The sequence below is a fragment of the Cavia porcellus genome, unplaced genomic scaffold (assembly GCF_034190915.1).
Source record: "Cavia porcellus strain 051 isolate PalLab524CR breed Dunkin Hartley unplaced genomic scaffold, mCavPor4.1 scaffold_9, whole genome shotgun sequence".
NCBI classification, from domain to species: Eukaryota; Metazoa; Chordata; class Mammalia; order Rodentia; family Caviidae; genus Cavia; species Cavia porcellus.
The window spans coordinates 6,057,537-6,179,432 of record NW_026947492.1 but is presented as its reverse complement, the minus strand read 5'-3'; the positions used below and the strand labels follow the sequence as shown (position 1 = coordinate 6,179,432).

The 121,896-nt window shown below is 42.7% G+C and overlaps 3 protein-coding genes, 1 non-coding gene and 1 pseudogene across 14 annotated transcripts; 3 read left to right on the top strand and 2 right to left on the bottom strand.

Annotated features, from left to right (window-relative positions):
* Positions 1-256: 256 nt before the first annotated feature.
* Positions 257-1,049, bottom strand: Cldn25 (claudin 25). The gene has a single exon (XM_003472685.2). It carries the CDS (start codon positions 890-892, stop codon positions 257-259), a length of 636 nt encoding a protein of 211 aa, XP_003472733.1. The 5' UTR covers positions 893-1,049.
* A 7,452-nt stretch (positions 1,050-8,501) lies between these two features.
* LOC111757704 (U11 spliceosomal RNA) lies at positions 8,502-8,633 on the bottom strand. Its single transcript, XR_002791988.1, has one exon. It is a non-coding gene; the product is annotated as a U11 spliceosomal RNA (small nuclear RNA).
* Positions 8,634-13,060: 4,427 nt separating this feature from the next.
* On the top strand, positions 13,061-57,069 carry Zw10 (zw10 kinetochore protein). The gene is made up of 16 exons (XM_003472820.5): positions 13,061-13,258; positions 15,055-15,189; positions 20,452-20,553; positions 20,740-20,817; positions 20,975-21,134; positions 22,684-22,833; positions 23,955-24,146; positions 33,359-33,522; positions 34,376-34,558; positions 40,546-40,784; positions 44,800-44,871; positions 47,630-47,802; positions 48,806-48,936; positions 50,331-50,462; positions 51,316-51,518; positions 55,742-57,069. Exons 1-16 carry the CDS (start codon positions 13,154-13,156, stop codon positions 55,860-55,862), a joined length of 2,340 nt encoding a protein of 779 aa, XP_003472868.2. The 5' UTR covers positions 13,061-13,153; the 3' UTR covers positions 55,863-57,069.
* An 18,973-nt stretch (positions 57,070-76,042) lies between these two features.
* Positions 76,043-101,205, top strand: Tmprss5 (transmembrane serine protease 5). 11 transcript variants are annotated; one of them, XM_013155640.3, is made up of 13 exons: positions 76,043-76,252; positions 90,582-90,684; positions 91,000-91,098; positions 91,397-91,519; positions 92,098-92,230; positions 92,541-92,654; positions 94,158-94,201; positions 94,738-94,978; positions 95,853-96,031; positions 97,577-97,675; positions 98,066-98,118; positions 98,459-98,611; positions 99,281-101,205. In XM_013155640.3, the coding sequence occupies exons 1-13, from the start codon at positions 76,238-76,240 to the stop codon at positions 99,329-99,331; spliced, it is 1,407 nt and encodes a 468-aa protein (XP_013011094.2). In that variant the 5' UTR covers positions 76,043-76,237; the 3' UTR covers positions 99,332-101,205. The 11 variants fall into 11 exon arrangements, with proteins under 11 accessions (XP_013011094.2, XP_013011095.2, XP_013011096.2 ...); XM_013155638.3 differs by having other exon boundaries at positions 76,044-76,252; positions 98,066-98,208; positions 99,364-101,205; XM_013155636.3 differs by having other exon boundaries at positions 76,044-76,252; positions 98,066-98,208.
* A 3,291-nt stretch (positions 101,206-104,496) lies between these two features.
* On the top strand, positions 104,497-110,072 carry LOC134477609 (E3 ubiquitin-protein ligase makorin-1-like; annotated as a pseudogene).
* Positions 110,073-121,896: the final 11,824 nt, after the last annotated feature.

The following is a 121,896-nucleotide window of genomic DNA, read 5'->3' as shown; positions in this document are numbered from 1 at the left end:
ACATGACACAATAGAATGACACACTATACATTTGTTGATGTCTAAAAAGTTCTTTTCAAAACAGTGACACATATTTTGACTTTAAATAAGAACAACAAGAGCAACACCAATGACAAAATTCCAGAAAATGATAAAGCATAAGGCAGACAGAGGATTCTATAAGCGTTCCTTTGATTGCAGAGATTCCTTGGCAGAAGTCAGTCCTAGATGTCCAGGTTTACAGGTCTCAGTATGAGGTGAAAAGACCATTTAATTCCTACACTACTGTCCAGGATTGTGGGGTTATGGAATCAGCCACCGAGAGAGAAGGCACATTTTCTTTTCTCATGCAGGCAGAAAAGATCAGGAGGAGTCCACCAACAGCCAGGAAAAGACCAGCAAACCAGCCCAGGAAGAGGGCAGCTCCAAACTCCCACCGTGGTACAAGCTGAGGGATTCCGTCATCCCAGAAATCTTGGACTATGCCATGAGCCACCCAGGAGACTGGAAAGATGACAGTGGCCGAGGCCAGAGCCTCCAGGATCCCTCCCAGGAGGCAGAGGCGGTCCTTGAATATCTCTGTGATCCTGTAAAGCTGGCAGCATTCAGACCCAAAGCCAGACAGCACAAGCCCCAGTAGTCCCAGGCCTTGGCAAGCTATCGTGAGCACGCGTGCTACCTGTAGCTCCTGGGGCAGAGACAAAAAGGAGTCGAAGTTCTTGCACACGATGCCAACTTCTTCTTGATTCACGCAGGTCCCCCAAAGCCCCATGGTCCAGGTTTCCATTTCATTCAGGTCCGTATTGAGAGTCTTCCACAGGGGCAGGACAATGGTGGTGCAGGAGCAGACCCAACCAAGGAGACAGAGGAGCAGTCCTCCGAGCTGCAGTGTCCCACGGAAAGTCCAGGCCATCGCTGCTCTGGCCACAGAGGCAGAAGAATGAGTGTGGTGGCTCAGGGCCTGGTTATCAGGACTACTTTTCCGGAGGCAGGCTTGGGAGAGAATTCCTGTGTTAGTGTTTTGGGCAGCAGCTGAGGCAGGTGTCAGGCGCTGGACAATATTTAGGTTTAGGAAGTGTACTCAAGGTTGGATGTGGCTGTGGATTCTGGGGGAAGGTCCCATGAGAGGCAAAGAGGCATCTGGTAGACTGTCAGAGTGTATTTGGTAAATAGATCTTTACAGTTAAAGTCCGTCCCCAGCTCTGAGATCACGAGGACAGTGCTCTGGGTACCTACACTGATACAATCTTTCTGGAGGGCAGTATGACTTCACGTCCATGCAGCCATGCGGGCTGTGATGCAACACCTTATCTTCAGGGATGTGTGTGTGTGTGTGTGTGTGTGTGTGTGTGTGTGAATAGTTTTCAAAGATTTATGAAAATGCCTATTAAAATGTTGCTAATAATTGTAAATATTGATTAATATTAGATAGTGTATGGTATGTAGGTGATGTATGTAGCCTGACTTTACTTAGAACTTTTAAAGATTTTTTTCTCTTAAATACTAAAATGAGGTTTCTATCTGTACTACCTTACACAGAGTATAAAAGATCTCCCCACCCAGGAAGAAATAATTTTATTTTATTTTAAAAATTAATTTTACTGGAACACTTTCACTTGCGTAATGATTACATTCATCATGGGGAATTTGTACCTGTGTATGTATGACATGGCTTCAGGTTTCTTTTTTCCCATCCTCTCGCCTCCCTTCAACCCTCTTCCCCTTCTTTTTTTTTTCCTTTTTATCGGTACCGGGATCGAACTCACGATTGCCTGCTTGCAAGGCAGGCGCTTATGCCTGCTGAGCTAAATCTCCAGCCCCTCCCCTTCTTCTTTACAAAAGTTCTGTTTGCATTCTTCTAGTTTCTTCCCCCTTTTCCCCACCTTCCCTTTCTTCTCTCCACTTCCTTCTTCTCCCTCCCGTTTGAACATTTTCTTCCTGATTCCCAGCATCTATCATCCATTTGGATCCTAGTTTATGCTTTCAGTTTCTCAAGAAGAGGAAAATATGATATTAAACATGTGTATAATTTATTCATTTAAACGTACAATCTCAAGGTGCATCTATTTGGTAAAAATGTCTCTAGTTTGTCCTTCCTTATGGTAAAGTAGTATGCCATCATATGTAAGAAAAAACCCCACATTTTCTTTATCTGTTCATCTGTGGATGAGCATCTAGGCTGCTTCTAAGCTGTAGCTGCTGCCAGCTGGGCTGCTGTAAACATGCATTTGCATGTATCCTTGTGGTGTGCTGCTTTTCCCTCCTTCAAGAAGATACCAAGAGGGGCTGGGGATTTAGCTCAGCAGCATAAGCACTTGCCTTGCAAGCAGGCAGTCGTGAGTTCAATCCCCCGTACTGATAAAAAGGAAAAAGACAAAAAAAAAAAAAAAAAAAAAAAAGATACCAAGAAGAGATTTGAATGTCTGCGTCAGATGGAATCTCTCATTTTAGTTTTTGGAATAATTTACATGCTGATTTCCATATTGGTTGCATTTATTACTGCTTGATTTTTTTTTGTTTTTTGTATCTGGGATTAAATTCATGACCTTATGCTTGCCAGGCAGGCGCCTGTGGTGCTAAATCCCCAGCCTCAATTTCTTTGTTAATATGTATTTATTTTTATTGATACATTTTAGATACATGTATTGATAATATAAGTCATAGGGAATTCGTATCCGTACATGACATATCTTGCTTCTTCTTTTTTCCCCACTCCCTTCCACCCCTCAAGTACAAAAGCTTTGTTTCCGTTTTCTCCTTCTGTTCTTTTTTCTTGTCCCTTTGTTCCTTTTCTCCTCTCCTTACATTTTTCCCCTTCTCATTTGAACATTTTCTTCCTATGTCCTAATATCTATTATATGTTTTGATCCTCACTTATACTTCTGTTTACAGTACTTAAAAACACGTGTCCTATGTGTTACACTTAAGAATATGTCCAGGTGCATCCACTTACCTAGAAATGTTTCCAGTTTATTGTTTTATGGCAGAGTAGTACCCCATCACATATTCTTTATCCAGTCATCAGTTGATGGGCATTTGGGCTGTATCCAAGGTTTAGCTTTTATAAACTATGTAATAAACATGGGTGTGCACATAACACTGCAGTATGATGCTTTTAATTCTTTCAGGAAGGTACCAAAAAGGAGACTGTCTGGGTCAAATGGAACCTCTAGTCCTGGTTTTTGTGGAATCTCCACACTGATTCCCAGTCTGCACTCCCACCAACAGTGGAGAAGGGCTCCTTTTCCCCCACGGCCCTGCCAGCATTGTTATTGGTTGATTTCCTGACAATGGCCATCCTTTCCCCAGTGAGATGCAATCTTAGTGTTGCTTTAATTTGTATCTCTTGAATGACCTGTGATGCTGAAGATTTTTTCATACGTTTATTTTCTTTTTCTGTTCTTTCATCTGAGACATGTCTATTCATTTTAGATGCTCATTTTTGGATTGAGTCTTTAAACTTGAGAGGTCTCATTTTTTGAGTTCTTTATATATTCTAGATAGTAGTCCTTTGTCTGAGGAGTGGTTGGTAAAAAATTTTCTCCACACTATGGGTTGTCTCTTCACTCTGGTGGGGCTTTTGGGGTCTTTAATGTAGAGTATCATGTCATTCACAAATAATGATAATTTAACTTCCTCTTTCCTATTCTTTTTTATTTTGTTTCTTTCTCTTGTCTAGTTGCTCTAGCTAACATTTCCAGAACTATACTAAATAACAGGTAGTGTGAAACAGACAGTGGAAATCCTTGTCTTGTTCCTGATTTTACATTAAAAACTTTCAGACTTTGTCCATTTGGTATGATGCCAGCTGTTGGTTTGTCAAAGATGAGTTTTTCTCATACTGAGATAAACGCCATTTATTCTAGTTTTCTGTAGGGTTTTTATCATTAATGAGTATTCGATTTTGTTAAGTACTTTTTCTGTATCTATTGAGATGATCATATGTTTTTCTCCCCTGGCTTTGTTAATATGCTGTATCACATGTATTGATTTGCATATGCTAAACCATCACTACATCCCTGGGATGAATCCTATGGGTCATGGTGAATGATCTTCTTGATTATTACTGCATTCTGTTAGCTCATATCTCACTGAGGATTTTTGCATCTATGCTCATTATGGAGATTGATCTGTAGTTCTCTCTTTTGATTTGTTTGGCTTTGGTGTCCAGGTCATGCTTGCCTCCAGGAATGAATTTGTGAGTATTGCTTCCATTTCAATTTCATTAAAGAGGGTGAGAAATAACATTATTAGGTCTTGCATAAATTTCTTGTAGAATTCAGTGGTGAATCATCAGGGGCTGGGCTTTTCTTTGCTGGTAGGTTTTTAATTACATCTTCAATTCCATTGACTGATAATGGTTTATTTAGAATGTTTATATCTTCTTGATTCAGTTTTGTTAATTCATATGTATGTAGAAATCTATTTGTTCTGCTTTCCATCTTATCCCTTCAAGCATAGCAGAGGGTTCCACATACACCCCTCATTATTCTACTGTAAACTTTTACTTTAGTGTAATAGTAGACACCTGGGTATCTCAGTGCCTTCCATGAGGGCAACAGGAAGCAATCTTTGTGCTTACCCACTTGGTATGATGAAAGACAAGATGTGTGCACATGTGTAAAAGTGGAAACTAGGATTTACACCCACATTATCCTCTGTGGAACAGATTTTAGGTTTATCTGTGCATCACAGAAGGTCTCATATACCCACATCACACCAGGACTTGTTTTGAAAAGCTTTCTTTTGATTTTTCTGGTAGTAGGAGACCAATTCTGTATAATGGCACATGAAAAAATCAGCTTTGTAAGTTTTGAAGGAAGTCAGAAGTGAATCATTACATTACTCCTGCATGGATAACGAATATGGTCCATTGGATGATCTACTATCAGTCAATGAATCAATACATGCTTTCATAACATGTATTGATGGTGTTGTGGGTATATAATAATGACATTGATGGAAATGTTGGGGAATGGGATGCAACCAAATGGAGCGATCCACTGTGAGAATTAGTCTGAAAATATAGTGACGGTCTTTGGAGGGGTGAAAGTATTGGACAGTACGCCAGCACTGCCATTCCAACAAAATGCTGCAAAATGTACAATGGCTGAAATCTAAGTAAAGCATTCTGTATGAGCAAACAGCTATATTAAAATGTGACACCTGTATTAAAATTATGAGGCCTCAGTAGCTGTATTGAAGCATTCATAGGTGTGCTGTGCTTAGCAAGGATTTCTTATGGTGATCGCAGGAATATAAAAGACTTATGGAAAAGCAATGGGTCACAATATGCATAAAAATTTATGTCCTTGTAGATGCAAAGCCTTATCATGCTTTCAAGTTAGACCTTCACCCTGGAACCCAGCCATCAGGTCCTTAATTGTATGGTAATAAGTCAAATGATGATGTGAACAGACTTGCGGCTCCCATCTCCCAAACTAATCAGAATGCAACAATCAATAATTGGCTTACCAGTTTCTGATTATTGTTAATTTTGCCAGCAGAGCGCAATTTGACCAGTGCAGGCAGGAACAAAGCAGAAATTCCCAGTGAACTGTTGTTCTGGGTGTAGTGGCGCATGTCTGTAATCCCAGAATTTGGGATGCTAAGTCAGAAGGATTGCCATAAGTTTAAAGCCAGATGGGACTACATAGTGAATTCAAGGCTAGCCTGGACTACATAGTGAGACTCTGTCCCAAAAAATAAAAATGAAACATTGCCATTTCAAAACAGAGAATTATACAGTATAATCTTTGGATTTCAGAAAAATTTGTATTGGCCTCTTAAATGTCAAAGAAAAACAAACTGATACTGCTGGGGTTAACATTGCACCATGGTGGAAATATTGATAGGGAAACCTAGGCAAACTAGAAGCCCAAGATGGAAACTTTCTACAACAAAACAAAACATTTTGTTGTTGAGTTATGCAGCAACAATGATGAACAAACACCCTGATAATTTACAAAGAAATTAACAAGTGTAAAATAGCATGGAAAAATTTTCTTAGAGGATTGAGACTGGTATTCAAGGGAGATCTTTTTTTTTTTTTTTGTCTTTTTCGTTTTTACCGGTACCAGGGATCGAACTCACGACTGCCTGCTTGCAAGGCAGGCGCTTATGCCGCTGAGCTAAATCCCCAGCCCCCAAGGGAGATTTTACAGCAGAGAAAAAGCTATGCCACAAAACTGTGGACCACACTAGGGAGCTGACAGGTGAATAGGCAGGTGCAGCATCCCAAAGACCTCCTACTGTTGTAAACCGCCTCCCCCCCAAAATAAGGTCCCATAAGATGAAAAACGGGGCAAGACCCCTGAGATGAAAAACAGGATGATGTCTCTTTTTTTTTTTTTTTTTTGTCTTTTTCCTTTTTTTATCGGTACCAGGGATCAAACTCACGACTGCCTGCTTGCAAGGCAGGCACTTATGCCCCTGAGCTAAATCCCCAGCCCCAGAATGATGTCTTTTTAAAAGAAGCGCTTTTATTTTAGCTGGCCCAGTGACACAGTGCAGATGGAATTTGCAAAGCTGTGCAACTAAGTTAGAATTTTGACTGATTTTTATAGTTCATTTATGATTAGCTCATTGATCATTAAGTACATAGTGATGAGAAACAGAAACAAGGTTCCCCTTTTTGTTCCCCTTTTTGAGGTAAGAGGCATCTCACAGTGGGTGGTTAGCCAATTCATAGCCCTTGGTGTGCCAATTCCAGAAACATTTGTCTCTCATAAAGGGAACAATGGTTGACACAGCATCATTTGTCTCTTACAAGGGAACAAAGGTTGACATAGCAAACAGGTTATTAAGGGGGGGGGGACGATGCATACAGAACAGCATGAAGACGCGGTCAGTTAATTTATAACAAATATATAACAATGTGGTCGGTGCTCCATGTACATGGTTACTAGGGCGATAAGCATAGAGCATAACACTACGACAACAGGAAAACAAAATGAAGTCGTTCGGGCTCTCCAAGAAGGGATAGGCAAACCAAATGTGCCAACAGTATAGGAGGTACTTATGCATGGAACATGCAATTTTCATGTAAAGACTGCTTTGGATAATTGAAGCAAAGAGTGTTTTTGTTGTAGAGTTCTGTTGGCATTTTCATTATAGTTCACATAGGTTATTATTTCTTTTTTTTTTTTTTTTTGTACTGGGGATCGAATTCACGTCCTTGTGCTTGTAAGGCAGGTGCTTATGCTGCTGAGCTAAATCCCTGGCCCCATAGGTTATTATTTCTGATGACACCTTTTAGGTTATGTAACCATAGAGGCAGCTGATGTGCAAATGTTGATGTCTATTCTCAGCACTCATACCACATTTAATATTTCATTTTATTGACATCTTATTTTCTTATTATTTAGGTGTGATAATTGAAGCAAAATTTTTTGTAGAGGGCTATTGATGTTCTCATTGTAGTTCACATAAGAATTTATTTCTGATGTTATCTTTTAGGTTTTGTAAGCAAGTGCAAACCTTATTGGAAAACACTGATGTTTATTCTAAATGTGCAATGCATATTTAGAATCTAATGTTTTATTTTATGATATTTTATTATCCTGTTAATGACACACTGCACAATATAAGAATCTCCTGATAAACCAGCATGATCAGCCACTTGTCAAGTGTGACTTACACAAAGGCAGGAAAGTAAAACACATGTGCTGTCAGTGTATATGGAACGCGCTGCTGTCATGTGTGAAGACTGCCTTGAGTGCAACAATTGAAGTAAAGAGTTTTTCTTTATTTTGGTACTGGGGATCGAACTCATGACTTTGCACTTGCCAGGCAGGTGCTTAGCTGTTGAACTAAATCCCCTGCCCAAGATTATGTTTTTTTAAACGTATGATATTTTCATTGTAGTTCTATAGAAATTTATTTCTGCTGTCCTTTTTAAGACTTTGTACACCAAAAGCCAGTTGATGTGAACATTTTAATGCTTTTTTATAAACAATAAATGTTAAAACTGCAATTACTTAATTTTTGTGATTTTCTTTCTTAAGTGCTCATTGCTTGATATAAAATTCATAAAATTAAAGTTAATAATTCACCAATAGAAATATTCTAAAAACTAAATATAAATGTGACAGTCTCATGGTTATACCACAAAATGACAAAAGTGCGTTAGGCTCCCAGGTTAGAAAACTAATTCTAAAAGTAGGTATTGATCTGGATTTCTGCAGGACTTGTGATTTCACCCTTTTCATTCCTAATTGCATGGATTTGAATCTTTTCTTATTTTTGGATAAGGTTGCTAAGGGTTTGTCAATTTTAATTAACCTTTCAATGCATTGATTCTTCATATTATTTTTTTAGTCTCCATTGCATTAATTTATGCTCTGATCTTCCTTGTATGAGCTTTGGGCTTGACTTCTTTTTCTAGAAGCTTGAGATTCAACATTAGGTTATTTGAGCTCCCTTTGTTTTTCTGCTAGGAGAATTCACTGCTATAAATTTCCTTCATAGGACTGTTTTCATTGCATCCTGTAAGTTCTATTTTTGTTGTTTTTATTTATTTTTTTTGCACCAAAACCAGTGATCACCATTTGCCCAAGACTAAAAAAATTATGCTTCTGATATCTTTGGATATCAATCCCTCACACAGAACAAGCAAGTTGCTCTATGTGTGCCACTCATGACAAGTCATTTTTAAATTGATTTATTGTATTTGATTATAGTTTTATTATAGAAACTGTCTAATTGCTTCTTTAATTCATCTGTGACTCATTAGTTGTTGAGAAGGGTGTTATGTAAGTTTTCAAAAGTGTATTCTTAACTCTTTTTTTCCAAATCCACTTTTATTTCAAGGAGAAAAAGAAGTAAAAAACTAAAACAAAATTTCAAAACACGTCAGAGGGCAACAATATACATTGCACACTGTCATCCCCAAATCATTCACCCAGAGCAGAAGACGTCTGCATTCAATTGTCCAAATAATTCCAGCACGAACCTTTCTCTTCAGTGAACTTGGAGAAGTCAGTAGTATAACTATCTTAACTATTTTTATATGCTTATACACATACATATACATAAACGTATGCGTATTTGTTTCAGCTTCTCACACTAATGAAACAATACAATGTATATGTATATTTTTATATACTTATACACAAACATATATATATATATATATATATATATATATACTATTTATCAAAGAGGCTTTCTTTCAGTGAATGTTCTTAGCACCTTTGTCAAACATAAGGTGGCTCAGTGTGTCTGGAGTTGTTTCTGCATCTTCTAATCTGGTCCAGTGATCTTTGGTCTGTTTTTTTGGCCAGTACCATGCTGTTTTTTTTTTTTTTTTTTTAATCACAGTAGCTTTATAGTATAATGTCAAGTCAGGGACTGTGATGCCCCCGGCTTTGTCATCCAGGATTGCCTTTGCTATTCTAGGTCTCTTCGGGTTTCAGATAAATTTTAGGATTGTTTTCTCTAATTCTGTGAGATATGCCATTGGAATTTTGAATGAGGTTGCACTGAATCTGCATGACAGTTTTGGAAGTATGGCCTTCACTCTATTGGTTCTTCCTATCCAAGAGCACGGGATGTCTCTTTCTTTTCTTTTCTTTTTTTTGGTAGTCTCTTTATTTTCTAATATCCTGTTCTATCTCCTTTTTCAGAGAACTATAGTTTTCAGTGTAGAGATCTTTTACATCCTTTGTTAGGTTGACTCCTTGGTATTTCATTTTTTTGGATGCTATTTCGAAAGCTGTTGTTCCCTTGATTTCTCTCTCACTGAGTTTATTATTCATGTACAGGAAGGCTATTGATTTTTGAGTGTTGACTTTGTATCCAGCTCTGCCACTGAATTTGCTTACTAAATCTACCAGTTTTTTAATGGAGTTTTTGAGCTCTTTTATGTAGAATATTACATCACCAGCAAATAATGATAGTTGAACTTTTTCCTTTCCTATCTTTATTCCCTATCAGTTTTGAAAGATAGTTTTGTGGAGTACATCGATCTGGGTTGGAGGTTGTTTTCTTTTATGGTTTGAGATACTTCACTGCAAGTTCTTGACGTTATGGTTTGTGTTAAGAAGACTGCTGTGATTCTGATGGGCTTTACTTATAGGTGATTTGTTTGTTTTCTCTAACAGTCTTGTGTTAAACTACTGGGATCTTGACTATTATGTGCATTGGTGTAATTTTTTAATCATGGTTAAGTAAATGGAAGGGAATTGAAATTATTCCACGCTTAACATCAGATCATAGAAATCAGTGGCAAAAGAAATCACAGGAACTTCATAAGCAGATGAAAATTAAACAGGAAAAGACTTCTGGGAAGATGGCAGAGCAGTAAGCAGAAGAGAAAACAGCCTCTCTGAGAGCCACTGTCCAGACACTGAATTATTGCATCCTGAGGACAAGAAGGAAGAAAGTGGGTTCCCTGGACCCAGGGAGAATCTGAAGTGTGATTGAAGCCCACAGAGAGAGTTAAAAGAACAACTTCAAGGAAGAAGGCCGAGGCAGCTAGCAGTGCCTTTGCCCTGAGGCAGGACTCACTGAATGAGAGGGGCTGCTCAAACCTACAACACGTGGTCATGATAACAGTGATGGCTGGTGACCCGTGAGGGCAGAGCTGGATGTGGAGGCCTGCACTGGCTGGCAGTGAGTGCAGAGGGCTAATTCCTCCCACAGGGAGAAAGTGATTAGCTGAGAGAGGTTTTGGAGATGGGCTGAGCACAGAATGCAGAACTGCTGCTGGCTCCATCCAGAAGCTCCCAGCCGCACTCAGACCTGTGGAAATATATTGGACTGTGGCAAGCCAGAGAGGCCTGCTGAGATTATCTGCTAACCCTAACCCTTCAGCCACCACAGTTCAAAGGGACACCTGTCGTCTTGGTTACTTTTTCGTTATGAGACAAAATACCCAACACCCAAAGTTAATGGAAAAAAGTGTATTTAGCTCACAATTTATAGAGGTTTCAGTCCATTAAATAATTAGCAGACTCCAAGGCAGGATGCTGTGAAACATTTATGGCTGCAGAAGACAGCAGAAACTGCAAGACCAAAGGGGGAGAAGCAAGCCTCCTTCCCTCTCATACTGCATGCAGGTTGTCTGCCCTAGGGCAGGTGCAGCATTTATACCCCAATCCCAGCACTAGACAATGAACCAATCACAAGTTTTAGATTCAGCCACCTTGGAAAAGGCTGCCCCCATAACCACATGAGGCTTTGAGGGACATCCAGACACAGATCATAATACCTGTATTGAGAGTAGTCCTGTTTTCACTTACATCCATAGTATGGGGAATCTTGCTAAGGCTCTGGCTCAGAGGCTCTTGGTAATTTTTCTAATTTTTTCCTCTTTGTCATATGATCTCCCTCATAGAAGGTATGGAAGTCTGACTTGTTCCTTCTCATACTTAAACTCCACAACCCAACCTAATAATGAAGTTAACATCCTAACACATTCAGCTGACCAGCTAGCTAACCAGCTAGAGATGAATTCTTTTCTCATTGTCTTCTGAAAGTTTTTTAAACCCCTTCTACCCAGCTAGTGAACCACAACATCCCAAGGGAGTTGAAGAGCACTTTATCTCCAGTAGGCAGGGCCCATAGTCTGGACTATGGAAGTGGTTATATGAAAATGAAGACCCCTCTCCCATAAAGAATTGGAGGGGGTATAATCTCTCAGAGGTTAATGAAGCAGATTAGGGCATGGCAAACCCACTAGGCAGGTGGGCATGACCTGTTAATCACAGAGATCCAGGAGACGCATGCCCAAGCCCTGCACATAGAACCACTCTCTGATTCTTCTCACAGGAAACTCAAGGCCAGCCTGGACTAAAAGTGAGTTCAAGGCCAATCTGAACTGGATAGTGAAACCGTGTCTCAAAAAGACAAAACAAACAAACAGAGCTACCAAGAGGCAATTGATTTGGTTTTCCAGGGATTCCCCCCCCCCCCCATAATATGGCTGTCCTTTAGCACTTCCGGTCTCAATACAGGTTTTATTTTTTTTTTGCTCCAGCAACAGGAAACTGTCTTTGTGCTAGTAGGATAAACAGACAGTCCTCATATATGTGAAACTGTCAGAGACAGATTGGTACCTACCTGACATTAGCTTTCGTAAGATCTTGTTTTGTTTTTTGAATGTAATTCTTTTCCAGGTACTGGTAATCAAACTCAGGACCTCAGACCTCACACTTGCCAGGCAGGAGTTGAGCCACTGAGGTAAATCTTCAGCTGTATATCTTTTTGATAAAACAGGAAATAACGGTTTAAACATAATGATACATGTTTATTGCAGAAAAATATAAAAGAATTATATATATATATATATATATATATATATATATAGAGAGAGAGAGAGAGAGAGAGAGAGCGAGCCAGACAGACAGAGCGCGCTAAAAATTATATTCACACTTCTGCAGTTCACCCTAATAAGAAATGTCTGGAATCTAACGGCCACCACTCTGAGATTCTCTTGTAATTATAGAGGCCAAGGGTAACGTATTGTCTCAATAAATTTAGTATTAAAGTATTTATAAAATTTTTCTCTTCCCAATGTATACATTTTCGGGCAGACTATTTTCAGGCATGCTATACTGTGACTATCTTGCACTACGCAATCTATTTTAATAATGAAACTTAACTTTTAACTTTACAGTTTTTTACTAAACTCATTTTTTTCTGGTTTCGGAGACAGGTCTTGCTGTGTAGTTCAGGATAGGACGGACTCTGAGCGATTCTCCGGCCTTAGACTTTGAAGGGCTCAGGTTACAAGCATGCACTAAGGCGACCCGGCTGCTGCGCTCTTGCCGTGCCCTTAATGAAAAAAGATCCAGATGGGACCCTTCGCTCTTCTGGCTAGATAATTTCCCAGACACACGCTCTGAAGCTGAGGGAGGTTCTGTCAGGACCGTTTATTAGATATAAACATTTCATTTCTCCCGGTGAAAGACTGGCCGGAAACGACGTCACATCTGAAAACAGCCAAGCAGGAAGTCGCGCCTCCAACGCACGCCTACTCTGGGAGCCCGCGCAACTCAGCCGGCGCCGCGCGGGTCTGCTGGGAGTTGTAGTACGGCATTCTCCTCTGCGCATGCGCCTCGCCCAGCCGGACTCTGTCTCCCAGCAGCCCTAGCGCACCAGCCGCTGGCGGGACGAGAGTGCCGAGCTGTCCGCTCCGGAGACCGCGGAGCTTCACGTCCCTGTTGCTGCGATGGCTTCCTTTGTCACAGAAGTTTTGGCTCACTCGGGGAGCTTGGAGAAGGAGGATCTCGGCACTCGAATCACTCGTCTGACTCGGCAGGTGGAGGAGATCAAGGTGAGGACGGTGCAGCTGTGGGTTGGCTGGAAAAGGACGCCTGGCGATGTGTGAGGGGACGGGAAAGGAATGGGGCTTGAGACTGGCGGTGGGTGACCCCCAGAAGGGGCCAGTCGGGGACTTCGCAGGGTGCGAGGGTTGAGGAATGTGGATTTTTGAGGTGGGAGCTTGGAGAGGAGTCCAGAGGACGCTTGGGGGACTGAGGAGGCCTGGTACTGGGGAGCGAGGAGCGGTGGCGGGGAGTGCTGGGGAGAAGGGTTGGGGGGACCGGGGACGACCGGAGAGAACAGGAGAGCGGGAGGTGCAGCTGGAAGCCTCGAGGTGTCTCGAGAGGGATAGAAAGATGGGATCAGCCACCCCGTGTAAGAGTGTCATCTCCACCCACTTCTCCCTCGGTGAGTGGATGTCATAGTTCTGGGATTGCACCATCCTCCTTCCCAAACATTTTCCCCTCCCCATAGGTTTTAAAATGGACTTCATCCTTAGACCGCGGAGGCTACGCTGAGTGTCATAAAATTGCCAGTGATGCATACGTGGACCTGCTGCACAGAACCGTGTTCAGTCACTGTCCTGACGTTGTTGGCTTTGCCAGTGTTTGCCCCTGTGTTCAAGTTTTTTCTGCAGGAGCATGTGTCCCCGTTTTGGTGGACTTAAGGAAGCGAGAGTGTGGCATGCACCGCTAAAGTGCAAGATACTGCTCTAGCATGTGTCACTCGGCTTTATGACTTTCACCACTTTTTTATGTTGTTTTTAATGTTGTTGGAAGAGTACAGGATGTTAAGCTACTGGGCATGGCTCTAAAGGCTTTTATGTATTTCGGACCTAATTTACCGTTCCCTATCACTGTTTTCCTTTACCAACTTGAATCTTAGCTCCAAGCAGACCCCATTTTTTTTTTTTTTTTGATCCCAGATTTTGCTTATTTTGCTATTCCTTTATTCTTCTACCATACTTCTACATTTTCTACCCCCTTTTCAGCTTCTACCTCAGTGTAGTCTCTTTATAAAATATACACCATTTTCTCTCAAGAAAGGCAGTCTTTCCCATTTATGCTCCTGGAGGACAACTCTGCTCTATTCCATTTGGGCCCTGTATTTTGGTTACTTCATTGTATAGTTTCTTTCCTACTGAAAAGGAATTGAAGAGCAGACATAATTCTTACATCCTCTGAAACACTGAATAATTCAGAGTAGTCAATAATTTGTTTCTTAAGCTAATTTAAAGGAAATAATGAAACTCAAAGAATTTTTAGAGTTTTGGAATGAGGCCTTTATAGGTAAGAATAAAGAAATTAGTAATATAGAAATACACAAATTTTGGATTTCATTTATCCACTTACACTCTTTTCTGTTAGATATGTGATTAGATTTAGTGGACATAGTCTCCTAGTTGAATGAGAATTTCTGGCTCCACCTTTTTTCTTCTGAAGCATTTTACAATCCTTTTGTACCATTAGGTTTGATCATGGTCTTCTTACATGCTCATAATGATGGAACCCGTAAGGATGAAAGTAATGTGTTTTCGAAAGACTCACTGACTTGGAGGAAAGGCTGTGGGTTAAGAAAGCTATCACATGAAGAAGTTGTCTTTTTCTTTTTCCTTAGTATCTCTTAATTTCTATTTTTATTAATACATGTTTACCATACATAGTGATTACATTATGTGTGGGCAACTGGTGCATGAACCGACTACATCCTTTTGAAAAAGATGTCTTATGGAAGGCGAAGTGTATATTTCTAAGACTTCCCGACCCCTTCCACTGTCTGATGTTGTAATGCTTCTGTCTCGTATCACAGGGTGAGGTGTGCAGTATGATCAGCAAGAAGTACAGTGAATTCCTTCCAAGCATGCAGAGTGCACAGGACCTGGTCACCCAGGTGGATAAGTTATCCAAGGACATTGACTTGCTGAAATCCAGGATAGAGAGTGAGGTAAGAAAGGTTTTCACACTGGGTATGGTTATAGGAAGGTGGTTATCTTCTTGATTTCTAAGAAACTCAATTCTGTAAAACTTTTCAAAACCTCACTTTTCTTATTGGTAAATGGAGGTTGAACCAAATGATTATAGGATGAAGTAATTTTAAATTAGAAATATTTTCAGAACTAATTGCCGCTAGCGTGGTCAAAACATTTTTTAGCTACGATAATAATAATCTTGTGTTTGAGTAGTACTTTACAAATTAATATTAGGACTGTATTGCTTTTGTAAGAAAGTAAAAGCAGATGAAGCTTAGAGCTAAATTATTTGACCTTCTTTTAGCTTGAAATGATCTCCTGCACATTGAACTCGGGGCCTTTGCTGTGTGACCCAAGTGGTTACCGCAGCTGAGCTACCCCGACAGCCCCTGCTTGCGTATCTTAAAGTCTCCGCATTCTTCCTAGATCCGCAGCTGTCCTCAGCACATTCCGGCTTCAAACGATCTTTGCTTTTTTGGCTTTTTCCTGGAAAGCTGGCATGGTTCATCATTATAGCTGCTCTCCTTTCTGTCATAAAGCCACCTTCCTTGTGTGTACAGTGCGTCGTTGCTTTTTTTTCCCACGGTGTCACTTTGTGGGCTAGTTCTTAATGTGCTTCTTACAAAGATTCTGGCAGGTTTTGCAAATGTTCACCATGTTGGCTGGAGTACTACCCTCGCAAAAAGAAGTAAGCAAGTCTGGAAACAGAAATATCTGTTTTATAATTGTAAAAACTCCTGGCAAGCAAGAGGTTGTGAGTTTGATCCCTGGTACAAAAAAAAAAAAATTTGTGCATATTTAAATTCACTAGGATTTTTCCTTACATTATTTTTTAAAGGGAAAATAAGCAGTAGAAAGAAAGCGTGCTGATACCAGTTTTACACAAAGTTTAATCTGAAATGTCTTCTGTATCTGTTTCTAAATTCTTGTCCAGGGATCACTGATACTCAAAATCATGTTGTGGAGATATTCTCAAGGTCTTTTGTCTGCTTTTTTTGGCTCTGTGAGACAGTGTTTTACTATGCAGGTCGGCTGACCTTGCACTCAGGGTGATCCTCCTCTCAGCTGCCCAAGTGCCACCATACCTGGCTCTCAAGACTTAATATCAAGGAAAAATGTCAAATCTGTTCCCCATGTGATAGTTATTAAAGAAAGAAAGCAAACAAATGTGCGTTCAGAAGTTCTAGGATTTGAGTGGCAAATGAGGAAATAATTGGTTACCTAAAACATCTGTTTAGCAGCCCACTTAACAGTCATCCTAGTTTTTAATACAAATAAATAAATATTTTTTTTCTTAAGAGGTTCACGTACTAAAAATAAATAAATATTACTGTACAGCCCTAACATAGTTAAAAAATCATTTCCAGAGTATTTATACTTACTTGACCAGTGAGTCAGTGAATATTTTACTGTGCGATCAGAAGTGCAGTGTTTAAAACAAGGCAGCAGGGTCTCTGTAATTTTTGTGACTGGATTATGGCTGGTGAAATATATTCAGCTTTGGTTATCTTTTTGATTAGAAGGTCCTGAATTAAACAAAACAAATAAACAAGCAAACATCTGAGGTTGTTTAACATCTGAGGTTGGCAAAAATATTTTGAATATCTGAAATCCTATCATATAGGAAAAAGATTCAAATTTATAGCTCAGAAGTAGGAACTAACTTCAGTAGCTGGATGTTTTAAAGAGGTTTATTTAACCGTTTGCTCTGTTGAGCACCTCCAAGGCACAAAATGATGTGCTCATTGCTGAAGGATGAAGTACTTAAGTATGGATCTGAAGATGCCTATAGATGCGTATGAAACAATATTCTATAGGAATAATCCAATTACACAGAGGACAGTGTAGCTGAGGATGACTTCCTGCAGGAAACAGAATTCACCAAAATTTGAGTGTTTGCCGGTCAGGCAGCAGGTGAGGAGAAGTTTAGGGAAGATGTGAGGAGCTGTGCTGAGTCACTTGGGGAGTTGTGAGTCTCCCACATAACTGATGGCTTGGTGTACAATGGGAAGGGACCTGAGGCTGGATTAGAAAGGTAGGGCAGCACTTTGTGTATCGTGTTAGTATTATGGGGTGTCATCTTGCACGCTGCCTTTTTTTCTTATTGGTACCAGGAATTGAACTCAGGACCTTGTGCTTGCCAGGCAGGCGCCATGCCGCTAAGCTACATCCCAGGTATAGTATCATCCTGACAGCATTGTGGAGGCCATGGAGAATTTTAAGCCAGGGATTAACATCAGATTTGAGTTTTCAGAGTCTCATTCTGCTTGCAGTTTGAAGAAAGGACTTGTTTGAGGGAAATGAGCCTGGGAAATGAGAAGGCAGAGTGTTCGAAGGTAGCTGAAATAATTCAGGAAAAGTGAGACTGTGGTCTACTCTAAAGCCAGTGGTGATGGGGGAGGAGCAAAATGGTTCATGTTGGTGACGTTGGCAACATAGAATCTTTTTCCTTTTAACCTAGTTAAGTTTATTGGTACATTTTAGGTAGAGATAATGATTTCATTCACATTCATCACAGGGAGTTTATACCTGTGCATGATATAACTTGATTCTTTTTTTACCCCCATTTCCCAGAAAATGTACCTTCCCTTCAACCTCTCTTCCCCTCCCTGTTTATAAGAGATTTGTTTCCATCTTTTCCTTTCTTTTCTCATGGGATAGAATCTTTGGGACATGTTAATGAAGACAGTGAAAGATACAGGAAAAAAGGGTAACTAGGGGATTTAGCTCAGTTTACTTGAGAATCTAGAGAAAGAGTGGTTTTGGAGATTAGAGAGGTTAAATTTAAGCTGCCCGTGGTACATCCAGGTGAGCTTCCAGAGGCAGTTGGCGTATAAAAAGATGAAGACTACACTTTTGTTGAAAAAAAAGGCAGAAAAAGAAAAACAGAGACATTGAGATGTAGTTGCTCTAACAAGATAACTTCTGTGTTGCTTTTTAAATGATGCTCTGAGCTAGCAAATTGATCTGCAGTTTGGGGCCCAGGCACTGGAGTCTACTATACCTGCTATAATTTCAGGAATTCTGATTAAAGACAGAAGGCTCTTGGGTGAGGCATGGTCAGTATATGCTCAGCACATCCAGAATGTCCGCATTTTTCCTGTCTCACATTCTTTTTTTTTTTGTCTTTTTCTTTTTTTATCGGTACCAGGGATCGAACTCATGACCACACACTTGCAAGGCAGGTGCTTATGCCGCTGAGCTAAACCTCCAGCCCCTCTCACATTCTACAGGACCGTGTGCGGGGGGCTACACTGTAGAAGAGGGCTCCTGAGTGTGGGACCTTGAACAATCACGTCAGCCTTTTGGTTCAGAAGGAGGCCAGTTACTACATAGATACCCTTGAAAAGACGGCCCTGGGAACGGTCATTGCCTTACTTGGAAGACTGTACAGAAATGTGGGGGCCTTGGAGAGATTTGTGTCCCAGGTCTGCAGAATGTTGGCAATACTTGGTAGCTTGTTAGAAATGCGGAATCTGGCTCCCTAGAACTATTCAACCGGAATCTGCACCTCAGTGAGGCAGTGTTTATTCAGGACATTTGAGAAGCACTGCTCTAGGGTTTTTAGTTTTGTGGCTGAAGTTGGTCTTTTCTCATGACTGAATTATAGCTGCAGATTAAGGCCAAGGAAAGGCATTAGGAAGGTGCATCAGTCCTAAGACTCAGACTAGGTGCACGTCGTATATCACTTCTGCATAAATTCCAGGGGTAAGGTATTAGACGTGTATGGTCACACTACCCATGAAGCAGTGGAACATGTAGCCTAGGTGAGTGTCATTACTGTGGGAACAAAGGTCAGATGAGTTCGGAAGACCGTTTGTGTATCGCATTATCCGTATACATGTTTAGTGGGCCTGAAGTAACAGTGTTTAGAGACTGAAGCCAGGGGTGGATGCGGCTGCCAGAGTACCCGAAGCAGATGCCTCAGTCCCGGCTCCTTTGGTACTTTGGGTTGGATAGTTCTTTGTTGTGGGAAGCTCTGTCCCATATAATTGTAGGAGATTAGCGATAATCTTGGCCTGTACTGGATACTAGAATTCCCTCACAGTGGCAACAAAAAAATGTTTTCAGACATGATTAAACAAATGTTCCTGGGTGAAGGTAGGACAGTGTCGCCCTCAATAAGAAGGTGGCGAGAGAAAAAGCAGTAGTATCGGTGTGTGTGATCAGGGGAAAATGAGGTTCCCAAAAGGGATGTAAAAAAGAGTGGCCAGAGAATTAGGAGAGAAGCAGTAGGGTCTAGGGTAAGAATGTTTCAGAAAGAAAGAAAGTACTAGTCATGAGCACTTTGGATTTAGCAACAAGAAATTAACTGATTGGTATTTTTGCCAGGAACAGTGGGTGAGCGGTGGGACCGGAAGTCTGATCGCAGTGAGCTGCAGAGTAAATGTGGAGAGGAGAGAGATTAGAGACAGTCAGTGAGGGTCGCTGTGTTGAGAAGCTTATTTGTAGGGAGGAGGAGAGCAATAAGGCAGCCCCTGAGAAACAGGGTGATTGCCTGAAGCTGGGGGAGCTAACTTACTTGGATGCGATGGGAGGAGGCCTGCACTGGTGCGCTTTTGGTCACTGTGTACTTCATGAATGAAGACCCACGTAGGCGGAGGTTAAGGTATAGAAGACAGGAAATAGTGGATGATGAAAAGCCTCTGCAAAGGTGGGGCAGATTCTGCCTCAACATAGAAAAACGTTTTTAATAGTTGAAACTGTTCAGCTGTAGAATGAATTATCACTTGGCAGTGAGGGTGCCTTGATGTTAATCCAAGATGAATGAACTCTCTGTTGAAAGAAAACAGTTTAAGAATAAAAAGCTGGGCGTGGTTGTAGGTGTCTCATCCCAGCACTCCGGAGGCCAAGGCAGGAGCCTGGCTGTAGCCTGGAGGCCACCCTGCCAAGTGTGGGGAAACCCTGGCTCAAAAGTCCAAAAAGAAAGAAGGAAGAAAGGAAAGGAGGGAAGGATGGCTAGGAAGGAAGGAGAGAGAAGAAAGGAGAAAGGAAAGAAGGAAGAAAAATGAAAGGAAGGAAAAGAAAACAAGCAAGATGACCTGCGGACTCTGTGGGTGGGAGTGGGTGTTCTTGCATAGGGAAGGGTTTGCACGAGGCAGACCCTCAGTCTCTCTTGCCTTCTGTGCGTTTTATTGCAGTTTGAACTAGTGTTCAATTTCCTCTTAGAGCTTATTAATGTTTAGTGCTCAGGTATGGAACAGCTTAATACTACTTGTTTTTGATGTATGAATCAGGTCCGCCGGGATCTTCATGTGTCAACTGCTGAATTTACGGACTTGAAGCAACAATTGGAAAGAGACTCCGTGGTCTTGAGTTTGCTTAAACAGCTACAAGAGGTTAGTTAACACAGCGGGAACTTCAGTGGTTTCTGGTGGGAGAGTTACTTTTCCTAGCTGGTCTCAATATTCAGTGTGTGTTCCCGGACTAAATGATGGGTTTAAAAAAATTTTTTTTTTCACAAAATAGAAACAAGACATATAAAATAAGATAAAACACCTAATAACTTAGTTTTATTTTTTCAGTTTTCTACTGCTATTGAAGACTATAATTGTGCGTTGGCAGAGAGAAAATATGTCACAGCTGCTCAGCATCTGGAAGAGGTACTAAACGCTTTCTGTAAAGCACACCGACTAGTGCTTTAGAGAATTTGTTTCTAGAGTACTTAGTGTTCTCTGCATTCTTTATCATTATACAAGCATATCCTAATCGCTCTGAATCCAGATGGAACGTTTAACCGTGATTTTGGTTTACTACCAGGCACAGAAATGCTTGAAGCTGTTAAAGTCGCGAAAGTGTTTTGATTTAAAAATGTTGAAGTCTCTCAGCATGGAGCTTACCATACAGAAACAGAATATACTTTACCATCTCGGAGAAGAGTGGCGGAAGCTGATTGTGTGGAAGTTCCCCCCATCAAAAGGTACTGCTGAATTCAGGTGGCCTGCTTTGCTTAGTCTGCCTGAACTGTTTGGGCCTCGGATCGTATTCTAATGCGCTGTTTGTATAAGATCTTACAGTCTGTGTTGAGTTGTCGTTTAAGGAAAAGCTTGGTTCTCACGTTACTGTCCTTCCATCCCTCCTTGGTTCCCTTCCCCGAGGAGGATGATCGGGTGGTGGGGGTCACGTGGGGAGGGTCTGACAGGGGAGAAGTCGCAGTCACTGGCCTCTCACGGGGACAAAGTAAGTGCTGGCTGCAGTTTAAAGGAGAGGTTCATTGTGGTTCAGGTTTCATCCATGGCTGGCTCCAAGGAAGAAATAGAGTGGAGGAAAAGGGGTTCAGCATGGTAGCCGGGAGCAGGAGCCCAGGGGAGCCGGAGCCCAGGGGAGCCGGGGACAAGCATGTACCCTTCAGGTCACCTTTCTCCCACCCCGTGACCTTCCCCCTCTGAGGCGAGTCCAGTCACCTTCCCAGGGCAGAGCCATTTGGGGCACATTTTAGATGGGAACCACAGCAGTAAGATGGTAGCCGGGTGAGCCCACTGACTGCCTCCTCCTCGGTGGAAGCGCTGTCCCCCAGCCCCAATCCCGCAGTCCGTCTTGGCTGGGAAGCCTTCAAGGCTGTAAGCCATTCTGTCCTGCTGAGGAAGGCCGGGTCAGTGGCCGCGAGGGGTTTGACTTAGCTTTTTTCACTTCTTGGGGAAACCATGTTGACAGGATTGAGAAACAAGTTGTTTTAGATGAAGAAGTAGTATTCTGCAGCCCTCACTTGATTCACACTGCTTGGCTGGCGGCTCCTCTGCCCACCTTGACACGAGCTCCTTTGATGTGTTTGCTCTGGGAGTAAAATCTCAGAAGGTTTGTGGAAAGGCCACGTCGTCGGGCACATTTCCCAATACAGGGTCTTGAGATTTAATTCATTTCAAGGGAAACTTCATAACCTCGCTCTGCTCCCTTTCCTAGATCGATTTTAGCCTCTAAATGTGTATGTAGACCAGATATTTTGAAGGAAATCTAGAACACACTAGCTTGTGTTTTTATGTAGACTAAATTAATAAAGATGGCAGGTGTGTTGAGTTCTTTGGTGTAATGCGGTCTGCCTGTTAAACTTGTTGGGCAGGCTGTTCTCTTGGGAACAAATCGGAAAGGGACGGGCACGTAGCTGTTAGAGCACTTGTTCACTTGTTCAGTCCTGAGTTCAATTCCCAGTCTCTCTCACAAACACACACACACACACACACACACACACACACACACACACACACACACACCCCAGAAGAGGAAGAGGAGGCTTATGAAACTGGGAACTCATTAATTCCATACATATTTATTTAGTATTTCTTTTAAGTTCTTTCTTTTGTACAAATCAACAAAGTCATTTTCTTTTAAAAATGTATCTACGGGAGTGTGTGTCATATTTGGGTAGACAAGTACCTAGTAATGGAGCCCCATGTTCAGAAATCTCAGCATGAATGGGCTCTGGGCATCTTCTGTTGCTGATGTAGCTGATTTTTCCCCCCTATTTTTCTCAGATACCAGCAGTTTAGAATTTTGCCTGAAAACGGAGCTTCATTTGTGTACTGAAGAATCCCAGGATGAGAAGGCGCCTACACCACCCATCGCTTCTGTACTTTTGGCGTTTTCTATTCTTGGAGAGCTACATACTAAGCTCAAATCATTTGGTAAAGCATTCTACTTTGTTTAATTTACATGAATTCTCAGAAGGTCCAGTGCCAATGGAATGAGCAAAGATTATGAAATATTCTTTAAGAGTATTAAAGGTGCTGTTTGGCCATACGGTTTATCAAAGGGGATTGGCATAAATATTGCTTTTACTATGGACTTGCATCCTTTCTTTTTTTTTTTTTAACACAAAGTAGTTCCTATTTATTTTTTTTTTTTGTCTTTTTCGTTTTTATTGGTACCAGGGATCGAACTCACGACCGCCTGCTTGCAAGGCAAGTGCTTATGCCGCTGAGCTAAATCCCCAACCCCCCTATTTATTTTTAACAAATAGAGGTACACAGTCTGGAAAACTTCCGTGGAAAAGTGACAGTGCATTATGTCTTGTTTTAGGTATTTTGCTTATAAAGCTTAAGGGTCCTTTTTTTTGGTTTGTTTTTGTGTTTGTGTTTTTTGGTAGCATTTGGGGTTGAACCTAGAGCCTTTCCACTAACCTGCATCCCCAGAACTTTACAATTTTGAAATGTTGAGACAGGATCTTCTTAAGGTGCCCGGGCTGGCTAAACTGTTTTTTGTTTATTTTTTGTTTTTGGGCTTTAAACTTGAAATCTTTTTCTTCCTCCTCTTCCTCCTCCTCCTCCTCTTCCTTTTCTTCCTCCTCTTCTTCCTCTTTTCCTTGCTCTTCCTCCTCTTCTGTCCTCTTCCTCCCCTTTCTCTCCTCTCCTCCTCCTCCTTCTCTTTCTCCTTTTCCTTCTCCTCTTCCTCCTGCTCCTCCTCCCTGTTTTCCTCCCTCCTCCTCCCCCTCATCTTCCTCCTCCTTTTCCTTTTTTTTTGTTTTTGTTTAAATGGTACTGGGGCTTGAACCCAGGGGTTTTCTCCGAGCCACGTCCCCAACCCTTTGAAGAGGGTTCAGCTTAGTGACGCCGTCACTAAATTTCCCCAGACTGGCTTAACCTCTCAGTTCTCTTGCCTCGGCCTCCCAGAGTGCTGGAATTCCTAGGCGTGCACCGGTGCCCAGCTGAAGCTTGTGGTTTGTCTAGTCTTCCACCGCGCTGGGACTACAGGCTGCTCCGTGTCCAGCTTCTAGTGAGTTTTGATGAGTGTTCATGTGACTTTCCAGGTCAGATGCTGCTGCAGTACATCCTTAGGCCTCTGGCCTCTTTCCCGTCCCTCAACGCGGTGATAGAAAGCCCGCCCGGTGCCGTTGTTGTTCGTTTTGAGTCTCTGTTGACTGACCTGGAGCATCCGTCGCCCTCTGAAGTTTTCACAAAGATCCGACTGGTACTGGAGGTGCTCCATAAATATCTTCTGGGTGTGTATCCCCAAACAGTGCTTGTTATGTTTTGGAAGGGTATTTGTGAAAAACGAGTATTATTTTAAGGTAGAAATGCCATAGTGTGAGTGAAGGAGGGATCTGAAGGGAGTTACGCGTTGAATAAAGCAGAACTGACTTCCCGCTTAACCTTTTTTCCCGCCCCTGTGTTGGCAAATTGGGTCACCAGTGCTACCCCTGTGTTTGTAATGCTGTTTTCGTTGAATTCTGTGATGTTCTTCTCTTGCTGGATTTTTTTTTTTTTTTTTTTTTTTGTCTTTTTCCTTTTTACCGGTACCAGGGATCGAACTCACGACTGCCTGCTTGCAAGGCAGGTGCTTTTGCCGCTGAGCTAAATCCCCAGCTCCTCTTGCTGGATTTTTAATAACATAACATTTTGGGAATCTTATATTTTTTATAGACAAGGAGAAATGAACCCTGTGGTGGTTTACATATTCATAGGAAATTCCCCAGTTAGTCTTATCAACTAACTGTATTTAACAGGAATAAACTACATTTCAATTTGGCCTGTTGGTTATATCAGAAACATAGTTTCTGTGTTGCTTTGAATCAATTTTTTTGGGTTATTATGCTATTAAAAATAAAATTTCTTCTAATGTTTTACTTTAACAGTGGTTTTTAGTTTAGTCCACTGTCTTTTTGCTTTCCTTGGTTGTTTTGTTGAGTAGTCCGCCAACATTCTTGCTCTAAAAAAATAATAAAGAATATTGCTGTGGTTTGGAGGTCTTCCTGATATTTACATACTGCTGTAAATAAATCACATAGCAGCGCATGGTGCTTGTAATTGTAGTACTCAGGAGGCTGAGGCAGGAAGTACATGAGTTTAAAGCCATCTGAACTACATAGTGAGACGCTATCTTAAAAAACTTGCTCTTGGGTTGGGGATTTAGCTCAGCGGCATAAGCGCCTGCCTTGCAAGCGTGCAGCAAACAAACAAAAAATAAATAAAAATATTCTTATGTAAAGTAAGGAATGCCTTATATTATTTTGACAGGAGTAGAGAGTTCAAAAGCCTTCTATAAACTGCAGAAATCCAAGGTAGTTTTTCTTGTTTCTGGATTCTTCAGTAAAGCAGAAATGGAATTTATTTTATTTAATTTCATTTTATTTTGTCTTTTTGAGACACAGTTTCATGATGCAGTTCAGGCTGGCCTTGAACTCACAGTGATCCTGTTTCAGCCTCGTGAGTGCTGAGATTACAGGCATGCACCACCACACCCAGCTAGAATTTTACTTTTATTAGATGTAAACAGAGTTGTAAGCAAAGCATCTAAGGATTGAAAGGTGTCAGAGGTGATTAATCCAGGTGTCTCTAATGCTTCAGTCTTCTCTGTCAGCACCATTAGTGAGAAGGAAATCACTTGGTGAGCTGTTCATGCTGCCTCTGGTTCCATCTTGCTTGGGGTAACTAAGTTTCTGGAAGGTCACTGGGGTTTTTTGGCACTGGGGATTGAACTTGCGACGTGTATGCCACTGAGCTAAATCCCTGGCCCAAGGTTACTGCTTTTTAAATCTATTAATTCAATGAGAAGAAGAAAGAAAAAAGAAAAAAAAATGCAACAAAATTTCAAAACACTGTTTTGTTTTTTAAAACTCATCTATCTATACTCAGTACTGTTACCAAAATTTCCATTTTTCATATTTAATCTTTCAGAGTAGTTATTTAAAAAGTTTGTCAGAATGATTGCCCTGTAATGTCTGTTCTATTGATACTAATTTTAGTATGTGGAATCATTCAAAACAAATCTGAATTTTTACCCCGCGGTTGATGGGTTTGCAGATTCTTCACAGTGGCTGTTTTTTTGGCCTCTTACTACCAATATAAACGGTCTTAGTTTTTCCAGGGACAGAATCTGAACTTCCCCGTGTCTCGTTGCTCTTCGGGTGTTTGCAGGTTTGGGTTTTTGAAGCCTGTCCCGCAGGTGACCTTTGCAGCGTGCCTCCCAGGGCGTTTTCCGGGGTGCAGGCTCTTTCGGGTCCTCCTCTTCTTACTAAGACACCATCCCACAGGGTCAGGGCTCTGTCCTCACAACCTTGTTGAAAGGTCCCGTTTCCAAGTTCGGTCATATTGGAAGTTAGGCTTTCAAAATGTGAGTCTTAGGGCGAGTCTAACACAATTCAGCATTTGGAAGTCTTTATGTGTTTGTATATAATGCACTCACACATGCGTGCACAATCTTGTTTGTGCATAGTGCAGAATGATTAGTGGAACATGAAGTACATTGCCACTTTTTATCTTAAGTATCTGCCAGGCATTTTTTTATTTCTAGAAAATTTTGAAGTGAAAAATAACATTGTAATAAGTTTGCAGAACTCTTGCAGACTCAACTAACAAACACTGGAAAAGGACACAGGGTAATTGTGTTTATTTTCTGTTTGAACAGTTGCATGAACCAAGGGTAACTTATATTATTTGCAAGTATCTAAACGGAATGGGATTTATCAATCGTATGCATTATACTTCATAAAGTCCATTTCAGAAAAAAATACATATATGTCTTGCAGTGAAGTAGTAATCATCAAAATCTTATTTTATAATTCTAATAAATCTAGACTTTTCTTTTTTTAAATTTTATTTTAAAGACAAGAATTTCAAAACAAGATAATAATAGAGTAACAATGGTTAATATGATGCATATTGTTATCTTTAAATTAGTTACTCAGAGTCCAAGAGGCCGGCATTTAATTGTTCAAACAATATTAGCACAAACCTTTCTTTTCAATGAACTAAGAGAAATTAGTAATATAATGATCTTAACTATCTTTTATTTACTTATATAATAATGATCATAATAATTACTATTATTTTGCTTTTCCCTTCCTTCTTTGCTTCATTCCCCATCCCAGTTTCTCTTTCATTTTGAAGCTTCTTTCTGTTTTATAATATCTGTTGTACATTTTGGATCTTATTTATTCCTTAAGCTTCTCATACTGGGGAGATAGTACAATGTTTACACGTGTGTCTGGTTTATTTCACTCGAGTATGGTCTCTAGTTGCATTTATTTACCTGTAAAAGTCTTCAGTTTATCCTTCTTTATGACTGAGTAGTACTCCATTATATAAGAAGACCACATCTTTTTTATCTATTCCTCAGTTGATGGGCATTCAGGTTGTTTCCAAGATCTTGCTATCACAAATTGTGCACATTGGACTGGCGATTTAACTCAGCCGCTTAAGCACCTGCCTTGCAAATGCAAGGTCGTGAGTTCAGACCCTGGTGCCAAAAAACAAAAACAAAAAAACCCCAAAAAACTAATTGTGTACTTACATTACTGTGGTACAGTGTTTTTAGTTCTAGGAAGACACCCAGAAGGGGAATAGCTGGCTCAAATGGGACCTCCAATCCTAGTTTTTTGAGGAACTTCCCACTGATTTCTATCTATGTTCCCACCAACAGTGGAGAAGGCTCCTTTTCACCCACAGACCTCCAGCATTTGTTATTGGTTGATGTCTTGATAATAGATAGCCATTCTTTCCGAGGTGAGATGGAATCTCAGTGTTGTTTTAATTAGCATCTGTCAAATTACCAGTGATGTTGGATATTTTTTCATTTATTTATTTGCTGTTTGTATTTCTTCTTCTGAGACGTGTGTTCATCTCAGATGCCCATTTTTGGATTGGGTCTTTAAATTTGGGAGATATGATTTGTTTGAGTTCTTTATTTGTTCTTGAAGGTAATCCTTTGTCTGAGGAAGAGGCGACAAATATTTTCTCCCACATTGTGTGTTGTCTCTTCACTCTTAGTGGTCTCTTGCTATACAAAAGCTTTTAAATCAGATGAGACCTCAGTTGACTCTTTGTAATAGTTCCTGAGCAATCGAGATTTTATTAATAGTCTTTGCTTACACGAGTGTCTTCAAGCAGGTTCTATCTTCCAGCAGATTTAATGTTTCTGTTTTAATATTTAGTTCTTTGATCCATTCCAATTTTAACTTAGTATGTGGTGAAAGATATGGATCCAGTTTTATTCTTTAGCATGTGCAGAGTTAATTTTTCCGGCACCATTTATTAACGAGGCAGTCTTTTTTCCAGTGAATGTATTGGGTACCTTTGTGAAAGATAAGGTAGCTTAGTATGTCTGAAGTTTTTTCTGCATCTTCTAACCTATTCCATTGATCTTCGGGACTTTGTTTAAATTTATTTGCCAGTACTACAGTGTTTTTATCACGGTAGCTTTGTAGTATAATTTCAGATCAGGGATTGTGATGCTTCCTGGCTTACCTTTGTTGCCCCAAATTATCTTTGCTATTCTAGGTCTCTTTTGGTTCCAGATGAATTTTAAGATATATGTGAGATATCTCTAAATCTGTGTAATAAGCTGTTGGGATTTTGATTGAAACTGCATTATATCCGTAGTAGTTTTGGAAGTATGGCCATTTTTGCTCTGTTGGTTCTTCATACCCAAAAGCATGGATATTGCTCCATTTTCTAATATCCTCTTCAATCTCCTTTTTCAGAGTACTAGAGTTTCCATGTGAAGTCTTTTATGTCCTTTGTTAGATTGATTCCTAGGAATTTCATTTTTTGGGTGCTATTGTGAAAGGTGTTTTTTCCGTGATTTTTTCCTGATTTCTCTCTCAGTGAGTTTGTGATTTGTATACAGGAAGGCTACTGCTTTTTGAGTGTTCATTTTGTATCCAGTTACGCTACTGAACTTGCTTATTAAATCTGCCAGTTTTTTAGTGGAGTTTTCTTCTATGTAGAATATCATGTCATCTGCAAATAATGATAGTTTAACTTCTTTCTATCTTTATTCATTTTATTTCTTTCTCTTGTCTGATTGCTTTTGCTAAAGTTTCTAGGACTATGTTGAGACTACACATCCTTCTCTTGTTCCTGATTTTAGGGTGAAAGCTTTTAGTTTTCCATTTAGTGTGATATTGGCTATTGATTTGTCATAGATAGACTTTATCAGATTGAGATAAAAACCATCGATTCCAATTTTCTGAAGGGTTTTTTTAAATCATAAATGGGTGATGAACTTTGTCAAAAGCTTTTTCTGCATGTATTTGCCTGTGATTTTCTTCCTTAGTTGCATCCTTCTCTGGTTTGGTATCAGGGTAAATGCTGGCTTCCAGGAATGAATCTGGGAATATTGGTTTCCTTTCCATTTTGTTGAAGAGTTTCTTTAGAAGTCTGCAGTGAATCCATCAGGGCCTGTGCTTTTCTTTGTTGGTAGTTTTTTAATTACATCTTCCATTTCATTGATTAATATTGGTCTGTTTAGGATTTTTATATCTTCTTGACTCAGCTTTGGTGATGCATGTGTATCCAGGGTTCTATTCATTTCTTCTGCATTTTCCATCTTATTAGAATACAAGTATAGTTGATCTGAATTTCTGCAGAGTCTGTTGTGATTTTACCTTTCTCATTTCTTTTTTTTTTTTTTTTGTCTTTTTCCTTTTTATCGGTACCAGGGATCGAACTCACGACTGCCTGCTTGCAAGGCAGGTGCTTATGCCGCTGAGCTAAATCCCCAGCCCCACCTTTCTCATTTCTAATTGCATGGATTTGATTCTTTTCTTTCCTTTTTAATAAGGTTGGATAAAGTTTTGTTGATTTTATTTACTTTTTCTTTTTTTTTTTTGTCTTTTTCCTTTTTATCGGTATCAGGGATCGAACTCACGACTGCCTGCTTGCAAGGCAGGCGCTTATGCCGCTGAGCTAAATCCCCAGCCCCAGATTTTATTTACTTTTTCAAAGAACCAAGTCTTTGAGTCACTGATTCTCTGTGTTGTTTCCTTAGTCTCCAGTGTGTTAATTTCTGCTCTGAACTTTGTAATTTCCTCCCTCATAAGAGCTTTTGGCTTGCTTGCTCTTCTTTTTCTACAAGTTTTAGTTCACCATTAAGCTGTTTATATGCACTTGTACTGTTTTCTGCTATGGGTATTTACTCCTATAAATTTCCCTCTAAGGACTGCTTTCATTGTGTCCCAATGGTTCCAGTGTGTTGTAGTGTTGTTATTCAGTTGTAAAAACTGTCTTAATTTCTTCTTCTTTTTTGTTTTTTGGTACTGGGGATTGAACTCACGACCGTGCGCTTGCCAGGCAGGCGCTTATACTGCTGAGTTAAATCCCTGGCCCTTAATTTCTTCTTTAATTTCATCTGGACCCATTGGTTGTTCAGGAGGCAGCTATTTAATTTCCGTATGTTCATGAAGTTCTTGTGGTTTCTTTTGCCATTGATTTCCAGTTTCATTGTACTATGATCTGATAATATGCATGGGGTAACTTCAATTCCTTTGCATTTATTTAAGCATGTTCTATGAGCTGTTATGTGGTCTGTTGTGGAGAATGTCCCATGTGCAGCTGAGAAGAATGCGTGTACTGATGTGGAGTGGCACACTCTGTAGACATCTACTAAGTCCTTTTGTTCAAAAGTTGGATTCAGGTCTACTATTTCTTTTTGTACTGAGAATTGAACTCATGACCTTGTGCTTGCCGGACAGGTGCTGTGCCACAGAGCGATATCCCCAGCCAGTGCTAATATCTCATTGTTGATTTTTGTCTGATTGACCTTTCTTTTTATGACAGTGGGATATTGAGATCCCACAATAAAATTGTATTAGTGCTTATTTGATTTTTCATGCCCATTAATATTTATTTTGCATAGCTGATGCACTGGTGTTTGTTGCATATATATTTATGATTGTTAGCTCTTACTCTCAGATGGATTCCCTTTACAAGGATATAATGACCTTTTTTTTATCTCTCTTAATCAGTCTTGGCTGAAATTCACTTTGTTTGCAAATAAAATAGCTCCCCTTGCTTTTTTCTGGGTTCCTGTCACATGGAGTATTGTTTTCCATCCTTTCACTTTCCGTCTGTGTATTTCTTGTGAATTAAGTGTGTTTCTTGTGTGCAGCCTATTGTTGGGTTGTGCTTCTTGGTGTATTCTGCTCTTCTGTGTCCTTTGGTGGTGCAGGCTGGCCTCGTACTCACAGCAATCCGCTGAGCCACATTCCCGCCATTCTTATTTTGAATTTGAGACGGTCTGGTTGTTGTCCATGCAGTTCCTGTCTGCGCCTTCAGAGTAGGTGGGGCTGCAGACATGTGCCACTGTGTTCAACCCGCTATTTTTCCTTTATTATTTCATTGTTGCTACTAGTTTTTGCGTTAACCTTGTTTTGGCGTGAGTAGAATTCCTCGACTTCAATTTAGAAAATCTGCCCAGTTAGTGTCTTAAATTAGAAAAATAATCACCTAGTGAACTTTTTTTCCCCTTTGGAGACAGGATCTCTCCATGTGACCCAGGCTAGCCTTGAACTTAATGTGACCCTCCTGCCTCAGTCTCCTCTGAGTGCTGGGATTATAGCGATGTGCTACCACGGCTGGGTTAAGCCCTTCATTTAACTACCAATTACAATTTTTATGTAAATATCACTGTAAACTGTGGTGTATGCACAAATGTTAACATACACATAATGCGGATACAGTATCATGGAAAAGGTATTGGACTGAGATGTCTCCGTGGACACTGACCGGGTGAGCAGTGCGGTGAGTGACATGGCAGAAGCGACTTTCCTGCCTGAGGCCTGGCGGTGCAGCAGTAACTTGGTGAGGTGGTGGTTTCAGGAAACTGTCCTCGCCAGCAGTGGAGCTCTGTGTGACAAGACGTTTCTTTTTTTTGGCCCTGGGGATTGAACTCATGACCTCGTGCCTACCAGGCAGGTGTTTAAGCCACTGAGCTAAATCTCCAGCTTCCTTCTTTTGATTTAAAAGGTTTTTTTTAATTTTTAATTTTTATTTTTTGTACGGGGGATTGAACTCATAACCTCACACTTGCCAGGTAGGCATGTAAGCCACTGAGCTAAATCCCAGCCCTAAAAGTTTTTATTTTAAAGTAGCCTTATAAAGACATGTACCCTTCACCTGATCTTCCGCATTGCTGACGTCTTGTATAACGGATGCCCAGGCTAGCCTTGAACTTACTGCGATCCTCGAAACCAGGAAATTTACATCAGTAAAGTTCAGAGCTGATTTGGGTTTCACATGTATGCATGCATGTGTGTGTGCATGTAGTTTTATCACACGTGTAGATGCTTGTAACCATTCCTACAGTCAAGATACAGACTGTTACCACAAAGCTTGTGATTTCTCTTTACAGCCATACACCCCTGCTTCCTTTTGTGTGTGTGTGTGTTTTTGAGACAGGGTCTTGTTGTGTGGTTCAGGCTGGCCTTTGGCTCACTTTGTAGCCCAGGCTGGTCTTGAACTTGCAACGATCTGCCTGCCTCAGCCTCCTGAGTGCTGGGATTACAGGAGTGCGCAGCCACACCCAGCCCTATTAGAGTTTTGATTACATTATTTTATTAGATGGGATGCAGACCTCAACTGTAAACACTGGAAGGTATCTGAAATAGTATAGTCAGCTATTTTTAAGACTCAACCCTGGAATCTTTGTGAATGAGAACAAAATTCCAAATAGGTGGTTCCCTTTATGGTTCTTACTCTCCATTGGCCATTGGTTCTTAACTATTATTAGTTTATTAAGAGGATATTCTAAATATACAGTGTTCTCAATGTGTTTAAAAAAGATATTTTAGAGAGGAGGCATTGGAATATTCTTTGATAGATGAGATATTATGTATTATTTTTACTTTTATTTGTTTTCGAGACAGGTTCTCACTGTGTAGTTCAGGCTGGCCTTGGACTCATTTGGTACCCTAAACTGGCCTTGAACTCACAGCGGTCCTCCTGCCTCAACCTCCTGAGTGCTGGGATTCCAGGCATGTGCCACCATGCCCTGAACATACTAGGCTTTAGTGTAAAGTGTTTATTGTTATTTTACTTAAATATTTAGAGTCCACGCAGAGATGGAAAAAGTGTTTATTCATTATGAAGTGAGATTTTATTCTGAGCTGGTTTTAATGGCATGTGTAGACCTTAGCACGTCAGCTAATCAGGTCAGAGGCTTCACAGCAGATTATTAGCATGTAGCTGACTTAATTCCTCATCGAGAATGGTCAGTTACGTGGTTCACATGATTCAGTGGAGCTGTGAAAATAAAATAATCATAATTCTGTGTCGTGCCTGGTCCCACACAGTCTGCTGGAATAATTATGGATTTATCTGTGCTGTTTTCTTTCTCATCGTCCCCAAACTGAAAAGTCCTAGAAAACCAGGGAATTTGAGAATCTGCCAGCGCTGGACATGGCGTCCTGTTTAAAGGTTTTTCTTCTGATTTCAGATTTGCCTCTTGACACTGATGTGGAGAATGAGAACTCGTCTAAAATCCCGCTGTCCGAGGTGCTCGGCAGCGTGATCTGGGAGGACTTGTCCGAGTGCCTCATCAAGAACTGTTTGGTTTACTCCATCCCCGCGAGCAGCAGCAAGCTGCAGCAGTACACGGAGGTAAGGGGGGCGGCACGGAGGGGAGCGCGCAGAGGTGAGGGGCGGCAGGGCACGGAGGGGCGGAGGCGCTGGCGATCCTGGTGCTCTTTTAATTTTTTCTTGCAGATCTTTTGCCCTTTAGTTACAGCTTGTAAAATTATAAATAAGAAGTAGAAACAGACTCTCTGATTTCTCTTGTGGCTTCCTGACTCCCTGCGGGAAGTATATGAAGTGTATTTTCTCTATTCTTTTATCCTTGATCAACTATAGTAGCTATTATGTGATTTCTTTTTTTTTTTTTTTGCTTATTTTTTAGTACTTTCTTGAATACTAAAATCAGTATGTACATTTTTAAGTTATTTGCGCCTTTACCAGAGTCAGCAATTTTTGTTGCAGATACTCTTCCTAATAAAACTAACCCTGGAATAGCGTGTGTGGTGATTTAGTCTAAGATCTAAGTATCCATTTTGGTTCTTGTTCTTTTCTGTACATTGCATTTGAAATTTTAACTTTAAATGGAATATATGGACAACTAACCTTTTGTATCCATCGATCTAGCATTTTTGGTTTCAACCAGCTGCAGACTGAAAATATTCAGAAAAATATTTGTATTTCTATTGTAAATATTTTTCTGTCTTAGTATTCATTAAGCCATATAGCACAAGCAACTATTTATACAGCATTTACAGTACATTAAGTATCATGAGTAAAGAAAGGTTATGGCGGGTGTGTGTAGGTTGTCTGCAAATATTACACTTTTTATGTTTTGAGCATCCATAGATTTTAGAATCTGAGGAGGACCTGGTTCCGATCCCTTACACATACTGAAAGGTGATAGTATATAATTCTTTTAAAAAATATTTTGCTCTTTCAGATCATAGAGTCCACTGAAGAATTTGAAAATGCCCTAAAGGCAATGAGGTTTCTAAAAGGAGACACTACTGATTTGCTGAAATATGCTCGTAATATCAACTCTCATTTCGCTACTAAGAAGTGCCAAGATGTGATTGTGGCAGCCAGAACCCTAATGACCTCCGAGATTCACAACACTGTGAAGGTAACGGGTTAGCGCACTGTGTCGAGGAAGCAGCTCGTGTTTGAGACATACAGTGAAGAAGAAGGGGGCTGACAGTCTGGAGAGCAGGTTACTGACCTCCTGACCGCTGGCCCTGGCCTCTTGGAAGTGGGCTTTCTGGGCGCATTGGCTCTGCCTGTAACCCTGGCGACTCTAGAGGCCAGGCCACAGAGATGGTCAGTTTGAGTTTAGGCTGGCAGTGTAGGAAGATGCTCTCAAATACGAGCAGCTTCAGAAGGGCCAGGCTGCAGCTCAGCTCTAGAACACTCGTTATACGATGAGGCCTTGAAGCCAATCTCAAAAGAAAATAAAAGAAAAGAAAAGTGATCCTGATGTTTATGTCTTCCATTGGGTATTGTGAGATCTGTCAGTTACTGGACTTGAAAGCATAGTATGAATTCTAGAAATTTACAGAAATGTAATAGAATTAAAATTACATACTTTTTTTCCCCTCCGAGACAGGGTCTTGTTACGTAGTTCACACTGGCCTTGAACTTTGTATGTAGAGCAGGCTGACCTTGCCACAATCCTCCTGCCTCAGCCTCCAGTGCTGGGATTACAGGTGTGCGCCACCACACCCAGTTTACATTTAAAATTAGACAGTCAATTGTTTTCATCTTTACTTTTTGAGCTTTTAGTACACAATGTCGTGATATATAAACCTGTACTTTATAGAATCCAGAGTGTATTGTAGTGTACAAGTATTGACTTAATCTTACAGGCTAATAGAGGGACTGGCTTTGAAATTAAAATAATAGCTAAACAAAAAGATCGGGTATACATAATTACTTGCAAGGATAGTAGATAGTAATACTGAGGGTCATTTACTCCTTTGACCTTAGACAATTTATTTTTATATCTTGCATACATAAAATAATAGTTGGTAAATACAAGATATTACTTGAAGTAAAGCAGTGTCCCCTTAACAGAAGGTTCTCCAGGCCTTTTTATGCTGTCACAGAAGGAACTGGCTTCTTTCTTAACCCCTTTTTCTGCCATGTCCTGTTTTCTTCATGTTACTGTATCCATTTCAACAAAATACTTAATTAGTTGTTTGAAGTATACAGATACTAGCACATTTTGAGGTGATTTTGAATTATTATGAGAATGGATATTCAGTCCCATAAATACAGTTCATGGGTGGTTTCTTTGAACATAAATATCACATTTCTTCTTTATCAAACTATTTTTTGGTAGTTAGGCTAGCCTCGCACTCACTATGTAGTCGAGGCTGGCCTCAAACTCACCGCGGTCCTCCTGTCTCAGCCTCCTGAGTGCTGGGATTACAGATGTGCACATCGCGCATGGCAACTTAATGATAGCACCCTTCTTTCCAAAAACCAGTGGCTCCCTGTCTCATTCAGAGGATGACCCAGTGGCCTTCCAGCGGCCTGCAAGGCCTGTGCCCTGTGTCCTGTCACCTCCCCTCTCCTGTCGCGACCTGTCACTCTTCTCGAGGTCCCGGGACTGACTGCTGACCCTGGAGTGGCCTTGGGACGTGTGGCTATAAACACCCACAGGACTTACCGTATTAAAGTGCTTCCTGACCACTTTTAAGAAAGTTGCTCTCTCCCTTTTCCTTCTTTATTATTCTTTAGAGTACCAAACAGCATTTTATATGAATTATTTATTTACTTTTTGCACTGTAAGAAGTAAGCTCCCTGCAGAGCAGGGTCTTTGCTTTGTTCCCTGACTTCTTCTGGGCTGTGTCCAGCACCTAGAAAATCCCGGCACATCCTCCTCTGTATTTACTGCGCAGCTGGTTGGAAACCTTGGTAAACGGATTAATCCATATCTCAGTTACCTCTGTGATAGTTCCTTGATGTAAACAGTGTTATTGCTGAATAGCTCTGGAACTCTGGGCTTAGTCCCTTTTCTACACAGTACTGGGGATTACACCCAGGGCCTTTGCATTACGCTACATCCTAGCCTTTTTTGTTCTGAGACAGAGTCTTGCTGGATTTCCTAACGGACTCAAATTTATGTTCCTCCTGTCTCGGCCTCCCAGAGTCCTGGGATTGTGTCCCTGTGTTGGCAAGCCTGTGTGTAGTGTAACCTTTTATCTGATGGAAGTTTGTTTCCTTCTTCTGGGAGATACTGACCTAGATAACCTCTGAGCTCCCCACTCAGTTCTGCTTTTTGTCCCGAGGACTGAAATCCTCATGCAGCTTCCTTTTGGTCCGGTTTCTCAGGAGCAGTATGGTTGACATTTTAGGCCAGATAATTCGTGCCGTGTGGGCTATCATGTGGGATGTTCGTTTAGCAGCATCCTTGACCTCTGTTGTCAGTTTGTTGGATGGCGGTGCTCCCTTCTCTAATTGTGACAACTAGAAGTAAAGCCAGACATGGCTACAGGGTCCTGGTTGAAGGTGACTGCTCTGGATTCTAACCTGTTCTTTCTCCTGGCATCCAGGTCCTGGAATGGGACCTGCTAACCTGCTCACCTTTGAAAAGCTCTTTTTTTCTAAAAACCATTTTTAACCTAATTACTTTCCATAAATTCTAAAAGATCTAAATTCTAAAACATTTTCCTATATGACTATTTTCTCAAATTTGTGGTTTGTTGTTTTTATAGTTTTGGGTTGTGAAATAATTTAGTAATGGCACTCTTGTTTGTTAAACATCAAACTAAAAACTTTAGTCTGATTACAATAGGATACTGTGTTTTAAAGGCAGCACAGCGTGGCAGGGGGTGGAGCTCAGGGGCAGGGCACCCGCCTGGGAAGTGTGAGGTCCTGGGTTTGATTCGCGTACCAAAAAACAACAACAAAAAAATAAAAACAAGTACAAAAAACCTCACACAACGTTTCCAAGACCTGTATGGCTAGCAGGCAAACAGCATAGTGTTTTTCTTAAGTGACAGCTTTCCTGTCCAGCCTTTCAGGGCCACACAGCCATTGCTCCCAGCAGTACTGGGAGCGGGCTGTGAGGTCCTGATTAGTTCGAGACGACCACTGCTGAAGATGTTTTGCAGTGCTCGGAGTCTTCCCTCATGAGGGGCAGTTTTTAAATTCTTGGATTTAGAAATCAAGAATAGTGTGTGCTTTATACTACCAACCGAAGCACATGAAGAGCATGAACCCAAAGCCCCAGAGAAACCCTCGGGGGACCTGAGACCTGGAATATGTCCAGGCCTGACTTCTGCAACATCACAGAAGAAGGAGAAGCTACTAAAAAGTAGCAACTGAAGTAGCTCCATAGTGAGCCCTGTTCATATGGCTAAAAACTAGGTATTTTTTCCCAAAGATAACATTATTTATAGCCTTAGTGCCAATAGAGCAGTTCTTCATTTTATTATTATTACTATTATTTTTGAGACAGGGTTTTAGTGTATTGCTCAGGCTGGCAGCAGTCTCCTGCCTTGGCCTCCCAAGTGCTGCAATTACAGGTGTGTGTCACCATATCTGGCCAAGAGAGCAGTCCTGTAGTGTAACAAATGGCTGAGGTACGTAAGTCGAAAGTTAATCTTTCTCTGTCCCCTTTCTGTGCCTTCCTGTCTTCTCCGCTCTTTTCCCATCTCCCTCTTCCTCCTCCTCTTTCTGTATTACTGAGGGTTGAGCCCAGGGTCTCATGCATTCTGGGAAAGGGCTCTAGCACTAAGTTGCACCCTCAGTCCTTGGAATAATTTCTTTTTATTTATTTATTTAGTCTTTCTGACCCAGGGTCTCACTGCCGTTCAGCCTTGAGCTCACTTTTTAGCCCACACTGGTCTCAAACTTTCAACAATCCTTTTGCCTAAGCTTCTTGAGTGCTGGGATCCTTTTCATAATTTTATTTTGAGATAGAGTCTCTGTAAGCTGCCTGGAATGACCTTAAATTTGAGATCTTTCTGTCTCAGCCTCAGTAACTAGGATTACAGACATGCCACTATATTTGGTTAATAGACTTTTCTTCTTAATTTTATTTTGGGGGGAGGGGTGCTTTAAACAATTTATTTAACTGAAATGCCATACACTGACTTGCATTACCTTTGATACATCTTTCCCTTGTGATGATTTAGAGGATCTTCAGGCCAATGTAAATACTTCGTAAATGTTTGGCCATTGGGTACACAGCTGCACAAATATCAGCAGTATCTGTCAGCAGGAAGAATGCTGGACAGTAAAGACCTGACACAGTTAACTAGCTGCAGAGAGACTGCTCCAGAAGTTTGTTCCTGTGGTGTAAAGACAACACACACCTCCTGAAGTAAGAAAACCATCCTCACAACACAGGACGATTCTTTACTTTGAAGCGGGGCCTGGAGCTCTGGCCATTACTCAGGTGCTGAATGGCAGTGCTGCGGCCCGCCTAGGCCGTGATTCACAGGGAGCAGCTTCCAGCAGGTCAGGCTCCTTCTCCCTCTGGGCCTGCCAGGTTAGCGCTTTGGTTGAACCCACGTACCTTTCCCTGTGGCTTCCTTTTTTTTCCTGATCATTTTCCTTGACACATTTCAGGAAGCTGTCTCCACTTGGAGTGTTTAATGTGCCCAACATGCCCATTAATCTTTTTGGCAACCATCATGCCCTTAATTTGCTTGTTTACATCACTGCCAGCAGCACGCAGGGTAGCACTATAGATTCGTCCAGTTTTGCCATGGTGACTTTCGTGTGGCGTTCTGTTTTGAACAGTACCCATTCCTTTTGTACACTCGCATGTATGTGGCCAGAGAACTGCCCCAAGTTTTCTAACAGGCCTAGAGAACATATATGGGCTGCTTTCCTTGTTCCCTTTGTGTTCGTCATTTGGGCCAATTACTGGAAGGTGGTTCTGGTTGAAAGTCTAGGGTTCTCTTCTTATAAGAAAAAAAAGTTAAAATACAAACTACAGTAGCTCAGAGACAAATCTCTATGCTAAACCATGTAAAACTTAAGGCTTTGACTTGGTACATACCACTGTGAAGTTACGTTGGAACACAAGCAATTAACAAATCTGGGTCCAGTCCAAACAAGAAACGCTACGGATCCTTACATTCAGCTTCATTCATTTAGTCGCTGGTTCTGAACTCACTGTAACCCAGGCCGGCCTCAGATTCACAGCGACCTTCCTGCCTCCGCCTTTGGGTGCTGGGATTATGGGAGTACGCCACCACCCCTGGCTGGACTTGGGACATTTTCTGTCCTGTGCAGAGCAGAGCTCTTTATTCTTGCAGTGAGGGGAGGCGTCTTGCTCCCTCTGCCCGCTTAACTCTTTCTCTTGCCCTTGCTTTTTTATTTTGGTCCCTAAAGCATCTTGAAAACGCAAAGTTTAAAAGCCATTATTATGTAACTTATTCATTGGTTAAGTGATTTTGTTAAAAGTTAGTTTTAAAAAGTCACTGTTTTCAGACATAACTGCCTGGTGTTCTTTCATTTAGTCCCACAAAAGTCTAGGAAAGTTCATTCTACATAAATTTTAGGGAGAATATTTTGATTTGGGTTTGGAGGTTTTTTTATTTGTTTTTGATACAGGGACTCAGGGTGTTGAAGGCTGGCCTCGAACTCACCAGTCTTCCTGCTTCAGCCTCTGGAATGCTGGGATGCCAGGCGTGTGACACCATGCCTGCCAATTTTTTTTAAGAGGTCACTATTCCAGTTTGAGCAGGTTTTCTCTTAGACTAAGACTGCTATAGAATAATTTGTTCGATAATTACAAAAGATTATTAAAGGAACAAAAAATTACACTGGTCTGAGGAATCAAATGGTCTAAAAAGATGATTTTGAAGGTCTTTTCATTCATATGAAATCTTGGACAAGCTACACTGCTTTGCTGTTTCGAAGATTATGAGCTTTTGAAGGAGCTTCCCAGTAAAGGGAATTGCTTGTTTCTTATAATATGCTCTTACCTAAGACTGAGCTGTCATTAAGATAAAGCCGTGTCTACTCAGTTCTTTGAATTACTCTGTAGAACCACACCTGTAGCATCATGAATGCAGCCGTTGTCTCATACCCTGCTGTGTGCTTCCATCTGCATTATCCTGAAAGCGATGCTATTCTGTGTTTGCATCTTAGATTGTTCCTGATTCTAAGATAAAAGTCGCAGACTTGCCCAGTCCTGGCGAAGATGACAAGCTAGCAGTGCAGAAGGTGTCTACAGCTCTGTACGATGAAGCAGTGAGCTTACAGCCTGGCAGCACGTTGGACCAACATTCCTTTTCTTTGCCCGCGTGCCGTATCAGTGAATCAGTGAAGAAATTGATGGAGCTTGCCTATCAGACTTTGCTAGAAGCAACAACCAGTAGTGATCAGTGGTATGAACTCTGAGTTGTCTGAAAATGCCAGTGGCTCAGTTAAATGTTTTATCTGGCTAGGTACTTATTTAGAAAATCATCTGGAATTCTTTGGGTTTTCTTATCCTATAGCTAATATTTCTTTCTCAGGAGACAGTGCACAGAAATATCTATTGATCTCTTATTGATAACAGCATACAGTTGTTAGAGCAAAATACAAGAAATACTGTAGATTTACCGTACTTAATTTTTTTTTTATTTTAAAGAGCATAAAGTAAAAAAGCAAAACAAAACAGAACAGAACAAAGCAGAGCAGAGTAAAACAATTCAGATAACACAGGATTTCAGAACAAGACAGCAGGAAATCAGCAGTGGCTGCCATAATGTCCCTTGTTTTCTTCCAAATAGTTGTCCATCTCTTCACACACAATTAGTTAATACACATCAAAATAGTATAAAAGCAATCAGAACCCAAGAATGAGAGCCTTAAGGGCTCAGGACCAGACAATAATGGCTACCACAATGTCTCCTGTTTCCTTTAAAATAGCTGTCCAGACCTTCATACATACTGAAGTAAAATAAATTGAAAACAGACTAAAACCAGTCAAAACCAAGAATATAAGCATTATTGGACTCTGAAACAAAATGATAGGAAATCATCAGTGGCTACCATGATGTCTTGTTTTCTTCAATGTAGTTTTTTTATACTATCACACATAATAAAATCAACTCATAAATTCTTTAGGTGAAGTTCTAGGCATATATTAAGATATATCTATATATATATATATATATCTGTCTTTTGTGTTTTAGAGGGAAAAGCAAAGCAACAAATAACTATGACAGAGAGGCCAAAGCAATAATGTAGGCTTTCAAAACAGGGTGGTAGGAACATAACAAATTTTAGTGTTTTGCATAGTTTTCTTCAAAAGTCTTCCTTGAATTACCAGATACAGTCATGCAAAGTTGATCTGATCCTATGAATGTTAACTGTTTTGTTCTAAGCACTAATAGAATTAGTAGTACAATCATCTTAGTAATCTTAAGTGTATATATACAAATTTATCTTACTTCTTTTTCTTCCTTTCTCCTTTTCCGTGTCTGTTTTTTCTCTTTAAGCAAGTTTCATAATATTCATTGAAAAGTTTTTTTTTTGGCACTGGGGATCGAACTCACAACCTTGTGCTTGCCAGGCAGACACTAAATTCCCCAGGCCTCATTGAAGATTGTGTATCTTTCTTACTCTTTCAGTTTCTTACAGTAGGGAGACAGTATGATATTTACACAGTGAGTCTGATTTATTTCACTTATGAGTGTGGGCTCAAGTTGCTCCAATTTACCCATAAAAGCTTCAGTGTGGTCTTTCATTATAGCTGAGTAGTATTCTGTTGTATCAAAATACCATATCTTTTTTATCCATTCATGTGGGTTGTTTCCAAGATTTAGCTATTACAAATTGTGCTGCTGTAAACATGGGTGCACATATATCACTGTGCTATGATGTTTTTGGTTCTTCTGGGAATATGTCCAGAAGTAGAATAGCTGGTCAAATGGGATCTCCAATCCCAGCTTTGAAGGAACCTCCACACTGACCTCCACAGTGGTTGCTCAGTCTGTACTCCCACCAACAGTACAGAAGAGTTCGTTTTCCCTCCGCGGCCTCTCCAGCATTTGTTATTGGTGGTTTTCTTCATCCTGGCCATTCTTTCTGGAGTGAGATGGAATGTCAGTGTGGTCTTAATTTGCATTTCTCTAATGACCAATGGTGCTGAACATCTTTCGTGTATTTATTTGCCATTTGTATTTCTTTAGCTGAGAACTGTGTATTCATCTCAGATGCCCATTTTTGGATCGGGTCTTTGAATTTTGGGGATCTGATTTTTTTTTTAATCTTCATATGTTCTAGATAGAAGTCCTTTGTGTGAGGGACAGTTGACTAAGATTTTTTCCCCCCCATTTCATGGGTTTTCTTTTCACTCTGTTAGAGATTTCTTTTGACATGCAAAAACTTTTTAGTAAGACAAGATCCCAGTTGTTGATTCTGGGAATTATTTCCTGTGTAGTTTGATTTTTGTTCATGAATTCTCTGTTGACCCCTGTCTTCAAGATTTCTGCCTACTTTGTCTTCCAGCAGATTTAGTGCTTCTTTTTCAATATTTAGACCTTTGATCCATTTTGACTTTAGTTGAGTGCATGGTGATAATTTTTATTTTTTACTTTTTACTATAAAAATTGAATCAAGAAAGTTTATGTAAAGTACCTAGAAAATGATTAGTACTCAAATGTGAATTATTAATGGTGGTGGTGGTGATAATAGAAGCAGTTATACTATCTGCCCCAGCTTTTGAAATCCAGGTCCAATTTAATATTTAAAATGTTTACTTTTATTTCAGTCAGGCCGATGATACATACCTGTAATCTCAGCGCTCAGGAAACTGAGGCAAGAGAGTGTCCATGAATTTGAGGCCAGCCTGGGCTGCATAGTGAGTTTAGGGCCTAAACTGCAAAGCAAGACCCCGTCTCAACCAAAAGAATGAAAACTTATTTTTTAGACAGTAATAACATGTTAGGCCGCCGAAGGCAGAAGGAAAAGAAGAGAACGTACTGCAGGCCTGACTCCAGCTTGCAGGGTGACCTCTTCGCATTTACATTGTGCTCAGTGTGTCAAACTTTCTACCTCTCATACTAAATTTCTTTTTGTTTAATAGAATCCCTTTCTGCTCCTAGATTAGACTGAGGAGAAAATGGCAAGCCATTGCCCAAGTTGATTGTCAAACAAATTTACCAAAGCCTGTTTGATTTGAATCTGTGTTCAATGCTTAACTAAACAATTACTTTACTTAACAATTTCAGTTAAATTTGGCTTAATAATATCACATCTTCAGATCTGCAGCTTTTATCTTCACATGCAAATAAATCCTTCATTTGCTGTAGAAAGAATGCGTTTGCCAAGATACTTCATGGCTTTAGTGAATCATTATAAATCCATCCAGTTTTAATTATAAGTAGGAAGTAAATACACGCTTCCTTATAAAGGAAGTACGTACTCCTTTGGCACAATACATATAGGACTGATTGTTTCTCTACCTGGCATCCTCCTATAATATATCAGACCAGAAGTTAGAGATACAGAGCAGTATTTTAAAATTTACTAAGAAACAGATGCCAAACAGTATTTTTATGTACTAAATATTTATAGATGTTCATTTCACTAAAAAAAGGCTTTCAATATGCTAAATAAAAATACAACTCCATGATAATGCCTCCCTCCGCATTATCAAATGTCAAACAGCAACATGCAGCAGAACTAAAGTGAATTAATTCAGTCAGTTACGATATTTAGCAGCAATGGTGTTTTTGAGGGTAACAACCATGACTTATTTTCCTAAGTATTTATGGAATTCTCTGAGTTACTTAAGGTATATAGGTTAACCATAGAGATAAGCAAACATTAGATTTGCTCTTTTTAAGTGCATTTTAATAATAATTTTTAGGTGCTTTAGGACCAGATGTAAAGGGCAAAAAAATCGTGAGAGCTACATCTGTCCTAGAAAATGTTGATTCATCTCCTTGCATTTGGAAAGAAGGAGAAAAAGTGAAATCTGGAAGTCAGACTGACTCTAAAAGAACCCAGTGAGTGGCTTTGTTGATCCCTGCCCTTTGCACAGGGCCTCAGTGCCTCGGTGACATTTACTTGAGGCTTAGCTCCATTTAAGTGAAAGGATGCTCTGGATACTGGCGGAGCACAAATTGATAAATGGAGAAGAGGCTTTAGGTTGGATGCTGCTGTTCTGAAAATTACTAAAGGATCCGAGGTTTTTAGAACTGTGATTTAGTTAGTAAATATTGGTTGAAAATGTATTTCCATCTAGTTTAGTAATGTTTTCTAGCAGTGACCAAGGCAGGTTTTCTCTGCCACCATAATTTTAACTGATGACCTGCAGTAAAGATAGAGTTAATTAATTTTTTTTTTTTTTTGGCTTTCAGCTTCAGTATGTCCCTGTGCATTTCTCCTAAATCTTTGTTTTTCTTTTAGTGCTGTTCAACTTTTCTACTCAGTGAGGAATATCTTTCATCTGTTCCATGATGTTGTACCAACATATCATAAGTAAGTCCCACTGTATCTCACTTCTGTGTAACAACTGTACATCTAAACTGTAAAGTTAAAGCCAATGAGTTTATATTTTCACCAGAAACATTTTGGGTACTGAAATTTTAAAACCTTTAAAAAGTCGGGCATTTACACTTAAATTGATGAGTAATTTTACAGTATTCTTGCAATATAGCGGGTAACAGAAATTTTACTCAAAAAAACTTTACCTATTTTTAATACTTAGGCATTTTCTTTTTTGTCTTTTTCGTTTTTATCGGTACCAGGGATCGAACTCACGACTGCCTGCTTGCAAGGCAGGCGCTTATGCCGCTGAGCTAAATCCTCAGCCCCTACTTAGGCATTTTCAGAACCGTTTTCTTGGATAAAAAACCCAAAGAAACATCATTCCATGTTGCTGTCTAGGAAACATGCTTTTGTTTCCTCTTGGCATTTGTGGTTTTGCAGAAAAAATGCAGCTTACCTGTTAAGTATGATCAGCCGTTTTTCTTAGCATCATAAACTGTATTTATCAGATCTGTTATTCTGAAAAGTTACTCAACTCTAAGTTTCTCAATGTACTTTTATTCAAATTCAATGTTTTAAATACTTTTTAATAAGTGTTTTTAAGAGCTGGGCTTATAGCTCAGTGATACAGCACCTGCCTGGCAAGTATGAGGTCCAGAATTTGATTCCTAGTACCCCCACACCCCCTAAAGTGTTTTTAGTAATAGTTCAAGAAAGTATTTCACAGTCAAGGGACTATGCTTTCAAAGAAAACCAAAAAACAAAAACCCCCACAGTTTATTATCTGAAGTATCTTTTGTTCAGGTTTTTGAGCATTCAGGTATTTATGACTTAGCCCACTTGTTTTCATTGTAAAAGAGCTCATCAATTGTGGATTATTGTTATTTGTATTCTCTGTGCTGTGGGTTAAAATTCTTAATTCATAGGTCTGGGGTAAGAACCAGGCGTCTGTGTTGTTTAAAGTCCCACAGATGACTGATCGCAGCCTGGAATAAGGAGACCTGTCTCCGGGTGTTGCATATTGCAGCCTGATCCTCAGTCAGCAAAGTGGGAGGTGCCTGTTGAGGCATATAGTGGAAATACAAGTTAAGATTCCTTCCCAGGGGGCTGGGGCTTTAGCTCAGCGGCATAAGCACCTGCCTTGCAAGCAGGCAGTCGTGAGTTCGATCCCCGGTATCGATAAAAAGGAAAAAGACAAAAAAGGAAAAAGACAAAAAAAAAAAAAAAAAGATTCCTTCCCAGGCTGAACAGATAGATATGTATCCAAGAATTAAAGTAGTGGGTTTTTTTTTTTGAGATAGGGTCTTACTGTGTGGGTCAGGGTGGCTTTGTACTCACTATGTAGCCTAGGCTGGCCTTGAACTCGTAGCAATCCTCCTGCTTCAGCCTCTTGGAGTGCTGGGTGCCACTACAGCTGTCTCTAAAGCAGTGATTTTTATTTTATTTTATTTATTTATTTGTTTATTTTAAAGAGGGTAAAACCAAGGAAAATAAAGCAGAGTAAAGCAAAAAAAACAAAAACAAAAACAAAACAAAACAAAATAAAAACAAAACTATAAGCGATACAGGGCTTCAAAACCTTAAGAAATCAGCAATAGCTACCATTATGCTTTTTGTTATCTTCAAAATAGTTACAGATACCTTTAGACATAGTAAAAATCAAGCAGAACAGACTAGAATAGAAACAATAAAATCAAAGCAATGAATGCAATAAAGGACTTCAAAACAAGCCAGTAGGGAATCCTGAGCTGCTTGCATAGCATTTTTTGCTATCCTTGAAATAGCTGCTCCTGCCATTAGATTTAACATAAACAAAACAAAAGAGAATAAAACCCCACCCAAGAAGACAGTGAAAATGATGTGGTCTCCAGGCGGGGACCCCCTCCTGGTGAGGCCTGGTTCTCTCCCTCCACAGTCTGCAAGTGGTGAGCAGTGATTTTTTTTTTCCTTTTTTGGTGGTACCAGGGATTGAACTTGCAACCTCACGCTTGCCAGACAGGCGTTTGCCCAGTGAGCAGTGATTTTTAAATCTTGGGTGAAAGTTAAAATCATTAGGGAGTATGTAAGGGAGTATATTTTCAGAGGTTGTGATTTAATTTGCTTGGGGTAAAATCTAAACATCTGTATATTTTAAAATTCCTAGTATAACTCTAACCTGTAATTAGCTTTGAAAGTTAGTGAATTAGAAAATAGATAAATGCTTTTATATAAATAAAATAGGAATTTGGAAGCTGGGTGTGGTAGTGCACACCTGTAATTCCAGCATGTGGGAGGCTGAGGCAAGAGGATTGCTGAGAGTCTGAGGCCAGCCTGGGCTACAAAGTGAGGTCAAGGCCAGCCAGAACTGCACAGTGAAACCCTGTCTCAAAAAGACAAAAAAAAAAAAAAAAAAAAAAAAAGAAAGAAAGGAAAAAAAGGGCTTTGGAGAAAGTGGAAATAAACTTGTATTTCTACAGATTTTAGAATTAAATTTCAAAGGTATCATGTACAGCTCTGCTAGGTTTCTGGTACAGAGAGTAGAGTCAGGTAGATTCTCCTGGTCTTTCCTTTTGGTTAGTTCTCAGGGTGCAGTCAGAAGATCTCAGCTGGAGGGTATGGACATGAGGAAGCTCATCTTGCAATGTGCAGCATTTGTAAAGTAGACAGTCACTAAGTCCTCCTGACGTCGTGACCCTGGCGGAGCAGTGGTGTTTCACTGGCCTTGACTTCAGTAATAGGTGGCTTCTGTCTCCCCTCTCCTCCGGCCTAGGGAGAATCTGCAGAAACTGCCCCAGTTGGCCGCCATCCACCACAACAACTGCATGTACATTGCTCACCACTTGCTGACCCTTGGGCACCAGTTCAGGTTACGTCTGGCGCCCATTCTGTGTGACGGCGGCACTGCTACCTTTGTGGACCTTATACCTGGCTTCAGAAGACTCGGTAACGATATCTTAAATTTAGGAAAACGTGAGCACACAGCTTCTCAGCCTGGTGTCTGTGTAGTTTGTAAATGAGGTGGTTAGAAGTTACGTGGTGGTCCTGATCTGCGCTGGAAAGTGGAAGGCCGTGTAATTTACAAATATCTCTAGTTACTTAATTTTATGTTATTTTTTGGTACCAGGAATCAAACTCAGGGCTTTGTGCTTGCCGGGCAGGGGCTGTGCTGCTGAGCTGTATCCCCGGCCCTCTAGTTACTTAATTGTATAAAATGAATATAGTCTGTGAAAGCACTGTTTTCCTTGTGATGTAACTTCACAGTATGTTAGCATTCCAGACTTCATCGTTGGTATATATTGCAGTCACCACATCAGAACTGTATTAGTAGAATGATACATAATAAGATTTATATTGGGAAAGTTCTGTTGTTGGTAAGAATGCATTAGTGTTAGAGGTTATTTTTGTGCAGAAACCCTAAGACAGTTATATCCCTTGCATCTGCCTTAGTTTTATTTGGGTCAATTAAAAATTAAAAGCATTGAAATATGAATTAAATGAATGTTTACAGTGATAGCCTGAGAAAAACAGAGAATATGTGTGGTCAATTTTTTTTATTCTTGATTTTGCTCTTCAATACTGTAAATGCAAACGGACAATAAAGTCTTTCTGTTCTGAGAACTGAACTCATGACCTCAGGCGTAGCAGGCTGGTGCTGTGCTGTCAGCTCTGTCCCCAGTGCCTGTAACTTTTCATTTCAGTGGTTTTTCTTAGCTGACTCGGACTGCAGACAAACCACTGGGAAAGGTTTGTCTGTTACCCTGAGAATCGGGTTGGAAGGCCCAGCCAGCTCCGTGCATTAGAAGTGATTCCTTTTAGCAGCCTTCAGGCAGCTTTATATCCTCTGGCACTTTTCTTCGGAAAGGCAGAACAGATACATGGTATATGTTTACTTTCCTCTTCTACTCTGAACAGCTTTTAGAATGTTTAATTTTGTTTTCCGTTACAGGGACAGAATGTTTTTTGGCGCAGATGCGGGCACAGAAAAGTGAACTTCTGGAGAGATTATCAAGCGCCAGGAATTTTTCAAACATGGATGATGAAGAGAATTATTCTGCAGCAAGTAAAGCAGTTCGGCAGGTGGGGCTGCGGCTGGCACTGAAGTTTGTGTAGGATGGCTGCTTGCTGTTTGTGTGGGTGGTGGTGTAGGAAAGCGGCCAGCATCCCCAGTCTGCTCCTCATAACCTCTGGAAAGCCTGGGTGCTTCTCTAGTCCGTCTGGGAACTTCAGCCAGCCCCACCAGGGCTGCAGGAAGCTCTCCTTTCATAGACCTAGTAATGTGGCTGGTCAGGCTGTTACAAAAAGGTGTTGACTTACGTACCGTATTTGGTAAATCTATTTCTGGTGAGTTTTATCTCATTCACTTGATTTTTTTGGTTAGCACAATTCCTTACTTTGGATACTAATTTTTCTTACCAGACATGGTTTCCAGTTTGTTTTTCATTCTACAGGTAGCAGTTTTTAGTCTTTTTTTTTTAGAGCAAGGTTACCTTTACAGCAAAACTGAGAGGAAGATAAAGATGAGTCCCATATGGCCCCTCCCCTACCTACGCATAACCTACTTTATTATCAACATCATCTGCCACAGTGACAGCTTTGTTTTTTTTTTTTTTTTTTTTTATTTAAGAGGAAAAAGAGAAAAACACAAAACAAACCAAAGCGGTGTAAGGGTACACGTAATACAGGACTACAAAAAACAAAACAAAACAAAACAAACAAAACAAACAAACAAAAAAAAACATAACAGTAAGAAATCACCTGTTAGTAGATTACATATTATCATCTTGAAAATAGTTCCTCAAATCACAGTATCAAAGAATACAAGGTGGACATTCAAACAGGGAGACTGCAAACAGCTGTGTTCAATGATCCAAAAACATTGATATAGTCAGCTATTTAACACCCCTAAACACACTTGCTGTTATATCCGTTAGAGCTTTTTCTTTTTTTTTTTTTTTCCCCTCTCTTTTTTACAACAAAATTTACACATTTTGGATTTTATTACTCCTTAGTGCTTATTACTTTAGTGACAGCTTTGTTATAATCGATGGGCCCACGTTGACACATCAGTCACCCAGAGTACGTTAGGGCTCACTTCTGTGTTGTGCATTCTGTAGGGTTAGTTGCCATGCGTCTACCACTGTGGGATCAGTATCCTCGCTGCTCTGAGTGTGCTCTGTATTCTTCTGTTCATTTCTCCCTAGCATGGGAAATCTAAAATAGAGCATTTCAACCATGTTTCCCTCACTTAAATGATTTATCTTTTCTTGCAGTTCTCTTATCCTCAGGGTAAGTCTGTATCATCTACCGTGGATACCATTAAAAGTTAAACATTCAAAAAGCAAGTGTCCTTGATTACCTCACTTTTGCATAGCTCGTCTTTCCGCATATACACAGCAAGTGAGTGAGGTAACCCTGGAAACAGGAGTCGCAGCAGTCTCTCTTCTCTGTGAATAGCTGTGTTCTCCTCACAGGTGCTACACCAACTGAAGAGGCTTGGAATTGTATGGCAGGACGTCCTGCCAGTGAACATATATTGCAAAGCTATGGGAACTTTACTAAATACAGCGGTTTCTGAGATCATTGGCAGAATCACTGCCCTTGAGGTAAGAGTCCTAGACTCTCATACGATCTGATGCCTCACGACTGAGAGTTGAAATGTAGCTGGGTGTGGTGGTGCATCCCGGGGGCCTGAGGCAGGATTGCTGTTCCAGGCCAGCCTGGGCTACGTGGTGAGACCCTGTCCAAAAGATGAGAGTGAAAACAAAAATTTGAGGTACAGTCCTTATCCTGGGTTGTGACTTTATTAAGGCAGTGAAGTCTCATTTTTAAACAACACATAGTTAGAAGAAATTGTTCATATTTCCTGTCTAACTCATGGTCTAATAATTTTCAATTTTGCCTTAATTCTGTTTTGCTGGAGACTTGCTAATCTCTCTCAGCCCTAGACAAACAAGTAGGATTGTTCTTCTTATTCTGCCATCTATAAATTATGGATGAGGAAATTGAGAACTGAACAGTGGCCCGAGTCTTCATACCATGTTGTGTAGTGTGAAGTTGTTTGGGTTGCACATCCACTAAATAATTTGGTAAAATGAGTACAGTCTATGCAGGTGCCCCTTGGATACCTGCAGACCCTACTTGATGCTTTTAAGGCGTAGATTGAAAGAATCCTGATGTGGAGCAGCATCTGCTTTGCAGCAGGTGTTGCCACCGTAGGGAGCAATGGACTCTTTATCAGAGGCAAACTAAATTGCCATCTATGGAAACCTATTTTGTGTCATTCTAGCTTTAGGAGTAGTATTTCAGAGCCCCGATGGAATAGGCAGGTACCCTAAATTAATTGGAAAACGTGCTGTCATAGCTCATCTACTTGATTAACCTGAGCCGAGAGGTACCCGTTCCCAGCTACCAAGTGGGCCCAATTCTGTTCTGTTGTCTTCCATTCTGCAAAACTAGGACATCTCTACTGAGGATGGTGACAGATTGTATTCCTTATGCAAGACAGTGATGGATGAAGGACCTCAAGTATTTGCTCCTCTGTCTGAGGAAAACAAGAACAAGCAGTATCAGAAAGCAGTTCCAGTCTACGTACCCAAATGGATGCCTTTCAGAGAACTGATGGTGATGCTGCAAGCGAGCTTGCAAGAAATCGGAGATCGGTGCGTGAAGCCCCTCTGCAGAGCTGTGTACCTCTTCAGCAGCCACGGAAGGCTAATGGTGCCGCTGGAGCAGCGTTGGTTGTTAGTGTTACTCAGGGAGCGACTTCCTACAGAGGAGGGATAGCTGGGGCCGTTTTGTAGTCCATTACAGTGTAACTTTTGTTACTGCTTTCTCAGTGGATGATACAGACTTCTCACTGATATTTTTTAGATCTTGAACATGTGGTTTTAGCATGCAGTGCACATGATCTAGCATTTATAATAAGTACATTTGCATGGAAATCGTTGCTAACTTAAACCAGTAGTGAATGCATTTTAAAGGTGACTTTGGTGTCTTGTCAGAGAAGCAACTTATATCTTTCTTTAATGTTCAGCATCACAAGACTTTCTGAAGGTAGTTTTTCTGTAGAGGACAGTGGTTTGAGAAGCTAAGTATGCACTTAGGAAAGATTCTTTTCCTGAATGTGCTGGGTGATATTTTCGTCTAATGCTGTCACTTAGTACCACTATGCACCATGTGCTCCATCATATCACAACGTGTGGAGGTCACTAGTGTGCGTAAGACGGAATAGAGGCGGGTTACTTTTACGTCCACTGGTACTTTTGTATTGTGAGTGAGGCTGTCTGCCTCTTGTTCCCTGTGGGGTCCTTAAGATCTGTCTCCATCTCTGTAGCTAGTTGTCTCTTTTGCTTTTAGTTAGTGTACAGCAGATGAATTATATTAGATCAGTCATCCTAGATATTTCTAAGTTGTTTACAACACGTACTGTCCAGTCTAAAACAATGTAAAGCCAGGAGTGGTGGTGCATGCCTCTAACCCTACCACTCAGGAGGCTGAGACAGGAGGATTGACACAGTTTGAGGCCACTGGTGCTACATAGTGAGTTCAAGGCCACCCCTAACTATGTAGTGTCTCAAAAACCAAACCAAACCAGAACAAACCAGACCAACACAAAACCCAATGTAAATGAAACTTCTACCTGAAAAGAAAATTACATCAAACTATCTTTATAGTTAATACGGAGTTTTGATTTGTTATAAATAAATAAATCCTTAGTAGGTAAAAGATGTCTCCAATATGCTTCAGAGATCAGTAGGTGGACATTTTATATCTGCCATTAATGAGACTTCTTGCAGGTCAGGGGAAATGCTGCATGCCTGTGATCCCAGAGAGTAAGGAGGCTGAAATAGGAGGGTCACAAATTTTAGGCCACCTTGGGCAAGTTAGCAAGCCTGTCTCAGAATAGACGGGACTGAGGTTGTAGCTCAGTGATTCAGTGCCCTGAGTTCACCCCCTCGCACCACAAAATAAAAGTAGGGGCTTCTAACACTGAGGGAGGCTGAGGCAGGGGGATTGCAAGTTTGGGTGCTGTCTGGACAGCCTAGGGAGACCTTGTCTCCAGCGGGGTGAGAAGGCAGCTCCGTGGTGGTGTGCCCTTGGCTTCCATTCTGTTCCTGGAAAAAGGTTAACAACCAAGGGAGAGCATTTTTACACCAGAGACAATATGATGTTTACACATGCAAGTGAATTCATTTCACTTACGAATATAGTCTCCAAAGCCTCAAGTTTATACGTCTTTGTAGCTGAGTAGTACTCCAGTGCATGAAAAGATCTTTTTTATGTGGTTGATGGGCACTTGGGTTGTTTCCAAGATCTGGCTATATATCACTGTGGTATGATGTTTTCGGTTCTGGGAATATGCCCAGAAGAGGAATAGCTGGGTTGAATGGCACCTCTAATCCTAGTTTTTTGAGCATTTTCCACACTGATTTCCACAGTGGTTGTACCAGTCTACAATCCCACCAACAACGGAGAAAAAAATGGACACCTTTTTTTTTTTTTAAGAGTAGAACTATTTATTGAGAAAGACGGCTTCTGTCTGAGAGGGAGACCGAAGGGGTCCCGAGTGGTGCCCCAGGAGAGCTCCTTTTTCCCCACAGTCCTTCCTGCATTTGTTACTGGTTGATTTCCTGATACTGGTCATTCTTTCTGAGAATGGAATTTTGTTTTAATTTACATTTCTCAAATGACCAATATATAGAACATTTTTCCATATATTTATTTGCCATTTTTATTTCTTTGTCTGAGAACCGTGTATTCATCTCAGATGCCCATTTTTGGAGGTTTTTTGGATTGATTTTTTTCAGTTCATTATGTATTCTAGACAGAAGTCCTTTGTCTGAGGGACAGTTGGGTAAAGTTTTTCCCATTCTGTGGGTGGCCTTTTCACTTTTGGTGGTTTCTTCGGATGTGCAGAAACTTTTTAGTGAGATGAGACCCCGGCTGTTGATTCTGTGCAGTGCCTCCGTGCAGTTTGGTTCCGTTCGTGGTGAAGAGCGAACATTTTCTTCACCAGAGCACCCTAGTCACGTGTAACTTAGTTATTTTAAAGTTACCAGATACGCATATGAAGGAGCGCAGTGTATATAACATATTCATAGGTTAAGAAGAATGGTTCTGTAGCTATTCTCTAATTTAGGGAAAAAATATAAGCTACCTTCCAAGTACGCAGTGTGTCCTCTGAAGGCTTCACGTCAGAGGGCTGGTTTTCTTGAATTCCCTTATTTCCTCGCCTTTCTTTATAGTTTTCTGTTTACTCACACTCTTTTCTGTTGTCATTCTGAGACAGGGTCTCACGAGGCAGCCCAGGCTGCCCTCACAGTTATTTTTCTGCCTCTGATTTGCAAGTGCTGGGATTACCGACCTCCAGGACTGTGCCCCAGCCACACATACTCTTTGATTCTGTCTTCTCACTTAATGCTTTATTCTAATTTTTATTTGTTCAGAGAATTTTCTTTATTAATACATAATGCGTATATTCCTTGTGAGGAGTTGGCACCTGTGCGTGGCGTATTTTAATTCCTTTTTTATCCCCTTTTGTTCCCTCCCTTGTCCCTACCGCCATCTCTCGATTCCTTTCCCCTTTGAAAAAGAGCTGTCTCCCTTCTTTCTGTTATCTATCTTTAATTTTGCTCTTTGTACACATAGTCCTTTTTTTTGGGTTATTTTGAGGTAGGGTTTCAGTGTGCAGCTTAGGCTGGCCTTGAGCTTGCAGTGATCCTTCTGCCTCAGCCTTCTGAGTTGTAGAGTTGCAGGCCTGCACTGCATACCTGGCCAGGACACACAGTGTTAATACAAAGTTTGGACTTGGCCTGTTCTTAACTATGTGTGATTGGAGTCCTCTTAACTTACTTCTTTTGGTTTTGTTTTTTCGGTATTGGGACTCGAACTCAGGCCTCGTGCTTGCCTGGCAGGGGCTGGGCCGCTGAGCTGTATCCCCTGCCCTGTCTGCTACTTTCGTTGCACAGTGTAGTTTGGAAGTGGATTCCTGGGGTTTGTGTGCTGCACGCCGTTGTACAAATATCTCATAGTTCATTTGTTCCCTTTACATTTCACCAGTGTTTGCGATTTTCAGGCTCGATAATCCAGTTAGTGTAAAATGACAGCTTGTTGTCATTTTAATTTGCATTTACCTGAATTCTGGTAGGACTGGGCAGCTCTTCCGTCATCTGTGTTTCTTGTCCTGTAAATGCCTGTTCACATCTTTTCCCCCTTCGTTCTGCGGAGGTTGGTTCTTGGTAGTACTTTATATACTTACATTTTGTTTTATTTATTTATGTTTTGGTACCGGGGATCAAACTCACGACCTTGTGCTTGCCAGGCAGGCACTTGTGCCGCTGAGCTAAACCCCCAGCTGTGTTTTAGTTTTTGTATTGTTCATGATACTTTGTGTATTTTTAATACCAATCCTTTTTCAGTTAAAATTTATTGTCTGTGGTTTACTTTTTAAATTTTTTTTATTTTTATGGTACCAGGGATCAAACTCACGACCTTATGCTTCTTAGCCTGGTGCTTATACCACTGAGCTAAATCCCTAGTCCTGTGGTTTACTGTTCATAAAGTAGCTATGGAGACCAAGGCATGGGAGGGATATGGTCATCGCTACCCTATTCACAGAGACCTTGAGTGCAGGACACGGGAGCAGGCTAACCTTCCTCTCCTGCTCTTTGCCTCTGGCTGTGCTGATACCGGATGCAGCCAGTGAGCTGAGAGATCTGAGATATTGACGGGCAGATCTGTAGAGAAGGGTACCTAAGGTTTACTGTGTTTGTATTTAAAAGAAGCATTTGGTTCAACTAAGAAATGTACACATCTTTCTTGTAATTCAGAGACACAATGGGAAATAGGACTCTATAATTTGTTTGTTTGTTTGTTTTTACAGATGGGCAGATGGAAAAGGGCCTCTGGCAACTGCCTTCTCTTCCAGTGAAGTAAAAGCTTTAATTCGTGCCTTATTCCAGAACACAGAAAGAAGAGCGGCTGCCATTGCTAAGATTAAATAATTCATTTTCCTGAGAAAAACTGTGTTTTGATTCTGTGGATTCCTCCTGTTGTGTAATTATGCCCGTAAGACTTTCTGGAAGTTTGGCTTTATGTAAAGACACCTCACCTCCTGGCCCGCGTGCGGCCCTGTTGTGGGATGGGATAGTGGGATGAGATCGCAAGGAAGAACCTCAGTTCACTGACTCTCAGCCGCCTGCCTTTGATAATTACCAAACTGTGATTCCCAGTGCAAAAACAACACATGCACGCATGCACATGTGCGCACACCCATATACACACACAGAAAAAGGAACTAGGACAGGAGTATTTTATGCTGCTTCCTGGCCCTCTGGAAACTACATACGTTATAATTTTAGGTCCTGGCTTTGGATTAAGGAATCCAAGAGATCCTAAGAGGGCAAATACTTCATGAGATTTGCTGAGAGAGTGTCTATGATCATTATATTTGGTCTTGCAAGAGTTAGGGCTAATTCCTGTAGTATTTCCAGTGACTAATGTATTTCAGAGTTAAAGGTATCTTTAAAAATGTGGGAATTTCAGCAAAGAGAGAGAACAGGTTGTCCTACCCATGCTTTTCTTTCTGTTGTCATCTGTGACCCACACAGAGCACTCCCTGACTTGTCATGTGCGTTCTTTGTAGCATGACCTAATAATAACTTTCTGAGAATTCCTAGGTGTCTTATAACTCTATGTTTTGGGGACTTTCTGCTGTTTCAGCTATGTTTAATTTTTTGGACTGGAATTTCCCCAGTTGTTTCCATACCCTATCAGATGTAAGGTTTTAAATTACCCATGTTCTGGGGCTGGAGATTTAGCTCAGCGGCATAAGCGCCTGCCTTGCAAGCAGGCAGTCGTGCGTTCGATCCCTGGTACTGATAAAAAGGAAAAAGACCAAAAAAAAATTTTTTTTTACCCATGTTCCTGTACAGTATGTATGCCATAAACTACTAATATTGGGCCTTACAGCCTGATCCTTTGTTTGGTGGACAAACCTTATTCTTTAGCTCAACTTTCTGTGTATTTAAATCTTTGCAGCCATTGGAGGTCACATTATGTTATCTTGAACCTGTCTAGGACTTTAGATTGTATGTCTTTTTACTGTGTTATAGTTTCTCCTCCTGAAAGAGGGCAGAGAATGTGATTGGTTTTTTTCCTTGATTCTTTTTAAAATATATTTTTATTGGTGCATATTGCTTTTTCAAAATATTGGGTTTCAGTGTTGTGTTTTCATACATACATCAACATTATGTGCGCCCTGTTACTCTTACACCCCTCTCCTCCGTCCCCCGTCCCTTCTTCTCAGTCTAAGGGGTGAGCTTTATGTCCTTCTGAAGCACCTGCCGACAGGAGGGTTTCCAGTGTAGTGGGCGGGCTTGATTATTCCTCAGTCTTCCAATCGCTGGTCCTGTAACAAATCATCTTCCTGTCTTCGCCCTCTTTTTTTTTTAATTGGTACTGGGGATCAAACTCATGACTGCCTGCTTGCAAGGCAGGTGCTTATGCCGCTGAGCTAAATCCCCAGCCCCGCCCTCTTGTTCTTAGTTCTGATTTAACCCTTTCAATCAGGTCATTCTGGTTGCTTAGTCTTTCTTTTCCTATGTCGGGTCATAGAAAAACTAAGAAGGAACCTAGTTTTCATCTTATAAGGAAATTCAGCTGGGTTAATGACAAGCTGTCTGGCTCTGCATGTCCTAATGAAGAACCCACAGAGAAAAAACCATTCTGAGCCAGCTTTAGTGTTTTGAGAACAAAGAAGTGGGCTTTCTTAAGGCGGAGGAAGGGGCCATATTACAGTATCTGATTGAAAGTTCTCACCATTTCTGGTAGCATTCGTTTCTCAGCAATCGAGAGACTGGGGAGCTAAGGGCAGAGCTGACATACATGCATTACAGGGCTGTTACACAGAGCAGCAGATTTCTTTTGTTCATAGAAGCTCTTCTTGTTGCTATTTGGGGCTGGGATCTCGTACTGAAAAGCATGCTCTTCACTTCTTCCCTCCCCTAGTAACACAGATAAACTGTTAGAGTTCTCGGGCTGTGTGGGCTCAATCTTAGGAGACTGCCCCAATGAGCATAGTGTGTGAGCCAGGGCACACAGAGCAGTCCGACTTCATTGTCTTCCCTGTGCGAGGAATTGCTAGGCAGGGATGAAGGAGATCCTCCCACTGAACCTGTGGGCCTTGGGCCTGGCAGCTGTGAGGCTCTTGGGTGCGCCAGTTCTGACTGGGTGCTCAGACGGGAGCCTTTGAGAAGAGCACGGTGGTTATGGGCGTAAATGAGCCGAAGAGCCTGCTCATTGAGGAGATAGAGCCACGAGCCAAATAGAAGGAACCTCAGCCCAAGGAGCACCCAGAATTACACAGGTGACTGAGGAGTGAAATTCATGAAAGATATCCCAAGTTTGTAATAAAAGAGAAAGTTGTTGAAAAGGTAAGTCTGCCAGCAGTTGAGGTTTGGGTTTGATAGTGGCTCGTGTTTCTCTGGTTTCTCTGTGGGGCAGGCTATGTGGTGGGAGCCTGCCCCTGGACGGTGCTGTGCATCAGTTTCTCTGCAGTGCAGATCCTCCAGATGGCACTGTTCCCTCAGCCTGGCAGCATCGCAGAGCATCCTCTCGGCTGGGAATGGAAGCTGCCGAGTCTCTTTTCCCCTTTTGGCCTTGGTCAGATCTGGAAAGGACAGCTAGACTCTGAACAGTGCGTACACTATAAACTCCAGTGCTTTGCTGAACACTCAGTTGTGAGTAAAACACTTTCTTCCTTTCCCTCCCTCCTTTCTTCCCTTCCTTTTATTTTGGGGAGTGAACCTAGGTTTTTACTAGGCAAGCACTGTCCTACTAAGTGACACCCCAGCCCTTTTAATTTGCTTATTTTGAGATGATAGTATGTTGCTCTCCTGCTTCAGCCTTCTGAAAGCTGGGATTGTAGATATATGTACCGCCATGCTGGGCTCAGTACTTCGTTGGATTCATAGTATTGTTTAAGGAGACATGGATAACCCTTTTACCATGCTTATAAACACTTATCATTTAAGGCAGTAATTCCAAGATTTTGCCTTCTGTAGGTACCAAGTGGTATATACATACATATACACATATATACCCCTAGGGTATTTTTGTGGTTATAAAATACTGGTCCCCGAAAGTCGTTTCTCTAAGCTCCACACTGATACAGATGATTTTGAAGTGTGCATTAATTTCTTTTTTAAAATATTGCTGCCAGATGTGATGGCACATGCCTGTAATCCCAGCACTCAGGAGGCTGAGGCAGGAGGATCACTGCGAGTTCAAGGCCAGCCCAAACTGCAGAGTGAATCCTTGTTTAATAAAAGGAAAATACATATATAAGCCTAAAACTCTTAAAAACTGCAGAATCCCAGTTTTGATAAAATGTCAATTATCATATGATGTAGAGTTGAATTTTAAAGTTGGGAGGAATTTGGTTAAGACGTCTGTGCTATTACAAGCTGTAACTGGAAAGCATTAGATATTTCCAAATCAGGCCTTGAAATCTGCCTAGAGGTTAGGAACAGGGCAGTAATTCTGATGAGCTATGTACAAGTCCCTCACTTCAGAAATCTAATGCCCTGTTTTTGTTTGTTTAGTGCAGGTGAGTAGGATAGGAGTGAAAGGGTCTTAGCTGCTGCTGCTAATGAGGAAGAGACTGTCAGGCCAGAGACACCTGCTGTCGCCTGGCCACAGGCCTCAGACTTTCCACGTTCATTGCACTTACATTTATTGTAAACACAATTAAAAAACAAAAATTCCCTATGTTTTAGTAATTTAAGTTCTGGTGATGACAAATGATAAATGTAAGTAAATATTTGGAAGTAGGAAGTGCTAGGGAAAAGCGGATGAGGATTAGGCATTCTAGAGGGGAGCTCTGTGGGGTGGTGAGTGAGTGCATCTGGGTAAAAGGCCAGCCCTGTGCAGACAGCTGAGACCAGCTCTCGCAGGACCAAGTTAGGCATGTGCCTAGTGAGCTCAGAACAGCAAATGAAACATTAGTAGCTCTAAGAAACCTTAACAAATGGAAACAGAATAGTATGGTGAGTCCTCCTGTGTCCCCCCAGCTTCAACCAGGATCTCAGGGCTCACCTTGCATCACTGTGACCCTTCGCCTAGCTCCCAACCTGTGAACGTACACTGGGTCACAGTGCCAGACAGTAGATTGCAGGCTTGGGGAGCCTGCATTTTGTTTAACGGGAAGGTTTCCTTTGCTATTTTTACCTCTGCTTCCTGGAGCTGCTGGCATCCCTCTCTGTCTTCCCCAATTCCAGCTGTCCACGAAGGCTCAGACTGTACCCACCCCTCCCGTCCCTTATCACTGGGTGTTCATACATGCTTCAAACGCACTTGGCAGCTGACTGGCATTTCCACTTCTCCTTTGTCTCCTTTCCTTTTCCCCAGACACCTGGTACAATGCATCCAGTCCTGCAGTTTCCAGGTATTCAAAAGCCGCACAAAGAATTCCTTTTGCTGATTCTTTCATGAGAAGGATGCCACGTGACTGAAGAAGCAGATTCCCAGGGAACCCTGGAAGACATGGTGACCTCGCAGGCTAGGGCCTCTGTTCTGAGGCTGACTAGGGGCTGCTGTCTGGGATTGGGCTGGTTTCAGGCCAAGCAATCCCTTTCCTGAGACCTGTTGGGGTGAAGTGTTGGGGTGGTGTGGCCCCGGCTGACTTCGGTCTCCCGCTGCCCATATTTTCATTTAAAAAGCTGACTTAAAAGAATATTAATTGTTTTCATTTCCACGAAGAGCTTGTTTAGTAGCTTGCAGTAAGATAAAAACTATAACATTGTATCATTAACTTCGTAATAAACTTCAATACTAAGCTTTTTCCATAAGCTGTGTAAATAGTTTGCCATACTTATATCTACGTTATTGTTCTTCAAAACAAAGTATTAGGGCTTTTGCTCAACATCTATTTAGTACACTGCTCTAGGATTTTTTTTTTTTTTTGTACGGAAGGTTGAACTCATGACCTCATGCTTGCCTGGTAGGCGCTTGTGCACTGAGCTAAATCCCCAGCTGAATCTTTTGTAGAGTTGCTTTTGGCTGCATTGGTCTGAGGTAGCACTAGATATTTTGTCTCCCTTTTGAAAACTAGGGCGCTTGCTCATTTCAAAAGCTGTGTAATATGGTTTTGTGAGTCCCATGGGGTATAATTCCCCGGGTCTACAAATGTTAATTCATTTGAAACCCAGGTTTTTGTTCCCTATCTTTTCTGTTCTCTTAGGCTTGATTTCCCTCTCTACAGCATTTATTCAATCTTTTGTCAGTTGAAGATAATTCTTGATAGGGAATATGAGAGCAAAAAGTGGTGGATCTCTTTAGCTTGTTTTCTGTCATGTTTAAAACAACTCATAGCCGGGCGTGGTGGCGCATACCTGTAATCCCAGCACTCGGGAGGCTGAGGCAGGAGGCTTGTTGTAAGTTCAAGGTCAGCCTGAACTGCATAGCAAGACCCTGTCTCAACAAGATGGGGGGGGGGTTGTTAAAAATAAAACAGCTCCCAATCAACTCCAAGCTGACCTTTTTTCTTTCTTCAAACAGGTCAGAGCCCCTCCTCCCATCAAATCCTTTACAATAGTGTATTTTAAATGACCTTTAATGTGTGCTCTAGGCTTCATGGTACTGATTTTCTACCTTGAGGCCATTCTTAAATATTGCTTACGAATGGCTTGATCTTTTGAGTTTGCTTTATTTTTGTTGTTTTCAGACCTCTTTGCTGGTTTCCATCTGCAGCTGCATTCCTGTTCTTTATTTTCTATTTTATTATAATAGGGTTTTCATTTTGAAAGCCATCTCCTCACTTTTATCCAGCTGTGATGTCTTTTTTTTGAAGTCCATAGCCGTGAGGTCATTGCTGGCATTTTTCTGTGCTCTTAGGATTTCCTAGAGCCTGGGTATGTAGCGAGGCCGTCCAATTTCCTTGGCCTACTGTGAAGTTTCCAGTTGTGTTCTACTTGATGTTCTGGATTAAAATACTTCCCCTCTACGCTTCTTTGCCTTTCTGAAAATCAGTTACTTGCAAGGCATTAAAACACACACACACACACTGGATTTTAGCAGGGTGGGACTTCTAAATTTACAGAAAGCTAAAATCCTAGGGCTGGGGATTTAGCTCAGTGGCATAAGCACCTGCCTTGCAAGCAGGTGGTCGTGAGTTCGATCCCCGGTACCGATAAAAATGAAAAAAAAAAAAAAAAAAAGCTACAATCCTGTACATCTCTTTGTCAACTTTTGTTCATTTTAGAGAAACATCAGCCAGGACTGATGTGTTCTGTTTGGCTGCCCAGTGCTGCAGTACGTGTGTGTGGGCTGTATCCTTCCCATTCTTTTCTGTGTCTCGTCAGCCCAGATGCCCATCTGGTTTACTTTATCAACCTATGAGAATGTAGCCCGAGTCCCTGAGAACTCAATGCAATCTTAACTTTTTGATTTTTGTTTTTTCACTAATTTCTTGCAAAGCAGCAAGAAGGAGAGAGTGATTCACTCAGAGGAGAAGCCACTGTATACGGCGACTTTCTCACTGTCATTTTATGTGAACAGAGTCAATAACAGCAAACACCACTGCTTTTGGATTGGCACCCAAGTTTCTTTAGAAACGAAGGGCTCCAGAGAAGCCTTCGTATTCAGTTTTTTAAAAAGTGTCAACATTAGGAAAGACGGTAGGAGCTGTGAGCCACGTATGTGACACAAAACAGGGAGGAAATCCGGAAGGGAGCCTGTGTGAGCCTTTGTGGATACGAGCTCCGGGCCGCTGGTCCTAAGAGTGTTGCGGGAGGGCAGTGTTAGGCGAGGTTCTGGTACAGGCGGACACATTCATGCGTCAGCCTGAGTTTCACACATGAATGCAAGCTGTGTGGCCCTGGGCCAGTTATTAGTTCTTTCAAGAATTTTCATTAATGTAATGGGAATAAGAACATGACTAGGACTATGAGATAAAGTGAGGGGATCTGTGTCAACAGGACCAGGCAGTGATCACAGAGTTTTCAGTGTTCAGCATTTCAGACCCACTGCCTGCAGTTCAGACTTTGTAACATTAGAACATTCTCTAACTAGTTTCTCCTTTGAAGGCAGAAATGGTGTCTAAGGCTTACGGTGCTGTGGGAGCAGAGAGGCTTAACACAGAGGCGGATGAGAAGGCAGCCCCACCAGTGCAGGGCCAGTGACAGGAGTCCTGATAAGGCAAACAGGAAGTGGATCTCTTCCGGTGTGAGCTGGGGCAGCCCTGGAAGTCACCTGTAAATCCTTTTCCTGGGGAAGCATTTGATTTGGGGTTCCAGAGAGCACCTTCCTTTGGCTGCACGGACATTTGTGTTTATGTGTATGTTAAAAATCCTGTGCTACCCAGAGGCACCAAAGTTACCACCAGGACCCTTTAGCCACCACTGAGGCTCGGACAGTGAGCCTGAAGCACTATCACGTCTGCAGAGCTTCTGAAAGTACTGATCTGCCATCCCCAGGAAGCTGATATCAGCTTATTTAATTCACATGCCAATTCTTTGATAGTTACATTTTCAGCTTTGATAGGGAAAAGCCTTTTCCCTGTCTTTTAAATGGAATAGGCATTTTCCAAAGCAGCCAATTTCCCAATAGGATTTTATTATTTTTATTTTTCTTTTTAGTGAAAAGGCTTTTACATTTGATTTTATGATGATGATTAATATTTTTGTGTAGAGGTAGGAGGGTTTAAGTAACAAGCATTCTTTTTTTTTAAATCAAGTGAAAGAATAATACAAATATAGATGCCGGATTTTCTCAAAATCTGCACAGCTGTATGAGCTCGAAAATGAGATTGTGTGAGGCCAACCCTGGGGTGTGCTGAGGGGACCTGCTGCTCCTGCCCAGGCCCAGCAGGAGAAGGGGCAGAGACGACTCCTGAGCATAAAGCTGAGGTCTGCAGTCAGAAAGACAGGAAACCCTCGGGAATTTTATAGGACGGAAAGAAACGAGAATGGGAGCCTTCACTATAATGTGCGTGGAATTCCATGCAGGGCGTGGCTGTACCAGGCTGAGGTGTATTTCGTGCTTATTTTACAAAAGTCACCCAGTTCCTTACCATCAGTTACTTGGGAGCTGGTCAGAATTTACTTTGACTGTGCCTTGTCACTGAGGGGCCATGGGGAATGTTGATCTGCATAAGTCAGAGATTGTATTTCATGTTTAATCCCAAGATATCCATCCTGTTTTATAGACGAGAAATCATGACACCGGGAGGCCAGGTGTCTTAACTCAGACAGCCAGGGTCCCCACCCAGTCTGTTTGCTTCCAGAACTGGTGCTCTTTTGTTGTTCTCATGAAAAGGCCCCCTTATCCTAAGGGCTTTGCATGTCTCTCATGTCTTCATTTCTGTCTCTCATGTGTCTAGATCTATTAGTTTTTAAGATTGCTGTAACAGAATACCCCAGACTGTGTGACTGAAAAACAGAAATTTATCATTTCAGTTCTGGAGGCTACAAATTCATAATTAAGATGTCTGTAACTTTGGTTCCCTCTAAAGTCTCTGAGGAAAGAACCTTTTGCAGGACTTCTTGGCTTGTGGATGACCTTCTCCCCTTGTCTCTGCCTGGTCTTCCCTCTCAGGATGTCTGTGTTAGTCAGGCTTCTCATCTCTGGGACTCAACACCCAAATACAGCCGTAAGCAGAAGAGGTTTAAGTTGGTTCATGGATTCTGGGGCTTTGGTCCGCGGCTGGATGGCTCTGAAGCAGAGCATCATGCACAGGGACATGGCAGAGCAGAGATGTTGAGTTTATGGCAGTTGGAAAGCAGAGCAGGGTACAGTGCCAGGGAGGAAGGGATAAGGGGCTGGATACAGACTAAAACCATGGCCCTGGGACCCCCCAGACACACCCAGAAGTGTGCCCCACTGACCCCTGGGCAGACCCCAAAGCCAGTGAAGTTGACACGGTACCCTAACCGCCAGGTCCACACTTCAGTTTTCATAAGCTGCACTGTATTAGGGCCCATCATAACAACTTTTAACTAGATAACTTATTTTGATTGACTTGTTTTGTTTTGTTTTTTGAGACAAGGTTTTACTATGTAGTTTAGCCTTGCCTGGAGGTTGGGATTCTCCTGACGCAGCCTCCGAAGTGCTGGGATTACAGGAATGTAGCGTCACATCCGTCTTAACTTGACTACTTCCATAATGACCTTGTCTCCAAATAAAATCACATCTTGAGGTTAGGACTTTAATGTATGAACTGGAGTAGGAGGACACTAATCGATTTAAAATGCCAAACAGGTCTTCTACCAGTCGCTTCTAAAGCATCCAGCAAGCATGCTTTGGACGCTGTGTTTACACCAGTAGGGCCCTTCCTATTTCCTTCTCCTGCCTTTGTCCCTTTATTTAATCTGTGAACAGCAGCTGTGAATATAGTCACCTTCAAAGTGGGCCTGCTCACTGGAGTGAACTTCAGGTCAATAAAGCATTCAGTGGGCTCTAATTTAATTAGCCAAGTTACTGGGACAGCTGTTTCATAACTGACTCATGGCCTGGATGAGAACAGGGATGAAGCGAGCAGAGCTCATGGTGATCCCAGGCCTCCCTGGTGCAGCCCCACACCCTGGGAGCTCTGCTCCTGTTGTGGCAGAAAGGGAGAGGGGAACTGAAGGAGCCTGTGGGGTTCTCTGTCCTGGATGTGTATTTTGAAATCAAAGGCACCAGAGTGCAAGGCAGGGCCTCACGGTTCATTCCCCATCCTCATCTTGCAGCATGTCAACTCAGCTCTTGTGTAACTTAAAATCTCTTAGCACTCCATCCCAGATCCACCTCTCATTCTCTGGAGCCCTCAATTTTAAGTCCCGCTGTCCTTCCCGGGTCTGTGGCAGCCAGCTCTGGTGAGGAGGGCCAGAGAGCTCTACCTCTGCAAGGCAGAGTGCTGGGTTCACATTTGCCCCTGTGCTTACTGACCATTGCCGGTCTAGGCAAACCATTGAGCTTCTCTGCTTTCAGGTACTCACTAGTCACATTCAGACACAGAGGTCTGGCTTGCTTACTTTCCTGGGTAGTTGTGAACATAAAGCAAACTTCAGAGGAACCACTTCCAAACAAGGTAGTGTAGAAGCAAAGAAGACTGTGACTTTGCTGATGTTGTAGTTACTATATGACAACCACCTGGTGTAATTTTGTTGTCTATATATTCTGTGTAGGTACGTGTACCCATATGTGCATGCATGTGTGTATATGTGTGTGTGTCCGAGTTAGACTGTAAACGCCAGCAGAACACAGGATGTTGTACAGTGCCCAGCCCTGCAACATGTGCAGTCAGACATCAGGAGGACTTGGGATGACTGATGAAAGCAAATATTGGAGAATAAAGAAAAAATCAGAGTCTCAAAGAAGGCTGCACGTGGGGAGAGTGAGTCACAGAGGGTTTAGACTCGTGTCAGTCATTAAGCCTTGATTTAGAGTGTCAGCTTCTAATGACCTATGGCACATATTTTAGAAGTTATTTTTAATCAAATATATGACTAATATTTAAAAAAATTTTTTTATTTAAAGAGAAAAAACAGAAAATGGGTAGAAATAATAATACTTTCAAAGAAAAAAATAAACAGTAGGAAATCACTAGTTAATAGATTACATATTGTCATCTTAGAAATATTTGTTCAAGTTACAAAATTAAAGCATATAGAGCGGACATTCAAACAGTGAGACTGCAAACAATTCTGTTCAATGATCCAATAAAACTCGGTAATATGGTTACCTATCTTATATACTTAAATATACATACAGTTATATCCTTTAGAGCACTTTCTTTTCCTCTCTTTTGTACAATGACAATTATACATTTTGGGTTTTATTACTCCCACAGTTCTTATTACTTTTTTTTTTTGAAGAAAGTAAAACCAAATGTGACATAATAGGGCAGAGTCAGTCAAATCAAAAGGATGGACATAATACATAGTGTAAAAACAAAATACAAGGTGATCGCCTCTTGCTATCTTAAAAAGAATTGCCTATATCATCAGTTATAATAAAATTGAACAAAGCAGTAAAGAACAAGACCAATAAAACCAAAACACTGGAGACATTAGAGGACTTCAAAAGAAGATAATAGTCAACCAGAATGGGCGTCATAATGAATCTTATTGTCTTCATAGTTGTTGCCTATACTTTCGAACTTGGTACTATCAAGTATAACAGAATAGAGGAAAACCAGTCAAAACAAGATGGTAAGAGCAATATAGGGTTTCAAATCAAGTTAATAGGAAATCAGTGTGGGTTACTATAATATATCCTACTATTTTTTATTTATTTTTCCCCTAATTAAAAGGATTAAAAATGAAAAAGTAGATAATAAAAAGAAGATTGAGATGTGTCCCTACTTCTTCTTTTATGTTCTTAAGTTATGGATCCTCTTATCATCTTCTAGCCTTTGTATTATTGCTGTTTGTTTTCTTGTTTTTTAAGAAGTTTTTCATTTCATGCTCCCATATTACAAATCTGCCCTCCAGTTCAGATAATCTATCCTTAGTTTCTTTCAAGCTGTTATGCCAGCTTTCAATAGAGTTTTTAGTTCCTGGTAATCTCTTTGAACCTGCTTCATGTATTTTATGTTTTCTCTATTTTCTCCATCAAACAATTCTCCCCTTTTTTTCTGTTCTTCCATTCCACCATCTGTTTTTTCTTGGGTGGTGCTTAGCATTTCTCTAACTATTCTACTTATTTCTTGCTTTATTTCATTAAATACTTTGCTTTTGAACTCATCTATGAGGCTCTGGAGATATCGCTTTATGTCTCTTGGTGCCGTGCCTGATATTGCATGTTTTCTGTCCTCATTCTCCTTTGCATTCACCTTTCCTGGATCAGTGTTCTCAGGATTGGGGACTGAGGACCCTTCCTTGTTGCTCCCTCTTCCATACTTTTTGTTCCTTCCATACAAGCGGATATAGGAGGTCCAGTTTTGTCTTTTTTTCTCTTTGTTTGTTACAGTTTGTTTGAATCTGCCGGCTAGGTGTTCCCGCCCACTGCAGTGTACTAGGGAGACACAGACCTGGGCAGCCTCTGCTGGGCCTGCCCCTCCAGATCAACCTAGTGAAGGCTTCACCACTAGGGTGCACCTCCAGGTGCTGGGACCTGGTTTGGGCTAGCCTACTGGATCTTAGTCCGCGGTGTCACCAGGCCAAGCACTCCCCACCAATCCCGCTTGAGAGGGGAATATGTGACTAAAGTCACTGCAGGGCCCTGTTCCAGCTAATCTGCCCGGTCACAGAATGTCCTCTGTTGAAGCCTTCTGGTCTATGAAAGGGTCCGCATTTCTCTCACTCACCACAGGTCGATGCAGGGCTCCCTGCCAGTCCTGCTCTCAATGCCATTTGGTTCGCTGATTCCCGCTATCAGCTTTCACGCATCTCTCTCCCTGCCATGCTGTTTGGGATGCAGCAGTGGCAGCAGGAAATTCAAATCGCGGCTTCCAATGGCTCGAGATCCAGCTTCCACGCTGAGATTTTATCTGTTCCTGTTATAGCATCAGGATTGCATTTCCAGTTGGTTTCTCTCAGCTTAGTTTGTTCCTGGGTCAGCAGGGTACATCTCCCCTCGCTTAGGACTCCTCACACGGCACCGCTCCTGGATTCTAAGCTGGTAATCTCAGAGAGCCTCCGTGGCTGCTGTTATTTGTCCGCCATGTTCTCCTGGAAGTCTCTACAACTTTTTTATCCATTCCTCAGTTGATGAACACTTGGGTTGTTTCCAAGATCTGGCGATTATGAATTGTGCTGCTATAAACATGGGTGCACATATATCACTGTGGTATGATGCTTTCAGTTCTTCTGGGAATATGTCTAGAAGTGGAATAGCTGGAACAAATGGACTTCCAATCCCAGCTTTTTGAGAAATCTCCAGACTGACCTCCACAATGGTTGCACTAGTCTATACTCCCACCAACAGTGCAGGAGAATTTCTTTTTCCCCACAGACTCTCCAGCATTTGTTGTTGGTGTTTTTTTTTTTTAATTTTATTTAAGGAGAAAAAGAAAAAAAAAGCAGAAAAAGGGTACAGATTATACAGAATTTCAGAAAAAAAATAAACAGTAGGAAATCACTAGTTAATAGATTACATATTGTCATCTTAGAAATATTTGTTCAAGTTACAAAATTAAAGCATATAAAGTGGACATTCAAACAGTGAGATGTTGGTGGTTTTCTTGATCCTGGCCATTCTTTCAGGAGTGAGATGGAATCTCAGTGTGGTTTTAATTTGCATTTCTCTAATGACTAATGATGATGAACATTTTTTCATGTATTTATTTGCCATTTGTATTTCTTCACCTGAAAAGTGTGTATTCATCTCAGATGCCCATTTTTGGACTGGATCCTTGAATTTTGGGGGTCTGAGTTTTTAAAAATTCTTTATATGTTTTACACAGAAGTCCCTTGTCTGAGGGAGAGTTCACTAAGATTTTTTCCCAGTTTGTGGGTTTCCTTTTCACTATGCTGGAGATTTTTTTTGACATGCAGAAACTTTTTAATAAGAGGTGGTCCCAGTTATTGATTCTGGGAAGTATTTCTTGTGCAGTTTGAGTCCTGTTCATGAACTCTCTACCTAACCCTATGTCTTCAAGGTTTCTACCCAATTTGTCTTCCAACAGATTTAGTGTTTTTCTTTTAATATTCAGATCTTTGATCCATTTAGTTTTTAATTTAGTACATGGTGATAGGCATGGGTCTAGTTTTAGTTTTCGGCAAATGGAGAGCCAGTTATGTGGCTTTGAAGCCTTATAAAGTTTTCTCTCATTAGTTGGAATGGCTTTATTCTGGGCTGCTTGATATTATTGCCTGTGACGAAATGAACAGCTGTTTTGAAGAAAACAAGACATCATAATAGCTAGTGCTGATTTAATATCATCTTGTTTTGAAGTCCCATCAAACTGTTGCTCTTCTGTCTCCACTGGTTTTATCATGTTGTATCTTACTGGATTTTACTATATGTGATAGTATAAACAAAAATTTTTATAGGCAAAGAGATACTATAGAAACCATTGTTCGTTTTCCATTAGCTGGTTCTAAGTACCCTGTAATACTTTCATCCATTTGAATGGTTTTACACTGTGTTGATATGTTTGATGCTATAGTATGCGAAGTTGTATTCAAATGTTTCAAGGAAAGAGACATTATGGTAACTACTATTAAGTTGCGTTATTTGGTGGTGAAGCACTAGGTTGCTGAAATTGTTATGCTTTGACCTGTATTGTTATATTGTTATATGCTCTTTTATCTCAATCTCCCCCTTATTCATTAAAAAAATTATTTATTTATTTTAAATTATTTTATTAAGGGAAAAAATCAAAAAAATTAGCAGGCTATATTATAGTAACTTTTTGATTTCCTATTAACTTGATTTGAAGCCCTGTATTACTCCCACTATCTTGTTTTGACTGATTAGACTCTGTTCCATTCTGTTTGATAGTATCAAGTTTGAGGGTATAGGCAACTACTTTGAAGGCAATAAGATTTACTATGATGCCCATTCTGGTTTGACTGTTATCTTCTTTTGAGGTCCTGTAATGTTTACAATGTTTAGGTTTTATTGATCTTGTTCTGTATTGTTTTGTTCAATTTTATTATACCTAATGATATAGGCAATTCTTTTTAAGGAAGCAAGAGGCATTATGCTAACCATTGTTGATTACCTTGTATTCTGTTTTTACATCATGTGCTATGTCTATCCTTTGTTTTGACTGACTGCTTTGTTTTGTCGTATTTGGTTTTATTCTCTTCCAAAAAAAAATAATAAGAACTATGGGAGTAATTAAATCCAAAATGTGTAAATTTTGTTGTAAAAAAGAGAGGGGGAAAAAGTGCTCTAAAGGATACAACTGCAAGTGTGGTTAGGTGTGTTAAGATAGATGACCATATTACTGAGTTTTTGTTGGATCATTGAACACAACTGTTTGCAGTCTCACTGTATGAATGTCCACTTTGTATGCTTTAATCCTATAACTTGAACAGCTATTTCTAAGATGATAATATGTAATCTATTAACTAGTGATTTATTACCATTTTTTTGTAATTCTGTATTACTTGTACCCTTATACTGTTTTTTTCCTTTAAATAAAAAATTAAAAACAAAACAAAATAAAACATATACCTATAAACACACGAATTGAAAAGATATATAAAACCACTGTATAAGGAGTTCTACAATGGTTACTGTGTTGTCTCTTGTTATCTTCAATAGAATTATCTATTTTGTCAGACATAGTATAATTGAATATAACAGTAAAGAACAATATTAATAAAAACACAACTTTGTAGGTAGTGCAAAACTTCAAAAACGGTAATAATCAAACCAGAATGGGTATTGTAGTGAATCTTGTCATCTTCAGTGTACTTGCCTATACTCTCAGACTTGATACTATCAATCATATCAGTTTTGAATAAATCTGTTGACACCAAACAGCAGTCAAATAAACCAGATTTAACTAAGATCAGTCATGATAAAATAGTATAAGTTATACAGGACTCTAGATTAAGTTAATAGGAAATTAAAGATGATTACTATTTATCCTAATGTTTTTGGGATTGTTGTCTGTGCCCGCCAATCTAATGCAAGTAGGCAAACTGGGACAGAATAAAATCTATCTAAGCAGAGTGATGCAATGTGGGTTTTAAATCCTGATGCACTATTAACAATATCCTTTGCCATCTTTTTAAAAGACTATTCCTCCCCTTTCACTCCCCCAGGGTGCACTGTGCATTTTTGGGTCTCACCAACACCCTCAGTTTTTAGTTTGAGGGGCAACCTGCTATTTACCTAAGTGGTTGCAAACCTTCTCCCTCCTGGACTTGATCTCTTGGTATATTCCTTTACCTATTAAAGCCTGTCTTTTCAACCTATCTACAAATACTGGTCGAGTTGCCCCTATTACTCTCTAGTTCCCTGTCACATAGAGCATTGTTTTCTCATATTTGATTTTCGGTCCATAAGCCCTTTTTTTAGGTTACTTATATTTCCTATAAAGAGCATCTCAGTGGACCCTACCTTCTGATCTACTCTGCCTGTATTTTTCTCTCTTTTTTTAGTGTATCAAGGCCATCTATATTAGAGATTATAACCAACCTTCTCTGCCTCAATTCTGTTGTGCTCTTTTTCTGCCATTAGTTGTCTGCTTTTCTTCTTCATTCCACTTACTGCTCCATTCATTGAGGCCTCTCTGCCACTGTTCCTGGAATCCTGGTGTTTTTCTCTCTCTCTAGAATGCCCTGCAGTATTCTCTGTAGAGTTGGATTGGTGGTCGTGAATTCCCCCAGTTCTTCATTGTCTTGGAAGCATCTTGTTTCTCCATTAATTTCTAGAGACAGTTTTTCAGGGTACATCAATCTGGGCTGGAGGTTATTTTCTTTCAGGGCTTGGAATACTTCAAGCTCTTCTTGATTTGATGGTCTGTATGGAGAATTCTGCTGTGATTTTGATGGGTTTTCCTTTATAGGTGGTCTGTTTCTTGTCTCTAACAGCTTTTAATATTCTGTTCTTATATTGAATTTCTGGGATCTTGATTATTATTTGCCTGGGTGTAGCTCTGTTTTGGTTGTAGGTGGCTGGAGTTCTGTATGCCTCATATATCTGAATATCATTTTCTTTTCCTATGCTTGGGAAGTTTTCCTTAATTATTTCTGTGAATAGCTTTTGTAGTTCTTTTGTTTGTACCCCTGCTTCTTCATTCACATTCTTTAGTCTTAAGTTATAGATCCTCTTGTTGTCTTCTAGCCTTTGGATTATTACTGCCTATTTCCTTGTTATTTTAAAGAAATTTTTCCTTTCATGATCCCACATTGCAAACCTGTCTTCCAGTTTGGATAATCAGTCCTTGGTTTCTTTCAAGCAGTTTTAACAGCTTTCTATGGAGTTTTTTATTTCCTGGTAATCTCTTTGAACCTGCTTTCTTTATATTCTTCATCAAATGTTTCTCTCCTTTTTTTGTGCTCCTCTATCCTTCTCTGTCTTCTTGAGAGCTGCTTAGCATTTTTTTATTAATCTACTTATATCTTGCTTTACTTGGTTAATTATTTCACTTTTGAACTCATCTTTGAGAAAATATCTCTTTATGTCCACTGATGCCGTGTCTGATATTGCCTGTTTGCTGTCCTCAGTCTCTTTTGTATTTACCTCTCCTGGATCAGTGTTCTGAGGGTTGGGGGCTGGAGGCTTTTTCTTGTTGCTTCCTTTTCTCATGTTTTGGTTTCTTCCATACAGGCATACAGAGGAGGTCCCAGTCCCTTTCCTTGTTGGTTATGGTTCTTCTGAAGTACACTGGCTAGGTGACCCTGCCCAGTCCAGTGTGTTATTGAGCTGCAAACAGGGGTGGTGTATGCTGGCTCTTCCCCTCCAGGTCAGTCAACCTGCTGAGGCCTTCACTGCACTAGTGTGCACTGTGCATTGGGAATTGGTTTGGGCTAGCTTATTGGGTCTCAGCCAAGGGCGTGATCCAGGCCAAGCATACCCCAGCAATCTTGTCTGGGAAGGGAACAAATGACTGAAGTCACTGCTGTTCCTTGTTCCTGCCAGTCCTGCCCGATTCCACAATGTCGTCCCATTGATGCCCCTTTCCCATAGAAGGGTTTTAATTCCCAGCACTCACCACAGGTCCCTTGCTGGCTCTGTTCTCTATTGGGCTCACTGACCTCCAACTTCTGTGCTTCTGCAGTTCTAGTGAGTCAAAGAGGTGGGAATTCGGCCATGCAAGAGCACAGAATCCTAGCTGCCTCAATAATAGCCCCTGGACTGCATGTTTGACTGGTTCTTTTCGCTTTAGTTTCTTCCTGGGTTGGGAGGATCCATCACTTTCTGTCTGGGACTCCCCACAATGTGTTATTTTGGCATCTGAGTTGTCTGCCTCAGGGAGCCTCTTTAATCTGCTCTTATCTCTCCGTCATCTTTACCGGAAGCCCATGACTAATATTTTTTTCTGCTCTCTTATATCTTAATTAAGGCAGATGAAAATGGTTCTATGTGCCTAATACTGACACCACTGACTCCTTCTGCAGGGATTGTTCTCACAGTCCATATTCAGCTGAATATGTGTCATTAGATATAAATTTGAATGGCTCCCAAAGTAAGTGGTTTTTAAACAAAGTGAAAATTGCTTTAAAATGAGCAATTCAGATAGCCGGGCATAGTGGTGGTGCACATTTGTATCCCAGCACTTGGGAAGCTGAGGCAGGAGGATCACCGCAAGTTCAAGGCCAGTTTGGGCTACATAGTGAGTTGAAAGCTAGTCTGAACTACACAGCAAGACCTTGTCTCAAAAGCAAAACAAAATGAAACAACCAAACAACAACAAGAACAACAAAAATGAAAGAAAGAAGCAATTGAGAAGGAAGAGCATTTTAATTGGTAGTATGTAAATTATAAACTTTATATTTTATCTTCTGGACTAAAAAATAGTCCAGAAACAATGGATGGTTCTTTGTAGGCTTAGAAATAATTTCCTAGAATACAGCTTTGGTCATTTTTTTGTCTGAAATGTAAACAAGGGATGGCTTGTTCTGTCCTCCTGGAAATGCACGCTGGTGTGTGGGGAGAAAGAGCTGCTCTCCCATCCTCTCTCTGCTTCTGTCATGGAGGCTGGCTCAGGGAGACTGCAGCATAGAGACTAAGTGGGACTATTTGTAAAAACGACTGTCTGTTACTGGACAAGGTGATAGCAATAAATAGATCTTTACAAACAAGTCACAAATGCTGGGTTGGGGGATGTGTTGAGTTGTGTTTTGAAGCACAAGTATTTTCTAATAGCAACACGAGGGAAGAATGTTCTAGGTATGTTGTACGGCTGTAAGCGAGGTATGGGAAAAGATGGTCTACTTCAGGAATATTCTACGGCTTTAATTGTAGCTGGAACATAAAGTACAGAAGTACAGGGAAGAAAGGGTGCAATGAAACATCAAACCAAAACGATTAGTTTGGGATTGGATCATGAAGTATACTGGGTAATTAGCCAAAGGAATTTGAATTTGATCCTGCTGACAAGAGGGACTCAGTAACGGTTTCATAGGAGACAGAGGGGCTGGGTTTGACTTTTGTTTAGGAAGGAACCTTGGTAGCCACATGGAGGATGTGTGGTGGGTATAAGAAAGGAGGCATACAGAGAAATGTGTAGAAGGTTCCGGATAAGAGTCTGAGCCAAAGCAGGGGATAAAACTTTCCTGCCTGGCAAGATAGAAGAGTGGATGAGATAGAAGAGATCGGCTTCCGCGTGTGTTACATGATGGGCCGGCTGACTCAGCAGACCTTTACTGATCACTTGCCAGGTGCCAGACACTGTGCAGTTGAGGTAACAAAGGTGACGAGGACAGTTCTTGATGACTTACCGCTGACTGAAGAGCCAGGCACAGGTTAACCCTCTCCATGATGTGGTGTGTGCTCCACTGCAAGGGGTATGCAATTCCTGGGCTGCCAGAGGGCACTGAGGCACACTTAACCTGAATCTTAAAGGATCACGGAAGCTGATCACATCTCTGATTTGCTTGTTAGAATGATTATACTAGGCAGCAGAATCAACCTGATGATTCAGTAAGCCAGGAAGGTCTGATATAACCTCAGCAGGTAAAATCTACTTTAACCTTTGGACAATTCGCAACCACCTCTGTATTTTAATAGTAAACTGCTTCCTAATAAGGGTATAGTTAGCAAGCACAAGGTCCTGTGCTCAATTTCTGGTACCAAAAACAACAACAACAAAAATGGTGTAGGACACTGTAGGACAATTAAAAACTCATCCTTAAACAATTAATCTTTGAAATTACATGTCCACACAGGTGTAAAGAAGCTCTGGGTAGGGCTCCCATGAGCTTCAATTATGGCTGTAGATCTAGAGAAGGTTTTACTGGAAAGGAAGTTAAAACACGATTCAGTTCCCTCAGTATCTGTCAGGAATTAGATTTGTCTAACCATGATGTTCAGGGTCACTCAGGACTGCTTCCAGAAGATGCATGTGTATGTGGGCAGAGCCTCTGCGGCTCACCCCTGTAGATGCTTTGTCCGAGTGGGAGGTGAGAGTTACTCTGGGAGCTAGGACAGTCAAACCTCCAGTGCTACAGATCAATCACATTCGCCATCTGACGCATAAAGCTGGGCCTCGGTGGTGGCGAAGCACAGTCACGTGCCCAGAGTCGAGTTTCCTTGCATTTGAAACGGGGACATTTTCTTTCATTGGTCCTGAGCTTTCTCTTGGGCAGCTTGGGTGTGCTTAAAGAACTGCCAATTGTGGCCTGCCTTTGTTCTCAATTTCTATTCTTTTTACCCTTTTCCAGGTCCTTTATTGAACACACAAAAGGTTGTGTATAGCAGTTAGCACAAAGGAGTTCGAAGATCCATCTGAAGTGTTTGTAATTTGTGTCAAATATCTGAGGCCGATTGACTAATGACATGCTGTTCCGTAAGTACCTGTCTATTGTAAACCCAAATGTCGAGTTCAGTCATCCAAGTATTATAATCCCCTTTCAGGTTTTCCTCACAATCCAAAAAGTTATATTTATAATCCCATTGAGACGTTATTGGAATCCCAACAGGTTAATTCCAATCTACCATCACCAATCCAACCCACGGCGAGAGTAAAGATACCAAGACATGTTCCAAATTAAGGGCAGCCAAGGGGTCTTAAAGGCCTCGATCCTAGGCCTCTCCCAGCATTTATTATCTTCTGAAGAAAGGGGGGTGACTCAGGGATGAGTGATAGTGAGGATGTCGGGGATTAGAGTAACTTGACCTGTCTGGCCAGGTGCAAGAATGGCATCTCTGTAATTTGCAGAGGTAAAGATATGCAGCAGGATCAATTTACATAATCCAAGTTAGGTAGCAATGGAAATGTTTTGGGGTCTATCACTTCGGTTTCTGATATGCAAACTCCTGTGCCCTGGGGAGTCATAGCCTCTATTCTTGAGCCTCATACCCAGTTGACATTCCCAGAGCTATTTGCTCTAACATCTCCAGAGTTCAATCCTGTATTGTGGAGAGCACCAGGCAAGGAAACAGGACTGTCTGATGGCTATAGACTTTGCACATTAGCACCTCGGCTAGCCTTATTTGCAATGCTCAGAGCCAACTGAAGAGAGAAGGAAATACCTTAGCCAGCCTTTTACACACCAGCATAAGGAAATGAGTCTCCAAGTAATCAAAGTCACAGCAATTGTTTTGGATTCAAAGGGAGTCACTGGAGTTGTCTCCCACACCCATTCATTCTTGGAAGATGGATTTAAGTTTGTATATGTATGGGAAGCTTCTTCTAATCCACTACTGTAGCAGAAAATTTCTCCCCATCCCTCCCCGGGACAGTGTACTTTGGTTTGTTAGTTACCTCGGTGATAGGTGCCGTTCCTGTTCTGAATGGCTGGTCACTGCGATGCATGTTGCATAAACCAATCCCTAGTTTACCAGCTATTCTGCCTCTGTGTTTCTTTTTTGCTTATCTCATGTAAGCCCCAGACCACTGAGATCAGGGACTGATATTCTGGGAATGGCCCCATCAGTACCTGTTAATATAATAAATCTGCCTTCTCATCCTGGTGTTGTTTCAGGGTTTCTGCTTGCCTTTGCACTATGAAAGATAATTGGACTTTTCTCTTTGCCCTATTTAATCTCTGCCACCTTTTTATAATGAAAAGGTTTCCTAATTTCTTTTTATATTCCCATAGTAAGAGTAGCCTTCATTTTATCCTTTTTAATTTTTTCTCTCTCTCTCTTTCTCCTTCCTTCCTTCCTTCCTTCCTTCCTTCCTTCCTTCCTTCCTTCCTTCCTTCCTTCCTTCCTTCTTTTGAGACAGGGTCTCACTGTGCAGTTCAAGCTGGCTTTGAATTCACTATACAGCCCAGGCTGGCATTAAAGTTGCAGTGAGCCTCCTGACTCAGCCTCTAGAGTGCTGGGATTATAGGCATGCACCACCATGCCTGGCAAGCAGTTTTCATTTTAGACCTCCTCTTTAGTCCATCCACAAAATTATAGCCCCAGTTTGATTCTGCTGGAGAGACAGTAACCACTCCTCAGAGAGTCTCATCCTTTCCTGTGGCAAATCACTCACCTGCATATCTCTATCCTCTTCCAAGATTCTTTTGTTTCATGTGGGGCACAGCATGTAGAGAGGACAATTTGGACTCCTTACCATGAGCAGTTTAACAAAGGGGCTAAGCCTAAAATCCATCTGCAAATCTAGGATCTTCTGAAAATCAGTTATAAGCATCATTTATTATTATTGTTGGGTATCTGCCACTGAGAATAGGACCTGAACTTGGATAGGACCATCCACTCTTTCAACATCTTTTAGGGTCAAGATGAGCTGTGAGGGGGAAGCTCTATGTGAGGATAGCTCCTGTGGGGCTTAAACTTACCAGAGGATCTTGAGGAGGGTGGTGGAGAGTATCAGGGCTCTCCTGGGACCCAGCCCTTGCTAGTGTTTCTGAGTAACTTGGGGCTGGTGGGGCTGGTTCATTGCTGTGGAGATCATGAGGAGGAGGTTGAAGAGAACTCGTAGTGGCGTTTCTTTCATTAAAGAAGTGGAAAAAAATCCATGTCCCCCTGAGAGAGCAGAGACTCTGAAGAGGCAATCTCCCGTGATACCAATCTCCTGCTCAGGGGTCTCATGAAGAGCCACATCTCTTGGGTCCTTGCAAGGGGGGCAGTTGATAGGGAACCATAAGTGCCTGAACCTAGGGGAGTCCAGGCTATTTTCTATGTGCCCATCCCTTTTCATTTTTAACAAATTTAAGACAGGATCTTACAAAGCATCTCACACCGTCCTTGAATTTGTGATCCTTCTGCTTCAGCCTCCCAAGAAGCTGGGACTACAGACTACACCACTGTGCCTAGCATCTTTAAAGTACTTTTGAGGAATTGCAGTATCGTTTTCCACTGTAACTTTACCTTTTTGTATTTCCAAAAACAGGGCAGAGGATTCCAATTTCATCACATACTTGCCAAAACTTTTCTACTTTTTAGTATTAATCATAAGGAGTGTGAGGTGGAATTTAATTATAGTTCTGATCTGTGTTTCTCTGATGATTGGTGAGAGTCAACATCTTTTCATGTGCTTATTGGCTATTTGTCTATTTTCTTTGGAGAAATGTCTATTCAAGTTCTTTGATACTTTTTATGTGATTTATTCATGTATTTTTTGAGGCACTCACTATGGAGTTCAGGTTGGCTCTGAATTTGAGGCAATCCTGTTGCCTCAGCCTCCCAAGTGCTGGAGTTACAGGTGGTGCTGCCATGCCCAGGTAACTGTTTAGTTTTTGGATTTCTATTTTATTGTATTTTTGGTGCCAGGGATCAAACCCATCACCTCATGCTTGCCAGGAAGGTACTTATGCCACTGAGCCAAATCCCCAGCCCTAAATTATTTATTTGTATTATAGCTTTTTGTTATATGTTCTGGATATGAATACTATATTAATAGTATTGCAAATATTTTCCCCACTTTTTGGATTGCTTTTTCACTGTTGATACTGTCTTTTGATAACCATAAATTTAAAATTTTTATGAAGTTCAATTTGTATATTTTTATTACCTGTCCTTTGATGTTGTATTCACAAAATCATTGTCCAATCCAATGTTGTGAAGCTTTTGTTTTACATTTTCTTCTAAAGAATGGTGAGGAAAAACATCAGAGTCAGATAACCCGCTATCATCAGTGGGAAAATCCAAGCCCAGAGTAAGGACGTGGTTGTCTGGCCAGGCTTTGCCCTGCATCCTTTCGAGACTGACTTGGCCCTACTTTCCCGGTGAGCATCTGTGGCTCCTCTGATGGCCCAGGTTCCTTTATCTTGTGACACTGCACTTTCACACACTGCCTTTTGTAGAGCCTGTCTTTTCCCTACAATGTGACTTCCGAGTCCGAGCCAGATAGCCTCAGCCTCCAGATTCCAGCACAGTAGCCTTTCGATGAGTGGCCCCCGGGGCAGGGTTTCAGCGTAAGCACTGCCTACCATCACCCGGCGTGCCACTGTGGCTCTCAGCTCTGGTTCAGCCAACACCTCCTCTCTCAGGTCACCCCCATGGGTATGTGCTTGATTCCACAATCAAATTGTAATCTCTTTTTTCATTTTTTGAAGTATTTTAATAGGCTTTATTCACAACAGAGAAAATTTATTTCTTTTTTTGAAATTTATTTTATTTATTTTGAAGGTAGTAAAAATACAACAGAACAAAGCCAGCCAAGACAATGCCATGAAATTGGTACAGAACTTCACAGCAGGATACTGGGATAGCAGTAATAGGTACTGTAGTATATCCCGTTATCTTCACAATAGTTGTCCATTCAATCTGGTCTAGCAAAATCAAACCAAAACCAGAACATTATAAAATCAATCAAAAGAGAATATTGAATAGAGTAAAACAATTAATCATAATGAAACAAAACAGTGAAAAAAACCATTTTCTTATAAACAGAAGATGGAATGAAATCCCCCATATTTGCTACACTACATACGGTCATCCTCCCAAGAGATGCTCAGAGTTCTGTCCCCCGTTGCTGACGGGCTATGAAGGGGCTGAGATGTTTGATTCCCAGCCTGTGCACAGGTAGGCTCACGGGAGCCGCTGACTGGGTCTCCTCTGTTTTTAAAAAAATTTTTATTTTAAAGAGGACAAAACAAAGGAAAACAAACCAGTATAAGTGACTTCAAAACAACACAAAATCAACAATAGTTACCATAATGCCTCTTGCTGTTTTCCAAATAGTTGCAGATATCTTCAGTCATAGTAAAAATCAAACAGAATAGAACAGAACCAATAAAAACAAAACAGTGAATGCAATAAAGGACTTCAAAACAAGACAATAGTAAATCCAAAATGGCTACCATAAAATAGCTTGCTATCTTTAGAATAGCAGCTCATGCCATCAGCTGTAGCAAAATCAAAGTAAAAGAGAACAAAACCCAACTCAACAAAGCAATGAAAATTATACAGGACTTAAAAATAAGATAATAGGGGGCTGGGGATTTAGCTCAGTGGCATAAGCGCCTGCCTTGCAAGTGCACAGTCATGAGTTCAATCCCTGATATCGGTTAAAAAAAGGGAATTAACAACAGCTACCACCCTCAGAAGAAGATCCCCCTAGATGCCACATTGTGTACCACAATCCTCTGAATAGATGATCAGACCCCTGGCCCCAGACTGCAGTGTTAGTGAAACACCACAGCACCACAGGCGTCCAATTGCAATTCACCTCCATAGCTGTCATTACAGCCATGTTTCTCCAGATCAGCTGGTCCCTTTGATAGGGAGAGGGAGGGAGTGACTCTTCTTCTTTGCCAGCCTGTGTGCTGAAAGGGGCTGAGGTTTGTCGTCCCCCAACTGCTGGTGGTCTGCACCTGCTGCTGGTTCGCAGGCAGGGCTGGCTTCTTGTGAATCTTTATTCTCCTTCCACAGTTCACTAATGGTGCTGACCAGTGGGGAAAGGCTTGGCTCTGGCCTTCCCCCCTTGGTGGTGACCTGTGCTCAGAGAGAATTTATAAATACAATTTTTAAAAATTTTGGGTCATATTATGTTTCCTATAACATTATGTTGTTTAATGTTGAAAATAATAGATCAAAAATGACCCATGTAAAAAGTGGGTACACAAATGAAAAAGTTGTCATCAAAAGCCACTGAGTTCTTAAAGTTGGCATACAACTTATATAAGTAACATTAATTGTACAAAGTATATCAAAACATATTGTGAAAACACAAAATTAAGTGTTATTTTAATTGTTCACCTTTAAGGATATGAATAGATGTCATTTCAACTGCACGGTTCTGGTGAAAATGGATGAAAGACTGTCTACTTAGAGATTTCAGTTTTTTAAAAATAACTTTAAGGTATAACTTTAAATGTGTCTATTTAGAGATTTCAGTTGTCTAAAATAACTTTAAAGTATAACTTTAAATTATACCACTATAAATTTTTTTATCAGTACCGGAGATTGAACTCACACACTTGGAAGGCAGGTGCTTATGCCACTGAGCTAAATCCCCAGCCCCTATGCCACTATAAATTGATCTCTTACTTTGATTACATTTTTGGTGTTTTGGGACTTCTGTTAAAGGAAGTTCAAGCTCTAGAATGAAAACTTTTTTCTGCCATTAGCAGAGCCATGTGCAGAACAGCTTCCTGTCTCCTCCCCGGGCACAGGAAGCTCATGATGGCAGAGAGAGTGTGGTGCACACATGACCCAGTGTGGCACTCTGCCTGCTTTGTGAGCACCTTCCAATCACATTAGAATGCAAATGAAATTAATTGGTGCACATTGCTAGACCAAGGATATTCATGTAAAAACTATAAATACAACCAATTTGGGCAGAACAGTTTTATATTTTGGAGAAAAAGACTTGTTCAGTTATTTCTTTAAGGAAGTTTAAAATATGGGTGAAGTTATTCTTGGTCACAGATTCATTAGTATGACCGTAATGTTGTACTATGGGAACTTTTTAATTTACTGATTTTTACCAATTTATTCTCTTACACATACCAATGTGTTAGAGAAAAACAAAAGAAAAACAGGCCAGACAAACTAAGCTCATTGAGGGAAATTTTTTGAAATATTTACAAAAACTGAAATAGCTAAAAATGTTGCCTAAAGGGATCTATGAAATATTTAGCTGGTGTGTGAGCTAGAATGTGGTCTGCGTTGGAGAATGTCCCATGTATAGCTAAGACGAATGCATATTTTCATGTGGGGTGGAACACTCTGCAAACATCTGCCAAGTTCATATGTTCACAGGTTTGGATTCACTCTGATATTTCTTTGTTGAGTTTTTGTCTAGTTGATCTGTCTATTTGTGGTGGTGGGATATGGAGATCCCCCATTACAATTATATTAGTGCTTATTTGATTTTTTTATGTCTGTTAATACTTGTTTTACATAGTTGGATGCCTTGGTATTTGTTGCATATATATTTATGATTGTTATCTCTGTCTCTTGGATTCTCAAGGGTGTAGTGAATTTCTCTACCTCTCATCAGTCTTCATCTGACAGTCCACGCTGTCTGAAAACAGAAGAGCTACCTCGGCTTATTTGTGGTTCCTGGCCCATGGGATATTGTTTTCCACTCTTTGATTTTCAGTCTATGAGTTTCTTTTTGAATTAAATGTGTTTCATGTATGCAGCATATTGTTGGATCTTGCTTCTTGATCCATTCTGCTAGTCAGTTTTCTTTTTTGGATTGGTGAATTGAGGCAATTAATATGATAGTTATGACTGATATGTATTGACTTATTATTATCATGTTATTTTCCTGTTGTTGACTCCCTTTTTTCTCCTCTTTTTTTTATTTTAAAGAGAATAAAGTCAAACAAAACAAAACAGAATAAAGCTAATCAGAACAGAACAATGAAAGAGATACAGAACTTTAAAGCAAGATAATAGGAAATCAGTGCTGGCTACTATAATGTTTCTTGTTTTCTTCAAAATAGCTGTTCATAACATTAGGCATAGTAAAATCAAACAAAACAAAACAATAAAACCAATCAAAACAAAAGAATATAGGCATATTTTAAAGAGAATAAAACCAAACCAAGCAAAACAGAAAAAGCCAATCAAAACAAAACAATGAAAGTGATACAGAACTTCAAAACACGATAATAGGAAAACAGTGGTTACCATAATGCCTCTTGTTATCTTCAAAATTGCTACTCATACCAGTAGACATAATAAAATCAAACAAAACAGAACAAAATAAGAGCAATCAAAACAATGTTGAATAAAACAAAACAATAAAATGGAACAAAACAGTGAGAACAATATTGAGTCTCAAAACAAGACAGAAGGAAATTCCCCATATTTTCTATACTGCATACTTTTATCCTCTTAATAGACGCTTAGACCACCAGTGCTGGGCCTGCAAAGTCAATCAAACGATGCAAGCACTAAGTTGTTTTTGTACCTCAGTTGCTATTAACTCAGCCTGCCCAGTGAATCAGCTGGTTGCTTATGGGATGGGGAGGGGGGATGTGTTCTTGTCTGGCTGGCTCAAAAGAAAGGGTGAATTGTCTCTTTTCTCCTCCTGGGCCCCACATGGCTGTGGCAGCTCTCGAGAAGGGTGAATTGGCTTCTTGTTACTCCTCCTAGGCTTAGCATGGCTTCTGCTGACTCACAGGAAGGGCGGATTGGCTTGCTTCTCCTCCCAAGTCTGCATGGTTTGTGCCAGCTCACTGGAAGGGCAAACTGGCTTCTTACTACTCCTCCCAGACCCAGCATGGCTTCCTCCAACTCAAAAATGAATTGGCTTTTCCCCCCTCTCATTCCTTTTATCCTCTGTTTTACTATTTCTATTATCTGGGGGGTTGGGCTTCACAGAGCAGAAATTCTTATTATCTCTTTCTAGAATATCCTTTAGAACATTTTGGAGTGCTTGGTTTGGTGGCCATGACTTTTTCAGATGTTCTTTACCATGGAAGGATCTTATTTCTTCATCAAGTTCAAAAGATAGTTTTGCACGATACATCAATCTGGGTTGGAAGTTGTTTTCTTTTAGGGGTTGAAATACTTTAAGCTCTTCTTGGCTTAAGGGTTTATGCTGAGAAGGTAGAGGGAAGGATGGGTTGTAAACTTCCAGGAGCAGAGAACATCATTATTCATTTCTTGTATTTATTTATTTATTATAACAAAAGATACTTGGGGAAAAGTACTTGGAAAAAAGATAGATAGAAAGAGAATAGAGGGGCTACTGTGAGGAGGTAGGGGCACCAGAACCTTATGTATTAATTTCTACCGTGTCTTAATCTATCTCTAGATTTTTGAGAGTTGACTGTACTTTGAGTTATGTTTAACAGAATCCAATAGGTTTAGTAAAACCACTCCCAGAATGACTATGTCATAGCCAACTTGACAGCAATGGGCATAATCAGAAATGGGACTTGGTTAGGGAAGATGCCAGCTGCTAAGATTGAGGAACATGAGCTCTCCCTAGTATGTGTGCAAACCATTGCCAGCCTTCTTGGGGAAAATCCAAATGAAAGCAGCAGAAGAAGACAGCAAGACAAGAGCTGAACTGCCATGTCCAAGAAAAAGGCAATTGTACATGGCCAGGAGCCTGGATCAGTTTGTGAGGAGCAGTAGGATTCCGAGGTGAGGCCAGCTGTCAGCTCAGAGGTGAGTTGGGCCATCAGTTAGTCAGCAAAGAGTTTTTTGTATGCTTTTTGTAAACAGTATTTCCTCTTTCTACCAACATGATGCCAAAGAGAGGCTTCTAAGATGTTGTGCGTGAGAACCATCTAGGTTCTATCAAAAAAAGGGCAGGTTTCCTTTCAGAGTGCATAGAGTTTCCCAGTGTCTAGGTTTTGTCAAAGGATAATTCTGTTTGTTGACACCTCCAACCGCATTGTGTATGGGCCTCATTTTCTTGTTTTTTTGAGTGCCTTATAAAAGCTTACTAATAAGTTTTTTTAATGCTATAATATAATACAGTAATGCCAGAGGTCAGATTTTTCCTTCCCTTAGGGTTTGTTATTGTTGCTGTTGCTTATTTATTTAGTGACTTTTCAGAACTGATTCTATGAAGTCTGTATTCTTCCTCAAGAATGGCTACTGAAGTCTGCTCAGTGGCCAATTGATGATTGATGACTGTCTTGATGCTTGAAACTAGTATGTCTCCCCTCTTTTCCAGAGGGGCTCTGTTTATATGTTAGGGCATACAGGAAGTTTACAACATCTTCTTACTTGTGGAGACTCTCAGGATAAGCCAGGAGTGAGAGCCTTGTACCTTCCTTAGGTCTGCCTGCGCACAGACAAGCAGGGCATGTGCACAGCTGTGCATGTGTGTGTACATGAGTGTGTGTGACTTTCTAGAGCTCCAGAAATATATTGGGGGCCTTTCACAGCCTCTTATGGGAATCTTATTCTGCAGATAGTCCTTTAATATCTTTTGTTTGACCCACCTGTTTTTGGGTTGTCTGTTATTTGCCTTAACTGCTATTCACTGCCCCACACAGCCATAAAGTCCAACAGTTGTCTCTAATTGTTTTTAACAAATGCCATTTGATAAAAAGCTAATCAAACCAAGCAGACACCAAGTCAAATCAAAACAGATAGTCTTGCAAATGGGATGTACTAAGGAACCAGCGGGCAGGTCAGATAGGGACAGCTTTCTGGGAATGAGGTTTTGGAGGAACTTAAGGCTGTTTTATTCCTTCATGTGACTTCCGGGCTGCTGGCTTCTATTAAGATTAGGGATGATGCTACTGTAGAGTTGGAGGAGGGGGATGAAACTGCAGCGGGTTTAAATGCACAAACCTCATTGTTCTCAGTGTGAGTGTGTGTGTGTTTGTTTTCTTGGGGATTGAACCCAGAAACTCATGCATGCTAGGTAAGTGCTGTACTTCTGAGCTACATTCACAGTCCTTTTTACATAGGATCTTGCTAAGTTGATCAGGCTGGCCTTGAATTTCTGATCCTTCTTCAGCCTCCAAAGTAGCTGGGACCACAGAGAGGTGCCACTGCACCCAGAATGTTACCTGTTTTGAATGGACACTTTCTAGACCGTTACAAACCTTTGGCTAATTTCTAGAAACTTGAAAGAGTTGATTCTGACCATTTCTTTGATAGTTTTCTTACTGCTTTTATGGAGAAGAGAATGATCAGAGGCTTACTCCTCTGTCAGTTTCACTGATATCATCTGCAATATATCTGAAATACCCCTTTCTATGATTGCCTTCTCATTTCTCAAAACTCGGATCCAGTGTATGCTCCATTGTGATGCCTCCTTTATGTCCTGGGGCACAGGAGCCAACTGCTCCTCCACTCTCCCATACCTCTGTGCCCAGACCTCTGTAGCTTCACTTTGCACAAGAAACAATTGTTCCTATCTGTTCCTTCCTTTCCTTTCAGCTTGCAAGCTCCAAGCCTCATCTCCCACGCTCACAACACACAGTAGGCCTTCAAGTTTATAGGCTGAATATATTGCATTAGGAGACCCCAGGGCCTAGCCAGGAAATTGTCAGCTCTCGTCACCACTCCTCTCCTCCTACATCTATGATTCACAGCTGATCTCTGTCCCTTCACTGTACTGTGTGCAGATACAGCCTCTGTGGTGAGGCTCAACAACAGGTGATGCTAGATAGCAGGCTGAGAGTTTTATGCTGAGTATCACATTTAGTGCTAACATCGACCCGGGAGCTAGGTACTGTATCTTAATTTTACAGGTAAGGCTGACTGGGGAAAAGGGACACTGGGGTTACACAAAAGGTTGCCTCTAAAGCCTGTTTTCTTTTGGCTTTTGATACAAGATCTGGCTACATAGCCCAGGCTGGCTTTGAACTCAAGATCCTTTCGCACCAGATTTTTAAGAGCTGGGATTACTGGCATGTGCCACTGTGCCTGACTTAAAACCTGTATTCTTAACTGTTCCATCTGAAGGATTCCTGAGGGTCACACGGGAAGAGAGGAAGCCATACCAGCTTCTCCTTTGCCTGGGTTTATCCTGCTTCCTTTGTCTGAAGAAATATGGTTCCTAGGTGCGTTCAGCTCAGTCTGGGCCCAGCTCTGTCACTTAGTGGATTGAAACAAGGCAGCACGGTGGCCTCCTATGGAACTGGCTCCCAGGGCAGGCCTGGTGCAGAGGCCCCACCTTCTAGCACTGAGGGGACAGGCATAGCCTTGGAGAGGCAGGTGACACCATCCCTCCTTATCACCAACTCCAGCTTGGTGACAGCCCCAGACCACTGGCACAGCCAACCCACACAGGCAAGATGTAACACAGAGAGCTCAGAGACATTTGGACCAATGCTGGTATCTGTCTGTCCAATACAGCCCTGTCAGCAGGACGGGAGAATTGTGCTGGCATGCATGGGGAACCCTTTTGGCCACAAGAGACCTGGTTGCTAAGCAACAGTAGTTGGCCTCCCTCCTCCCTATAATCTTTTTCTCTGTTTCTGAGCTTCCAGTTAGCAGCAGGAGGGGCTGGGGCTGCCCAGCCCAGCCCAGCCCAGCTCTTGGCCCCTTTCCCTGCAACAAGGGGCCTATTCACGGGCCCTGAGCAGAGTTTATTGTCTTTGTGGCTCATGTCTGTGTGTGAGTGTATGTGTAGGGGGAGAACGGGAGCGGCCGGGTGTGAACCCGGGAGACTTCACCGCCAGCCAGGCTGGCTGGGCCATTTAATCCATGCTGACAGGAGGACAAGAGCAGTGCCCTGCCTAGCAGACCCGAAGCCTTACATCAGTGCCAGTGACCCACATGGTAAGGCTGTGCCTCTGTGCCATCCCTGCTCCATCTCTGCCTCATTCTCCCCCTCCCCCTTACTGTGGGCTCCAGGCTGGTGGAAGGACTCTCCTCAGGACCTGCAGTGTGCCCTGTGTGGCTAAGCTGTTGCTTTCTCCCCAGAGACTGCCCTTTATTTTCCTCTTTCTTTCCCTAGAGCCCTGGCAAAGTACTTTGCACACAGGCGGTGCTTAGTAGATCTTTTTACAATAGAATCCCTGCTCTGAAAGAGGACCAAGAAGTTCTGTGCCTCCATGCCATTCCAGATCAGACTTTCAGGGAGGGTCCTCACGAGCTTGGGCGGGGAAGGCCAGCTTGCTCGGAGGATGGACTCAAAGCCCTGGACACTGAGACAGAAAGGCTGGGCATGCCTAGAAAGCTGTCTAAAGCAGGCCTCGCCTCTGTGCTTTGCGGGACAGCAGCTCAAGAGAAACCATATTCCTAGAGAGGAAAGCTGAACCTCACATCCACCTTGCTTCCGCTTTTCTGCTTTTCCCGACCAGCTCCCCCAGCCTCCTGCCTCAGCTTCGATGCCTGCACCCTCCCTCTGAGTGCATAGAGGGAACCCTGGGGTGGGCTGAGATCCTGGCCGGGTTTCCCTCGCAGGAGCAAGGCCGGCTTCTGGTGGGAGGGCCAGTCTTCCGGGCCCGGACTCTGATTGGTGCAGGGGATGGTGGGCGGGGCTGCTAGCTCACGCCTTGGAAGGTGCTGGGCTGCAGCCCTGGGGGTGAGCTGAGCTGGTATAGGTGGCTTTGGGTGCAGTGAAATTATTTTCAGGTGATTGGGAGGTGGATGTCCTAAGCAAGTCCGACAAAGGCCTTCCTTGCAGCAGCCAGAAGGTTAGAAAAGCAGCTCGGTGGAGCACAAAAGCAGGACTAGGGATGGGGTTTATGTGAGAAGGGGATAGTCCTTTGACCCCTGTTCACTGTAAGCCAATAATGTTTTGGAGTCAGTGTGTCAGGCTTTTGTAATCACTGGATCCCCTATGTATTAATAAAGAAAGGTGATTTTCAGGTTTCCTATCCTTCTGGATTTAAGTTCCTTGAAGGCTCTAATGTTTATATGTATTTTTATTAACATTATTATAGATAACATTTGCGTGGTGTTTATGGTTTATAACACCATTCCCTTCCTCCCTCTTTCTCTTTTATGTACTTTACCTGAATTGTCCCTCTGTGCCAGGTGCCCAGCCAGGGCCTGGCACATATAGTCAGCTGAGGCCGTGCATGAGCGACCTCCAGCTGAGCTGCAGCCCCCTGTGCAGGGAGAGGGACGGCTGGAGCAGTTTCTGCAGCGTGAGAGTGCCTAAGGGTGCTGAGGGGGGCACGTGTGTGTCAGGACGGCCCTAAGCTGGGCAGTAGAGGGAGTTGGCATTGGCGGGAGGAAGGGGAGTGAGACCACAGAGACCTGGTGAACCCTGGCATGGACACTCGATTGGTCCGGGACTGGGTACTTTAAAGATGGGGACCTCGTGCTCGTAGACGCACTTTCGAAAAATGTCTCTGACTCTGTAGTCTGGAAAAGAGAAAGAGAGAGATAGACAGACAGACAAACAGACAAGGCATGAGAGAAGTGAGATAAGATTTCTCATTAGGAAGTAGGAGGTTTCACTTTTATTTTGTAAATGAGAAAACATTTGAAGGTTTGGTGTGAGTTGTCCAAATTTACATAGCAGGTTGCAGACCTAGGTTTGAACTGTCTAGTGTTTATCCAAGATCTTATGTCCTATTACTCTTTATGATGCAAGAGCTTCAGACATAGGTACATGACTTATTCTGCTCTATGCTTTCTTTCCCGTGTCTTTGCTTGGACCATCCAAGCCCTGCTCATCTATGAAGGCCTGTCTCAGGGCTGCCTTTCCTAGGAAGTCTTTTTGGATCTCATCAGTGAGAAGTGAGCTTTGATTCTTTTGAATGCCCGCTGTAGTTTTGCTGAACTTGTTTTCTGGACCCTGACGTTCTCCACTTTGTTCAGATTCCTCTTATTTTCTGGAAAGGAGTGCATGTTCTCTGAGGTGGGCCACGTTGACTTAACCTGAAATTTCTACCATGACCCCATGCAAAGGTCTGTGCAGTGGGGTTAAATGCTATTTGCTGAATGAATAAATGGGTGAGTGGGTGCAGGAGGAGAAGGGTGCTTCTTCCTCTGAGACAGAAGGATATGAAGGAGGGTAGAATCTTGAAGTCTGGATTTTGGCACTGAGGTATCTCAGCCAATGTCTTGGAAAAAAACTGGAGTAGTTAATGAAAAGAGGGTGCATGGAGACTTTGGGCTTTGGAGTGGGCCAAGACTGGACTCCAGTGTTCACTCTCATCCTTAGAGCCAGCAGGGCAGGGTTGAGGGCAGAGTGGGATTTGGGGTGGGCTGGAGCTTCTCGTGGCAGCCCTTGGTGTGGGCATCCTGGTACCTGACGACTGTTTTCTTTTTTTCTTTCTTTTTTTTTTTGGTGCCGGGGATCGAACTCATGACCTCGTGCTTGCCAGGCAGGCAAGCGCTTAAGCCACTGAGCTAAATCCCCAGCCCCATGACGACTGTTTTCCCAGAGCCTGAAGCTGGATGACCAAGCCTCTATGGAGGCTCAGTATGCAGAGGAGGGCCCAGGACCCAGGATCTGCAGAGCAGAGCCAGGAAACCAGCTGCAACCCGGTAGGCCAGACTGGACCATGGAGGAGTGACAGGGTGGGACAGGGCAGGTCGTCTACCCGTATACCTTATTTTCCCACTGGGTTGGTACCACGTGATTATGGTGAGCAGGTGTCTTACTCCGCCTCACCTGCCTTTGCTGCCTCCTTGTGTTGGGGACCGAATGGGCTCTGTGGGCCTTGGGGACCAGGGCCTGCCTCACTCATTCCTGCTGAGGAGGGTGGGGAGGGCTCTGGCCTGTGCTCAGTGGGTGCTTCAGGGAGAGGTAAGGCTGCTGGGGGCAGCACGGAGCCCAGGCACCCTCCGCCTCCTCCGCAGTGTCTCAGGCAAGGTACTGGTGCTCCTTTCGACATGGCTGTGCAGTGCTGGGAGCCCTGGGGATGCTGGCTGGCGTGGGAGTTGGCTCATGGCTCTTAGGTTAGTGCTGTGGGCCTTTCTGTGGTCTGGGGAGGGACAAAGAACAGGATCTGGGGGATTCTGAGAGACAGAAGCAGGTGTTAAGTGGGCGTCACTGATAGAGGGGACATAAACCTTCATCTGTGTAGAGAGCAAGAGAAAAAGAGATAAATTCACTGCCGCTCTTCAGTGGGTTGGCCAGGGCTGCCCTAAGGCGAGTGGGTGATGAGGGTCCCAGGCACAGTCCTGGCACAGGAGTGCCATGTCCTACTCCTCAGCCCCTCCCCTCGCTCCACCCCTTCTCTGTCTTTCCGTGAAGTCCTGTATCTGTGGCCAGCAGCCTCTCAGCCTACCTCTGGGACTTCGCAGGATGAGGATCCGACTCTGAGCTGCTTGGAGGCCGGCGGTGAGGGTGCTCCGCTGCCCTCACCTCCCAAAGCAGGTGGGTTGTGCTCCTCTTCTGCCCCAGGACAGCTCTCAGATGTCCCTTTCTGGCTGGGACAAAGGGACCAAAACGAAAGGCCATCGGTTCACCGCCATGCATCTTTCCCTCCTCTGGTGTGAAGGTGATGACAAAGTCTAGCCCTGCAAAACTGATTTTAGATTTAGGGTTTTTGAACCTTCCCAAAGGGTGTCACAGTCACTAGCTGGGGCGTAGCTGGGGTTCCAGGCTGGCAGGGGGATGGGAGCTTGCTGTTGGGGCAGAGTGAGGCAGTTAGAGGTGTGTGTGTGTGTGTGTGTGTGTGTGTGTGTGTGTGTGTGAGAGAGAGAGAGAGAGAGAGAGAGAGAGAGAGAGAGAGAGAAAGAGAGAGAGAGAGAGAGATCAGAAGACTGAAAATAGAACGGAAAGCCTCTGGGGATGGGGCTTATTCTGTGTTTAGGACTGGTCAGACAGACACTCAGGGACCAGGGAACCTAACAGGGGTGACAGATGCTACCACGCAGGCCCCTACAGAGCCCCAGGTCTAGCTCCTCCTGTCCCTGCAGTAGGTGGGATATGGTTTTCACACCATGGTTCAGTATCTTTCAGAATAAACAGGGAGGACTTGCTGGAAGTGCAGGTGAGGCCCCGGCCAGACTGGCTCCTGGTCTGCCATGAGGGCTGGAACCCCGCCCTGGGGGTGCAGATCTGCCAGCACCTCGGGCATCTCAGGTAACTGGAGCCAGACCTGGGGCCTGGGGAGTGGAGGCTGGCTGGTGGGGAAGGGAGCTGCCTGCCACTGTGAAGTGCTCAGCCAGCACCAACACATCATTCTGGCACCTTAGCCTCTGGGCATGGTGCTGTCCCAGCCTGGCTCTCTCCTCTGAACACGGCTGCTTTGAAACAAACAGGAGTCTCGGAAGACGTGGTTGTCACAGCCTTGCCCTGCTGCCCGGGCGGGCGCAGTGTGGTTGTGATTCACCGGCCCTGCTCACGCTGCAGTTTAAAGCACCCTTCTGTTCTGTCTCCTTCCTCTACCCAGACTTGCTCACCACAAGGGAGTGGACCTGTCTGACCTCAGCCTCAGCAGCTCCCAGGCATTTTCTCAGCTCTTGCCCAGCCTGGGAGGTCCCCCGGGAGAGCTGTGGCAGCCCAGGTAGGACTTCTGAGGAGGTTAGGGGCTTGGGGACCTCGCTTCCCGGTGAGCAGTCCGGACAAGTCTTTCAAGGGAAACTTGTGGTGAGGCCATTGGGAGAAGGAGGAGGACAGAGAGAAAGGATTTCCAGATGCAAGATGAATCTGGTTCATGTGGACCCTGCTGGTCACAGCTACCGTTATGTTATTGCTCACCAAAGAAAGACAGGGTTGGCTGGGACTGCCTCGTGATTTGCAATGGTGCTCTCACGTCCTTGTCCAGATGGGAAAACTGAGGTTAAATGAGTTAAGCAATTTTATCCAGGCTCACATATCTAATACCAGCAAAGCCAAATCCTGAACCAAGCCCCTGTTTCCAAGGCAAATGATCTCACAGTCTGCCCCGCTCCTGTTTTTGACAATACTGGGGACTGAACCCAGGGTCCTAGCAATGAGCTGGCCCCAAGCACTTTGCATGTTTTATTTGGAGATTTTCTAAGGCACCAAATTGCTTAGTCTGAGTTTGAACTTGTGATGTCTCAGGGAAGAATGTTCGAATTGTTCTGGCTAAGAGCAAATTGGATCCTTGAGAATGTCCTAGAGAAGAGGGCTCAGGAAGCAGCAGGTCCTTTCCCAAACCCTCAGGGTAGCCTGGGGTGTGTGGAGCCCAAGCTAAGAGACCTTGTTCCCCGCTTGGTGTCCTCAGTTTGCCCAGAGGTCTCCTGGGCCGGGGTACCGTCATAGCTCTGCAGACCTCTAATCCTTGACTGACTTTCCCCTCTGAGCTGTTCTCTCAGGCCCTCCTACTCACCTCCAAACTGAGGGTGCATCCTCAGAAACCTACTGCGGGCAGGGAGGCCAACTATGTCCCTGTCTTAGGTTTCTGGGTGGCCAGTGGAGGTGGTGCTGTCACTGCCTCCTCCAGGACAGGAGGGCTATGAATTTGGGAAACTGGAAACCAAGAGGATCCAGACATTGAGCCCTGCAGGGAGGAGAAAGAGATAAGCAGTTTGGTTGAAAGGAAGTTGAGACTTATACAAAGGGAGAGAAGGGAAAAAAAGGGGTAAAAATATGGATTTGCAAAACCAAGGGGCCAGGCATGGGTCATCGAACAATGGATACGGGAAGGAAGGTGGAACAGAGTTGTAAATTTGAGCCCTACCCTAATGGACCTTCCAGGGAGGAATTCTTTTGCCCACGGAGGAATTCTTTTGCCTCTGGAGGATTGGTTAGGATGTGAGCTGCTGTTCCGGGAATGATTATGAGGAGGCCTGCAGCATTTGGCAGGAGCTGGAAGAAACTGGTGGCATTCTTAAGGCTGTAGCTACATGAGAGCCATAAGAACTGTACCTGGGGTCGGGGACAGAGCTCAGTGGCACAGCATCTGCCTGGCAGGCGCAAGGTACTGGATTCGATTAGCAGTACCAAAGGAGAAAAAAAGAAAAGAAAGCCCCGTCCCCTGCCGTGCACTGTGTGTGGCCTCAGGGTGACCTTACTTGGCTCTTGCTGGCACCTCTGTTTGCAGGGACAACTGCACTTCTGGCAGAATCGTTTCCCTCAAATGCTCTGGTGAGTCAAGCCCTGCACCCAGGAAGGTGGTGGTGGGAGGCGTCTCCCTGCTGCCTCGAGGGAGGCTCAGTTGGGGTCTGGGCTGAGGGTCCTTGCTGCCTGCCCACGTGTCTCCTGGGCTCCGTCCTGCAGAGACAGTCTGCTCAGACAGAGCACATTTGTTTGGCTCATCCCCATCAGCTGCTGTGCTGGCTGATGAGCTCTGTCTGTGCTTCTTGACGGCTTCTCTGCCTCTGCTTTCTTCCGGAGAGCCCCAAAGGTGGAGTTACCCTGGCTGTGGAGTGAGCTGTTAGCAGCCTCAAGCAGGTGGTGAATTAGGGGCCAAATGGGAAGCAGTCCGTGGAGTTTCTGTCACGGGTCTGTCTACCCATCCACCCACCAGTTCGTGCGTCCTCCCACACGTCCCTGCACACGCTGACACTCTGAACCCCCCTGGGGGTGGGCATTAGGGCCCCAGAGATCCCGCAGTCACGGTCCCTGCTCTCAGCAAGCCCTTAGCCTGTAATGATCATCTATCTTCCTGTCTCTCTCCATAGGACTGGGAATTCTAACCACAGGTGGTCCTCACTGGCCCCCCACATCTGGCCCTCTGTCTCGCTCTTCTCTGTTGGCAGAGTGTGGGGCAAGGCCTCTGGCTTCTCGGATAGTTGGTGGGCAGGCCGTGGCTCCTGGACGCTGGCCGTGGCAGGCCAGTGTGACCCTCGGCTCCCGGCACATGTGTGGGGGTTCAGTGCTGGCCCCCCACTGGGTGGTGACTGCTGCACACTGCATGCACAGGCGAGTCTAGGGGCCTGGGGAGCTGAGTGTCTGTTTCCTCTTCTGTCTGGGTGTTGGTGTGTCCTGTACAAGTGTCCAACTGTCTGCCTCCTGTGGTCCACTCCAAGTGGGCGAGGCTGATGTTCGACCTGCCCAGCGCCAAGTTTGGATCTGCACGAGCAACAGTAATAATGCAAAGCCTGCTTCTTTATATGCATTCCGCTCTTACGTTTTAAAAATGCTTTCACATCCCGGCACTCTGTGCTTTCTTAATGTTTACCGCCACTGTAATTAAGCCATTTCCCTGTAATTACTTGTTGAATGTCTTCTTCCCCTTTAGATGGGAAGCACCACAGGAGCTGTGACTCTGGGTCTTGCTCTCTGCTTAATCCCTTTGGGGATTTCCCCACTGCTGTGTTCCTAGGCCTAGAACAGTCACTGGAGTATGACAGAGCTTGATAAATGCTAGTGGGGGGATGAAGCGATGCCTGGGCTCTTTGGCAATCTCCATGTGACAGTGACTGAGGCTGCGGGGAGGAAGTGGTTTACACAGAGTAAATGGGAAGGAAGGCTGAGGAAGTGTTTTGGACTCAGGATGGAGTTTTATATCATGCAAGACCCTTTACTGTTTGCTGTGTATCTTGCTGGGGGATCATGTTGGAAAGGGGAATAGTTGTAGGTATCCCATAGTGCCCTGTTTCTCTATCCGTCAGTCCTTGGTTACCCACAATTGCTGGGGTGACACTAAGAAGCATGGTCCTTGGGTCTCAGGAGCACACAGGCTGCTGATGGCAGCCCCCTCTTGACTTCTCTGGCCAGATTCCTCCACCCACCACCTCACAGTCAACCTCTCCTGCTACCTTCTTCCCTGGGCTCAGCGTGGTTCTATGTACAGTTCCAGGCTGTCTCGACTTTCTAGCTGGCAAGTTCACACAGGGCTGGTCAGCCACAGTGCCATCAGGCCTCACCAGGGAGCCATGTTGGAGAAAATCATCCCCCACCCCTTCTACAGTGCTCAGAGTCATGACTATGACATTGCCCTCCTGAGGCTCCGGACGCCACTCAACTTCTCAGGTGAGACCGTGGCTCTGGGGTGAGCAGGCTGGGGCCGCAGTGACTGGGCAGGAGGAGAGCTGAGCTGATGTCTGATATTTCCTCTTAATGCTGTAAACCTTGAAACATTCTATTCATTGGGGGACATTTGGGAGAAATTTGGCATTCTCTTGAACCATAAGTTGCACAAACTCTTGTGTAGGCTATTTTGGGGACAAAGATTTGGGTCCTTTTCACGTGGGGCTACGGATAGGAGGCTGAGATTCTCTGCTGTCCTATCTACAAAAGGCTTTGTCACCCTGTTCCCAGGCTAGTGCCAGTCATTTTGTGACCTGATACAGTTAAAGAGATTTATTTTTTCCAAACATTCCTTCTCTCAAGTCTCATAACCCCCCTGGTGAGAGAGGTTTAAAACAAGGATGTTTCCTTCAAGTTCCGTGGCAATCAGTTTCTGAGCGTGCTGTCCTAACAGAGGCCAGGGCTCCTGCCATTGTACCTACCCTGGAAGGGTGAGTTCAGGCTGCTGGTGCCCCAGCAAGCACCCTCCATCATGCATTGCACGTGGGGATTCTCCGGCAGACACACACATACACATGCTCACACAGTCATTCACACACAGACACACTCATGTGTTTGTACCCCTGAACTCTCACATATGCACTCTTAGACATACATGCTTGCACCACACACATGTGCCCATGCACACCCTCCCACATGTGTTTACTGTTATACACACAACACTCCCTTGCTGGTCTTCACCTGTGGGCTGGGGTTTCCCAAACAGCAATCTTAGCTGTATGCATTTCACAAATCTTAATCACATACCATTTTTCATAGTTACTGTTTCTAAATTGATTTAGATAAACATATATAAAAGAAGAAATTACCCAATTGAAGAGCCTACAGTGCTATAGTAGATAGACAGTAGCCACAAAACCTCTTCGTGTAAAGACAAGGAAGTGTAAGATCTAGGGGGCTGGCGTCCTCAGTAGAAGTCTCCGAGCCCCGGCCTGGCCTCTTCTGTTCCCATGGGAGACGGACAGTATTCGGAGAGATGCAGACCAGCACCAAATGGCTTTTTTCTTCCTGATGGGGTTAGAGAGCCTGAAAAAGAGTTGAAAAGAAAGCAGCTCGGGCCCCAAGTGAACCCATGTTCACGTGATGACATGCCTGCTGACCTGTGTTCACCAAAGGGTATGCCGCTTATTTTTGGAAATACTGTCCCAGGAAGGATCAGACACCCTGGGGAAAAGCCAAAATGGGTCTCCATTAGCAACTGAGTCCCTAGGGCCAAAAGAAAGGCCATTCTTCTCAGTCCCCAGGTGCGAGCTGGGTAAGCGTGCTGCCTGCTCCAGAGGGTGCCATGCACACTGTGGTGTGCATGCTGATCTCTCTGACTGGTCATCCTCAAGGTTGAGATGGTGCTTGACCCGTGCAGCACTTAGAGAGCCTGGCTGGGGGGCGCCAGGCACCTGAACTGTGGGAAGAGGGCCAGGAAGTCTTCACCCAGGCTCTGCAGGAGGGAAGTTGAACCCGAATGGGACTAGAGCACAGGCCTCTCCGCAGACACCGTTGGGGCTGTGTGCCTGCCGGCAGAGGAGCAGCATTTTCCGAGGGGCTCCCAGTGCTGGGTGTCTGGCTGGGGCCACACGGACCCCAGTTACAGTGAGTCAGCTCCCAGGGCCCTCAGTGCCAGAGGGGTGGGGGAGGCACCCTTCTCCGAGGGAGGCACCTTCACTTCCCGGCCAGGTGGCAGTGCCAGTCCTGGGAGTCCTGGTCCCCTTTCCTGTGTTTTTTTGGGGGAGAACAGCTAAAGCCAGGCCTTCCTGCAGCCCCTCCTCTGGTCCCAAGAGTGCCATACCTGAAGCGTCTGGTGATTTCTGCCCCCTCACTGCTCCCCGTCCCATTTGCTCCTTTGCTGCGGCCCACAGCTCCTATCTGGGCTCCTGTCTTCAGGTCACTGTGTCTTTGACACCTCTGACCTCTCCTGTCTTGCTGATCCACCTTTCTGACCTTGCTGTGTGCCCTGCATCCTTCTCCTGGTGTCTCCCGCAGGCCATAGCTCAGACATGCTGCAGGATGCGGTGGTGCCCCTGCTCAGCACTGAGGTCTGCAACAGCTCATGCGTCTACAGTGGATCCCTTACCTCTCGCATGCTGTGTGCGGGCTACCTGGATGGGAGGGCCGATGCATGCCAGGTGTGGCCTATGGTGGACGAGGGGATGGGGCCCACTGCAGTTTGGCCCCCTGGTCTGTGTTTGTGGTAGCATCAGACAGCCCTTGTAGAAGGAGAACTCCTGCTAAGGGATTATGGGGTTAAGTAGCAGTCGTCCCAGCAGGATAACTAGGTGGGACCCCAAGAAAGTCCGTCATCCATGGTGGTCATGTACTGCTCCAGCAGGAAGATCTGACTGGCTGTTTTTCTGTCTCCATGCCTGGATCCCTCAGGGGGACAGTGGGGGCCCCTTGGTATGCCCCCATCAGTACACGTGGCATCTGGTGGGGGTGGTCAGCTGGGGTCGTGGCTGCGCAGAGCCCAATCACCCAGGTGTCTACGCCAAGGTCGCTGAGTTCGTGGACTGGATCCGTGACACCGTGCAGGTGAGTGTGGGGCAGGTGTGGGGTTAGGGTGTTTCTAAAGGATGTGTCCCTTGGATACTGGGAACCGTGTCCCTTTAGCCTGGGCCCTGCTGCGGGCTGGAGAGGGGACTAGGGACTGTTTCCCAGAACAGGAGGGGGCAGAAGTGATGCTTGTGACATTGAATTTTTTCAATTTAAGAATGACCTGAGGCTGTAGCTTAGATCTGCCATTTCTTGTGTAAATTTCGGCAAATTACTACCCTTGCTGAACCTGTTTCCTGGTCACGATCATCTCAGCTACTTTGTGTGTGCTGTAAGGATTTGAGTTTGCATCTCATTAAATTCTTATGTGACACTAGGTCTCATCTGTTCAGTGGGTGGGCTGGGTGTGATAACGTGTATCAAAGCACAGCATTTGTGTTAAGTGTTTAGAAAGGCAGGGCCACGGTCATGAAAAGCATGTCTTCAAGGTTTGGCACAGGAGCAGGTGGTAGGTAACACACTTCAGAGAACACAGGGGATGTACGTGTCCGTGTTCTCATTCAAGTCTTACGAAAATCTACAGCAGCAGGTATTTTCAATCTCATTTGTTAGAGGTGAAAGGCTGAGAGATTAACTCAAATAAAAGTCTTTTGGCTAGCATGTGGCAGTGCTGTGTTGTGAATTGATCCTCTTTCCCTTTTGATCTAGGACTCCCTACTCTCACGTCCCATGGTTTCCGCCAATCTCACTGCACGTTAATGCAGGCTCATATCTCCTGGGCTCTCTGGCAGGTCCACTAACTGGAGAAGCAGCAGCAACCCTACAGAAGAAGAAGGTGTGAATGGCTTCCCGCTGCTTGCATGGCGGTCACCAGCCACGGGCCAGCAGCCACTGGGCCTCTCCTCTCGGGCGCCGCCTTCTAGTTCCTCTCTCTCTCATCTCAAGAGAGGCTGGGAATGGTGGTGGGGGTCCGGGGGCAGGCAGAAGAGGCTGTGGAGAGCAGCTGGAAGCCTGTCTCTCTGCCCTCTCTCCTCCTGAGCTCCTTGTGCATCTTTTGGGAGGATGCTCAGTGTACGCCTAGTCCTGCATCCTAAAGTGAGTTAAGTGCCCACCTAGAGGATATCCTAGCTCAGGGCCCTGGGTATATGAGGTTGGTGCTGGACAACCCGGATTAAGCCCACGGAAGTCAGGATCCTCCCAAGTTCCTGGTTGGTTTCATCTACTTCCTGTTCTTGAAGAGCCCTGCACCGGGTACTATAAAGCAAGCAGACTAAAGTTGGAATAAGTGTCCATTTAAAAAGGACTGTTGTGGACTCTGGAGAACATGGCGGACAGACAACAGCAACTTCTGAACGCTCTCTAAAGGCTCGGCTCAGAGGCCAGGAATGATGCGGACTAAGGAGATACGAACCAGTAGAGATATGCTCTGCTGACTCAGGAACGAACTGGGCTGAGAGAATCCAACTTGGAATACAGTCCTGGCGCTAAAATAGGAACAGAAAAATCTCGGTGTGGAGGCTCGACTCCGCGCCATTGGAAACCGCGGCTTGGATTTCCCGCCGCGCGGCGGCCGGCCACCTCCACAGTGGCTCAGCAAGGAGAGACGCGACCCCCAAGCTCTGGGAACGGGCGTCTGGGAACGGTCTCGGAAACGCGACGGGCAGGAAGGAAGGCTGACTGGTGGCGAGGTGAGCGAGGAACTGACTCCCTACCGCAGTCTGACTCCAGCGGAGGATTTTCTGGGCGCGGGCAGTCCTGTAAGAGCAGGGCGCGGTGGCAACTGCAGCCGCGCATTTCCCTCTCGGACAGGATTGGTGAAAGGTGCCTGGCCGGAGGGACGCTGCTCGCGGACTCCCTAGGCTGGCTAGCCCAGATCCCAGAGCCTGACGGTGGCCCGGAGGAGCGACCGACTTCCGCGTAGGCTGCCTCCTCCGCAACTCCCTGGGGCGCAGCGGTGAGCTGGAACAACTAGCCAGCGCAATTCGATCAAGCTGTAGCTGACAGGCAGGGAAGCCGGGCCTCCTGTGTAAGATTACATTTTATAAGGAACAGAAAATATGGGGAAGGGAAGCAACAAAAAAGGCTCCTCGACCCCCAATCCTGAGAATCAGGCAATAGTGGACACTGTACCAATATACATTAAGCGCCATTTAGAGAGCCTCATAGACCAATTCAGGAATGAAGTTATCAATGACCTGAAGCTAGAAGTATGCAGAATAGTTAGAGAAATGCTAAGCACCACCCAGGAAAAAGCAGATGGTGGAGTGGAAGAACAGAAAAAGAGGGGAGAATTGCTTGATGGAGAAAACAGAGAAAGCATTGAGTATGTGAAGCAAGTGCAAAGGGACTATCAAGAAATCAAGAAGTATACCCAAGACTGGCATAACAGCTTGAAAGAAACTAAGGACAGACTATCTGAATTGGAGGGCAGACTTGAAACATGGGAGAATGAAATGAAAAACTTCTTAAAAATAACAAAGAAACACACAGCAATAATACAAAGACAAGAAGATGATAAGAGGAGCCACAACTTAAGGATTAAGAACATAAAAGAAGAAGTAGGGACACAAACAAGTGAACTACAAAAGCTACTCACAGAAATAATCCAGGAGAATTTTCCTAATTTAGCAAAAGGTAAAGATACTCAAATGTATGAGGCATACAGGACCCCAGCTACCTACAACCCTAACAGAGAAACACCCAGGCATATAATAATAAAAATTCCAGAAATTCAATACAAGAACAGAATATTAAAAGCTGTAAGAGACAAGAAACAGATCACTTACAAGGGAAGACCCATCAAAATTACAGCAGATTTCTCTTCACAAACCATCAAATCACGAAGAGCATGGGGAGAAATAATTCAAGCTTTGAAAGATAATAATCTACAGCCAAGATTGAGATATCCTGCACAACTGTCCCTGGAAATTGATGGAAAAACGAGGTGCTTCCAAGATAAAGAGGAACTGGGGGAATTTGCAACCACCAATCCAACCCTACAGAAAGTATTGCAGGATATTCTAAAAAAAGAAAAATACAAAGAACCCAGAAATAGGGGCGGGGAGGCCACAACGAATAGAGCAGAGACCAAAACGAAGAAGACAAACTGACAGCTACTGACAGAAAAAGAGCTCAACAGAAATGAGACAGAGAAGATTGGATGATAGGAACAGCTTTTTTTGGAGAAAATGACATCTTAATAGGTAATGCTGATTTAGTACCATCTTGTTTTGAAGTCTCATCTAGCTTTTGTTCTTCTGTCTCCAATGGTCTAAACAGGTTGTATCTTATTGGATATTACTATGTACGATAGTATAAGAAAAAACCTTTTAAAGACAAGGAGATTATACAGAGACCATTGTTCATTTTCTGTTAGTCGATTCTAAATACTCTATAATGCTGTTATTCTCTTAAATGGATTTACATTGTTTTGATATACTTAATGCTACAGTATATGAAGTTGTACTCAAGGACTTCAGGGAGGGAGTCAATATGGTAACTATCTTTGGGTCAGGATTAGCTGGTGGTGAAACACTATTCTGCTTAAATGGTTATGTTTTGATCTGCCCTGTTTCGCTGTTATGCCCTCTTTTTTTCTCAATCTCCACTCCATTATTTACTTTTTTATTTTTACCCATTTAATTACAGGGAAAAATATAGCAGGATATAATATAGTAACCCACTTTGACTTTCTATTATCTCGATTTGAAGCCCTGTATTACTCTCACCATCTTGTTTTTGACTGAGGTTCCTATATTCTGTTTTGCTGGATAGTATCAGGTTCGAAAGTTTAGGCATCAGCTGAGAAGATAATGAGATTCATTATAACGCCCATTCTCGTTGACTTTTATCTACTTTTGAAGACCTACAATGTCTCCAATGTTTTGGTTTTGTGGGTTTTATTCTTTACGGTTTTGTTCAATTGTATTACAACTAATGATATAGGCAATTCTATTAGAAATAGCGGGAGGCATTAGGGTAACCATTGTTGATCACCTTGTATTATGTTTTTATATTATCTATTATGTCCACCCTTTTGACTTGACCGATTCTGTTCTGTTATGTCACATTTGGTTTTACTCTCTTCCAAAAAAGCAACAAGAACTGTGGGAGCAATGAAACCCAAAATGTGTAATAGTCACTGTACAAAAGAGAGGAAAAGAAAGTGCTCTAAACTATATAACTGCATGTATATTTAAAAGTATAAGATAGAAAATGATATCACAGAGTTTTATTGGATCATTGAACAGAACTGTTTGCAGTATCATTGGTGGAATGTCCACTCTACAAGCTTTAATTTTGTGACTTGAACAATTATTTCTAAGATGGCAATATGTAATCCATTAACTAGTGATTTCCTACTGCGCATTTTTTTATTCTGTAAATCTGTATAACTTGTACCCCTTCACTGTTTTTTTTTCTTTCTTTTCTTTTCTCCTTAAATAAAAATTAAAAAAAAAAAAAAAAAGGACTGTTGTGTGACTGGTCCAAAATATTCTGTTATTAAATTGAAGTGGTACATGGTCTTGGTCCAACTTTTTTCTCCCATCCTCTCTCACATACAAGCTATAGGAGAGAAATATATTTTTCCTCATATCCACGTTTCTTGACATTTTGGTGCTGAGTCTTTTTTATCTACTCTAGAATTTTGACAGGTGCCTGTCATGTTCTTTAAATTTGTTAAATCTACATGTCATAATCTGCAGTGACAAATCCTGAGGTTTACAGTGGGAGAAACAGTGCTCTCTCAGGAAGAACTGGCTTCCCCAAAAGGCCCACTTCTCGTCTTATCTCTTGTTTCAGAATAGTGCTGTTGGTTTGGGGAGCTCTCTTACTGAGTTTATGCCAGTTTAGCATTTTCTTGGTAAAGCCTCTTCCCTACTCTTTTCTCTTTAGCAATTAAAATGCAATTGGCATCTTGTTTCTGGAAACCGCAATGAATTTTTTATGGTGCTTACCCAAGGAAATGCAATTAGCATTTAGCAATAACAAAACTTTGTGTGTTTATCAGCATTTTTTTGAGGAGTTGTGCAAATGATTATTCATTCCTGGAGGATCTGCTCTCTTTACACGAAGAACACTCAAATACAAGGGCTTTCATGTATGGTTGGCTTTGTTACCTAGGGAATAGGTTTCTAGGAGTCAGCTGTCAAATCATAGCTGCAGTGTGGGAGAGGTTCTGGTGGGTGGAAAACACCTCCATCTTTAAGCCTGAAACCAGCATTTACTGTCCAGCTCGTCCAGGTCCTTACCAGGAGATGGTGACAGTGTAGCAGATCCGGTTGGAAAGGAAGAGTGAACAATAAATCTATCAACTGTGATCTTTTGGTTTCTGATATCAATAATAAGCACTTATTATGTAAAGGGAAGTGCTATTATTGTTGTTGCCATTGTGACTTTTCAGCTCGAATAATACTGTGTAGGTTATGAAACCTGCTCATGTACAGGATCTGCCAAAATCTCTGGGGTGAAGATATTATTACTATTATTATTACTGCCCCTCATTTTATAGACAAAAAGTTTAGAGAGATAAATTGGCTCATCCAAGACCACTCAGCTAAGAATGACCAGAGCTATGATGTAAGCTGTGGGTCTTTTTGCTCCAAATCCACATAACTGCTCCACATGTGGCTGAGTGAAATGGTCCAGGACTGCACAGAAGTGTAGAGCTGGACGTTACTAGTTTAGACCAGCCAGTCTGCTCCAGTAACGCATTGCTCTGATCAAACTGCCCAGCTGTCTAGCTTGGGCTCAGACTTGCGGTCCTGCTGCCCCGCCTCCTCACTGCTAGCATTACTGGCGTGCACCACCACGCCCAGTTACCCTCCACTATTTAAGAGGCAGCGTGGGAGACCTGAGGAGCAAGAGGCTGTGGACTGCAGGTAAGGGATCAGCTCCTAACTCAGAGGGACTTCTTCCTTCGAGCTCTGCAGACCGGGATTCTGATAGGGAAGCAGGCAAGTGGTTAAAGAGGCAAAAAACAAGTTGCTCCAGAACAACCTGGAAAGAAGCAAAGAACAGATATTTCATGCATGGAGTTTGCAAGGAAGGAGATAACTTGCTACTCATGTGACCTCTCCGACCGTCCCTACAGTGTAGTGTGCAAGTACTTCCGGCGAGGGTACTGTGTTTATGGAGGTGGCTGCAGATACGAGCTCAGCAATCACTGAGACAAGAGGGAGCAGGTGCTAATATGCACTGCAGAACCATCCCTTATGATGCCTCCAATCTCTCCTCCAGCAGGGTCCACTCCAGGAGATTAACCATCGGGCATGAGTCTAGCTAGAGCTGTGACCCTACTGCGGCTGCGCAGGCCCTGGCTGCCCAGAGTCCCAGGCAGGGCTCGGAGGCCAAGGCAGAGTCGGAGCAGCAGCAGGCCCCGCTGCCTGGAGGCCACTGTGGGACGGTGTCTCTGTGCAGGGAACTGTGTGTACCTGCATGGTCACACCTGCGACATGTCCTGCATCCGATGGATACAGCCCAGAGGTCCCAGCACATAAAGTCTTGCATCGGGGCCCATGAGAAGGACACGGAGCTGCCCTTCGGAGTGCAGCCAAATAAGGACATCTGCGGGGAATTGATGAAAGCCAACCCCGGCCCCACGTCACATCCTCTTCAGCTGCAACCCCACCCACTGTCTCAAGTGAATTCAAGGTGGAGGAGGGGCAAGGAATTGGAGAGCAAGGTCAGGAAGTCCAATCACGTGAAACTTTGTGATTCCAAGCGAGTACTAGGTGGAGGAGAAAGAGGAGAAGCAGAAACTCAGACAGACAAAGAAGCAATGAGCAACAAGCACAGATATTTTGGGGAAGGCCGTGGGAGCTGCCCATTTGGAGAGCACTGATTTTACAAGTGTGCTTCCCTGATGGCTCTAGGGCCACAGAGCTAGGAAGTGGGAACATCAGGCAGATCCTGGGCCCTAAAGAGGAACCACTTCCGGGAGCTCATCCAGGAAAGAGAGAACTGCAGCTCCTTTTGCAACGCCTGAGAAGACAAGGTTGTCACCTGTGAGCTAGGCAAGATGTTGTGCATGCTTTTGGCTTCAGCTGGGGACCACAAGCTGACTGAGAACAAGTGACACTCGTTGTACGATGAGCTGGAAGACTTCTGTGCCTTGGACCTGTGGCAGCTTTGGGTGGCTCAGGAGTGGTCTGCCAAGTCTCCTGTGCTGTGTGGCAGTGTGCTGCTCTCCCAGGCAGGGCTCTCAATGCCAGGTGTGGGGACCAATTACCGGGGCCAGTTCCCTACCTGACTTTCCCTGAGAGTGTGTTGTTTTCTCTGTTTTAAACATAAATCTTCAGGGCTGGGGATTAAGCTCAGAGGTGTAAGCACTTGCCTGGCAAGCGCGAGGTCGTGAGTTCGATCCCTGGTACCAAAAAAGGAAAAATCTTCAAGTTAAAAAAAAATAACGATGCATCGCCCTGCCCATCTTGTATGTGAGGTAACTTCTTGGTGGTGGCCAAGAAAGTGGGAAGAGCCAGGTCCAGCGAGGTGTTAATGAACACTAGCTCGGTGCCCAGCTGTGCTGAGCTCTGAGGGATCTGAAGTTAGGGAAGCTGACTGTCTTACTGGAGTGATTTGCAATAAATTATTAGTGGCCAGCCAGGTGTGAAGCTGCATGGGGAGGCAGTAATTGCTAAGGGAGCTCCAACGGCCTATCATGAATAAATCAGGACATCTGTGTGTGTGAGGAATCTGTACCCTCTTCCCCAAGGATTCAGCACCCCGCCTGCCCGGGCAGATCTTTGGAGCCTTCCAAGACTTCCCAGGAGGTGGCTCCTGGCTACCGTCCGCAGACAGGAGCCTATCTTTCTACTCCTCTATACTTGTGGGGTCTCAAGGATGTCATAGAGGTTAGGCTCTTTCTTCTTGTGACACCTTCTACAGATGCTGCTTTTCCTAGAAGTGTTGCTAGGATAAGAGGACAGCCTTGCCATTGCCTGGAGACAATTCGCAGGCTCTGTCTTGCATTTGCTTTTTGGAGGTACTGGGCTCACCCAAAATAGCACAGAATAGCCACAAGTGCTAAAAGTGGACACAACAGCTGTCAGAGGTGTTTCCAAGCGTCCTTTTGTTGTTTGTGTTTCTCTTCTTCCTTCTCTTAGCCATGTGCTTACTTACCTCCCTCCTGTGGTTTCCTAGCTGCTCAAAGGGAAGTTCACTTCACTTTCTTTTCCTCCAAACCTTCCTTAGCATTCCAGATCTGGTCATTTCTATGTTCCTATCGAACATGCAAACTCTCAAGTCTCTGGTTTCTACTAAATAGACTCAGTTTGTCTTAAATCCTCCCCGCTCCAAGAAGATTCCTAGGGAAGTAAGGAGTGGTGATTTCCCACTCCAGAGGACTGAGGCTGATCTTACTCTAAAGCTGGAAAATGGAGAAGTAGGGCAGGATTTCCCCAGGATGGGAACTCTGTGGAGGACTTTCACCCGGAGTGAGTGTTGGAGTGCACCAAGCTGGGAAACAGGCCAGGTGGAGAAAAGTCAGTCCACCAATGTGTCTCTCCCAGTATAGCACAGAGACTCCAGCAAGACAGGGCTGTCCAGGGCTGGGCTTATTTTCTGAACTTTCTCCTTTCCAGAGAACATTTGGCCTTGAATCTGCTGCTAGGAAACATGGCTCCTGCAGTAAAGTCACTTCTGGGTCTCTAACCACATGAGAATATGCCTTTGTGAGCTAGTGATTCAGCCTCCCTAGATTCTGGTCTCTTACCCATCAGATTATGAGTCTGAGGAAAGTGATCGCCATGGGATCAGCTTTCTCCCCTCATCTTCACATCATCCTTCTTTGCCTCTTGAGATGTCCGCCCACAACTTCCAGCATGGAAAGCCTTTGAGATGAGCCTATTCCAGGCCAGATCTAAAGAAACCCCTTGTTCATGGCTTCACAGCATCCCAAGCCTGCTCTCCCTGTAAGTTTGCCCTCTAAATCCCTGGGAAGAATAAGTACCAGGCAAAAGATTTGAAAGACATCTTTTCCTGTCGTTTTCTGCCCAGCTTTGGAATGCTGTATAAAGGTTCAAACACAGATTAAGGCCCTCGAGCTGCCTGGAAGTTGGCTCAGGTGTTCCCCAGCTCAGTTCCTGTGTGGGGCTTTAGATGGGCTCTAGTTCTCCAAAGGAATTGCCTCCCTGCTACAAAGACCACAAGCATTTTCTTCTTCCGTTTCTCTTAGTAGCCCTCAGGTTGGCCAGGAGGACCACCTCTACCCTCCAGCTTCCCCCATGCATGAGGTAGAGTTACTGAAGAGAGATTTGAGCTAGAAAAGCCTGTAGCAGATAGCTGGGGTCCAAGTCCCTCTGGGACCTAGCCATGTGTCAGGCTCAAGTAAGGAGGCTCTTTTTTCACAGAGGGACTTGTTCTCTGAGTCTGCACAAGGCCCTCCTAATCCTAGGACCAAAAGGTGCATATCCTGGGAGCCCTTCGTTCCTGGACAGAGACAATGGGTCATGCTAAGCCTATTGCCTTTCTTCTGTGTGAAAGCAGTTCTACAAAATGCAGTGCCTTTCTCAATCCTCTTCTGTCTTAGCAAGCATCGTGTTTAGCCCTTGCTGGTGCCCAGAGGTGTTAGGAGGAAGGCTCCAGGTGAGCCGGAGGTCTGGGCTGTTTTGCAAAAGCAGTGGCATCAGGGGGTGCTGCCATGGCTCGGAGGCCTTCACAGAGGCCCTCCTTCAGCAGAGCCTTCCACTAGCCCGGCTGCCTCTTCTTTGTAGCCAGCAGCCAGGCCTCTCCTGGGCCCCGAAGCTCCCTGGCAATTGAAAGACAGCTAGGATGGTGAGGCAGAGATAACAGCACTCCAGTAAACTATGAATAGCAATTTTCCAGTTTCCCTGGGACTCACTGGTTGCTGGCCCCCAGAACTTTGGGGATCAGCATGTCACAGCTGCTGGCTGAGAGTGGTTGATCCTACTCCAGAAGAAGAGTAGGAAGGCGTTTACCACCCTCATGGATTCTGATGGACTTTTCTCCTTGCTTCTGCCTTCCAGAGGTAATCAGAGAGGAGCAAAGCTGAGAGCGCCAGACTGCCAGAGCCCACAGGGATTTTGTTGGGTTTGTTTTTCCTCAGCACTGTCTGAAGAAGTGAGGGCATGAATAAAAGAATCAGTGAAGATTTACTGTTCTGACATCTTGGCAGTGAGCCCTGTATTTGTACAGTGGAGCCATCTAGAGCAGGTGAGGGATGCTGGCACTCAGAAGAGAGTCAGATCTGTGCAGGATCTTTGCAGGGCTTCTCGGGTGGACTTAAGGTGAGGCTGAGAGGGGGGGATTCAGGCCAAGTTAACAACCATCAGCCAGAGTGTTGCCTCCACCCTCCTGGAAGAGTCAGGGGGCTTGGGGCTAGCAGAACTAGCAGGCAACAGGGGTCTGAGGGTGCCAGTGAGGATCCACTGTTTACCCCTATGGTCTTCATAATAGGCAAATCCTGGAGTGTCTTTTCTGTTGGCCTAGGATGGATAGATGTAGCTGGGCCTGGGGTTTAGAGCCTTAGCACTGAACTGATTGTGAGCAGAGTCCAATGGCATCTTTTCCTCCATATTCAACACTTTAGAAGCCACGCTTTAGAGACATCACACTTCTCCTGAGGCCACCAAAAGAAGGGTGTACAAAGACAATCTCAATGGATCAAACTAGTGGTGGGAGGTCACAGAAGAGCAGAAATTGTAAAGGGTGGTGGGTGGAGGCCATGAGGTGGTTCTGTGTGTGTGTGTGTGTGTGTGTGATGCTTGAAAGGTCTGAAGAAAGAGAGAGGAGGGGAGAAAATTGAGGTAAATTGTACAGAAGCTGTCATGTGGGTCAGTGTCTATGTCCAGGGCCACCACCGCTATTAGCCAGCACTTACATAGACAGTGTGAAGGAAGTTCCTATGCAGAGCACTGTCTTCAGCTTTTAGGGATGACCTGTGCCTCCAGCCATATACACACTCTCACACAAAGCCTCAACACTTTATCTGGCAGGCGTGATCAAAACTTAGAAGAAAGAATTAATCACATGGCCATATACAGGAATGCGTTTGTATGTAGGGGAGTCCTTTCTTCACAGAGGCTTCTGATTTTTTAAGTTAGCTTCTTTTAAGATGTGTAACAATGGGGGTCAGGAGTAGGAGTGTGGGTGAAAGGCCACAGACAACACGGGTAAACAGCAAGAATTAATCTATCAAGCTAGCACGTTTTAAAGTTTAAAATGTTCTGTCCTCTTGCCACAACAAATATACCCTTGGGAGGGTGCGGAAAGTGTGAGAGCTACACTTACTTGTAAACAGCAGTGTGAGTGGCTTGGGGGCGACCTACAGTGCTAGTAAAGTGCACTCTGGGTGTGGCTGGGTAGGTTAGTAAGGTATGATTTTGGGCACTCTATCTGAAATCTGGTTTTTCTTGTCTGGCATTGTTCTACTTGGCTTCCCAGCTCCACAGATTAAGCAACTTTCCTCTGTTAAAGCCCCTCCACCATGATGCTCTTGCTTTGGAGCTCGCTGACCATTGACTGAATCTCTCAAAACTGTGAGCCAAATTAAACCTCTTATCTTTTAAATTGTCAGTGTCACATATTGTGTTCAAGAGAGGAAAAACTGACTAATACAAAAAGCTGAATTCAGATGTCCAGTTCCTAATTGCTTGGATTTCTGTCCAGGAGCATGGTGTGCGGTGAGTGACTCCTGGCCATCTTTTCCTCCCAGCAGTGCTCCAGCCCTTCCTGTCCCCCAGAAGTGCTCCGGCCCTTCCTGTACCCCGGCAGTGCTCCAGCCCTTCCTACAGAGGGCCTTCTGCACAGAGTGTGGCTATTCCATCCTGCTTAGTGCTGTTCCTACTGGGTGGGTCTGCCCTCAGGGGAAGAGGCCCGGGGAGCCTCCAGAAGCAAAGCTTCAGGCCCATTCACACTATGCAATCTAGAAGGGGACCCTGGGTTCTGGGCAGACTCCTGGCCTCAGCCCTATGAACTTCTTCCCTTAGGGACAGCCTAAGCTAAAGGGTTAGCTCTACGGGTTCGGAACAAGGGTGAGGGGAGTGAAGCAGTCAGGTGTAAGGCTGAAGGGGGTGTTGCTGTCAGGGTGACAAAAGGGCAGGTCTCAGTGAGGCCAGATGGGCCCCTGAGCAACGAGGGGTGCTCCTCTGCTCTGGTTAATATGAGGGTTGGTATTTATTCATGCCTCTTGAGCAAGACAGAGCATTAAGATGATGGAAGTAAAAAAGGCTACCTATGACCACATAAGGCTTTAAAAAACATCTAGACACAAACCACAATCCCATTTCCTGTGAGTTCATCCTCTAAAGTACCATCACTCTCCCCTACCCCCATCACATTTCAAAGAGCCCCATCTCTGCATTAGCTCAGGTCCCAAAGTGGTCCCTGGGCTCATTTTCAGTGGAAAAAACCTAGACTGATTCATTATGATCCAGACCTCCAGAATTTAAATGAAACACAGCCTACGAAAAAGTCTGGCATGCAAATAGATTGCATTTCAGAATGCTCACAGAGCAGACTTCAATAGAAACCAAGGTAAGTCAAAGCTAATTAGGAAAAATGGATGTGTAGGGTCAAGGAGTGGCTGTGGGAGGTGAGCTGCGATCTAACCACATGCATTTTGAAGAGATCTGAAGCAGACTAAATTGCCCCAGGGGATGTCATGAAGCAGGGGGTAAATACTCGAGAGCAAGCTAAGGACACAGGCTGGACATGCGGTGTGAGCCTCTGGTATTTGTTGCTCATGAGTGGGGGTATTTGGGAGGGGCTGGGCAGACCTGCCTTCCAATCTGGACCCTTGTCTTTTTTTTGGCTGAGAAAGAATAGCTAACACTCACAGTTAAAGGAGGAAAAGGTTTATTTAGCTCATACTTTGTAGAGGTTTTATTGTATAATCAGGCAGGGTGGCCTGGCAGACAGACATTGCAGACGAGAAGCAGTTGTGGTGGGCAGAAGGTCTCAAAGTAAGTAAGAAACAAGACCAGCCTCTTTTTGTCTCTTGTATTATATCTAGACTACCAGGATTAAGGGGTATCAAACCAATTAGAGGACTAATTTAGTAATCACCCACCCTTAATTTTAGCACCATTAATCTTAGCATTGCAACATTAATGAAGCACACACTTTAGATTTAGCCAGCTCTGACAAAAAGCCTCACCTGTGCCTGCCTGAGGCTTTATAAGGACAGCTAGACACAAACCATAACATTCTGTCCCTGGTTCCTCAAAGACTCATGCACGTGCTTTTATGAAAAATGCATTCAGTCTATGTCTAAGAGTTTCCGAAGTCTTAACAGCTTAGCATTGCTGAAAAGTATACATCTCAAATCTCTTCTGGGATTTACCACAAACTCTTGACTGCAAGCTCCTGCCCAACTGAAAAGCAAGTTAAACACTTTTAACATTTAATAGCCCAAGACAGACATGACCACTTGAAAAAGCATAAATGGGGCTACAAAGGAATGAGACTAAGCAAGTCTAAAATCTATCAGGGCAAACATGAAGTCTTACATTTTAATGTCTACTATCTGAGAAAAATCTTAGCAAGATGCGAAATCTAAAGGCCACGCCTGTGGGACTGTCAGTGGTTGTAGCCTTTACAGCTTTTCTCTCGGGCTGGTCCTGCTCACTCCTTGTAGCTTTGCTCTGATGATCTACACACTTGGCTTTTAGAAACCTTTTGGGGCCTCTTCTGCACCTTGGCATTACAGAGGAAAAACAGTTTATGGTGGGCAGAGGTTAATAAAATAAATGAGAAAAAATTAGCCTCTTATACCCAATGTATTGAGATTAAGGTGGTGTCAAGCCAATTAACAGACATTTAATACCCACCCACCCTTAATCTTAACTTTATAACATGAATCAATCACACAGTCTACATTTAGACTCCTCTAAAGAAGCCTACTTATGAGTACATAAGGCTTTAAAAAACATCTAGACACAAGCCACAATCCCATTTCTTGTTAATAAGCCCGGCTAAGACTCCAGACTTTCTTGATTTCTCTTTTCCTCTTTGTGTTATGAGACTGTGATACAGGCCCTGCTTAGCTCACTGAAGAGAAGACTGTCTTAGTCCGTTATGTGCTGCTATATCAGAATACCCGAGACTGGGTAATTTATAAGAGCAGGAGTTTATTTGGCTCATGGTCATGGAAGCGATAAAGCCCAAGGTGGAGGGATTGAATTTGGTGAGGGCTTTCTTCCTGGTGGGAGGCGGGGGAGTCAGAGTATGACAGAGCCAGAGATTGAACTCCAAGCTTCAGGTCTTTTCTAGCTGTCATTAATCTGTTTACGAGAGTAGAATCTGACATGGTTACACTGGGGATTAAGCTATGGGTGGGCATATTCAAATCACAGAAAAGCCACTGAAGAGTTCCTGTACTTAGTATTTTCTGTAAGCCCACAGACACAGAGCGTTTTGAAAGATGCTTGTTGACAAGAAAGAATCAGCATGGTAAATGGGGAAATTTCCTACTTGCTAGCAGCATGTAAAGTTGTAAGTGAACTCACAGAGGCAAATGATGTCTTGATTGTAACCTCAAAACTGTTTCTACACCAACATATTTGCACAGAACAAAAAACCTAAAGCAAAATTCTGCCTCTAATTCATGATATGGCTAGCCTTGGATGAATTGTTTAGAGTAGAAAAGACTGAGTTTCCTTCTTGTGTTACGGTACCCTCTCCCAAAAGTATGTGCGCTTGTCAAAAATACCCCCAAACACTCAATGGCAGGTACACTGGGCCTTTAGAAGGTGTGGCTCAGATCTTGGCCGAAATCCTGCATTCTAACTGCCCCATCACTTTGTACCCCTGGGTCTGAGTTTCCTCATCTGTAAAGTAGCAGTAATATTATCACGTACTTTTTAGACATTAAAGCGAATCCTAAGGTATTTTTGCCGTGTAGCAAGAAACAGCACGATCACATGGGTAGTGAGAATGTAGCTTTTCCTGAAAGGGGAGCTCTGGGCCTGGAAGGTACCAGGTCTGACATGACAGGCGGGGGTGTCTTGCCCTCCTGTGATCCTTCCTTTCTTCCACTACCCCTTCCTCCTTTCCCGCATTTTCCCTTCCTTAGTGAACACCTTTGTGTGCCAGAGTATAACGGTCAATACCTCACCATTTCAATAGCAGCTCAGAGTCAGGTGGGAAACTTGGAAAAGCGCACCAATGATTTCAGAATGGGATCAGGTGCCAGGGAGCACGGAGGGGCCTCAGGCCTGATTTTAGGAGATTCTGCAGAGTTAGGTCTTGACTGATGAGTGTGATGTCTGGGAGGGGAACAGAAAACAAGGGCACTTGGGGCCAGAGGACAGCATAGAAATGCTTGGCATTTCCTGAGAAATAGCAAGCAGTTCTGTGTGGCCAGAGTGGGGAGTGACAGCAGGGAAGAAGGTGTGGGGGCCAGATGGCTGAGACCTTGTTGCCAAGTTGAAGAGTCCTCACCTTGTCTTAATTTTCAAGCAGAAGAAGGTCATGGTCACAGTCGTAAAGCGGAGTCTGCTTTGTGAGAGGTGTGAAGGAGGGCTGGGGACACTGGTACGCTACTACAACTGCAGAGAGGTCTCAGGCTTCTCAATAAAATCTTTATTTGGAGCCATTAAACAGATAAGAGATAAAAGTAGTATTTTATTAGCACAGATTTGTTTTATATATATTCTAATAGGAGATACCTACTTCCGATCAACTTGAATAATTATGTTTTGATCTGTATAAGAAGTGGAAAGTAGGCACTATGCATCAAAGTATGGCGTTCTATAATTTTCAGTACCATTTATATCCAGATTTTTTGATTTTGGTTGCATAGCACCAAGACATAGTTTTGAATAATGGTGGGTTATTCACGGCTTGACTTTAATCTCTGGACACTTTTAGTTAAAAAGGGAAAACTTCAGAGTCCTGCATAAAGACGAGTTAAGGAGTGTTCTTAGTTACTTTTCTTATTGCTAAGACAAAATACCTGGCATCCAAAGTGAAAAGAAAGAAGATTTATTTTGGTTTATGGTTTGTAGAGGTTTCAGTTCGTAGTTGAAGAGCAATGCAGAGCAGAAACAGTCCATGGCAGGCAGGCAGGCAGTAGGAAAGCAGCAAGCAGCAAAAACAACTTCTTTCTGTCATTTTATATTCCATCCTGGCTGTTCCGCCTGGGTTTTGAGTGGTGCCACCCACACCCAGGGTGAGACACCATTTATCTCAGAATCACATGCTCAATACCAGTATCATATTTTTAATCCCAGAATCATACACCCTAATTCAGATGTCTTCAAAACTCCCCACCTAAGACTGTATGAGGGATGTTGGGAGATATCTAGATACAAGCCACAATCCTTGGTATCTGAGGTTAGTGGTCTGGTGGTTTCCGTGTATCAAAGTTACCCAATTGTATAACACATTTTAATTACAGTCTCCAATCCCTGCCCCATGCATTGAAATATTAGAGCTAACAATTTTGAACAAATGATCTGAACAGATGTCTACAGAGTGTTCTACCCAAAAACATCAGACTACACACTATTCTCAGCTGCACATGGGTGGACATTCTCCAAAATAGACCATATGTTAGCTGACAAAACATGTTTAAGTAAATGCAGAGTAATTGAAACCATCCCAGTCATACTGTCTGACCAGAGCACAATGAACCTGGAAATCAATGACAAAGGAAATCACAAAAACTACATTAACAGTGGAAATTAAACAAAACCCTTCTGAACAGCCAGTAGGTCACAGAGGGAATAAGGATGAGATTAAACAGTATGTATACTTAAACATTAATGCTGATACAATGTACTGAAACTTATGGGGTGCAAGGGAAGCAGTCCTATGAGGTAAATTTATACTGACGATGAACTCACACATCAGGAAAACAGAATGAGCTCAAATTAACAACCTAATGTTGAACCTCAAAGTTCTAGAAAAAGAAGAACAAATCAAACCCAAAGCTCAAATGAGGGAGGAAATTATGAAGATAAGAGCAGAAATTAATGCAATAAAGACTAAAACAATACAAAGAACCAATGAATCAAAAAGTTGGTTCTTAGAAAGAAAAAATAAAATTGATAAGTTCTTAGCTCATTTTACCAAAAAGAAGAAACAAAAACCACAAATTCAAGCAATTAGGAATGAATAAGGGGAAATCACACCAAATCCCACAGAAATCCAGGAGATCATCAATATCTACTATAAGGACCTGTATTCTAATAATATGAACAACACAGAAGAAATGGACAGATTAACAGAAACAACAGGATTGTGTAAACTAAATCAAGAAGATATAAAAATTCTAAATAACCTGATATCAGCCAATGAAATTGAAAACATAATTAAACATTTGCTAACAAAGAAAAGCCCAGGTCCTCATGGACTCACTGTTGGATTCTGTAAGAAATTTAGAGAAGAACTAATGCCACTAAGGCTGAAACTCTTTAAAGAAATTGAAAGGGAAGTAATACTTCCAAAATCAATCCTAAAAGCAAGTATTACCCTGATTCCAAAACCAGAGAAGAGCACAACCAAAAAAGAGAACTGTAGGCCAATCTTCCTAATACGCATAGATGCAAAACTCCTCTACAAGGTAAATAGAATGCAGTAAATCATCAAGAAGATTGTATTATACATCATGACTAAGTAGGATTCATCCCAGGGATGTAGGGCTGGTTTAACATACACACATCAATAGATATACCATATTAACATAACCAAATACAAAAATCACATGATTATCTCAATAGATGCAGAAAAAGCATTTGATGAAGTCCAATACCCATTCATGATAAAAAACACCTATTAATGATAAAAATGCTACAGAAAAACTGTAATAAATGGCTTTTATCAGTAAAGTAAAAGCCATCTATGAAAAACCAACAGCCAACTTCATACTAAATGGACAAAAATTGAAAACTTTCACTCTAAAATCAGGATCAAGACAAGGAAGTCCACTATCGCCACTCTTATCCAATATAGTTATGAAGACATTAGATAGGAAATAGAACTAAAAGGAGTAAGAATAAGAAAGGAAGAAGTTAAATTATCATTATTCACAGATGGCATGATACTCTAGATAGAAGACCCCCAAAACTGCACTAATGGACTTCTAGAATTAATACACAAATTCAGTAGCATAATTGGATACAAAGCTGGTGCACAAAAATCAATAGCAATTCTATACACGATAAATTCACTTAGGAAATGTGTTAATCGGGACACTAAAGCTCAAAGGTCTACGTAACATACCAGTGGCTAGTAAAGGAGAGGGTGGAATTGATGTTTATCTGTTTCTGGCTCCAGAGTCTAAACTCTTCCACTTCCTCCTGCCTCCTAGCAGAATATGAGAGAATTCTCTCTCTGCCCAAATACCAAGAAGCTGTGTCTCCCAGCAGCGTGGAGGTCAAAGCTTTTCTCATTGCAGTCAGAAGCTCACAGTTTTTGCCTTGACCTCAGAGAATGCATTTAATCTTTCTAGGCCTTAGTTTCCAACTTTGATAAGAGAGGACTCGTACCCAGCCCTCCTTCTTTGCAGAGCTGTGAATACAAGATGGAAGCCAATGTGAGTAAGTGCTTTGTCATTGTCAAGTGTGCATTTGGTGGTGGAAGAGCCAACCTTAGACTGTCCAACAAGTTCACTCTCCTCAGCCTGCATCTTGATGCACTAGAGCTTGCTGGGTAAATATTAATCCCCACCATTCTGGGTTTGACCTGATAAAGATATCAGTATTCAGCCCACAGGAAAGTAATTTATAATTCCTCTGAGTCTGGTCATTGTGGGGGAAGAATGGTAAATAGTCCATTGTGCCAGCAGGAGGAGGTGAGGTTTTGATCCAAGGCCTGGGCAATCATCCAAGCTCCAGGGAACGAAGAAAAATGCTGGGATAGAGGAGAAGGTGGTTGATGAGGCTGTTACCTGGGGTGAAGATGGCAGTGCCAGCCAGAGCTCCAAGTGCACAAAACGTTTCAAAGTTGAATGAAGGAGAGAACAGTGATGTCAAACGAAGGAGAAGGAAATAGAACTGCGTAGACCCATGGGGATGATTGTGCATAGGAATCCCTCTTTGCCCGCTTCATCATAGTCCAGAGGAGTTCACCTCTGTAATCCCAGGGAAAAGTTACTGGAATTCCAATAAGTAATGTCAATCTACCACTTCCAGTACAATCCACTGCAAGAATAAAGAAATGAACGCATATCTGTAAATGTGGGGAGCCAAGGGGGTCCTGAGTACAATTACAACAATAGCTGACCCGAACAAAGGCCTTGACCCAGGGCCAAGCTTCACCAGTTTTATCAAATGGTGAAGAGGGGAGTGGCTTGGGGATCAGTGACTGAGAATGGTAGGAGGTATCTGAATGCCGCGGTCTGGGCTAGGTGGGAGGCATGATAGTACCTGAAATATTTAGGGAAAGAAATATACAGAAAGAGCCATCTGCACATCACAGTTTGAGGAGGTATCTTGTGTTTTGTGGTTGGTGCTTCAGCTTTGAATCCTAACTTTCATGCCCTGAGATGTCATAGATTCTTTTTTTTTTAAAGAGAGTAAAATCCAACAAAACAGAACCAAGCTAATCAAAACAAATCAGCCAAACTGGTACAGAACTTCAAAGCAGGATACTAGGAAAACAGCAATAGCTAACATAGTGTATCTTGTTATCTTCACAATAGTTGTCCATTCCATCAGGTATAGCAAAGTCAAACAAAAACAAAACAGAATAAAACCAATCAAAACAGAATATTGAATAAAGCAAAACAATCAGAACAAAGTGAAACAGTAAGAACAATATTGGATTTCAAAGACACGATGGAAGGAAATCCCCCATCTTTGCTATATTGCATACTGTCATCCTCCCAAGAGATGCTCAGACCACTGACCCCAGGGCTGCAAAATCAACCAAACAATACAAGCATTTAGTTGCTTTATGTACCTTAGTTGCTATCAACTCAGCCTGTCCTCTGAACCAGCCAGTTGCTTGTGGGGGGTGAGGTGGGGTGGGGGTGTTTGACTCTCAGCCTGCAGGCCAGTAGGCTCACAGGAGGTGCTATCCGAGTGTTCTCTTCCTGGAATCCATACAATTTGCACAGCTTACTGGAGAGGCTGACTAGTTGGCTTCTTGTTGGGTGCCCCTAGTTCCAGCATGCTGAATGTCATGGTTTAGTCAGGGTCCTCCCCAAGTCTCATGCAATCAAGGATGTGGCTGAATATAGTGTTTGTGATTGGTTCATTATCTAACACTTGGATTGGTGGTGTGGGTGCTATACCCACCTAGGGATGGAGCCAGCATACAGTGTAATGGCAGGAAGAGGGCCTAGCTCTCTCTTCGGCTATATGTGCTTGCTATGTAGGGTGGCCCACCATGCCATCCTTCCATGGAACCAGTTAAGTATGGACTGGAACCTCCAAAAAACTGTAAGAAAACACTTTTCCTTCCTTCTTGTTGGGTGCCAGGTATTTGTCTCGGCAACAAGAAAAAAGTAACTAAGACAGCCAATTCTTAGGGCCAAGGATTTAGCTCAGAGGCATAAGCACCTTCCTGGCAAGCACAAGGTCATGAGTTTGATCCCTGGTTACCCCCATCCCCAAAGCCAGGGATTTAGCTCAGTGGCATAAGCACCTGCCTGGCAAGTGTGAGATTGTGAATTCAATCCCCCATACAAAAAACACAAAAACAAACCAAAACAAATCTTAAAAGACAGCCGATTCTTGGGAAGCACTGAATTTCTCTTCCTGTAACCCACGTGGCTTGTATGGCTTACCAGAAAGGCTGTCTAGTTAGCCCCTCTCAGGCTAGCTCATGAATACTAGCTTAGAGGTATAGGCAGGGCATCACATTGCTTTACAGGTTACACATCTGCACCTCAGCTAGACCCATTTACAACATCACTTGAAGCCTGTTGAGGGGTAATGTCCTAGCCAGTTCTGTACCTAATAATACACGGAAGTAGGGCCAAATCCTCTTCTCTCAAGGAGAGCTGTCTAGGTGGTCTCCACATTTGTAGACAGACTCAGCCCTGCAAAGCAGGCCATGTGCGTCTCTTCTTGCCCATCTGTCTTACTTCTCTCCTTGTGGTGGACACAAAGCATATGATATAGGACCTCTAAATAATATAAGGGAAATATAGTTCCCAATCTGCTAGATGTCTGAAACTCCAAGTTCTTGTTCTCTAAAATCAAGGGATGACCCTAAAAGTAGAGGCAACTACTCTGAAGATGACAAGATGTAAAAGATATCCATACCGGTTTTGATTATTAACAGCTCTCAAGTCTACCATGTTTTCAAAGTTGTGTTTTTATAAAAATAGCTATGTAATACTATGCTTAACTGTATTAAGTCTGATGATGTGGACAAGTCTCTTGAAAATAACAAGAGAAAGCATAGTAACTACGGTAGATCACCTAATATTGTGGTCTTATGTGTCTTTTTCATTGCATGTTTTTCTAGGAATTTGTTTTGCTGTCTTGTTATGATTTGTCTTTCCCTATAATACAGAGAGGATAGATATACATGTAGAAATTCACACATGGGAAGATTTTTTAAACTATTTATGGGAACAGATTATATAATGCAAGATGTAATGAACAGATACTCTGAAGATGAAGAGACACTAAGAAACCCAATGCTAATTCTGTGGCATTATGATATAAAATCTAGCAATACTATTATTCACTGTTCAGAGTGATATTAGTCTAGTCTCTTAGGTTCAATTTCAGCATATGTAAAGATAAGGACAGCTACTATGAAGAGAATGAGAGACACTATGGTAGTTATTATTGTCTTCCCCAATATCAGATCTTGAAGACCTAAAAAGCCTTCATCATCCTGTAATGATTTGATTAGTTCTGTAATATGCAGTATGTATAGAATTTAATGTGTGTGAAGATGGGGACCACTATTTGGAAGAAACTAGAGACAATTAGATAAACAGTGAAGATCTCCAGTGGACTTGCTTTGAAATCTGTATTTCTTTAAATTGTTTCTTTTTGAACTGTTTTGTTCTGTTTTGATATGTTTATTCTTACCCTCTTTAAGATAAAAAAAAGTGTGTAGGACTGATAATCATATTACTAAGTTTTTGTTAGATCATTGAGCAGAACTGTTGCCAGTGTCACTATTTGAATGTCACTTTATGTACTTTAATTTTTTAACCTGAACAACTATTTCTAAGATGACAATGTGTAACTTATCAACTGGTGATTTCTTACTGTTTATTTTTCTGTAATTCTGTATTATTTCTACACATTATTTTCTCCATGTATTTTTTGTTTCTTTCTCTTTAAATAAATAAAATTTAAAAAAATCAAGGGATGAATTCTTGGAACAAGAATTTATTGACAGAAAGAAAGCTTGTGCTAAGAGAGACAGAAAGGGACCTGGAAAGTGGGTTCTCCATTGATCCTGCTTCTCAAATGTGTTCATTGAGCAAAGCCATGAGGAAAGGCAGGTTCAAGGTGGAACAGAATTATACCTATCAATAAAATTACAAGTTTAGGGGCTGGAGATTTAGCTCAGCTGCATAAGCGCCTGCCTTGCAAGTAAGTGGTTGTGAGTTCGATCGCCAGTACCAATTAAAAAAAAATTACAAGTTTAGTCACTTAGGTAATATTGATCCAGTGGAAAAATCACAGGATGGGTATGAGGTGGGACAAAACTGTGGCTGACCAATAAAATTACAAGTACAGTCACTTAGGTAATACTGAGTAAATGAGAAAGTAAGTCACATAGTAAGTGCACAAGGAATGTACAAGAACTTTCCGGGAAGGGGTGGGGTAAGAAAATTTGGTCCTCTGCCCCAAGGTAATTCATGCCTACTTAGAATATCGATCATTGCTGTCCATCCATAGCGGATGTATATGGTTGAGTAGTTCCTGGGAAGCCTGGCCTCTCAGTGACCACATTCCAGCCACCACTGTCTTCTGCGCTGACCTTTAAGAGCTCAACCCTGACTCCTGCAGTATTTCTAAATAACTTAGTGATCTACAGGATGGTGAGGTCCTACTAAAATAGTCTCTTTCTTTCTTTCTTTCTTTCTTTCTTTCTTTCTTTCTTTCTTCTTTCTTTCTCTTACTTTCTTCTTTTTCAGAATTCAACAATGACTACCATATATCTTGTTATCTTTACAATAGTTGTCCATTCCATCAGACATGGTAAAATCAAATAAAAAAAGAATAAAAACAATCAAAGCAGAACATTGAATAAAACAAAAGCAATAAATCAGAACAAGACAAAGCAGTGAGAACAATATTGGACTTCAAAAGCAAGACAGAAAGAAACCTCCCACAGTTGCTGTATTGCATACTGCTATCCTCCTGGTCGATGCTCAAACTACCGGCCTTAGACCTGCAAAGTCAATCAGACAATGCAAGCATTTAGCTGTTTTGTACCTC

Coding starts and splice junctions, on each gene's coding strand:
- Cldn25 (XM_003472685.2), bottom strand. CDS start 892: ATGGCCTGGACTTTCCGTGGGACACTGCAGCTCGGAGGACTGCTCCTC.
- Zw10 (XM_003472820.5), top strand. CDS start 13,154: ATGGCTTCCTTTGTCACAGAAGTTTTGGCTCACTCGGGGAGCTTGGAG. Junction 15,190..20,451: donor AATCCAGGATAGAGAGTGAG/GTAAGAAAGGTT, acceptor TGTATGAATCAG/GTCCGCCGGGATCTTCATGT. Junction 20,554..20,739: donor TGCTTAAACAGCTACAAGAG/GTTAGTTAACAC, acceptor TTATTTTTTCAG/TTTTCTACTGCTATTGAAGA.
- Tmprss5 (XM_013155636.3), top strand. Junction 91,099..91,396: donor AGTTGGCTCATGGCTCTTAG/GTTAGTGCTGTG, acceptor CTTTCCGTGAAG/TCCTGTATCTGTGGCCAGCA. Junction 98,209..98,458: donor GGAGGGCCGATGCATGCCAG/GTGTGGCCTATG, acceptor TGGATCCCTCAG/GGGGACAGTGGGGGCCCCTT.